Source organism: Papio anubis, chromosome 12 (assembly GCF_008728515.1).
Source record: "Papio anubis isolate 15944 chromosome 12, Panubis1.0, whole genome shotgun sequence".
Lineage (NCBI taxonomy): Eukaryota > Metazoa > Chordata > Mammalia > Primates > Cercopithecidae > Papio > Papio anubis.
In genome coordinates this window covers 68,982,965-69,127,143 of record NC_044987.1, presented here as the reverse complement: position 1 = coordinate 69,127,143, position 144,179 = coordinate 68,982,965, and the positions used below count along the sequence as shown (strand labels likewise).

At 42.6% G+C, this 144,179-nt stretch overlaps 3 protein-coding genes and 1 long non-coding RNA gene across 11 annotated transcripts in view; 2 read left to right on the top strand and 2 right to left on the bottom strand.

The window, feature by feature from the left end:
• Positions 1–3,157, top strand: part of SBF2 (SET binding factor 2) — a 517,824-nt gene extending 514,667 nt beyond the window's left edge. For all 7 annotated transcript variants that reach the window (XM_003910236.3, XM_017948646.1, XM_009186612.2 and 4 more), the window contains 2 exons: positions 286–417; positions 1,402–3,157. In XM_003910236.3, the coding sequence (XP_003910285.3) occupies positions 286–417; positions 1,402–1,500 (231 nt within the window). In that variant the 3' untranslated portion in view covers positions 1,501–3,157. The remainder of the gene's footprint in view (positions 1–285; positions 418–1,401) is intronic.
• Positions 1–23,272, bottom strand: part of LOC103877666 — a 50,954-nt gene extending 27,682 nt beyond the window's left edge. The window contains exon 1 of the long non-coding RNA XR_004177486.1: positions 22,560–23,272. This is a non-coding gene — a long non-coding RNA (uncharacterized LOC103877666). The remainder of the gene's footprint in view (positions 1–22,559) is intronic.
• Positions 23,273–30,047: 6,775 nt separating this feature from the next.
• Positions 30,048–113,327, bottom strand: SWAP70 (switching B cell complex subunit SWAP70). Of its 2 annotated transcripts, XM_003910234.5 has the most exons (12): positions 113,131–113,327; positions 84,753–84,893; positions 67,671–67,844; positions 56,012–56,239; positions 52,869–53,015; positions 51,648–51,756; positions 48,425–48,606; positions 42,843–42,950; positions 40,837–41,003; positions 34,968–35,166; positions 33,829–33,925; positions 30,048–33,151 (listed from the first exon to the last, which is right to left on the bottom strand). In XM_003910234.5, exons 1-12 carry the CDS (start codon positions 113,227–113,229, stop codon positions 33,045–33,047), a joined length of 1,758 nt encoding a protein of 585 aa, XP_003910283.2. In that variant the 5' UTR covers positions 113,230–113,327; the 3' UTR covers positions 30,048–33,044. The 2 variants fall into 2 exon arrangements, with proteins under 2 accessions (XP_003910283.2, XP_009184880.2); XM_009186616.4 differs by lacking the exon at positions 42,843–42,950.
• A 26,678-nt stretch (positions 113,328–140,005) lies between these two features.
• LOC108582161 (60S ribosomal protein L39) lies at positions 140,006–141,005 on the top strand. The gene has a single exon (XM_021926930.2). It carries the CDS (start codon positions 140,662–140,664, stop codon positions 140,815–140,817), a length of 156 nt encoding a protein of 51 aa, XP_021782622.1. The 5' UTR covers positions 140,006–140,661; the 3' UTR covers positions 140,818–141,005.
• Positions 141,006–144,179: the final 3,174 nt, after the last annotated feature.

The following is a 144,179-nucleotide window of genomic DNA, read 5'->3' as shown; positions in this document are numbered from 1 at the left end:
CAGGCATAAACCACCATGCCCAGCCTTAATTCTGTTTTTTAAGATGTAATACATTTATTTGTTCAATTTTCAAACAGTACATAAGTCTTTCCCTCAGTGCTTTCTCCAAGCCACCTAGTTCTTCCTAGAAGCAACAAGTAACATTAATTTTTTGTGTATTCTTCCAGGCATAGTTTAGCATATATAACCAAGGTACAGAGGAAGGTATTCAAATACAGTTTGAAAAGCCATGCCATTTTCTCTTTCTGCGTCTCTGATATCTCACTTTTATCCTTTTGGTTCCAGCTGCGATACTATGACTCAGGTGAGGACACGAGCTGTAAAGGCCACATTGATCTGGCTGAAGTAGAAATGGTCATCCCTGCTGGCCCCAGCATGGGAGCCCCAAAGCACACAAGTGACAAGGCTTTCTTTGATGTAAGTTGATCTTACTTCTCTTTTTCTGGCTGTGCCTGCACATCATTCTATCTGTCTCCAAGAATGATGGAGCCCTCAGAGCAATTGGTGGTGACTACAGATGGATGACAGACCCCCTTGGCTATGGGAATTGTTCCAGAGCTTGAACTCAGCATTATTGACCCCAAGGCTATCCTCTCTTCCTGTCTGTATGTCTCAGAAAAGCTGTATACTGCTTTATGCAAAAGGAGTCCAGCCGCACATGGAAACAGATGAACTCCTTGTTAAATGCTGTTAGTTCAGTTACTACCTACTTTCAAGAACAGATGCTATTTCCCTAGTATTCAGCGGTCTTCATGCTTGACCACCCACAAAAGACTGTCCTTAGGCACACATGAGAAGTATCTACCCTAACATCTTCAGCAGCCCTCACGTGGGCTATGGGGCACTTTATAGGCCACATAATAGAAGGGGACTTATGTAGTCCCTGGAGTCAAGCAGGGCTTCATAAAGAAGATAGGTCATCCTTTATTGCCCTGCTCAGGCCATGAGATCGTTTTCCTGACAGTGGGCTTCCAATATGGCTCCAACTGAACAAAGGGGACACAAAGGCCAACTTTATGGTATGGATGAATCTCAGGCATCCCCCTGGAGCACAAGGAGCTCCCTCACCTTTAGTGCATTGGTGCAGTGCATGGGAGAGGTTAAAGGCACCATTCATTGCTGACCCTTCCTCCTTAGTCAAAGAAGACACTAAGAAAATGCAAAGTAAGGCGCTCTCAGTGTGTCTCCTTTTCCTGCCAGTACCCTTCTATCAACATCCCCTATGACTCTAGAGACCAGAAAAGTAAAGGCAGTAACAGTATGGTAGTTGAGGAGAAAAATTCATACGGAGGTTCTGGGGCAGTATGGAAAAAAAGGTCACAGGGACTGATTTACCACTTACTCAAATCTATAAAACAGCCCTGCCCTTCATCTCTGGTTCTCTGTCATTTGGTTTTGTAGCTCAAGACCAGCAAACGTGTGTATAACTTCTGCGCGCAGGATGGACAGAGTGCCCAGCAATGGATGGACAGGATCCAGAGCTGTATCTCTGATGCCTGATGCCCATGGTCAACCTATGCTGAAGAAATAGAGGAACTCATGCTGCCAGATAGAAAAAAAAAAGCATGGATCCTTGAGGAGCTGACGACACGTTATCCCAGGGCCTGAGGTTCTCCTGCCCAGTCCCTTCTTGCAGGGGTTGCTATATCTACTTAACCTGAATAGGTGTTTCACACAGGTCTGGTCAATAGCCCCATGCACTCCCTATATCTTGCACTACATTTTTCTAACAGGGTCTTAGTGGTTAATGATCAGAAGATGTCTCCTGAGCCAACTGTGAACCTCACCCAGGCAAAATGGCTACCACCTACTTGGGTCCTTCTTCATGAAAGCTATAGATCCTTTTTTGTTCTCCAGGATCATAATTTGCTTGGAGACCTGTTTAACAAGCAAAAATCAAAACCCTCCAAGATTGTCTCATATTCTACCTAGACTAGGTTTCCTATGAGAGGCATCTACTTGTACTGCCTGACCTTTGAGATGCTCAGTTCTCTGGTGCTGCCAAAAGGTGCTTCCATGGTCCCTTCTCTGCCATTGGGGTTCACAACAAGAGATGTCATTGTTCAGTAGCAGGCAAAGAGGAAGCACACAGCATTATTCTGATGGAAAAAGATTATCCAGGGAATGGTACAATGACCAGCCCAATGCAGGAAAACACTACTTCCAAAACATTAAATTCTCTATCCAAAACGTTGAATTCTCTAGACCAGAGGTGCTCTGAGGATCCAGGGCCTTGTGTTCTTATGTATCTTCTGCTTCCTGACAGTTTCTTTTTCAAAATAACATGCAAAAAAAGCTGAATGCACTAACTCACAAAACAAACACTTGCACTGAACTCCCAATGAAGTGAAGATGTTGGAAAGACAGAGGCCAGCTATTTAGGACCACACACACCTGTGACAAGGGCTGTGTTGACCACAGTCACACTGTGGCATGACTGGATACCCAAACTACACTTCTACACATGAAAAGTAAGAACTGTCTTTAGATTTTCTTTACTTTGATAACTTGTGTTTGTTTAGCTTAAGACCCAAGAAATGCTGTTTGCTCATGGTAAACAGAAACAGCATCTTTGCTACAGCCACTGACACCAGCTGGCATCATAGGTAGCTAGATCATTGCATTTGTTTTGAAATGTTAATATGTTAAATACTAAACTAATATTTCAAAAATGTGTATATATGATTTCTATATCCTTGCTTTTCAGATAGCCTGCTTATAATTTAATATAAATTAACTGATGCATTCATAAGATTTCAATAATGAAATGGTTCCCTTTTTTAAAAATAAAAATACATTGTCTTTGTAGATTAAAAATGTCGGAATTTCAAATTTAAAATTGTCTACACACTAGGAAATAGAACTGTGTTAATATATAAGAAATTCGGGGATAATTAAGAATGAAGGACTTTTCTATCATTTCCATTTTATAAATTGCCACCTGTGAAAATGGTTTTTGCACATTATTTGTATTTTTCTTTGTATATGAAATAATTTTTTGTACTTTGTAAAATATGGAGCCCATTGTACCTTCAGCTATTTGAGACTATACACAGTGCTTCTTTTGTAACTGGACTATTTTAACTTTCGTGAAGGCATTACATTGCCTCACATTCACTAACCACCTTGAATTAAATTTATTTCTTAAGAAAAAGCATCCCTCATTTACTGTGAACTGAAGTTCGTTCTGTAGTGCACAGCACACAGGAGGGTAACACTCAGGATTCATACATGGGACTAAAAGTTCAAGAATAAAACAAAGCATGGCCCACTTTGTGCCTTCATTCTCCTAATGTCATCACTGCCCTTTGCTCAAGAAGTAACCAGGGATACTGAACATGTTAGCATGAGCTTCTGGGTTCCAGACACACTTCTGCAGAGTTTAGGTAAGAGACTTGAGGCCAAGATTCTCACATGTGCTGCCACTCCCACCACTGTCTAATAAGCTGTTTGAAATTGCTTAAGTCCCTTACCTATTCTGGGTCCATTCCACCACCTAGAGTATATAGTAATTTGTGAAAATTTTAGGCATCAGACATTGAAGTCTGAGCAGCAGATTTTTCTGCTTCAGGGAATTTTTTTTTTTTTGAGACGGAGTCTCGCTTTGTTACCCAGGATCTGGAGTGCAGTGGCGTGATCTCAGCTCACTGCAAGCTCTGCCTCCCGGGTTCACACCATTCTCCTGCCTCAGCCTCCCAAATAACTGGTACTATAGGCACTTGCCACCATGCCCGGCTAATTTTTTGTATTTTTAGTAGAGACAGGGTTTCTCCGTGTTCGCCAGGATAGTCTCGATCTCCTGACCTCGTGATCTGCCCTCCTCGGCCTCCCAAACAGGGAATTGTTAAACAGCACAAATGATCAGTGATTTCAGTTCTAGACAGTACTTCTCTGTAAAAAAAAAAAGCCCATGAGTTTACCTCATGTAGCCAACAGAGAATGCAAGTTTTCATCTCAGGGCTGAGCCTTTAAGTCCTTTGACATCCAGAGTCCTCTGAGCCAAGCAAGAGGACCCCAAAGAGCCACTGAGGCTCAAGGTGAGACAGTGACATATTCCCTGAGCTTTCGGTTCTCCTCAGTCTCAAGAGCATGCTGATCTAAGCCAAGGGCCCTCAAGCCTTTCCTTGGTCCTGGGCCTCTCAACAGCTACCATTACGCATTGCTGTGTCCCTGAGATTCAGTCAGGCAGGAAACAACTGGGATTAGGGGTTGAGTAGAAGCTGTGTTCACAGTGTCAGTATCTGGATGCCCTTCATTCCTCAGGTCTTAACTGTAAAAGGGGAGAATACTGGGTTCTGTAAACCAAAAATAAAATTCTAAGACCCCCAGATAACTGAATGGATCCTTCTCAGCCAAGGGAGTTCCAAAGAAACCTGAAAAACGAGTTCCAGTCATGATGCGGGGCAAGGAGGTCGACAGGCCTCATTACAGCCTCTCCCTTTTGGAGTTTAGACACAACAGACTAGCATTAACATTAAAACAGATCTTAAGACTGACAAAATAGACTGTCACAATAAAATACCAAATTCCAACCTGACTCTAGTATAGCCCTAAAGGAAATCAAAGCTTTTTTAATCCCAAAATACATTCCTTTTACATATTTTGAAATGGCCCTGCAAAGCTGTATCTTGGGGGGATTTACATTCTATAGAGGATCCCTTTCCCTTCCCAGGTCTTTTTCTGATCCTGAAGAGATTAGCTAAGAGTCTAGTGCCTTTTATTAAATGTCTGAATAGGAAATATTTGCTATCTGTTGCCTCTAGGGGCAGCCACCTATGAGACTTCGTCTACATAAGAAACTAGGTCTCTACAACCCCTTATCTTAACCTAGACTCTCAATTTCAGCCTTTTAGATAATAACTCCTTCAACCAATTGCCTATCAGAAATCTTTGAATCCACCTGTGACCTATAAGCTTCCGTCTTTCCAGGCCAGACCAATTTGTACTTCACATGCGTTGGTTGATGTCTTATGTCTCCCTAAAACATATAAAAACAAGAGCCTTTAACCCAACCACCTTGGGCTTGTATTCTCAGGACCTCCTGAGGCTGTGTCCTGGGTCACAATCCTTAACCTTGGAAAAATAAATCTCTAAATTGATTGAGACCTGTCTCATATACTTTTTTGCTTTACAGTTCCAAGGGAGAAAGACCAGGGCTTGGCTGCCTGCAAGAGCCTTAACAGGGCCCTTCCTTCTGTGGTCCCAGTGACAAAACCCTTCTAATATGGGCTCTTGAAAGATGCAAACTCAAAGGAGCACATAGCATAAAGTCACTTCCCAACCCCTTTGACCCAAATCCTTTATTCCCACCTCCCAAACCCCTTCACTCTACTGTCTCCACCCCGGAGCTAGAGCTTAAACTGCTAATAACATGGCAGATTTGCTTCTCAAGGGAAACTGACATTTTTAGGTATTTATAAGTAGCCCTATCATCCCATAAAGAATTTCTGAAAGATCCCAAGTTGGTAACAGGGAAGTGCCCTCAGCAATCCCAGCCAAAGCTATTAATTAAGCAGTGAATAAAACAGTGTTGATGAAGAGATAGGGTTTACAGCAGCACCATCAAGCATATATAATGCAAGCCACATAGGTATCTTTAAGTTTAAAAAAAAGATGACATTAATTTTAATATATTTGTTTTTACCATATATTTACTCCAATATATCAAAAATATTTTAATGCGTAAACAATACAAAAAAGTTAATGAAATATATTCCTTGTTCATACTAAATCCTCAAAATCTAGTGTGTATTTTATACTTACAGCACATCTGAGTTTGGACTAATATGTTTTTTTCAGAGGCCACTTCTGATAAAACAAATGCATATCATGTTTCTATACCAGTTCTCCAACATCAACTGGACATCCAACAATCCAGTTCAAGTCTGACACTAACTCCCCAGATTTAGCACAGTCTCCACAAGTTCAGGTCTGTCTTTAAGACTGCCCCCACTTCAAACACTAGTTGCAAGTTCCAAGGGCCACCAGAACTTCTAACCAACCAGCTATAAATATGAAGGTTTCCACAACCCCCTTCTCAGGTTCAGTAATTTGCCAGAACAAATCACATAACTCAGAAAAACACTTTACTTACATTTACCAGCTTATTTCTAAGCGATAAACCTCAGGATCAGCCACAGGGAAGAGATGCACGGTATGGAGGGAGGCAGCACACCACCTGCCCAGCATCTGATGTGTTCACCAACCCAGAGGCACTCCTTATCTCATTATTCAAGAGGTTTTACAACCCAGTCTCCAGTTACCCTCCCTCCCCCCGAGGTTGGGGGTGGCTGAAAGTTCCCACCTTCTATTCACTAGTCTGGTCTTTCAGACGACCAGCACGCATCCTTAACCTAGCTAGGGACCCCACCTGAATCACCTTGTTAGCATAAACTCAGGTGTTGCGAAGGGCAGTTATGAATAACAAAAGATACTCCTAAAGGGTGGGGTGTGTTAGGAATAACTTTTAAAAGAAACTATCACTTCAGAAATTTCTAGGGTTTTAGACACTGTGTGCCAGGAACCCAGAACAAAGAACAAATATATTTTGTACTCTACCACAACTAGCCTTATTTCCACTGCTACCACACTAAACAATACATATTTACAGCAAATAGCCTGCTCACAGCAGAGCCGTGCTGGGTGGCAAGAGACCTGGCTTCTAGTGCTGGCTGTCTTCTAATCTCATCTATGACCTTGAACCAGTCCCTTAACTTTGCTGGGCTTTGACTTATAAAAATGCAGGACACAGATGATCTGTTACTTTGTGATTCCAAATATTTACCTTGGCAAGGACTTAGTTTCCAAACTGAGATTTAAAGGATTTGCTGAAAAATCCAAATCATCTAAATCAGTGCTTCTCAAATTATAATGCATATATGAATCATCTTGTTAAAATGAGATTCTGATTCAAGAGGTTTGGGGTGGGGCTTGACATTCTGCATTTCTAATGAGGCCAGTGCTGCTGGTCCAAGGACCACAGCACTGGTCCTTGGTAACAGAATTGTTCTTGGAGTAACAGAAATGTGTCTCAGTCCTCTGAGAAGCAGATGCCTGATAGGCAGGAACTCATGGAAGGCTGGAAGAGCCAAGAGACCATGATGCTGGTATAATCCTTTTGAAAAAGAAAGGGAAGCAAAGTTGAGTGGAGAAGACTTGGATTGCAGTGCAGTTCTAAGGAAGTTCAGCAAGGCAGTTAAGAAGTCCTTGAGCCATCAGGGGAATCCCACATATTCCAAGAATGGGCCTTCCTAGGATCCCTGCCATGCTCAATCATTGGCTAGGAGCAGTTCATGGGAAGCATGGTTTTGGTGGAAACACAGTAATAGATTTCAGAATATACCAGCTGAGGCCAACAGTCAATGACAGTCACTGCAGTCAGAAATCTTTCATGGTTGTCAATGTTAAAGTTGTCAGAATCAAAATGGAGTCACTTATGTTTATAAAAAGCAAAACAAAACAAAACAAAAAAGCCTGATAAATTGAGCCAGGAAAAGCTATGAAGAGAGAGTACTCATGCATAAATACCTGATAACAAAAACTATCATAAAAAACTGCAAAACTTGCAACCTTGCACAAAGGCCATTGCAACCTTACACAAAAATTACTCCTTTGAAGGCATCTGTCCAGCAACTGCCTGTCCAGCCTTGGATTAGTGTCACCCTTGTTATTGATCCTTGTAGCCAGGATAATTATCTCAAAACAATTATGTATTGATCCTCACTTTTCCTTTAAAAAGCCTTTGTGGTCCTTTACCTCCCTGAATACACACATAGCTTACTATGGTGTTATATAGGTATTCCCACTGCAATGCCCTTGATGTAGTTTGGATGTGTGTCCTCACCCAAATCTCATGTTGAAATGTAATCCCCAGTTGGAGGTGGGGCCTGGTGGGAGTTGATTGGATCATGGGAGTGGATTTCTCATGAACGGTTTAGTACCATCAACTGGTACTATTTTCATGATGGTGAGTAAGTTCTCCTGAGGTTTAAAAGTGTGTAGCATCTTCCCCGTCTCTCTCTTGCTCCTGCTCTGGCCATGTGACATGCAAGTTCCCACTTGGTCTTCTACCGTGATTGTAAGATTCCAGAGGCCTCCCCAGAAGCAGATGCCACTATGCTTCCTCTACAGCCTGTAAACCATGAACTAGTTCAACCGCTTACAGTTTGTTTGTTTTTTTTTTAGACAGGGTCTTGCTATGACACCCAGACTGTAGTGCAGTGGCGCAATGACAGCTCACTGCAGCCTTGATCTCCAGGACTCAAGCAATCCTCCCAGCTCAGCCTCCTGAGTAGCTGGGATTACAGGTGTGCTCCACCATGCCCAGCTAATTTTTTTATGGAGACAGGGTCTCACTATATTGCCCAAGATGGTCTTGAACTCATGGGCTCAAACAATCCTCCCACCTTGGCCTCCCAAAGTGCTAGGATTCCAGGCATGAGCCACCGCACCTGGCATCAGGTATTTCTTTATAGCAATGCAAGAACAGACTAATACAGCCCTATTATATAAATATTATTTTCGTTTAGAGAGCCTCTCTGTTATTTAAGGTGACATAAATGGTGTCCAGAAGCAGGACCTGAAAAAGAGTATCAGAAGGAATTCATGATTCTTGGAACTAGTGTACAATACTCACCTGAGCCCTTTGAGCACTCTGTTTCTATGGCTCACATTTTCTGCCCTGGTGGATTTCCTCTCAGGCCAAGCCTCCCCCTTTTTGGTAGAAGCTCTTGACTTGGAAGCGGAGTTGTTGTCTGGGGTAATACCCAAGGTTCATTGCCTCGTGCCAAGAAAATTAAGGACACGGACATACACAAGGAGTGAGTTTAAGAGCAGAGGTTTACTAGGCAAAAGAAAGAGAACAGCTAGCTCTGCCCTTCAAGAGAGCCTGGCCCACAGTGGAGTGCACTGGATTTTATAGACAGGCTTGAGGAGGTGATACCTGATTACACAGGGCCCAAAGATTGGTTGGACCAGGTGTGACATTACATACTGTCCAGGGAATCTGACTGCCCCACCCTAATCTTATTTTGCAAATGAGGTCTTTGCTTGACTGGCGCCATCTTGTCTGCTCCTTATGGTATGCGTGGCTGGCAAAGAGAAGAGAAGATGGAGCTGTCATGTTGGATATGCCTAGTCCCAGGTAGCCTTTTCCTATTGGCACAGCTACTGGCATTCACCCGTGCAAACTTGCAGCTTGCTTGTCTATGTCTGCAGCTCAATTTTACAGGCTGCTCTTTGTTAGAAAATTATTTGGAAGCTTCTTTTCATTAAAAGGAAAACCTTACTAAGGACTTCCTTACCCTATGCCTAAATAATTTCTTCTTAACTCCTATATCAACTTTATTCAGGATTTGGTTTAGTGATAAAGCCGCCTTTAATAAAGGACTGTACGTCCTCCTGGAATGATAAAAGGGTTTTTATCTTTTGGTTTAAAGACAAGTGTCTTTCTGGATTGAGTTCTCTGGTTTCTCCAGAATCCATGTTCTGTCTGCAAGACATGTCTTCTCTGGTAAATTTACTTTTGTTTCTTTCTGCGTTGGGATGGTTAATACTGAGTGTCAACCTGATTGGATTGAAGGATGCAAAGTATTGATCCTTGGTGTGTCTGTGAGGGTGCTGCCAAAGGAGATTAACATTTGAGTCAGCGGGCTGGGGAAGGCACACCCACCCTTAATCTGGGTGGACACCATCTAATCAGCTGCCAGCACAGCTAGAATATAAAGCAGGCAGAAAAATGTGAAAAGAGAGACTGGACTCGCCTCCCAGCCTACATCTTTCTCCCGTGCTGGATGCTTCCTGCCCTTGAACCTCAGACTCCAAGTTCTTCAGCTTTGGGACTCAGACTGGCTCTCCTTGCTCCTCAGCTTGCAGATGGCCTGTTGTGGGACCTTGTGATCATGTGAGTTAATACTTACTAAACTGCCTTTTATATATATATCTGTTCTGTTCCTCTAGAGAACCCTGACTAATATATGCATGCATAATTTAATTTTTTTCTACATTCCTGGGTTAACATTTTTGTGAACACTTTTATCTTGGTTTCATTTTGGTTTAGTTACATGAATCTGTAAATGGTTTGGCTCCTTTCCCTTGCTTGTTTCTAAAACTCTTCTGAGAGCAAAAATAAATATTCTAAATGGCGGGTGCCGGATGGCTATTTAAAAGCCACTAGGACAGTCACCACTATCTAAAACATGGGTCCAAACTCTTGACATTCTCTGACAGGATTTATAGGATTTTCTTTGCTCTCAAGAGATTAATAAGAAATGAAATGGGATTCTCAAATATTAAGGCATGCCAAGGTTTTCTGAGACTCCAGCCAGCTACATATTATGGTCTATCTCATGAATATATTTAAACTAATGGGTCAGGTGCAGTGGCTCACGCCTGTAATCCCAGCAATTTGGGAGGCCGAAGCAGATAGATCACTTGAGCCCAGAGGTTCAAGACCAGCCTGGGCAATATGGCAAAGCGCCATCTCTACAAAAAATATAAAAACTAGGCAGGCATGGTGGCATGTACCTGTTGTCCCAGCTTCTTGGGAGGCTAAGGCTGGAGGATCAATTGAGCCCAGGAGGTTGAGGTTGCAATGAACCATGATCACACCACTGTATTCCAGCCTGGGCAACACAGCGAGACTCTGTCTCAAAAATAAAAACAACAACAACAAATACTAATGGACAAATCATATCAAGGAAAATTCAGAGCTCAAATGGTCTGGCATGGTGGCTTGTGTCTGTAATCCCAGCACTTTGGGAGGCCAAGGCAGGTGGATCACTTGAGGCCACAAGTTCGAAAAGAGCCTGGCCAATATGGTGAAACCCCATCTCTGCCAAAATTACAAAAATTAGCCAGGCGTGGTGGTGTATGCCTGTAGTCCCAGCTACTTGGGGGGGTGAGGCACAAGAATCACTTGAACCCAGGAGGCAGAGTTTGTAATGAGCTGAGTTCATGCCACTGTACTCCAGCCTGGGTGACAGAGCGAGACTCTCTCAAAAAACTAAAAATAAAAAAATAAGAGTCGTAATTTGAACTCTCTAAAATACACTACAACTATAGTGTTAACATCACAGTCTACCCCTTGTGCCACACAGATCTTTACTCTCCACCAGGTTCAGGGAGAAGTTCCTCCCCATTTCCCTTGGGCCTCTATTCCCAAGGGGAACTCAGAAGAATGCAGGAGGTCTGTGGGACCAACTATGGCCCCTACCAGTGAAGTTAATCTTGGAGCCATAACTGGCCTTCATTCTCTCCCTCTTCCACTATCTATTCCGAATTCCCCCCACCCTCAACAACTTCCTCAGATGCTGGTGGTTTACCTGGTGGTGTGAGCCAAACCTTCATTCCGGGGGTGAGCGGGAGGGGAGGGAAGGCGATAAATGCTAAATAATCAAACCCTTCTCAGGGTTGCTGCACATCCTTTCACAATTACAGTGGGGCTACCTGGAGGTGCCCAGTGGATCACATGGGCTCTATACACATTCCTCCTGCCCTCATTATGCAGGAGCAGCCTTGCCCCTTCCTGTTGATCAGGGTCAGTTATCCCTGCCAGTATGATGACTCTTCTTGTCTGCTGGTTTCTGAGCACGAAGAATCCCAAGTGCCCTGCAGCAGCCACAAACCATAGTTCAATAGGACCCTTGCCATCATAGTGTCCCCCAGTTAAGTGCTGTGCTGTGTGGAATTCCATGCCTTTGGATCAGGCATTCTGTATGTCCCTGGAAAGTGATGCTAACTAAGGCTCTGTGGTGAGGAAAGGCACACCCATGCCCAGAATAAGTCTCTATCCCTGTAGAGATGAACCATTGGCCCTTCCAGAATGGAAAGGGCCTGATGCAATTGACTTGCCCCAAATGATGTGTTGGTCTCAAGGAATAGTGCCATTTCAGGGGCTCAGCATTGGTCTCTGTTGCTGACACACTGGACATTCAAAGGCCCCTAGGCTCTTCTGCCATATCACATCACAGTGATCTCCAAAAGGCCTCTTTTTTTTTTTTTTTTTTGAGATGGAGTCTCCCTCTGTCGCCCAGGCTGGAGTGCAGTAGCTGGATCTCAGCTCACTGCAAGCTCCGCCTCCCGGGTTCACGCCATTCTCCTGCCTCAGCCTCCCGAGTAGCTGGGACTACAGGCGCCCACCACCACGCCCGGCTAATTTTTTGTATTTTTTAGTAGAGACGGGGTTTCACCGTGTTAGCCAGGATGGTCTCGATCTCCTGACCTCATGATCCGCCCGTCTCAGCCTCCCAAAGTGCGGGGATTACAGGCTTGAGCCACCGCGCCCAGCCCAAAAGGCCTCTTAAAGGGGGGCCATGATGATGCTTTGAGCTCCAAGTGTTAATGTCAACTCAAACTCTGCATCTACTACTCAAAATGTCTTGTTATCCCCATTTCTCTAGTGAATGATCACCTAAATGGCCATAGGTCTCTTTGGGGGGAAAAATGAAGGAATCATTGTGACATACACTTGCTGCAATTCTGCAAAGTCCTTCCTCTTAGAGAGCTGGCCACCTCTTTAGTCAATAGTTCTCAAACCTAAGCTAATTTTCAGATATAGAACCATTCCTTTCTAAGGGAAGCACCTGTGAGGGACAATGGGCAGGGAGGCCAGAGAGGTTGGGAGGGCTATCAGACCATGATGGGGGTGGACCGCTGTGAAAGAGAGAGGGAAGGAAGGAACAAATATGTTGAATAAATTACAAACATCTGGTGCATACTGGGCACTGAATGGATCCCAAGGAATCTCTGGATGAACACAGTACAGCTCAGCCCCCAAAGAACTCACAACCTAAAGTAGACACAGACTATTTGTTGTAAGCAGAATAATCCCCATCCCCCTTCCCTGAAGATGTCCATGTTGTAATCCCTGGAACTTGTGAATATGTCATCTTACATGGCAAAAATTAAAGTTGCAGATGAAATTAAGGTTGCTGACCGAGACTTTATCCTGGATCAGTCCAAAGTCATCAAAAGGGTCCTTATAAGTAGAAGTAGGAGGCAGAAGCAAATGTCAGAGAAAGATCCAACAGGAAACTCAATAGGAGAAAGACTTAATGACCCATTTCTGATTTTGAAGATGGAAAGAGGACAGACGTGAGCCAAGAATGTGGCAACCTCTGGAAGCTAGTAAAAGGAAGAAAATGGATTCTCCCTCAGAGTTCCAGAAATGAACATAGCCCTGCCAACACCTTGATTTTAGCCCAGTAACACCCATTCTGGACTTCTGGCCTCCAGAATACTAAGAATAAATCTGTATTGTTTTAAGCTGCTAAATTTGTAGTAATTATTACAATAGCAATAGGAAATTAATAGGGCTATATAATGAACCACAGTGATTCATGCAATTGCACTGTATTCGTACAACAGCTGTGTACAGGGGGCAGGAGCTCAGAACAAGCAAATTGGATAAGGGATGGCCTAGGGAGAAATAAGAGTGAGACAGAGGGGCAGAGGTGCAATGTGATATGCAGAGGCAGCTGCTGCAAGGCCAAGAGGGACACTCACACATGCAAACATATAATCCTGTGCACACACATGCAACACAAACAAGGGCATACATGTTCTCACATATACACACCCTAGTGTTATTGGCACTTACACATGCAGACTCTTTCTGACACAGGCCCACCCACTGCCTGGATTCCACCCGTTTTTGGTGACCTCTCTTGTATTAGTCCATTCTCACGCTGCTAATAAAGATATACCCAAGGGTGGGTAATTTATAAAGGAAACGGGGTTAATTGACTCACAGTTCAGCATGGCTGGAGAGGCCTCAGGAAACTTACAATGATGGTGGAAGGGAAAGCAAACATGTCCTTCTTCACATGGCGGCAGCAAGAAGAAGTGCTGAGCAAAAGGGGGAAAAGCCCCTTGTAAAACCATCAGATCTCGTGAGAACTCACGATCCCAAGAACAGCATGAGGGTAACTGCCCCCATGATTCAATTACCTCTCACTGGGTCCCTCCCATGACATGTGGGCATTATGGGAACTACAATTCAAGATGAGATTTGGGTGGGGACACAGCCAAACCATATCAACTCTGTCATCTCTGAACACCATATTTCCTGAGGGCAGCTGAATTTAGCAGGTGGGGACAGGGCTTGTCTACCACGGCTCCATCACTAGCCTTCACCTGAACAGGAGGTACACTGGGAGGCTGAGACTCACCAGTTGGGGGGCAGCTGGAAATCATTTACCTGCCCAGCATTTTAGTTTGTAAGGTGTCAGGGTAAGCCCTGACCTTGCACATGTTCTCCCAAATCTCAGTCTCTCCCCTCACAGCTGTATGATGGAACCTATTATGAATGAGCTGGTCACCCAAAACCAGTGTGTCCATCTTCCCATGCATTTGTCTGTCCATTTTCATTCATTCAACATATATTTATTGATGCTTCTTCTGTGTTAATGCCTGCTCCTGGATACTTTGGACCCCAAGTAAAATAAGCTACTATCCAAGATATGATTTCTGGTGTAACCAGAGCTATGATAGGGTGAGAGCAAGTAGGAGCCTGCAGAAAGATAGGAGGAGCTCATAGCCCAGCCTTGGGGTAAGAGACATGAGTAAATGACATTTCGGCTGAGTATTAAAGAATAAGATCACTGGGCAAAGGTGAAATCAGGAGGAGCAAGGAAAAGAAGTTAAGTCAGGTTTGTGATGTGTATTTTAGAAAGATCTCCCTGGTGAGGATGGCAAAGGGGGACTGGGAGGAAGGCAGGCCAGTGAGCAGCTGCTGTAATTATCCCAACCTGAGAAGGCAGTTGGGCTGGATAGACATGGGAGCTCCAGAGACATGCCTGAGGTGGTATCTGTAGGATGTAGGGCCTAACTGATGGGGACAGAGGGGATAAAGGGAGAGGGAGCAGTTAAAGACTGTCAGGTTGATGGCTGGGACATCTAAGAATGGCCCCAGTCTCAGAGTCAAGTGCCAGGAGTAAAGAAAGGATAACCAGGCTGGGGGCACCCAGGCCCTGGTGCTGACTTCAGCAGCAGGCATATGCTTCCTTGGGGAGGAGTCAGCTGGTAGAGAGGGTATGTGCAGCACTTCCTGAATCTGGGAGGGGTTCCCCAAGTCACACACACACACACCAATCACACATCTTCTTGGCTTAGAGAAAGAAGTTAAGTAGCTCCTCCCCATTTTAACAGCTGAGGAGTCCATGATTTCAAGAGGTTAAATGACCTTCTCCAAGGCCACAGAGCAGTGCCTGATGGAACTGGGATTTGAACCCAGGCTTGTCTGACTACATCCTGTGCTCTTCTCCCCAGTCCCAACAGGTCAACCAGGCCAGTCTTGGCACCAGAGAATTAAGAATACAGGGGACCTCTGACCTCTACGTCACACCCAGCCTGGCCAGGCCACTTACAGGGCCATTCAAAGCCAGGACTGCCTCACTCTCTTAGACAATGGACCAGGACAAAAAGTTCTCTTTGTGGGTAGAATGACCTTGGGCCCTCCAAGGAGAGGCGGAATGGCCCCACAGCTAACTTAGCCCTCTCATACCCACTCCACACCGTGGCCACCCACCCCACAGCTAGAGCACCTAAGAAGTGCATCTCCTGGTCTGTAGGTGAGCAGGAGGAGCCCAGGCCCAGCCCAGTTCAGCACGTCCCCACTGTCACACAGCTCAGCCATAGCTGGGCCTTCCAGGAAACCCAGACCTGGGCAATTAGAAACAGAGAGCTCAGGGCTTAGAATGAGATACTCTGCAGGATCCTGGTGAGGATCTGGCCCTGTCTGAGCCTATTTCCTCATCTGTAAAACGTGAAGTTAGGCTTATTTATCCTACAGCTCTCACAGCTGCAATGGTCTTTTTGCATCTCCTCTGCAGTCCCTGGCCTCATCCAAGCCTAAGAGTTGAACAACAGATGCCTGGTCCCTACGGAAAGCCCCCAACTCTGGCCTCAGCAGATCCACCTCCTCACTCCCCACAGGTCCCCCGAGGTTCAGTGCAGCCTCAGCCAAAAGAATGTGAACCATTCCCGGCATCTCCTCCCCTGTGGCCAGCCCAGAGAGGGGCTGGAGCCTCTGGGCCCTTCTGACAGGAAATTAGCTGGGCCTGGCCTTCCCCACTACCAGCTGCTCTGCTGACCCTGACCCTGTGTTTTCTGAAACTTGATACTGCAAATTTCAAAGCCTCTTCTCCATTCCCTGGAGGCCTGGCTGAGCTGTGTGTCTAGTGGGGCCTCCAGCCTATGTGTGGGCCTGCCTTCCTGTCCTGGAAAGGGCCCTGGCTAAGAGTGGGGCAGGGAAGCCTGAGGCCCAGCCCCTGCCATGACCCTGAGCAGGGCCTACCCCCAGGCGATTCATCTCCCCATCTCCGAGCTGTGAGAGGGAACCCACATGCAGAGTGGCTGCAACATGGAGAATGGGTTGGAGGGACACAAGAGGGGCAGTGGAGAGACCACCTCAGATGCAACTGTGATGTTTCAGGGAAGAGATGGTTTGGACTAGGATGGGATGGTGAAGATGACAAAAACTGTAGACTGGAGACATATTTAGGAAATAAGATGGAGAGATACTGGTGATGGTCTGGCCATGAAGGCTGAGGGACACAGGTGTCAAAGGGCCTGCTAGGTTTCCGAGTTGCCCAGCTGAATGGATGGTGGTATCTTTCCCTGAGATGGTGAACACCAAAGGATGACCAGGGTTGGGTTGAGGAGGGAAAATATCCTGTTTGGCCTTAGTTAGAGGCTGAGGCGCCTTTGAGCTGTCCCAGTGAAGAGGCTGAGCACTTGGATATCCAGAGAGGAATAAGCTGAAGATACTTATTTGGGAGGGAGAAAAGTAGATGGTAGGTAAGGACATGGATAAAACTGCCAAGAAGGAAGAGTATTAAGTAAGAAAAGAGCCCAGCCTGTGCCTTAAGGACACTAATGTTCAATGGCCAGGTAAAGGAGGAAAAACCTGGAATAGAGGGTGAACAGAGAAAGAGCAGCCGAAGATATAGGAAGAACCATAAGCATGTTGTGCCTTGCAATGAATGGAGAAGAGTGTTTCAAGAAGCAAGAGAATGTTCGGATGCTGCTGGAAAATCTAAAAAAAAGAGGAGAATGTAAAATGCACTTTGATTTAGTGTCCTGAAGGTCACCTCACCAGTGTTTTAGGGAGTGCTGTTTCGGTGAAGTGAAGCAGGTAGGGGCCAGACTGTCACGGACAGGAGGCACGTGAGGTGTGAGGAAAGAGACAGTGCTCTGGAGACGTTTGACTGTGGGTGAGAGGAGGGTGGGGCAGTAGCTGCAGTAAGACAAGGAGTCGAAGAAAGGGGCTTTTGTTGTTTTTTAAGGTAAGTGAGATTCAAACATATTTAAATGTTGATAAGCAGAATCTTGTTCAGATGAGAGACTGACAATGCCTGAGAAAACAGGGACAACAAACATAAAAGTGTTTTTGACAAAGCAGGAGGGCTTGCCAGGGCCCCTCAGCAGGGTAGGGCTCAGAGGGAACATCTCCAATCCTTTGAAGCTGGCTCCTCGGCACTAGGCTGGCTGTGGCACTGCCTCTGAGTGCTCTATATGCCCCACAGCCAAGGCCAACACCCTTGGATGGCCAAGTACATGTACCTTATGGACCCTATTCAACCCTAGTTGAGGATGGCAGGAGTTAGAGATGATTGGACAGACCACGGTGGACCATGATGTCCTAAACAAGGGTGCTACATCCCTGGGAGAAGAGCCATGGGCCTCTAGGCCTATTGTGGACATTGAGCCCATTGCCAGTGACAGGATGCCTGGAGCCCTGCTGGATGGTATCCCTAAGTCCAGGGTCCCCAGATGCCTCCATTCCAGCTTGGCAATACCATGTTGGCTCTACTGGCATAGGACACTCCCAGGCATACCACAGGGTAGTGGTTCTCAGAGGATGGCCTCTAGACTGGGAGTATCAGCATTACCTAGAAACTAGTTGGAAATGCAAACTCTGAGGCCCCACCACAGATCTATCAAATCAAAAACTCTGGAGGTAGAGTCCAGCAGTGTGTGTATAACAAAGTTTCCAAGTGACTTTGAGGCACCACTTCTCTAAGGTATCAAGCCTTTCATCCCTCCATTTGCTGTCCGTCCAGTAACCTAAAATTCACACATCTACCAATCTAAACAGCCATCATCCAACTGTCCATTTCTCAGTGCAATTCAACCATCTGTCTTAGTCAGTCTGAGCTGCTATAACAGGACATCCACAGACTGGGTGGCTTATAAGCAACAGAAATGTATTTCTTGCCGTTCTGAAGGTTGGAAAGTTCAAGATCAAGGCACTAGCAGATCTGGTGTCTGGTGAGAGCCTGCTTCCTGGCTCACAGAGAACTAGCTATCAACAATCCACGTTCGCATTCTGTCCAGCCACCTGTGCCTATCTATCTAATCTCATGTAATCTAGTCTATCATCAGCCTAAATAGTCATCATTCTAAATATTTCTTTATTTATGTTACAAACATCTACTCACTATCTTCACAACTCATTTATGACACAAAAGAATATCTAAGCTCTGGTACCCACCACACCCACCTCCCCTTTCTAAGGAAAATGAACATAAACATTTCTTTCTGCTTAAAGTTTCAGGATCATATCACGTGTATTAAGTGAAATCAGTTCTATTTCTCTGGGCAGCAACCCTGACTGGACAAGGGGCAGGTTCTTGGGGTTCCTCAACTAAAGGCAACTGTGTTTGTATGTGTATAATCTTAATATATATATACACACACACACACACACACACATATAGTAGCTTAAGTATTACATACAGATATGATATATTCTATAGATATAGATCTGTCACACATATGTGTACATATACAACTTCAATAGCTTGCCATAAAACTCTGCCCAAATGAGGTTGTCTGTACTGAATGGTGACAGACTTAGCCAGTCATAAACATTCTCTTCCTTCATTCTCTTCCTTGGAGAGTATGAATGTTTGGTATCACTGAGAAGTCAGGTCACTTCAAGCTCCAGTTCTATCCTAACAATGGTAAGCAGTTTTCAATGAAGCCTGCTGAATATGTCTGCTTTGAAAGAGTGGGATTTAGAGTGACCTTATAGCTCAGACAGAAACAACTGTGCTGCGGGCGTGACTCTGCAACCCTGCATTTAGCCCTCATTATCCAAGACAAAAGTCAAGCTGCCTCTGCTGGAGGGTGGAGCTAGATGACCACACTATACCACATATCCTCCTTGTCCACAGCTGATTGGAGCAGGGCCACCTCACCATATCCCATCCATCAGCAAATCCTGATTACCTTCAAAATCAATCCTAAACTGGACCACTTATCACTGCCCTCACCACTGCCACCCTGGTCCAAACTACCAACATCTCTCACCTGGATTTCTGCAGTCGCCTCCTAAGTGGTCTCCCTGTTTGTCTCCCTTTCCCGCCTTGTCCCTTTCAGTCTATTCTCATCACAGTAGCCAGAGAGGTCCTTTTTAAAATCTAAGATCATGTCATTTCTCTGTTCAATATCCTCCAATGCCTCCCCTCCTTCTTACAGTAAAAGTCTAAGTCCTCACAATGGCTTGTAACACACTTCATGATCTGTCCTGCTACCCGTCTGACCTCATCTTCCACCATCCTCCCCATGTTCACACAGCATCAGCCACACTATCCTTACTGATGTTCCTCACACAGTGCCACAGAGTTCCCACCTCAGGACCACTGCACTTGCCATGCCCTCTTCCTAGAGCATTCTTCCCCCAGATATCTTCACGGCTCACTCCCTCAATTTCTTCAGATTTCTGCTCAAATATGACCATATCAGGGACACCCTCTCTGAGTATCCTACATGCAGCAGAAACCCAACCCCTCCCCAAACTGCTCCCTGCTTTATTTTTCCCATAGCATTTAACGTCAGCTCACATATAACTGCCTACTCTCTCTCTCTCCTCATTAGAAAGTATGCTTCATAAATGCAGCAACTTTGTTTTGCTTGCTATTTTTCAACACGTAGGAGCTTTGTTGAGGTACAAAGAGTCACATAAATAAGCACTTGGTAAAAACTTGTGGAAGGAATGAGTAAGAGTGGCTGAGAGTAGACCATGAGGAAGAAAATCGAGCAGAGGGAGACTGCTGAGACAGGAATGAGTACAGAGAAATGTGGGAAAGAGAGGAACCTTGAGGTCCTCAGGAGATGGAGAGAAGAGCCACTGTTCCTGACTTTCCAGTTCCAATCTCACAAGGCCTGAATGTCAGTGCTCTCTGCAAGGTTGTCCGTTGCATTCTCACAATTGTACCCCTCATTCTTAAAAACATTGGAGTTTTCTTTGTTCCTTGCAACAAAAACAACCTTGACTTGAGCAGTGTCCTTCCAACCATCCATCCACCCATCTCTCCATCCCCACATGCCCTCCTAATCATTTATACTTCATTTTTTTTCCCTTTTTTTTTTTTTTTTTTTGAGACAGAGTTTCACTCTTGTTGCCCAGGCTGGCATACAATGGCGCAATCTCAGCTCACTGCAACCTCCGCCTCCCGGGTTCAAGCGATTCTCCTGCCTCAGCCTCCTGAGTAAGTGGGATTATAGGCATGCACCACCATGCCTGGCTAATTTTGTATTTTTAGTAAAGACAGGGGGTTTCACCATGTTGATCAGGCTGGTCTCAAACTCCTGACCTCAGGTGATCCGCCTACCTCGGCCTCCCAAAGTGCTGGGATTACAGGTATGAGCCACCGTGCTTGGTTGATCACTTATACTTCTAATCATCTGTCTACAGATCAGTCCACTAGTCTGTTCATCCCTATAAGCGTCCATTATCCTAGAGTCCACCCATCATCCATCGATCCATGTAACCAACAACTATCCATCCACATGTGGATGGATAACCTCCTTTCATAACCTCCAGGTAGAGTGGAGTCAGGTCATGAAGGATCTCATCACAGGGCTGAGGCCATCCAACTTTAATGCTGAAAAGTGGGAAGCTATGGAAGGATTTTGAACAGGAAAGTTATATAGTTGGATCTGTATTTTAGAAAAATAACTCTGACAGCTATGAGCAAGATACTTACTGTCTAAAGGCAAGAAGACCAGTTGGGGTAATATTAAAATATTCCAGATAATGAATTAGGGCAGAGGCACAGGGGCTTCAGAAAAGAAGATTCAAGGGAGAGACAGGGAAGCAGGTCTGGGAACAAGCCCAGCCCAGAAGGGCAGGCCTAGACAAAAAACTGCCTAATAGGGGGCCTCAGTTTTGCAATCACCAGCTCAGCGCAGGCACTGTGTTTGCCCCAGATCTCAAGTGGGACCAGGCCTCTTGCACATTCTGCACATTTGGGGCAGAGTTCCCAAGAAGCCCAATCCAGAACCAGTCTTCTCTGGGCCCTTCAGCAGAGCACTCTGTCCTACATCTCAAGTCTCTGAGTAAGTGATATTTCCAGAGTACACATTCCCCCACCAACTCATCTCACAGCTCAGCCCTGGCTACAGAAAGCAAGGGCCTCTTCTCTGTTCATTTTCTTCAACTCCTCAGAGGTTGGGCCTCTGGCCCAGTGAAGTCAGGGTCTGGGAGCCAGCCCTGGCTCCCTGCCAGCCCACAGAGACTATATTTGGAGCAAGACAACTCCCTCTGGACACAGAGCTTGGGACCCACCCTGCAGGGCTGCCCCAACCAATGTTACCCAGTATCCACACAGTGTGCTTGTCACTCATGTTTTCACTTGTTAGTTCATTTGTTTACTCATTTATTCATTCCACAAACATTTATTGATCTGCTGGTATGATGCGGCAGGTACAACAGGATGTGCGGTGGGCACATGTCTGTATATGTGTATATGTGGTTCTCCCTAAGCAGGGATGGCAGAACATACTCTGGGTGTCCTCCCTCCGGGTTCAGTGGTGATGATGACTCACACTCAGGTGTATATGGCACCTGTGGGGACCTGTGTGCAAGTGCATGCAGGCACGTGCTGAGGAGGTAGCTATGACTCAGTGGCACGTGGCATCTGTGGGTACCTGTGTGGATATGTGTCTGAGTGCAGGCAGGAGCATAGGCGCTAGCTCCTCAGGGGGTGGGGGAAGTGGTTGTGACTCAGCTGCACGTGGTGACTGGGAGCCTACAAGCCAGCTATGACTTTATGGCTTTGCTTATTTGCCAAGCCAAACAGTTAGTGTTGGGCACAAATATTCTATCAGAATGTGCATGGAATAAGTCCTGAGCCGGGGACCTCCAGCAGGCAGGAGAGACTCAGTAGTCTTGGCCCAGCAGCATGTGTCCCCCGCCTGCCCCCTCCACCGTAGGTATACAGGTCCTACCCTCCCCACTTCGCCCTCTCCACTCCTGCCTCCTGGAGACTCAGCGAGCGCGTCCCTCATTGACTCTACATCACCCCTCACCCACCGGTCCCAGGTGCACACACGGGACCAGGCCCAGAGGTACAGGGCTGTGACCTTCAAGCTGCCAGCCCAATCCATTTTTCTACTATACCAAAAACCCCTTCTTTTCCAGATCCCATGGCGGCGTCTTACTCCAACATCCCAGCCCCGGTCGTAGGCTCGGCAAGCCCGCTCCAGGGCCCACTTCCCATCTCAGCGGCCGCAGGCCCGCTGCCTCCCCATCGGCGCGGCCCCATCTTCACCTCTGAGCTCCTTGCCCCTCTCTCCCTGGTTGTCTCTGTCCTTATCTGTCCCGAGTCTATCTTTGTCTCTTCTCGAGCCGGGCTGTCTGCAGCAGAGGCTTCACCAGAGTGGAGGTGCTGACAGAGTGAGGGTGTGGGCAGGACACTCTGTGTCCCTTCTTGAGCCTTATCGGGAAAACTTAAGTCACTGCTCAGGGCTCAGACTGGAATTTCGCCCTAGATGACCTTGCTGGGTCTGCCGGGGGCCTCCGCGGGGACAGCCAGGGTCAAACGAGTCAGGAAACAGGCCCCTGCTTGTGGGCCGCCCGCCCGCCCTCATCCCAACTAGGCCGCCTGCAGCGCCCTCCGCGGGAGACGCCGGGCGGGGGGGGAGAGAAGGGAGGAGACGGGAGGGCGGCCCCGTCTTGGGCACTCGCAGGGACCAGCGGGAGGCCGTGTGGGGCTGGAGTCGTGACCACGGATGCCGCAAGGCCACAGGGCCCTCCTCGGGGTCCCGGCCGGAAATCCTCAGGGGCCCGAGGAGGAGCCCGGGCGGCCACCCGACCACCTCCCCGCAGGCCGCAGGCCGGCGGCGCGCCGTACCCGCGGGGAATGCGGGAAGAGGCCATCGCGTCTGGACACCTGGGCTTCGTCCCAGAGCCGTCACTGCTGTGTCCCCTTGAGCAACTGCCTAGCTCCCTAAGCCTCACTTTTCACACCTGGAACATAGGAAAATTGCGCCCACCTTCTGGGTCGTGGCAGATAAAATGAGTTCACATCAGGGCTGGCTCTCAGGAGGCGCTCAGTGCCCGTGGCTTTCCTCCCCGGTGGGCAGAACCCCGGGGCAGCTACCCGCGCCCTGGCACCCAGAGCGGAGCAGCCAGGAGCGGAGCCGCCACCGCACACCTCACCCGACCCGACCCTGGTCCGCCCTGAGCGCCCGGGTCGGGGCTGGAACCTGCGGGCGCGGCACACGCCTGCCACCTGGCGGCGAAGCCACCTGGCCGCCCGTCCCGCCCACGGCCGCGCGCGTGCGCAGGACTGCACCACCCAGTCGCCCCCACCTCGCCGCGCCCCGCCTCCCTCGCCCAGGGACCCCCTAGGCCACGCCACGACCCTCCACCAGCCCAGCGAACCCCCTCGGCCGCGCAGACCTGCGCCACCAGGTCGTTTCCTCCCCTCCTTCCCTCGAAAACGTGTGCATTTCGTTACCCTTACACCTGGAACCGGGGTCATTTCAGGACCTCCCAAGGAGGGTCAGGATGGTGGGATTAGCCTTAAGCGGGGGCGGACGCAGTTTGGCGGTTAAACCGCGTGTTCCTGTTTCAAACAAACCTAAATGTAGGCCTGGAAGGCTGTGTACTGAAATCCTAGCACTAAGTTGGTGCAAAATTAATTGCGGTTTTTGCCATTGTCGGTTGTCTGCAGAGTGAGATTATGGCGAAGCATTTTATTCTTTTTACATACCTGCTTTTTCTCAATTTTCCACATTGGGTATGTATTGGTGATAAGGAAAAAAAAACTACAAAAGTTATTTTTTGAAAAAAAACATCACATGGAGAGAGAGTGGGGGACCAACTGGCCTATCAAGGGGATTTCCGGAAGTTAACTTTCTAGTATCTCTGTTTGCATGTAGACTCCCAGGGTCCCCTGGGAGAAATGGAGAAATGAAGCCCAGGACTTGAGGCATTGGGGTGGATGGTCCATCTTTCACATATGCTGGGATTAACTTCCTTTAAGATAAAAGAAAGGCAAGAGTTCCCAGCCTTACTAGGGTAACGTGGGGTAGGGCCTCCAAATAAACCAGAAACTCTTGAGAGTTGAGGTGGTCAGTCACTGCTGTCTGGTTCAAGCTCTGATTGGACCCAAGGGGACCAGATCCAGGATATATTTGAGAACAAGGAATTTATTTCAGAAAGGGGCCACTCAAAAGCCAGCATTTACTAAGAACCTGCTTGGTACAGGGTGCTGGAACTACCACAACAGGCTGCCCCTGCCCTTAAGGAGTTCTGGGCTGACTTTTGGGAAAGTTCATCAGAAGTGACAGGTAGTGAGTGAAGCAGATCAGCAGGAACATTACCAGCTGCAGGAACCGTCATTGGCTGATACAGGCCCTGGGAGGTAGAGTGGAGAACAGCTCTGGCCCCCACAGCTAATGGCCACCAACGGAGCGACAGGACCCTTGAGGGGAAAGCAGAGGCTGGAGGTCCTTGGGGTCTACTGGGAGGTGGCAGTCACAGGCTCTTGGGTCCTCTCCACAGCCTCGCTGGAACCTTCCAAAGAGCAGGTGTGACTGGGGAAGTGTGTTGCTGGGCTATTGCCCTCACCTAGGACCTCATCTGTTCACTCATCCATTCACAGATTTGCCAGATACCTGCCTTTGCCGGACACTCCTCAAAAGTTACAGACCTGCCTGTGGACATGCATAGAGCACCTAAGGTATTTCCCAAACTCTCCAGTAGTAGCCTTGAATGGCTGACCTACCGCAGTCACCTGCCAGATCTTCTCAGAACTGGCCAGCCCACCAGCAACATGCCCATTAAGTGGCCTGGCCCAGCCCAGATGGAAAACCCCCTCCACGTGAGTTTCTAAAGAACATGCATGAAGACAAAACACCAGGTGCCTTAGGTGTGACACCATGAGGACACATCACCTGTACAGTATCCTAACCCACCCAAGATGACACAGTAAGGTAAAACCACAGTAGAGCCCAGGCCTGTTTGACTCTGACGTCCAGGCTCCTTTCCAACTTAGTGCCCTAAAGGCCTGATTGGGGTGGGGGTAGGGAGGAAGATTCAAGCACTGACTGCTTGTAGCCCAGGCTGGGAGGGCAACAGCTTTAGAAAAAAAGCCATTCATTGCTTTAACCATCTTCCAGCTAACTGCAGTCAGATGTACAGGGCCATGGGGCTCTGGGATGAAGTCGTCCACCTCTACACCTTGTAAACAAGGATTCCAGACACACCCTCCAAATGGGAATGGAGACACGTTTGGCAGAGTTGGACAGTGACGCTGGTCTCGTATCAGCCTGGACTTTGAGGGGAGTGGAAAACCGGTGAGTGTGGAGGTGCAGCAGCCCTGGTATCCCCTGAAACCAGCCTGTGGGAGGACAGTCTTCCCAGGGGAGCTGCTCAGGAGGTCCTGGTCCATGCATCAGGAAGAAAATGGAACCTGAGAACAGAGGGAAAATGCAGAAAGTGGGGCAGGGAGGCTGCTCCCTGAAACCCCCATGGGTTGCTGGTTCAAGCAGAAAGTGTTGCTGAAGGGGGAGAGGCAGGGTGAAATGGAACAGGAAACGAGGACTTCCGATGAGGAGGGGGCAGTGGGCTGCGGGTCTTGGGAACTGAACAGAATGGGGTTTGCTAGAGTTTTCTAGTCCTGCTGGACCTCAGCTGGCCCCTGTGAACTGCTGTTGAGGGGGATTTAAACAAAGTCCTGCATTCCTGTGGGTGCATAACCCTAAGAGACCATGGACTGCGTCTGTGTGGTGGGAACAGGAAAAGGCAGCTGAGTGTAGCCCCGCTTGGAATTTAGTGTCCACCACAGATGTATCCACTACCCAGGGTCAAAGACTTGGTAGCCTCAGAAGCCTCAATGGAAGCTGAACACAGGACTAGAAAGGGTCAGGGCCCTCCTCTGCATGTAGGGGTGGCACATGGCAACTAGCTGGGTGATGGGGAACTGAGAAATTAAATGTTTGACATAAAAATGTAATCAGGACCTGAGAGGAGGTGGATGGTATAATGAACAGCATCCTAGAAGTCCGGTACAGATTTCGCATGTCCCCTTCTAGTTCCTTCTCTGCAAATTGAAACGTGAGGCCAGGTGCAGTGGCTCACGCCTATAATCCCAGCACTTTGGGAGGCCGAGGCGGGCATATCATTGAGGTCAGGTGTTCCGAGACCAGCCTGGCCAACATGGTGAAACCTGTCTACTAAAAATACAAAAATTAGCCGGGTGTGCTGGCACATGCCTGTCATCCCAGCTACTTGGGAGGCTGAGGCAGGAGAATCCCTTGATCCTGGGAGGCAGAGGCTGCAGTGAGCTGAGATCACACCACTGCACTCTAGCCTGAGCATCAGAGCGAGACTCCATCGGGAAAAAAAAAAAAAAAAAATTTAAAGGTGAGCCAGTTCAGGCACTCTAGAGGCACTGCAGTTACAGACAGTAAACTGCACAAATCCTGGGTGTAAAGTTGATTGTTTTTTCCTATGTAACCACCATTTACAGCATCCCAGAAAGTTCAAGTGTCTCTTCCCAGTTTACAGCCACCCGCCTCCCACCCACTTCTAAATCCACCGATTAGCAGTGTCTTGGAAATCTATATGGAATCATATAGTATGTGCTCTTTTGTTTGGCTTCTTTGCTCAACATGATGTCCATGAGATTCAGCCATGTTGTTGCCTCTCTCTGTAATATGTTAATTTTATGTTAATTTAGGTGTAGTATCCTTTGTTTGGATATATAATTCGTCTGTTCTCTACTGGTGGATATTTGGGTGTCTCTGGTTTGGGGCTATTATAATAAAACTATTGTGAATCTTCTTATACAAGTTTTTTGGTGGACACCAGCCTCATTTCTCTGAAATGAGTGGAAACTGCTGGGCCAGAGGGTAGCTGTTGTTTTTAGCTTTAGTGGATATTGCCAAGTAGGAAGTAGGGAGGTGATTATTACAGTCTCTAATATATAAAGAAAGGAGTAGAGGGGGAAAGAGAGGAAAGAAATAGAGATTCCATAAACTATTCCCAAGACTGATCCTTTAACAAATCTGGAGCACCTCCTTTGCACTGTAAAAGCTGAGGAGTGCCTCTTCCCACGCTTTCATTATGTCTTGACCTTATTCACCTGATCCTCACCCCACTAGGGCAGCTGTGCCTTGCTGGAACTACCCAGAAGGTTGCAATTAAGGCTTGGCCAGTCAGAACAAGCACAAGCGCCGTGCAGGACACATCACCACCTGAGTGGCAAATGTGAACATTCATTCCTCACAAGCTGCTAAATGGTGCTGACAGACTCACCCTGTGTTTCAGCACCTGGAAAGAAATCAGGGTTAAGGCAGCTTTTACACTTCACGCTTCAGCAACTTGCATCATAGTCTTTAAAATATATCCAAAGCAACCCCCTCCAGAGGCTCTGGGTGTGTCAGAGGTCCCTGCCCTCTGCTCTCTGCCAGCTCACAGAGAACAGGCATTCTCCCTTCCAGGTGCTCCTCATTTGCACCGAAGAGGTCAGTCAACTCCTAGGACATCTGAAAGACAAGTGTTCTGGATAACAGAACTGGCCTTTCTGTGGAGCAGGTTTTCTCAATCTTGCCACTACTGACATTTTAGTCCAGATAATTCTGTTACTGGGGGCTGTCCTAGGCATTGTGAGATGTTTTGCAGCATCCCTGGCCTCTACCTACTCGATGCCAGCAACAGTCCCTCCAGTTGTGACAATGAAAAATGTCTCCAGACATTGCCAAACGTCCCCTGGAGGGCAAAATCACCACCAGTTGAGAACCACTGTGATAGAGAAAGAACAGTTTGTTTTTTTTATTTATTTTTTTAAATTTATTTATTATTATTATACTTTAAGTTGTAGGGTACATGTGCATAACGTGCAGGTTTGTTACATATGTATACTTGTGCCATGTTGGTGTGCTGCACCCATCAACTCATCATTTACATCAGGTATAACTCCCAATGCAATCCCTCCCCCCTCCCCCCTCCCCGTGATAGGCCCCGGTGTGTGATGTTCCCCTTCCTGAGTCCAAGTGATCTCATTGTTCACTTCCCACCTATGAGTGAGAACATGCGGTGTTTGGTTTTCTGTTCTTGTGATAATTTGCTAAGAATGATGGTTTCCAGCTGCATCCATGTCCCTACAAAGGATGCAAACTCATCCTTTTTTATGGCTGCATAGTATTCCATGGTGTATATGTGCCACATTTTCTTAATCCAGTCTGTCACAGATGGACACTTGGGCTGATTCCAAGTCTTTGCTATTGTGAATAGTGCTGCAATAAACATACGTGTGCATGTGTCTTTATAGCAGCATAATTTATAATCCTTTGGGTATATCCCCAGTAATGGGATGGCTGGGTCATATGGTACATCTACTTCTAGATCCTTGAGGAATCGCCATACTGTTTTCCATAATGGTTGAACTAGTTTACAATCCCACCAACAGTGTAAAAGTGTTCCTATTTCTCCACATCCTCTCCAGCACTTATTGTTTCCTGACTTTTTAATGATCGCCATTCTAACTGGTGTGAGATGGTATCTCATTGTGGTTTTGATTTGCATTTCTCTGATGGCCAGTGATGATGAGCATTTTTTCATGTGTCTGTTGGCTGTCTGAATGTCTTCTTTTGAGAAATGTCTGTTCATATCCTTTGCCCACTTTTTGATGGGGTTGTTTTTTTCTTGTAAATTTGTTTGAGTTCTTTGTAGCTGAAACTGGATCCTTTCCTTACTCCTTATACGAAAATTAATTCAAGATGGATTAGAGACTTAAATGTTAGACCTAATACCATAAAAATCCTAGAGGAAAACCTAGGTAGTACCATTCAGGACATAGGCATGGGCAAAGACTTCATGTCTAAAACACCAAAAGCAACGGCAGCAAAAGCCAAAATTGACAAATGGGATCTCATTAAACTAAAGAGCTTCTGCACAGCAAAAGAAACTACCATCAGAGTGAACAGGCAACCTACAGAATGGGAGAAAATTTTTGCAATCTACTCATCTGACAAAGGGCTAATATCCAGAACCTACAAAGAACTCAAACAAGTTTTTTTTATTTTTGAGATGGAGTCTCGCTCTGTTGCCCAGGCTGGAGTGCGGTGGCGCGATCTCGGCTCGCTGCAAGCTCCACCTCCTGGGTTAACACCATTCTCCTGTCTCAGCCTCCCGAGTGGCTGGGACTACAGGCGCCCGCCACCGCACCTGGCTAATTTTTTTATATTTTTAGTAGAGACAGGGTTTCACCGTGTTAGCCATGATGGTCTCGATCTCCTCACCTCGTGATCTGCCCGCCTCAGAAAGAACAGTTTTTAAACACACCAACCAGTGTCCTCTCCCTCCCTCCAAGAGGGAAAGATCAGTTTTCCAATATACACTCAAGCTGGACTGAGTGGGCCCACTTAGTCCACAATAGGCATTTTATCTTGGCAACAATGTAAACCACAACAACAAACAAAAAGCCACATGGTTTACTCTGGTGAAAGAAAAACTGAAAGGCATAAAAAGAAAACTAAGGAAAACAGAGGTAAGAAAATTTGAAGGTAACAGCAACAATGAATGAGAAATCATCTTTGTAAGTTCCCGTTTGTGAGCTGACACATCAGCCATGGCTTGCCCACATTCGTGACTCAAACACCAAAGATGAGGCCATAGCTAACTTCTTGGGTTCTAAACTGCAAACCCAGTGTTTTCAGGAAGTGTCCCTAAACCAAAGTCCATCTCATATGAAAACACATACAGATACACCCAACTTTACCCCCACTGTTTTATTAAATCAGACAGTAAATGTATATTCTGGTATTTTTAATTTTCTTACTGGGTCCATTTTACTTAAAAAAAAAAATACAAAACATTTTTAATGTATCTTAGAAAAATCAGCAAAAAATTGAGAAAGTTGAGCATATTACATTGTACAATGGTTTCATACGAATGTTTTAAAATCATAAATATTTGGTTTCCTCTCAACATAGCACATCACAAAAATACATTTCAAAAACTTTTTTCATGTATAATTCCTGTAACTGATCATATCCCTACTTATTAAGGAAAACACCTGATGACAAGCACTCAAACACTCCTAAAATTTTCTGTACAGTAATTACAAAAGTAAAACCAAGAGTTCTGTTGGCCCTTTGACAGGTGAAACCATTTTAAATATTAGGAAGAATTCACTTAGTATCAAAATATAATTCCAAATGGAATATACTTAGTTCATTTCTTTGCCATCTTTGATTCACAAGTATCTATCTTAGCCAAAGCACTGTTTAAAAGGATTTTGCCTTCTAGACATAGTGCCACTGAAAACCAAGATGTAATAACACTACGCATTAAACAGAAAGCTTTTGTGCAACCACATATATAACTGCCTGGTCATGTCAAGGTCCACATGTGACCAGAAAGCATGCAGTCATTAGGCGGATGACCAGGGGCCAGGCAGTGAGGTCTTCAAGAACCCAGGGCTAGAGCAGCTAAGCCCCAGGTCATGTTATCAGCTACAGTTGTAGAATAAGCAAGGTTTAAGGAAGGACATTCTGCAAAAGTGCAGGGCCTATTTCACAACTTCTAGAAGTAGAAATTCACATATTCCATCATGACCCTCCCCACCATGCAGAGACTATTTGACTCCCAAGGCCACACTGTTTCCATCCCATAGATTTCACATAGGTGACTAGGTTCTTTGCAAAATACTTTTTTCTCATTCTGGAATGACGGATACTGGAGTCTTCTGGTGTAATGTGCAATCAAACCACAGGAAAGGTTCCATTCCTTACCTAAGTCTTGTTGGTCTATACACCTGCCAGCTACTGAATAAAATGGTAATACTGATAAATGTCTGGGCAGAAATCCAACACCCAAATCAGCTGGCAAATTTCAAAGGCACATGATACAAAAATATTTTAGATAATAAACTTTATAAAGGCAACTATAAGAAATCATTAAATAAAGTTACATTTTTATTAAACAGCCCAAAATCTTAACACAAATACCTACAGAGCATTTCTTCATTGGCAAATATTTTCCAGTTGTAAAAGGTGATAATTTATGGGATTATATTCCAGTTTCCTCTCATGTAAATAAATACATATACTGAAACCTCTAATACCACTCTCTCTCGATGTATACATCTGTTTGGAATTGCTTTCTTAGTATGCACTCAGCAAGCACTGAGGTTGAACACCTGAGGTTCTCTGTCCTCATTTAATACTTACAGAGAGAAAAGGACTTTATTCTACTGAATTCTGCCCTTTTTTGCAACAACTGAATTATCCTCATATTTATTTACAATTTTAAGCTTGATTGCTGTCCATGGAGTTACTGTTGCTTCTCAATTATAACTAGTGTTAGAAGGCTTGATTTCATAAATGTTCTTTTTAATCTAAAGATAGATAGAAAACCTTCCTTAATACTCCTTTCAAATCAGATGCCTATAAACTATGATCCCAATTTCCCTGTTACACTTATTTCTATTAGATATTTTCTCCGTTGTCACTATAGAGGAAGGGAAAAGGCAGAAAAGCTGCCCACCTAACAAAGGTTAACATTATGGCTAGGCTAATATATTGACATGCTATCATCTTTATGATGTTTTGAATCTAACTAGCAGACATACAGTCAACTTCCTGTTGGCCATGTGCATCTCATCTGCTTTCTTTATGATCCAAATAATTTTTATTTCAAATTAGCTTCTTTCTACTACTCAGCATAATCTTCTCACAGCCTGGCATATACCTGGTAGCACATCATTCAATGAGAGAGGACGAAAGAAAATTAGGTTGACAATATGGGGCAAAGGGGTAGTCTCCTTTAAGGTGAAGGGAAAGGAGATGGGAATGAAACATGCCAAGTGTATGATGGTTAGGGAAAGAAATATCTTAGCAGAAGCTAGAAAACCTCTACTAACAGGATTACATTCCAAAAGGGCAACCAGGAAATGGCAATGACTCTGTGACTTCTCTGTCAGAGCACCAATAGTCAAAGGCATTCCATGCCAAGTGTCAGGGAATGGAAAGCAAACTGGCCAATCTAGTTTAACAGCACATACTCAGAGAAGGAAACAAAGGAAACACGCTGCCAAAGGAAAGAGCTAACATCCAGTCCACAGGGTTCTGAGTACCCAATGGCAGTGAGCCGCTCCAAACTCTGCAGAGCTGACTGTGCTGTCTGCACCCTGCCTCATTTGGGGAAGAATCTGAGAGAGCTAAAAGACAAATTTCAGAAGGTGATGTTTTCAAAGAAAGAGTAAATAAACAGCTTGACAATGCTGACTTTTTTTTTTTCTCTTTTCAGGTAGCCCTTGTTTGCAGGAAGATAAATAAGAAGGCTTCCTTAGGATATTGACCCACTTGGAGAGGCATGGAAGGAAGAACAGTTAAAAGCAGCAAAGCCGGTTTTTTTTTTTTTTTTTTTTTGAGATGGAGTCTCACTCTGTCACCCAGGCTGCAGTACAATGGCATGATCTCAGCTCACTGCAACCTGCGCCTCCCAGGTTCAAGTGATTCTCCTGCCTCAGCCTCCCAAGTAGCTGGGATTACAGGCGCCCACCACCACGCCCAGCTAATTTTTTTTTGTATTTTTAGTAGAGACGGGGTTTCACCAGGTTGGCCAGGCTGGTCTTGAACTCCTGACCTCAGGTGATCCACCCACCTCGGCCTCCCAAAGTGCTGGGATTACAGGCGTGAGCCACCGCGCCCGGCCCCCAAAGCCATTTCTTTTGTCTTTAGCGTAAAGCTCTCCTGCCATGCAGTATCTACATAACTGATGTGACTGCCAGCAAGCTCAGTCACTCCGTGGTCTTTTTCTCTTTCCAGTTCTTCTCTCTCTCTTCAAGTTCTGCCTCAGTGAAAGCTGCAGGTCCCCAGTTAGTGATCAGGTGAGGGTTCTTTGAACCTAAGAGACAAACATGCTTTAAATACAGGAAGTATTATATTCTTCAGGGTACTCCATCATTTTTCTACAGACAAAATAGTAACTTTCCTACTTTATTTCTTCTTTGAGGAACATCCATAAATGTCATACCAGCTAAAACAATTAGAAGATGTATACCGAGGGGATTAACTGGGTGCTCTTACCTGTTAGGGGATAAGGTTTTCAAGAGAAATTTACCCTAAACAGCTTGTTTTTTTTTTTACATTTGGGCTAAAAAAGTTTCTTTAGTACAATTCAAATACACAAGTGAAACAGAAAAATAAATTTAAAAATAAATATATGGGCTGGGCACAGTGGCTCACGCCTGTAATTCTAGCACTTTGGGAGGCTGAGGCAGGCAGATCACGAGGTCAGGAGATCGAGACCATCGTGATTAACACGATGAAACCCCGTCTCTACTAAAAATACAAAAAATTAGCCAGGCGTGGTGGCGGGCGCCTATAGTCCCAGCTACTCCGGAGGCCGAGGCAGCAGAATGGTGTGAACCCAGGAGGCGGAGCTTGCAGTGAGCTGAGATCATACCACTGCACTCCATCCAGCCTGGGTGACAGAGCAAGACTCTGTCTCAAAATAAATAAATTAATTAATTAAATTAAATTAAAATAAAAATATGATTACTTCATAGAGTCTGTTGTTACCTGGTTCTATCAGTCGAATTAATCCTTCATGATGGGCTACTTTGTCCTTCCAGCTCTTGGTCTTATGAGTTGCCATCTCCAGCTTCTTTTTAACTTCCTGAAACAAAAGTGGATTTTGGACTATGCAGACACACAGGTAGTTTAAGAACCAAATCACAACTATTGGGCCCTTACTACATATTTGTGAATTCTCTCATTAAATCCTCTCATAGCCCATTCTAAGAAGCGGGAATTACTATTACCCCATTGTACAGAGTGAAAATGGGTTCAGAGAAGGTCAGTAACCTGCCTAGGGTCACACAACAGGAAATGGTAGAGCCAGAACTGGAACCCAGGCTGTCTGATTCCAAAGCCTATTCTTCTACCATCTGCACACTAATTATAGTGAGTGTATGGCTCTGTGTGCCAGTTACAGTTTACTGCCTCTCCACTCCAAATCCACCCTGAACCATCCTGCTGGTGATACTAAAATAATTCTCCCTAACTAGCTGGCAGCATAAAGCTTTGTCACTAGAGGGTGCTGAAGGGACACAAGGAGGGAGGGACTTTTCTTCTAGGTTCCACTCAGTGGCTCCTGTGGCACTCAGAACACCCAAAGTGCTCACCACCGGTGAGTTTTTGTAGCACCTCCCTGTGGGAAGCTTTTGCCAGTGCCCCAAAAGGTGGCCTCCCACTGAGCTTTGCTGGCACAGCACTTCAACAAACTTTTCTGCCATCCAGGCACCCTCTCCACAGAGGTCTGGATCACAGCACTGGGGTTATGGGGCAAGGAGCAAAGAATCCTCTTCCAGATCCATTCCCTCCCTGGTGCTCTGCCTCAGTCTTTGAGGCAGTGGCTGCTCCCTACGTCTGCCATTCCTGCATTCTCAAAGCCTTCTTTACAACACAGTAGGTAATTCCCTGTTACAGTTAATAATGTTTTATATTAAACTTTCCCTGTTCAAATTACTGTACAGTTTCTGTCTCTGATGGATGTATAATGCATCTTATCTCCTATAAAAACGCCCTCTTTCTTCTTTCTTACAGCTAAGCAAGATTCTTACTACAGCTTCATATTGGCAGCTAAATAAATAATTCTATTATTGAGAAATGTTTTTCAAAAATTTAAATACAGAAGTTTGCAGGCCAAGTCTCATCACCTCGTACTGCTCAAGTGCTTGTTTCCGTTCTAACTCAAGCTGCTCCAGCTGCTCCATGGCCTCCTGCAGGGCCTGTTCCTTCAGGACACGCTGATTCTCCAACTCCTGCTTCTCCGCCTCAGTTGTCTGAATGGCCTGCTGCTGCTCCAAGTGCCACTTTTCTAGTTCAGCCCTCTTGGAAGACTCTTCCTCCAATAACCTATGATGTGGAAGAAAGCTCCAGATCAAATCCTGCCCAAGTCACCACCCTGACCCAGCAGACGAGGGAAGCATTTTAGACAAGAGAATATTTGAGGTCGTCTAATCCACCTCTCATTCCACCAGGAGGAAAGCAGGAGCCAGAGAAGCTCATATTCACAAAGCTGGTAAAGCAGCCCATGTGTCCTGCTGTAAGCTCTCTCAGTTTCACCCTTTTGTGAAATAAAAAATAACATTTATCCAGAGTTTAATGTGTGCCAGGAACTGGCCTAAGAGGCAAGTGTATTTTCTCAATTAATCCTCACAGTAAATTTAGGTGCTGTTACTCGTATTTTAGAGATGATGCAAGTGAGACACGAAGGTTCAGTGGCCTTTTTTCTTATACTAAGATGAGCTCTCCCATCCACTACTCTAGTTCCACAAAGGAGGTATCTACTCCCTCTTCCCTGTGATAGCCCTTCAGCAACTGGAAGGCAGCTTTGTTGCCTGCTGAGAACATCCTTCCCTAAGAAGACCACCTCCAGCCTTAACTCCAGCTTCCAGACTCAATATCCTCCTTTGGAGACACTGAGGTCTCCTCAGATGTCTCTTGGAGTTTGATGTACACAACAGAACACAACACTACAGATGTGGTCTGACCAGTGCAGAGTTTATTCACTCAGGTGATGTGTATTTTCTGTGCCTTCTACATGCTTTTCTAGGCACTGTGGATGTGAGAATGAACAATACTGGATGGGTCTGTTTTTTCATTCTAGTGGTAAAAATATGGAGGGGCAATGGACATTTCCAGACACATGAAGGAGTTCAGAGGCTGGGCAGCCTAAGCACCTGGAAATTTAAATTCACAGGCCAGACCCCTGCCCTCCCACCCCTCGGCAGCTAGGGTATGGTGGAGGCACAAGCTGGGCTTAGCTAAGTAGATGCTCCTTCTGGAACTTTGACTCTGAAGCAACTGGCACAAAGAAGCAGAGCCAGTAGAGAATTCATCTTGCTGGTGGCAGTAACATCCAGTGTTGAGTGACAGTAGGCGCGATGGCACTGCTGATGCCTGGTACCAACATGGGCGCCAATGGCATCCTCACTGGACTCTTCCCATGGCCTGGCTTGGGCTGTAGTTGAGGCTACTCATCCCCCTGTGGTTCCTGCCTGTGTTCACGGCCTGGTCACCTGCCTTTCTGTGGAACTGGCAAATTATTTAAGAAACTTTCAACAAATTGTTTTATTGCTTTAGCTAATACAAGGTGGTTTCTGTGGTCTGCAAACAAGACTCCTGACTGAAGACTTTAGTGCCTCACTCTTTTTCTGTGTATCAGCTTCCTCATTTATCAAAAAAGGAATAGAAACTACACCTACCATCAAAGGTTTATTAATGTATTAAATGTGACAATGCACATAAGGTATTTACATGCCTACCACCCAGCAAGGACTGGTAGATACCACACAGCAAGGACTGGTAGCAAGGACAGCTCACATTATAGAGGGACAATTATCTCATTTGCTCTGGATACTTCACATTCATTAAGGCTGCCTAAGAGTGTATAGACTTTTGACAACCACATTTCAGGGATATGAAACTGTAGAACTTTTCAAATGAATTTCTATAAAGCCAAGTCTCCTGGATCCTGTGCTTGTTCTTTTGATATGTTAAATTATCTTCTTGGTCTAAAACCATCATTCTAGCCTGTCAACATCTTTTTTTTGAATGCTTATTTTTACATTCTACACATTATATATCTTCGCTGTCTGCAAATGAGATAAAGGAACAGAAAGCAACACACTCTGAGTGACTCCCAAATGCTAGGCATTACTCTAAAACACTCTGCATGCATCATCTCATTTCATCTTCACAACAACTGTATAAAGTTGGTAATTCTCTCAAGTTACACGGCTAAAAGTACCAGAGCTAGGAATCAAACCGTGGCCTCACTCCAGAGCCCAGTCTCTAACCTTCACATATATGAAAAGTATAATATCAAATGGAAGAGGGACTGTTGTTTCATGTGGCCCCATTGGCTAGAACTTGGATCCATTCATTCATTCAGAAAATATTCCTTGGGTACTTACTGTGTGCTAGGTACAAGTTGCTGGGAATACAGACATGACTAAGGTGTACTCCTGGGTGTTACAGATCCAAAGTGGGTAAGAGTTATAATAGGACAGATTATGGCTCAGCTTCAAGAACTTTCCAATGACTTGATTTTTCTTATTTTTTTCTTTTTCATTTTTTTCTTTTTTGAGACAGGCTGGAGTGCAGTGGTACAATCTCAGCTTAATGCAACCTCTACCACCTGGGTTCAAGTGATTCTCATGCCTCAGCCTCCCGAGTAGCTGGGATTTTAGGCATGCACCACCATGCCCAGCTAATTTTTGTATTTTTAGTAGACACAGGGTTTCACCATGTTGGCCAGGTTGGTCTCAAACTCCGAGCCTCAAGGGATCCACCTGTCTCAGCCTCCCAAAGTGCTGAGATTACAGCATGAGTCACGGTGTCCGGCCAGTAACTTAAGTGTTCTAAATTTTAAATGAACAGTTTTCTTCTGAGTTCTCATTCAGAAGAGGCTACATCACCTTCAGGATTACACATAAAAAAAATAAACGTCATAGCACAAAGAGTGACTACAGTCAATCATAATTTAATTGTACATTTAAACTAACTAAAAGAGTATAATGGACTGTTTGTAAGACTAAGGATAAAAGCTTGAGGTGATGGATACCCCATTTACCCTGATGTGATTATTATACATTGTATGCCTGTATCAAAATATCTCATGTACCCCCACAAATATAAACACCTACTATGTACCCATAAAAATTAAAAGTTAAAAAAAAACTTCAATCATAATTTTAAAATTACAAGATCTAGATGTTTCAAGCTAAAGTTCTTGTCTTTTATTTAAACAATTGACTATAAAAAGTTTCTCTGGGTAAACTTAAGACACTGACAGAGAAAGAACTATCCATTAGAAGAATAATGAGATTCCAAATATTCCACAAGTGATTAGGTGTTGCTTTAAGAAAGGAGTGAGAAGAGTTAACTGAGCAGGCTTTTACACAGGCACTTGGCGTAAGATTATGTTCATTTCATTAGTGCTGGTTTTCCAACCCAACTCCAGAATGACTTCCCTTGTTTTTTCTATCCAGAAAGGCCTATCCTGAGGAGCAAAGAACAAACCCTCCATGCCAATCTGACAGAAAGTCCCTCTGAATCAGGCACAGCCTTCAGTGACTTCAGGAAAGAGGAACACACTTCACTTGAAAATGACCACTAGGCCAGGCGCGGTGGCTCACGCCTGTAATCCCAGCACTTTGGGAGATCGAGGCAGGCAGATAATGAGGTCAGGAGATCGAGTCCATCCTGGCCAACATGGCGAAACCCCATCTCTACTAAAAATACAAAAATTAGCCAGGTGTGGTGGTGCACACCTGTAGTCCCAGCTACTGAGGAGGCTGAGGCAGGAGAGTCGCTTGAACCCAGGAGGCAGAGGTTGCAGTGAGCCAAGATCACACAACTGCACTCCAGCCTGGTAACAGAGCAAGACTCCGTCTCAGAAAAAAAAAAGGGGGGGCGGGGGTGGCAAATTTGTCCATTTCAGGTTCCAAAAACTAAGAGAAAAAAATAATTTGGAATAATAAAATAATTACATTCATAAAATGCCCTTTGCACATCAAGAAAAAGTTAAATTTGTGTGCAGTACTTTCAGCATATTAGAGCAGAGCTGTATGTAGCTGTATGTATCTGGATTCAAAAGGTTGAAAGCATTTTGCTATTGCTTAAATCAGAGTGTGCAAAATAATTAGCTGGAGTTTTTTGTCGTCGTTGTTTTGTGTTTTTTTTCTTTTGAGACAGGGTCTCATTCTGTCCCCCAGGCTGTAGTACAGTGCTGCAAACGCAGCTCACTATAGCCTCAACCTCCTGGACTCAAGTGATCCTCCTGCCTCAGCCTCCCAAGTAGCCTTTTTTTTAAAAAAAAAAAAAAAAAAAAAAGATGAGGTTTCACCATGTTGCCCAGGCTGGTCATAAACTCATGGGTTCAAGTGATCCTCCTGCCTCGGCCTCCCAAAGTGCTGGGATTATAGGTGTAAGCCACCACACCTGGCCTAGCCGGAGCTTTTTAAATAACAACACTTGTGTCTGGCTCCTATCCACACATATTTTGATTCAGTAAATCTAGAGTGAGGCCCTACATGTGTATTTTTCAGAAGCTTTGTCAGGTGATTCTGATATATAACATTGGTTAAAAAACCACTGGCTTCAATTATCCAAAATTATCCCTTATTCAAAATATCACTCATCCTATAAACACTAAATAACAAAGACTAGAATTTCTAGAGTTATCCAGTTCCTTCTGTGATCTAGTCTCTGCTGTGTCATAATAAATTTCCCACAAAACTGCAGTAATACATATAGCATATTTTACCTGTGAATTCTCTGCACAAAAACAATCTATAAACTCTCAACAGGGCTCAAATCATGAGGAGGCTCAAAAAATGTTGAGTGTCATGTAGAACGTCACTCTGGACGTCACACAGCACTCAAACATTCCCATAGAGTGAATCTTCTGCTAAAATCACTGCCCAGTGGCACTGGAAGGGAGTTCCAAGAACCTGGTTAACCTCACAGTGCAGTAAGTTTGTACCTGTGGGGCCTATAAATGCCAGGCAATATGCTACATGCTTAATTTTCTATTTAGAAAATAATTTTTCCTTAAAAAAATTAGATTTAAAATATAAATTTCCAAAACAATTTATTTATTTTTGAAGTCACTTTTGGCAAAATAAACAACTAAAGATGGCTTCTTCTTTCTCTTCCTATCTGAAGACTAACGAAACACCTTTTGCTGCCACATGTAAAATGGCAGCCATGGAAAATCTACCCCAGCTCATTTTATAACTGCTCCCCAAAACAGGGGGTCAGAGATCAAAGACTCGACCATGTGCTGCTACTGTAGTAAATACTTTTTAGTGTTGTCTCCCATCCCAGACATCTTAAAGAATGTAAATGGGGCAGCAAAGTAGAAACTGGCAGAGGATACGCTCAATTTTTCCCTTTGGGAGTCTTCATTTTATTTTATCCTCCCTGCTGCTATGAAGACCCCAAATTGAGAATTTTCATCTGAGAACATGACTATCATAAATAAAGTTCTAAGGGGGAAAAAAAATCTAGGTTTCAAATACTTTTAGAATTAGGATTTCAAGTAGTAACTACTGAAGGAATGTTACCAATCCTGAATGGCCAAATAGAAACTGCATATTTCCTTCTTATTCCCCAAAACCTGACAGCAACTTTGGCCTGAATAGGCCCCTGCCTGCATACCAACGGCCCTCTCTGGTCTGGAACATACTGAAGATGCCAAACTCTCATCAGAGCTAATTCTGGGTTTGTGGATTTTCTCGGATATGACTAAGGGTATCCCATCAAACATACCTACCAGACTGCTCCAAAATAGGCCCTTATTTAGCCCCAGAAGCAAGGGTTTCCCAGAGCCCCAGAATGAAAAGAACACCCCAGCCAGTCGAGTCTCCATGGTCTCCCTAATCTGGACAGCACCTCGAGTTCAGTCACAGCCAGAGCAGAGACACTTCTCCCTCTCCACCAGAGTGTTAGTCATTCCAAGAAACTGTATTAGCCCAGGCAAAGTACACAAAGGCAGTCTGCAAACCAATCTAGCACCTGGCCTGAAGCTTCCGCACCGTCTCTTCATCTTGCCGGGCCTGTCTCTCATCTTCAAGAGCCTCCTGCAGCTTTAGGTACATGTCTTCCAGCTCCCGTACTCGCTGTAAATACTGTTCCAGTTCAGAGGACTTTTGGGCAACCTGTTCTTCCATCTGCTGTCTGATCTGTTGGTATAGAAGGGTCTTGTTTAAGTGCAGGTTGACTTCTTTTTCAGGGAAAGCCTCCCCTCCACCTGAGGGGTTGCCTTCAGCTGCAGCCTCAGCCCATCAGGGTGGCAGGACCCTGTCCTTCAATCCTTGAAGGACTGAAGATGGAGGAGATGAGGGCACCACACCCAATCGCAATAATGAAGGAGTCTGGGAAGAGCAAATTATAACCCAAATTATGTTCTGCCCTGCTGTATTTTCCATCCCTTCCACTCCACATTTTAAGACTCAAGTCAAGAAAAACATGTTTCCCTGTATAATTTCTCTCTAAATTCCTTTCTGTCTTAAAGTCACAATCTTTTTACCAATAGAGTCTTCTCTAAAAGGAACGAACCTTTTCCCAGTCAGAACAGTAGAGTGTTACACTAAAGAAGGAAAGATCAGCCAGCGTGGGATTCCTCTGGCACTTCTCTGGCTGCCTCCACTCCCTGGGGCACCTCCAGCCCTAGGGGAACTCAAGCATTTCAGTTAGTCTGTGTAAGTTAATGGTTTTTCCCTTCTGGATTACAGAGTTTTGAATCCCTGCCTTAAAAATTACAAGAACATCCTAAATATAACAAACACATTAGCCTACTTCTCTGCAGTTGATAAAATATTTTCACTTGCATTAGCTCACTCTGTCCTCATAAGAGTCATGAGAGAGCATGTGATCATCCTGTACTTAAAGAAGAGAAAGCCAGTGCTCAATAAGAAGGACCAGAGAGGAAACAAGACCAGACCTTCTGGCTGTTTCTCTACGTCACATCTGCCTTCCTCTTTTCTCTCAAACCACAAACACATCTCTTTCAACTCTAAATAACAAAGAGTGACTAGAGGAAATGTCGCATGCATCTATTTAGGTACTGGACTCAGCACTCTCCGACAGAGTATCACTCAATGTAAGAAGATCTGTGCTCTAGCTAAACAGGTAACTACCTAAGACAACCTGGATCTTGCGTCTCTTGAAGATGGAAGCCTCTAGGATGAACCAGAGCTGCCAAGAGCAACAAATCAGAATCTAGATGTTCTCACAATTTCAGGATCTCACCCCTGCCATCCTTGCTTATTACAGAGGAGAAATGCCATGGAACCTATGCTTACTTTTTCCATAACTATTTATTTTCCAAATCAGAACTATTTTGAGAATGAAAAGGAATGTTATTAATAATTATACCAGAATGGCAGGGACTCTCCCAGGCAAACTAGGAAATATAGTCACCCTAACCAAGCATTTATCACATCATTCCACAAATTTCTTTCTTTTATTTTTATTTTTGGAGACAGAGCCTTGCTCTGTCACTCAGGCTGGAGTGCAGAGTGCAGTGACACAATCACAGCTCACAGTAGCCTCGAACTCCTGGGCTCAAGCAATCCTCCCACCTCAGCCTCCTGAGTAGCTGGAACTACAGGCATTTACCAACAGGCCTGGCTAATTCTTTTTTTTTTTTTGGTAGATATTGCCCAGGCTGGTCTTGAACTCCTGGGCTCAAGCAATCCTCATGCCTTGGCCTCCCAAAGTGCTGGGATTACAGGAGTGGGCCACCGTGCCTGGCTCCATAAATTTCCACTTAGGAGTCTTGAAAACAAGGTTTATGTCTTTTGCCATTACATCTTTGGCACAGTGCCTGGCACATAGAAGGTGCTCAATAAACAGATAATGAATGAATGAACAAACATGCAACTTCCCCTACAGCCCATTCCAGGTCAGTAGCAAAGCCAAGCTGACGACATGCCTCACTGTAGCCTCCAGCCCTTCCCCGTTCCCACGGACCCAGGCTGAGCTACTGCAGCTGCTTTCTCCAGCCACGTGACACTCACAAGCTTCTCTCTTTCCAGCTCTGTGCTGAACCTGGCCTGAAGTTCCACTTGAGTCTGAAGGCGTTTCTTTTCCTCTTCTGCTGCACGAGATGCTGCTTCCTCCAGTTTCTAGCCAATCAAAAACCCATCCACAGAAAAGCAGATGTTAGAGTAGAAGTACATGAGAGAGAGAGAGAGACAGTCACACTGAAGTACCAGAAAAGCCAAACATTCTTAACATTCAATAAAGATAATAGAATAAAAACTTTCAGCTCCATTAGAATTCCAGTCTAACAATCTGCTGAGTCAACATATAAAATAAATTAGGTAAATGAAAGACTATTGATAAGCCTGAACAACATTTTGCAAAGAAAGTTTTAGTATAGTCATTGAATTAAACTCACTTGCAATTGCACTCATGAGATTTTTATTTATTTATTTATTTTTTGAGACTGAGTCTTGCTCTGTCGCCAGGCTGGAGTGCAGTGGCACGATCTCAGCTCACTGCAACCTCCGCCTCCCGGGTTCAAGTGATTCTCCTGCCTCAGCCTCCTGAGTAGCAGGGACTACAGGTGCACACCACCACCACGTCCAGCTAATTTTTGTATTTTTAGTAGAGACGAGGTTTCATCATGTTGGCCAGGGTGGTCTCGATCTCTTGACCTCGTGATCTGCCCGCCTCAGCCTCCCAAAGTGCTGGGATTACAGGTGTGAGCCACCATGCCCAGACACATTCATGAGATTCGAGAGCTGTTTCTTGAGCTCTTTCTGTACAGTTTTGTCATCTTATACATTATTCCTTATAACTTTTACCAGAACCAATTTCTAGAAGGGTGGCACGAGGAACTCCACAGACCCTTTCCCCAGTAAAACAACCATAACTGGTGAAAATTATTGTTAAAAAAACAAAACCTTTAAAAGTCTCTAGAAATTATGCTAAGGACATTCTAAAATAGAGAACATTTATCTAAGAAAATCTAACTCTCAGTAAGAACAGTGAGGGTCTGTGGCATATGATGCACTCCCTCCCCTCCCCCACAGTGTCAGTGAGAAGGAAGCTCTTCTCCTGGCAGATGGAACCCCAAACAAGGGTTCCCCTCCCCTCAGCTCAGGTCTAGGGCTATGATATCTTCCTGAGAGGGGCAGGCTGGCTGCCAGAATTTCTCTTTGTCCCCAGCTGCATGTTGCAGAAACTTTATTCCAGGCAAGAGTGGCTGAGAATTAAGAGGCGGCCAGTGGCTCCACGAGAACAACACGCTAACCCACAGACCAGTTAAGAGTGTTGTTGGTTGGTTGGTTGGTTGACTGATATGAGGTCTTGCTATGTTGCCCAGGCTAGTCTCAAATTCCTGGCCTCAAGTGATCCTCCCATCCTGTCCTCCCAAAGCAATTAACAGGTGTGAGCCACTGCTCTTGCCAGACTAGCCAAACGTCTGACAGAGAGAACCAGAGAAAGAGACAGCCAAGAAGAGTTCTCATGTAGCAGGAACAAGTCTCAAAGACTGACCTTAAAGACTACATGTAGGCCTGAATTTAAATGATCTCAGACTGTGAGGCAATTCAGGTTTCAGGGCATTGTGGAGAACAACAGAACAAAATTAGTGAACTCTAACAGCTGTTGGTGTGGTACCAACAGAGGTGGAAAGCTTAAATGAGAGATCAGAGAAAGACACCCAAAGAGTGCCCTGCAAAAATCAGGGTCTTCACAGGGTAACTGTGCTCCTGTCCAAGCCTGCGCCTCTGAGGAGCAATAGTCAGAAGCTTCACACTGTGAGGAAAACAAACTTCACTGAAATAGTTCAGCCAAGTCACTAAACAAATAAAGGAACAAACCACAACAGGCCCTTGGGGAGAAGGGTAGAATCAGAATCCAGAGTTGCTACCAAACATTATCTAAAATGTCTAGTTTTCTACAATAAATTATGAGACATGTAAAGAAAGAGGAAAGTATGGCCCACATACAGGGGAAAAAGCAGGCAATGGAAACTGCCTATGAAGAGGCCCAGATGGTGGATTTAGCACATGAAGACTTCAAAGCAGTTATAAAATATTGCATGCTCAAATAACTAGAGGAAACCATACTTACAGAAGTAATGGAAGGAATGATAACATCCCATCAAATAGAGAATAATAAAGAGATATAAATCACAGAAAGAACCAAATGGAAATTCTGGAAGTAAAAAGTCCCATAACTGAAACGAAAAATTCACTAGAGGGACTCAACAGTATATTTGCGCTACAAGAAAAATCTACTAAAGATAGATCTATGTAAGTTATGCAACTGGAAAACAGAAAGAAAAAAAAAAGAAGAAAAATGAACACAGCCTTAGAGAAATGTGGGACACCACTATGTTTACCAACATTTGCATAATGGAAGTATCAGAAGAGGGAGAAAAAAGCAGAAAAAATATTTGTGGCTGAAAACTTATCCAGCTTAAGGCAAAACATTGATCTACATATTCAAGTTCAATACACTCTAAAGAGGATAAACACAAAGAGATCTACACCCACATACACCACAGTAAAACTGTTGAAAGACAAAGACCAAAAAATAATCTTAAAAGCAGAAAAAGAAAAATGATTTACCACACACAAGCGCACTCCTGCAAGCTTGACAGCTGACTTCTCATCAGAAAGTTCTGACTAGTTCTGACCAAAATGTTATAAATAGAAGCATAGTGTGACATTTCTGGGCTGGAGCACTGCACTGCCAAACCCTAGAACACTTTTTGTTCCAGCACAGTGAATAGCAACACTCAAGATGGCAGCTGGTCCATCAGCCTGGATTTCATAATTACACACTTTGACCCAGCATTCCCACTTCTGAGAATTCATTCCCCAGAGATATCAGAACATATGTGAACACATATACAATGATGCAGGTACAAGATAATTCCCTACAGCATTACCTATTAAAAGATTAAAACAACCCAGATGTTCACTAACAGGGAATGATTAAGTAATGACACTGTTGTATAACAGAATACTCTACAGCCATAAAAAAAAAATGAGGAAACTCTCTTTATACTGATATGGAAAGATCTAAAAAATAAATTAAGTGAAATAAACTAGAGGCAGAACAGTAATACTGGTATATACTTTTGTGTGTTTAAAAAATGGGAAAACAAGAATGTATATTCATATTTCCTAACCTTGGGCAAGGGGTGGAAATTCATAAGTGGGGGAGGGGGAGGAAATCTTTCACAGCTGCCTTTTTATATTTGTGTATTTTGAACCTACCCAAGTGATTTTTTAAAAGAAACAAAAGTAGAAATAAAAATTTAAGTAAACCCTTTAAATCTATTAATTTATAAAAACTACCATGATTTCTTATTCCTTCTTCTAATTAAAATGAGGCCTGTCAAATTTTAAGAAACCCACAGATACGTAACCTAATTCCAGATGATTAAAAGGTTCAGCTGGGCATGGTGCCTCATTCCTGTAATCCCAGCACTTTGGGAGGCTGAGGTGGGTGGATCACTTGAACCCAGGAGTTTAACACTAGCTTGGGCAACATGGCAAAACCCCATCTCTATTAAAAATACAAAAAATTATCCTGTAGTCCCAGCTACTTGGGATGTTGAGGCAAGAAGATCTCTTGAGCAGGGGAGTAAGCAACCATTGCACCACTGCACTCCAGCCTGAACAACAGAGTGAGACCCTGTCCCAAAATAAATACATTTAATTAAATATTCATGTAAGCTGTGTTTTTCTAAGAATGCCTCCATGAAAAAATTGGAGAACTGTGTTAGTTGACAAGAAAATCAAAGATTATTAAGCTATCTATAAGAATTTTTCAGCACTTATCCAAGAATCCTAAATCAGTCATTTAAACAATTCTATAAACCTAGGTAGTGGGAAAGCTGTCTACACAGGTCTACAGCTTGCTAACACCAGGCATGCCCTCTTCACATTATACAGAGCAGAACACTACATGCTCCTGGATGGCAGAGTTTAAAAGTTAAAAAGGGCATCGATGTATGAATCTCAAATGTACAACGCTAAGTCAAAGAATCCAGTCTTAAAATGTACATTCTGTATGATTCCATTTATATGACAATTTGCAAAAGGCAAAAATACAGGAACAGAGAATTGATCAGTGGTTTCCAGGCGTTAGGGATGAGGAAAAGATTTGAATAAAGAATATAAAATGCTCCAAAATCCAAAACTTTTTGAGCTGTCACATAATGCTCAAAGGAAATGCTCACTGAAGCATTTCAAATTTCAGACTTTTGGATTTGGGAGGCTGAGGCAAGAGGATCTCAACTGGTAAATCGGTATATAAAGTAAACATTCCAAAATCCAAAAACATCCCAAATCTGAAACACTTCGAGTCATAAGCATTTCGGATAAGGGATACCCAACCTGTACTTGCAATAATCTATCTTAACCTGGGTAGTATTTTCATGGGTATTCACTGTATGATTATTTGTATATACATATTTCATATTCTCCTCTGCAGGTACAAGGTACTGTATAATTTTAAAATTCTTAAAAAAGACACCAAGTTCTAGCTCCCCGCCATTCCCTCATAACACCCACTTTTGATGTGTGCACAGTGGAAGGAAGCAGCAGCAATCACATACTGCAGGTGCTCAGTGTAACCTTTAAAGGGAATTTTTGCAGAAAATGTATTGCAGCAGAAAGAGGCAAGATGCAAGAGTGTTTCGGGGGCAGGAGGCAGTCAGAAACGAGGAGCTGCTTTTACAAAGTTAAGTGTGTGATAGTAATAACTGTTTCTAAGATTATATATATGCCCATGCAACTCCTAAGATTATAAAAGCATTCTTTAAAATCTTCATGAGTCTACCCTACTCAGAGGAAGTTCAGCACCCAATGTGGCATTTCTATGGGTTACCAAGGGAGAACCCCACTAGGAATGTGGAGTCATAGATTATGAGCGCCCCCATATCCCAGGGCAAAGTTTTTGCACAGATTTGCACGAAAGCGTCCTTGAGCTTGTGGTTAGCAGGTGCTCACTGATTCAAGGCAGACAGACTCAGCCCAAAAGTGTCTCAAATAAAGATCATACCCATATACTGGGAACTCACTACCACCCCTGGGATCATGACATAACCGAGGAACTGTTCCCAGTGAACATCAACTATCTCATACAGCATATGGTACTTGACCTCCTAGCCTTGAGATGGAAGGAAAAGCTGACCCAGACTGTATCTTAACTCCAAATAGTACGTAAAACTAACAGTTAAGCGTCTTCCAAGGTACTCATGAGTGAAGATGGGAGCTAAGGAGAAAACTAAAAAGCAACACACCTTGCCCAGGTCACTAAAAACAGCCTTGACATCCTCAAGGGAATGAAATTTCCCATCTTCTTCTGACAAAATTCAACTGTGCTCATTATTATTAAAATTCCTTCCTAGCCAACTAAATGTTTTTGCTGCCGAGATCAACATGGTTTCAGGGCTAGGAAAACCAGTGTGTCTCAGTTGATGGTCTGGAAACACTTCTGAGAACAGTTCACCACAAGTATCTCCCTAAAACTGCACTACATTCGTCTTGGTAGAACCAACGCCCCTAAGCAAGGCACGATGGCTTCTGCAGGGGAATGAAAAGCCCTCTCCCAGCCCAGCGCCCATTCCCACCTTCCGCACAGCCTCCAGCTCCTGCTGCTTGCTTTCGTTGGCAACCTGGAGCTCCTTCATTTGTCGCTCCAGTTCCTCTTGTTCAGCCAGCTGCTTCTTCCGGAGTTCTTTCCGACGCTGGCGGGCTTCTTTGTGTGGTGGAGGGCTGCCCAGCTTCAACAGATGAATAGTAGAATGAATGGCTGTAAAAGGTGTAGGAGAAAAAAAAATGGGGAAATAATAGTTATTCTTTGTAAGCCTACTATGCAAATGGCACAGTGGGAAGAAAACGAGACAGGGAGCCAGAGGCCCAGTGTAGATTCTGATTTTGCCACTCCGTAGTGGGGTGACCCTGAGCAGCCACATAACCTCTTGGTTTTTTTCAGAGTTCCCCTCAAGAAATAACCTCTTGCAGCATCAGTTTCCTCATCTCTAAAATGAGAGATGATCTATAAAGTCCTTTCTAGCTCCAAAATTCCAGAACTGTATCTGTGCTCAGAAGCACTCAATCTCGGAATATTGCACACATTTTTAAGAACTAATGACAATACTTTCAACTCCTTTCTCTATACTTCTCAAAAAGCCAAACAAGATTAAGACATAGTAAGGACAGAGATTCAAGTTTCTGATACCTAATTTGCAACCTACTGTGTTTAGTTGGCCTATCATCTATGCCTTATGCAACCCCTTCCTGAGATAACAGGTAACAGCAGCTGTCATTTATTTTAAAAATAAAATAAATATATCCTTTACATGCATTATCTAACTTTTATACAACATCTGATTTTTCTTTTGATAGTTTAAATTACTTAAATGTAATTTCTTGAATAGCTAATACTTTCACATAGTTCAAATTCAAAGACACACAGGAAAGTCTCCCTTCTACTCCTGTACCTCAAGTACTGGATTCCCCTCCCCACTAGTAACTAAAGGTAACAATTTCTTATGCATCTTTCCTGAGATAGTATAAGCCTATACAAATAAATATGTATATATGTCTTCCACCTTCTTTTCACACAATGATGGCACAACACACTCTTCTGACCCTCAGTTTTTTTCATTTAATCTATCTCACAGTTCCCAGTATCGATACATAAAGTACTGTACATAAAGTACTGCATTGTACACACCATTGTGCAGCTAAACCATAACTTATTCAACTATTTCCCTATTAACAGCTAGCTAGATTGTTTGCAATCTATGTCATTTTGAAAAATGTGTCAGTATATTTGTCATTATCTATTTTCTAACCCTCACCACCACCCTGGGAAGAAGTTACTATTATTATCCCCACTCCACAGAAGAGAAAAGCAGTTACAGAATTTATAACTCAACCCAAGAGACCCAGGAAAGAGCATTCAAACCAGGTGCATTTGCCTCGAACTCTTAAACCACATCAAAAATTCTCCAATATAACATAATTTTATCTATGTCTAAGAATATAATATTCAGAATCTCCTTTCAGGATTTTTTTTTTAAAAGCCCTCTTATATTGTATTTTATTCTTTACTAATTTTGGAATAATGGAACACTTTAAAGTTATTCATTCACTACGGAGCCATAAAAAAGAACAAAATCATGTCTTTTGCAGCAACATGAATGCAGCTAGAGGCCACTATCCTAAGCAAATTAACACAGAACAAAAAACCAATTAATGAATGTTCTCCCTAATAAGTGGGAGCTAAAAACTGGGTACTCACGGACATAAAAGTGGCAACAACAGACACTAGGGACTACTGGGATGGGAGGTAGAGAGGGGGGAAGAGGTTGGAAAACTCTGTTGGGTACAATGCTCACTTCCCAGGTGATAGATTCAATCATACCCCAAACTTTGGCATTACACAATACACCCATGTAACAAACCTGCACATGTACCCCTGAATCTAAAATAAAAGTTGAAATTATTTTTTTAAAAGGTTATTAATTCAAAAGTTTGTGTTCTTGAGTTACCTAAAATTAGTAATTTCTCATGGAAGTAATGGATCTTGAAAATCACTTGAAGTATTAAAAAACTATTACATAATTCCTCTTTTCTTTTACATATTACCTCAAGCTCAAGATGGCCACTTTAAAATTCTTCACAGTCCTTAAAGGGGAAAATTCTATACTCTTCAAATAGTAAGTAAAACCTAAAATCTCTAAGATATGGAATCAACCCACGTGGTCCACCAACAGTTGTAGTGTGTGCATATACACATATACCTTGGAATACTACTCAGTCATAAAAAAAAAAAATGAAATAATGTCTTTTGCAGCAATATGGATAGAACTAGAGGCTATTATCTTGAAGTATTTCTTGAAATAACCCATAAACAGAACATAAAATACCACGTGTGCTTTTTTTTTTTTTTTTTTTTAAGTAGAGACAGGATTTCACCGTGTTAGCCAGGATGGTCTCAATCTCCCGACCTTGTGATCCACCCGCCTCGGTCTCCCAAAGAACTGGGATTACAGGCATGAGCCACCGTGCCGGGCCTACATGTTGTTATTTATAAGTGGGAACTAAAATATGTGTACACGTGGACATAGAGCATGGAATACTAGACATTGGAGACTCAGAAATGTGGGAAGGCAGGAGGCTGGCAAGGGATGAGAAATTACCTAAAAGCTACTATTCAAGTGATGGTTACACTAAAAGCCCAGATTTCATCACTACACAATATATTACTGTAGCAAAACTTTACTTGCAACCCCAAAATCTATTTAAAAAGTAAATCTCCCATTTATAATTTACCCCAGGTTCATTATGCAAACAAAACTAATGAAAACTTTGAGAGCTCATCTTAATTTGTTTTTCTCTCAGCTACTGTATGACATGCAGAAATAACTACAGACAATGAGGAAATAATGCCTTAGTATCCTTCATGAGATTCAAAACTAGAAAGTCAGAGGTCTCAGCTGGGCGTAGTGGCTCACGCCTGTAACCCCAGCACTTTGGGAGGCCAAGGCAGGTGGATCACAAGGTCAGGAGATTGAGACCAATGTGACCAACATGGTGAAACCCCATCTCTACTAAAAACACAAGAACATTAGCTGGGCATGCTGGCTATAGTCCCAGCTACTCTGGAGGCTGAGGCAGGATAATTGTTTGAACCCGCAGGTGGAGGTTGCAGTGAGCCAAGTTCACGCCACTGCACTACAGCCTGGGCGACAGAGTGAGATTCCATCTCAAAAAAAAAAGAAAGAAAGAAAGAAATTCAGAGCTCTCAAGTTATATAATGGCAAATAATAAAAATCACCTTACCTTGAATCCACTCCTGTTTCTTCTTCTTATCTGAAGCACTGATTTCAAAAGTCTTATCAAAACATTTTACGAGAAAAAGGCATTTCTTTCCATCTTTGTCAGGCAAGGACTAAAACAGAAAGCAAAGTTAGTTCTTCAAAATTTTAAGTAAAAATCAGCTGAAACTTAATGTCAATGAAAAATACCTATAAATGCATATTACTTATTTACTAATGCTGTTCCCTAAGCACATTACTTATGGTAAAAATGACCCCATTGGTATACTACATCTAGATTGGGAAAACTATAAACACCTGATAGAATGCCATGCACTGCGATTTCCTGGGCATAGCAGCTCTTACCCTGAGCACCTCCCTTGCAGGAATCCTGGAAGGTACATCTGTGATGATGTTACAAGAGGTATTAACCCCTGTGGGATATGAAGCACCTAAGCTAGGGTGATTCCTACATCTGCATAATGTGGCTTTCTTTCCTTGCACTTGGAATGTTGTGGCTGGCAACCTGTGGTTTCTGTCCTATATGTTTATGAGTAAACTGGCCTTTGGTAGCCTTGTAGTTCTCTATGCTTAGTTAAATCTAAGCAGACTCCTTCATGGGCTTTACACATCTCAAGACATTATTATTCACTAAAATACATTATAGTTTATGCGTGAGATTTCAGGTATTTAAATGTTCTTCAACACATACAGACACGGGGACAGTTCATATAAAAATTAAAAACTCAAAAATTTATGTTCTTGAGAATTTCACTTCTTTCAAGAATTAGTACCTATGAACAAAGTGTCCTGAAAGTCACCCAAAGTATTCAAAGACAATGCTTACATCTTCTTTTATTTCTTGCACTCAAAATGTCCCAGATATTCTGGCATATTTGTGATTCCAAATATTGTCTTACTGAACATTGTTTTTACTTTATTATCTCTTTTATGACTCCATTTTATTCAATAAATGATTCCTTAAATGTTCCAATAAATGATTTAATCCTTATATTTTGTTCACAAGTATAAGGTTGAAAATAAATTCATATTAGAAAAAAATTTTGTCAGCTGTCTTTAATGTTTGGTTCAGAAACCATGGCAACTGTATGCCTATGTTATTTTGGAAATGTAAATTTGGGGATTATTTTAAGGTTCTAGAGTCTAGGTGGAAGAAGGTGAGAAGCTACTTCAGCATCAGGGGGCAGCATGGGGTAATAATGCAAAGAAGTAACACTAGACTCACCTCTACACAGCAATTTTCATCTAAGAGAATGTCTCCTTTCTTATCTTTCAGATCCTCACTCACATAGTAAGAAATTATGTTGGGCTTTAGTACAAACCATCGTTCAGTCCAGTTTTTCCGTCTGTGGCCCTTTTTCATCATGTAACCCTGTGAAAGATAAAATGTGATATAAATTCTTGTCCTTTTACTTGTAAGAGCTGACATCTCTTCCTTGATATACTTGCCTACTCCATTATTTGATATATGATCCTGAAAACATGAACACCAATTGTTCTTGGACCCTCTGAGAATCTATGAAGGCGAGGGGCATTACACCCAGTCATGCAAGCATAACCAGACAAAAATTTGCATATAATTTCAGACACTTCAGAGACAACCCCTCCCAAAAATGATATGCAGATAACAGAACCCCCTTGATATTAAGTAGCATTTGACATTTTTTAAAAAATCATTATCTTTTAGAGATACCTATTGAAATGTTTATAAACAAAATAAAATACCTGAGATTTGCTTCAAAATAATACAGGAGAGGTTAAAGTAGGTGGGGTAGGATTAGCCATATGTTGGTGGTTACTGGAGTTGGCTGATGGGTATGTGGGAGTTCATTATACTGGTCTATTCCACTTAAAAAGAAAGAATGAACCCCTAACAATGATTCTCTGTAAATTAAATCCTCAATTAGGCCTGATGCAGTGGCTCATGCCTGTAATCCCAGCACTTTGGGTGACCAAGGCAGGAGGATCGCTTGAGGCCAAGAGTTCAAGATCACCGTGGGCCACATAGTGAGACCTCATCTCTACAAAAAAAATTTTTTTTAGAAGGAGTAACACTCTGTTGCCCAGGCTGGAATGCAGTGGGTGCGATCTCGGCTCACTGCAATCTCTCTGCCTCCCAGGTTCAAGTGATTCTCCTGCCTCAGCCTCCCGAGTAGCTGGCAAGCCACGATGCCTGGCTAATTTTTGTATTTTTAATAAAGACGGGGTTTCAACATGTTGGCCAGGATGGTCTCTAGCTCCTGACCTCGTGTTCTGCCCATCTCAGCCTCCCAAAGTGCTGAGATTACACGCGTGAGCCACTGCGCCCAGCCAAAATTTTTAAATAAAATAAGTAAAACCTCAATCAATGAAAATGCTAAAGCTTGGCCACATATATCTTCTCAACAAATACTCAAGGACTTCCACCTCTGGTACCAACCTACCTTTCTGCCTGACCTCTCAGTATTCTGAAGGAGGAACTGTGCCCTAGACCAGCAGGAAAATACTGCACCAGGAGTTCGAATACTGGCTTCTAAATGTGGCTTCTAAGCTAACACTCACTAGCTCTGTATTTCCTTCCCACAGATTGGCCTCAAAGGTGTGTGACTCAAATGTTTACTTAAGCAAAATTATACATTATTATAGGCCAAAGCCCTTCAGGCTTGTTTAAGAATAGTTGCTATTTTTAGTATTAAATCTACAGGTGTGATAGCGCATGACAGAATATACGTATCATTAAATATATATGATATCGATTGAAGTTTCAGTTGGTTATTATACTAAGTTCTAATCATATTACATATTCAGTTTCCTAATCTTTGGACATTTAAGCAAAAGCTATCTCATACTGCAATTCTACTACAGTCACATCCTGCCATCCTAAGAGGCTGAGAATTCTACTTCAGATGGAGACCACATCTCATACCTCTTTGTAGCACCAAAAACCTATACAAATTCAGCCTCAACGTTTATGATGTGCTCCGTTAGGAAAAAAAAAAGAACAAAGACAACACTATTACCTATGGAAGAAAGAAAGGATCAAAGTAAGGGAATCCCAAATCAGTTATCATTCAATATAATAATGTAAGAAGTTTCAAAGAGTCACCCAAAAAATATAAATTGCATTTAACAAGCATCAAGCTTCATCTGCTATGCTGGGTGCTAAGAAAAAGATGACAGTCTAAGTAAGACAAAAGCAACTTTGTTACATAAAGGTATTTTTTTCTCCACAAACAGAGGCATTTTTCTGATTTTATAAAAATAATATAAAATCATATAGAAAGTCCAATAATACAGAAAGGAATAAAGAAGAAAAAAATTCACCAAAATCCCACCATCTAGAGGTGATCACTGTAAACATTTTGGCAAGCATCTTCCTGACAGCTCTACACACACACATTAACATTATCTGAAGGGGATTAAAAGGTATCTCCTGTTCAGAAATGTGGGTTTTTTTCCACTCAGCATTATGCCATGGAGATCTTTCTGGATAAATGGTTATGAATGCACACATGACAGAAAGATACTTTAAAAATACTTTGGAAATGGGCTGGGTGCGGTGGCTCACACCTGTAATGCCAGCACTTTGGGAGGCCAAGGCTAGTGGATCACAAGGTCAAAAGATCGACACCATCCTGGCCAACATGGTGAAATCCCATCTCTACCAAAAATACAAAAATTAGTTGGGCATGGTGGCACACGCCTATAGTCCCAGCTATTCAGAGGCTGAGCCAGGAGAATTGTTTGAACTTAGGAGGCGGAGGTTGCAGTGAGCCAAGATCATGCCACTGAACTCCAGCCTGGTGACAGAGTGAAATTCCGTCTCAAAAAAAAAAAGTTAATATATAATAATATATGTATTCTTAACTGTACTTAAAATTCTTAACTGTACTTTAAAATTGCACCAATAATTTTTTTAAATGAAAAGCCTAATACAAGACTGGAAAAATAAGAAATTTTATTCCTATTCAAAATCAGGCCAGGCCCAGTGGCTCACACCTGTAATCCCAGCACTTTGGGAGGCCGAGGTGGGTGGATTACTTGAGGTCAGGCATTCAAGACCAGCCTGGCCAACACGGTAAAACCCCATCTCTACTAAATATACAAAAATTAGCTGGGCATGGGAGTGCATGCCTTCAAGGCACGAGAATCCCTTGAACCCAGGAGATGGAAGTTGCAGTGAGCCAAGATCATGTCACTGCACTCCAGACTGGGCTACAGAGCAAGACTGCCTCAAAAAAAACCAAAAAAACAAAAAAACAAAAAACAAAAAAAAACGCAATCAGTGTAAGAAAATAAGTGACCTATACTCATCTTTGTGATAAAAATATTAATTTTAAAATGTCAAATTCTAAAGATGAGAAAAAAATACAGTAACAGAATTCTTACCTGTTTTAACACATCTAATATAAGTTCATTAAAGACTTCATTAATTGCCATAGACACAGTCTGCCGATCCATGCCTTTGCTAAACTGTCCATTTCCAATAAGCTCAATAAGTTCCCACGCAGAAAGGCCATTTTTACTGTCATCAAAGTTGATTTTATAATGTTCAAATTGTTCTTGCTGCCAGCCTCCTCCCATAGCTTCTGTAAGCTTCTTAAGCAGGTATTCAATCTATATAAAGAATGTGAAAGGAACAATTATTTCCTAGTTTAAAAAAACTTTTTAACATAGTTATGTATTTATGTTATAAACACTGATATGTTCAACTTAGGAAATACTCTTTACCATTCCAGAAATGCCTATCTTTAAAGAGTCTCCTAAAATACAGGGAGAAGAGTATAAATAAATGCCACTGGTCTGTATTAGTGCAGAATAAGTAAAGTAATCAAAAACTGATAACCCTCTAATAGTGCAGTATATTTGTATGCAGAGCTAAAACAAACTGAACATATATGAGAATATACAAACGAATTAATGTGATCCAATTACTCTGTTAAATATTTCAATATATCAGAACATTAGTCTTACTGAACATATAAGTGCTAAATTAAACATATCAAAGTAATACGTACAAGTTATTGATCAATTTACAAACTTTCCACATAAGCCAATTATTCAAAATTCATGCTGCTTCCTCCCACTGGAACACTACAATGTTGTAAATAATGGTGGAATACCTAGCCTGAGCAGGAAAAGCTTACTAAATCCTAAAACATCATACTTTGTGTAGAAAATACTGCTATTGAAATAACAGCAGTTAGGCCAGGAGTGGTGGCTCACGCCTATAATCCCAACTCTTTGGGAGGCCAAAGCAGGAGGATCACTTGAAGCATGGAGTTCAAGACCAGCCTGGTCAACATGGTGAAACCCCATCTCTACTAAAAATACAAAAAAGTTAGCCAGGCATGTGGCACACACCTGTAATCCCAGCTACTCAGGTGGCTGACGCATGAGAAACGCTTGAACCTAAGGCAGAGGTTGCAGTGAGCGGAGATCGTGCCACTGCACTCCAGCCTGGGCAACTGAGCAAGACTCTTGTTTTAAAAAAAAATAGTAAAGAAAGAAATAACAGCAGTTAAACAAAACAATAAGGCAGTAAAACTGAATGAGAATTGATACCTCTTATCTTCTGGAAAGCCCAAATATCCTATAGTGCTCTCAAACTCAACATACGTACAAAAATAAATGAATCTTCTCTACCTTCCAAATGGCTTCCCCCTTCTATTATTGATTTCCATTAGGAAATAACACCATTCACACATCCATGTCGGGATTCTTGCTCCCCACCCTCCACATCAAACCAATGACAAAATCCTGCTGTTTTATTTCCCCAAATGAGCTCCCTAATAAGTTTGAAAACTGTGGGTTACGGCCCACTATGAAGTCAACTTAGTGGGTAGCAACAGCATTTTTTTTTTTTAAATGGAATGAAAAACATGTGAGTTCATCCACAATAAAGAAACAGTGTTTTGTGATAAGTTTTGCTTTGAGTGTGTATGCATGCTGGGTCATGATATAAAATGTTTATCTTCCTATGGGTTGCAGTGATAATAAAATTTAAAACTTTGTCCCAGGCAGCTCTGAACTCTGTCACTCCTACGCAATCTGCTTTTGGTCAGGCCTCCTGGTTGGTATCCTTACCTCCAGGTCGCCCCCTTTTATATATATTCTGCCAGAGGGATTTTTCTAAAACACAAGCCGGAGCCTGACACTCCCCTCTTTAAGCCCTGCCCTGGCTCCCGATCACCTCAAAGACAGAGGTCAAGCTCCTCTGCATCCCTTGGTGATCATCCCCCAGCCTGCTTTCTCAAACATGTCCCACCTCAGACTTTACACTCCACCAATACCGCCAATACCACAGATCAGGGGGCACAAACTTTTACTGTAAAGGGTTGACCAGTAAATATTTAAGCTTTGTGCCTCCCTATCACGTGTTTTTCCTTGATTTTGTTTTTTCACAACCCTTTAGAAATATAAAAACTATTCTTAGCACATGTGCCATGCAAATACAGGCTGTGGGCTGGATTTAGCCAGCAAGCTATAGTTTGCCACCACTTGCCATAGATTATAAGTAGTTTACCCTCTTATCATACTTTCCTTATGCTTTATGTCATTCCCCACTCTGTCTTCTCTGTCTAGAATACCTTTTCCCACCTCTCGACCCAGCTAATTGGTATTTAGTCAAGTCCTACATCCTCTAGAATATTCCTACTCAAAATGAAGTATGCGGGCCAGCGACATCAGCACCACCTGGAAGCTTGTTAGAAATGAAGACTGTCAGACCAACCAAAGGACCAAAAATGAGAATCCATATTTTAACAAACACCCCTAGTACTTCCATATGCACACTGAAGTTTTGAGAAGCACTGCTGCTTTAGCAAACCTGCTCTGACCAACCCTAACCCAGGTCACATGTTCCTTTTCTAGGTCACTGCACTTAGTGTATTTACACTCATTTGTTTTTCTATGATTTTCTGCATTCCTTGTAGGAGGAACCATGTCCCACTCATCTTTAATCCCCAAAACTCAGCGTGGTACCTCAGAGCTCAACTAGTGTTTGCTAAACTGAAATTAACTAAGCTAAGCCTCAATTTTCTCTTCTACGAAATGGGCATAATAATACTTACAGAAATGCTGTGGGGTGAAATGAGGCAAATATGGAGCAATTTGCACAATGCCCATCACATAGCAGGTACTCCACTAATGTTGCTTCCCTTCTACACTGAGTGAAATACTATCCAACCGTTCAAAATTACATTTAAAGAAAGCATTTATGAAACAAAAGAAAGTGAAGAATGCAAAACTAAATTTACCTATGATTTCTACTGCACAAAGACTATGTAATTATTTTGACAAATATTTGTCAAAATATTTTAATATATAATAATATATTAATATATTAAAAATATTATAATATAATAAAATATAATAATAAACCAGAAATAGTAGGTTTAATTTGTTACTATAGGATCATGAGTTATTTTTTTTTTCTTTTTCTTCTTTGCATTTCCAATAAGTTGGTTGTAATGTTTTTTGTAAAATAACATATTTTAACAGAAAAATAGACATGCATGTTTGCAAGGGCATATACATTCACAAAATATCCCAAGTTCAAAAAATATCAAGAGAAGCCAGGTGTGGTGGCTCACGCCTGTAATCTCTTTGGGAAGCGGAGACAGGAGGATCACTTGAGGCCAGGAATTCAAGATCAGCCTAGGCAATATGGCAAGATCTCATCTCTAGAGAAAAATTAAAAAGTTAGCCAGGTGTGGTGGTACACGCCTGTAGTCTCAGCTACTCAGGAGGCTAAAAAGGGAAGATTGCTTGAGCCAAGGAATTTGAGGTTACAGTGAGCTATGATCACAACACTGCACTTGAGCTTGGGCAACAGGGCAAGGCCCTATCTCATTAAAAAAGTACATACATACATACATACATATATATATATATATATATATATATATATATATGTCTACTGATTTAATTTGGTGAGATGCTGTAAGCTCTTTTAGGACAAAGATTTATCTTACACCCTAAAAACAGCACATGGTAAGTGTTCACCAAAATTTACTTGTTGGAGAAAAACACAATTAGATCTTTCCTTTCTCTTGTTGGAGATATGTCATCTACTGTTAAACTTATCAGATATTATCAGGTTTTCCTTGGCTCTTTAAAGAGAAGTAACAGGGATAGGCAGAGGAAGAGAAAAAAAGAAAATGTTCAGAAAAAGAGGGAAAAGGGAAGAGGGAAGGAGAAAAGGGGACAGAAAAGAGAAAGGTATAAAAAGATTAAGAGATTGAAGGCCAGGCGTGGTGGTTCATGCCTGTCATCCCAGCACTTTGGGAGGCTGAGGTGGGCAGATCACCTGAGGCCAGGAGTTCCAGACCAGCCTGGCCAACATGGCAAAACCCCATCTCTACTAAAAATACAAAAATTAGCTGGGTGTGGTGGCGCACACCTGTAATCCCAGCTCCTCGGGAGGCTGAGGTAGGAGAACTGCTTGAACTCGGGAGGCACAGATTGCAGTGAGCCAAGATCGTGCCACTGCACTCCAGCCTGGGAGACAGAGCTAGACTTCATCTTTTAAAAATAAATAAATAAATAAGAAGAGATTGAAGAGATAAAAGCAAGAAAAAGAGAGTCAAAAAGGACATTAAGGTAAACAATTGCTCAAGGTAAAATAATCAGTAGCATTAACAGGTACAGAAATTCAATCTCCCTAAGGCAGCAAAAAGAAGGGTCCAGGCTGGCAGATTACAACTTAGGGTAAAAGGAGTACAGGCACAAGTCGAAGTTTCAGTAGCAAGGCAAAGGAAGCACATGTGTATAGCCACATGTGTGTGCAGGATGACTACACGTGGGTGAGACAAGATGGTGGAGCCGACTGACCATGTCCTGGCAGAAGTCAAGAATCAGTCTTAGCTCTTCCTCACCTACCTCTTACCGAACCCAAGCCATTCACACTCCAAGCTTCAGTTGCCTCTTCAAAATCAGATGACTTTTTATGTTTGTAATTCAGAAAGCACCTATTAGCAGCAAACTCAGCTCTAGAAGTAGCTTGCCAGGTTCATCCTGAACCTTTCTGAAGGTGCCCTCCCAAGCTTTATGAAGTTGTCATTAGCACCCAGCTTCGATATGCTCAGCATTCCCAGTGTCTGTGCCAGACAACTAATCTAGATTCGTTTCCTGCTGACTTTCAACACAATCATATACTTACCATAACCAAATAACTTAAGGGCCTTTTGATTCATTATATCGGGCCAAGGAGAGACAAACATTACCATTCTCCACTATTCAATTATACTAAATAATAAATCACGTGTTGCCGTTTTAGTCTCTAGTGGCCTGCATCAATTCTAAGAGCTCATTCAGTTTCAGGAAGCAGCTAACTTCCTCCTTCCAAGCAAGTTTCACCAAAAATAACAAAGAATAAACTTTCAAGATACATGTGATTTTTGAGGCCTTCAGTTCCAAAATTTATTTTATTAAAAATTCTTTATAATCATTAATAAGGGGCATTTTATTGGCTTAATAGGTTTTATTTTATTTAGGGTCTCTTAAAACTATTTCAGGTTCAATTTTTAACTGCATCAAGGCAATTCTTCCAAATAAGTACACAAGAGACACATCCTGTTTTGTTCCTGGTTCTGTGAGAAACGAATACTAAATAAAAACTATACTTTGCAGGCACATATTTCCAGGAATATATTCTTACAAAAATTATGGAACCAACTCAAATGGGGACACACTATTTCTTACATCTGTGTGACAGAAACATCTTAACTTCACTATGTAAGTCACTTAAATATTTATTTAACAGACTTGACACTACTTTCTGGGTAACAGGAAACTGAATCAAAAGCAAACATTAACTTTTTTTTTTTTTTTGAGATAGAGTCTCGCTCTGTTGCCCAGTGGCACGATCTCGGCTCACTGCAACCTCCACCTCCTGGGTTCAAGCAATTCTCCTGCCTCAACCTCCCAAATAGCTGGGATTACAGGCATGAGCCACCACACCTGGCTAACTGCCATGGTTCTATCTTTTTTTTTTTTTTTTTTTGAGACAGGGTCTCATTCTGTCACCCAGGCTGGAGGCAGTGGTGTGATCTTGGCTCACTGCAGCCTTGACCTCCCAGGCGAAAGCGATCCTCCCACTTCAGCACCCCTGCCTGGCTAGTTTTTTATATTTTTTGCAGAGACGGGGTTTCACCATGTTGCCCAGGCTGGTCTCGAATTCCTGAGCTAAAGTGATCAGCCTGCCTCGGCCTCCCAAAGTTCTGGGATTACAGGTGTGCACCACTGCACCCAGCTGACAATTGTATCTTTTTTTTTGGATTCAGTGTCTCGCTCTGTCCCCCATGCTGGAGTGCTGGAGTGCAGGAGTGCAGTGGCATGATCACAGCTCACTACAATGTCCACCTCCTGGGTGATCCTCCTACCTTAGCCTCCCAAGTAGCTAAGACTTCAGGCATGTGCCACTGTGCCGAAATAATTTTTGTATTTTTTGTAGAGACGAGGTTTCACCATGTTGCCCAGGCCGGTCTCAAACTTACAAGCTCAAGCAATCCTCCCGCCTCAGCCTCTCAAAGACTGCAGGCATGAGCCACTGAGCCAGGCTGGTTATATCCTACATTGTATTAATTAAGGCTTAAAAAAAAAATCTTCCTTAAAAAACACTCTAGACTTAAACAAAATGCAAATGATCATTATGGTAAGTGGATTATTGGAAACAAATATTACTTTAAATTTATAAGCCTAAAAACTATTGATAAGATAACAAGTTAAACCCAGCTATATGTTCATGAAAAATTAAGACATTATACTACAGAATTTATTTTTTAAATATATCTGTTTTCACATTAAATTTTATTAAAATCTGTAAGTCTACAATCAGTCCAAATATAGTTTTTGAAGTGTTATTATTCAGAAAGGAAGCAAAAGCTAACAGAGAATGTATTTTTCATAATATAGCATGACCATGAGTTTGCAGTGCTTGGTCAAAGGCCAGGTGATAGGCTAAGAGCTCCATAAATACAAATCCATGTGTTTAACCTCAGGAGGGTAGTTCAGCAGCTAGACAAAGCAATCTCACATAAATCTATTCCAATGATCCCTTCTTTCCCCACACAAGCACTCCTGGCCCCAGAGGAAAATCTGTAAAACTAACTCAAATTCTACTTCTAAGAAGAAGAAATGCTGAGAGAGTAAAAGCTGTCAAAGCACAGAGTGAGTCCAAACAGTAACACGACAAGGTATGCTGCCTGGCTATTCTAACAAATCAAAGAAAGTCTGTTCATTTCTCAAATGAAATTAACTTGATTTGAAAGAGAATCAAGACATTTCTGTTAGCCTGCAAAGGCGAAGATAAACATGCCAGGAGCCTTGGCTGGGCTCTGGCCTACAGAAACGCACATCAAGGCCCATGTGGGTCCCAATTCTTCGGGACACCTGCAGCACAAATCTTTCAAGTTTCTTAGGCAGAGTAGTCAGAAAACTGATGCTGACTGGCTCCCTTCACAGCCTGTGGCTCAATGGTGATTTAAAGCCATTGACATGTCATCCACATTAAGCAAGTGCCACCTAAGGCAATAAAAATACTCATTAATTTCTAATTCTGAAATCAGGACAAGGTCACTTTCAAGTCCACCAAATATTTTAGTGATGGAAAAAAAAACATCAAAGGTAAAAGACCCACCCCACATTCAGTTTTTTGAAGAAAACACAATTAATTGTGGAACACAGTATAACCACAAAATGTTTTAAAATACTATAAATTTTTTTCTTTTTGAGACAAGGTCTGGCTCTATCTCCCAGGCTACAGTGCAGTGGCATGATGTCTGCTCACTGCAAGCTCCACCTCCCAGGCTCAAACCACCCTTTCAGACTCAAGCCATCCTCCCACCTAAGCCTCCCAAGTGGCTGGGACAACAGGTGCACACCACCATGCCCAGCTAATTTTTGTATTTTTTTGTAGACATGGGGTTTTACCAGTTTTACCATGTTTCCCAGGCTAGTCTTGAACTCATGAGCTCAAGCAATCTGCTCGCCTCAGCCTCCCAAAGTGCTGGGATTATAGGCTTCAGCCAATGTACCTAGTCTAAAATACTGTGAATTTTATTTGCACAGTTCTTTCAAGCAGCAGCTAGGTTTTAAAATCACCACTGGTATATCTTTCCTACAGACATTCCCTCTATACACCTCTGTATTAAGCTAGACAATTTCCTTGGACAAAAATTTCATAGCATGTTTTATTTTTCATTTCCTTTTTAACATACATATACGATTACATCATTATTGTTATTAAGCACTAAGAAACTGTTCCCACCACTACAGTGAAACCAATGAGCACCTAATTGTTAAATCCAAGGGCAACTTCTCACTTACCATTGTCTAATTTTTGCATAGCATCTAATGCCAGTAACTACTTTTGTGCTTCTTAAAACTTTGTGTTTCTTAGACATCTATGACTCACCACTCTCCCAGTTCTCCTACCTCACAGCCTGTTCAATTCAGCTTCCTTTGCCAAACTACTTCCTCTTTCTGCTACAGAAATGGTCCCAAGGTTCCATCCTTGGCACTCATGTCTCCAACTACAGTCTTCCTCCCTGATCTAACCTACTCCTGTGGTTTTCCCATCTCTGTCTCCAGCCCTGGCCTCTCACAAGTTCTAGATAAACACTTCTAGTGCACAGCTCCACACGAGTGTTCCACCTAAAATCCCAAATGTACCAAACCCACCATCATGCAATATGTCCCAAATTTGTTCATCGTCCTACCATTCATTCACACACACCCCTTTTAGTGAGCAGCTACCATAGGTCCAGGCACTTTATTTAATGTTTCACATACATCAATTTTTTCAATCCTCACAGAGTCCAATGAAGAAAGTAGTTATCCCCATTTTACAGATGGGGAACTCCAAACAGAGAGAGCGTGAGTAATTTGTCACACAGCTAATAAGTGGTAGAGTTGGGTTTCAAACCAGTCAGTCTGATTTCAGAGACCATGCTTTAAACAAATACACTACATTACTCCCCAGTTGCCCAGGCCTGAAACTTGTCTCTACTTCCCCACAGCCAGGCACTATATGCTTGGTCCTGTGACCTCTAGGTTCTTCCCGTCTGGCCTTCTTTTCCATTCTCACTATATATATATATTTTTTTTGAGATGGAGTCTCGCTCTGTCGCCCAGGGTGGAGTGCAGTGGGCGGATCTCAGCTCACTGCAAGCTCCGCCTCCTGAGTTTACGCCATTCTCCTGCCTCAGCCTCCCGAGTAGCTGGGACTACAGGCGCCCGCCACCTCGCCCGGCTAGTTTTTTTTGTATTTTTTTAGTAGAGACGGGGTTTCACCGGGTTAGCCAGGATGGTCTTGATCCCCTGACCTTGTGATCCGCCCATCTCAGCCTCCCAAAGTGCTGGGATTACAGGCTTGAGCCACCACGCCCGGCCTCTCACTGTATTTTAGTCCTCAATGCCACTTAGCTTCTTCTCACTGCCCATGTCTCCACATTTCATCTATTCACCTATTACTCTCTTCCTCAAAAATCATCAGCGGCTCATCTTTTCACACTGCCTACAGGATAAAGTCAAAACTCTCCAGCTTCGTCTACCACCTGTCTTCTTCACAGTCATCATGTTCCAGTGAGAAAGGACATGTATCATTCTTTTTTGACTGCCCAGCATTTAACCCTTTTCTTATGTCTGGGGAAATCCCTACCTGCCAATGTAGAAGCTGAAAATGCAAATGTATCCTTTCCAAGACTCCTTTGCAGCTAGTCCAAGGTGCCTGACCTAGGCCATGCCAATTAGATACATCATACCCTGATGGTAATTGGGAAGTGGGCACTATGGAGAACTCTCCCTCGTAGGAAGAACAGTTGCAAGAAGATTTGAGTTCTGGGGCAGTGATATGGTTTGGCTGTGTCCCTACCCAAATCTCACCTTGAATTCCCAGGTGTTGTGAGAGGGACCCGGTGGGAGGTAACTGAATCATGGGGGCAAGTCTTTCCTGTGCTGTTCTCGTAATAGCGAATAAGTCTCATGAGATCTGATGGTTTTATAAAGGAGAGTTTCCCTGCACAAGCTCTCTTCTCTCGTCTGCCACCACGTGGGATATGCTTTCACCTTCTGCCATGATTGTGAACCCTCCCCAGCCACGTGGAACTGTGTGTTCATTAAACCTCTTTCTTATATAAATTGCCCAGTCTTGGGTATGTCTTTATCAGCAGCATGAAAATGGACTAACACAGGCAGCAATCAGCGTCCAGGACCAGATGTATTCCGTGGTATAAGTGCAACACCCATCCTCTGGTGGCAGCAGCATTTTCCTTGTGGTTCCTCACTGAAGTGGCCAGTACAGTAAATAGAACAGACCAAATGGCATAGCCTCCACACCTGTTGTTTAAGCCATCATGATGATTCTGTAAGCTATCCAGTATCCCTTTTAAAAATTCCCTTTTAGGCCCTGCACAGTAGCTCATGCCTGTAATCCCAGCACTTTGGGAGGCTGAGGTAAAGGGATCACTTGAGGCCAGGAGTTTGATACCAGGCTGGGCAACATGGCAAGACCCCATCACTACAAAAAAAATTTTTTTTAATTAGCTGAATGTGGTGATGTATGCCTATAGTCCCGGCTATTCAGTAGGCTGAGACAGGAGGATCCCGTGAGCCCAAGAGGTTGAGAAAGGAGTGAGTCATGATTGCACCACTGCACTCCAGCCAGGGCAACAGAGTAAGACCCCGTCTCTTAAAAAAAAAAAAAAAAAAAAAAAAGGCCAGATGTGGTGGCAGGCACCTGTAATCACAGCTACTTGGAGGGGTGGAGAATCATTTGAACCCAGGAAGTGGAGGTTGCAGTAAGCCAAGATTGCGCCATTGCACTCCAGCCTGGGCAGTAAGAGCGAAACCCTGTCTCAAAAAAAAAAAAAAAAAATTCCCCTTTTGGCTTGAATCAGCCAGTGTGGCTGTTTCTAAGTAAGCATCCTGACTGGCAACTCAGTCAAGCTGGCTACCTCCCTCAGTCCTTTTAGAACATGCCCTTTGCTTCCCTGACTCATAAAACACTGCCCACTGATGCTTCCATCCAGAATTCTCCTCTGCCTTCACTATTGGTCATAATCTTTCCCACCCTTTAAGGCCTTGGTATGGCCTTTCTGAAGGGCAACTTTGCCTTGTTCATCTAATACCCTGAAAGTGTGCATTTCTTAGGACTCAAAATTCCACTGCTGGAAGTTTATCCAAAGAAAATAAGCAGACTAGTATGCAAAAATGTATGTAATAAGAGTAGTCATAAGAGTTACTGAGTACATATTAAGTGCCAGGCATTAAGCTAAATCCTTTAAATGCAGAACTTCACAACCCTTAGAGTAAACACTGTAATTAGCTTTATTTCACAGATGAGAAAATGAAGACTTGCAGGTTAAATCATTTGTCCAAGGTTAAGGGATTATAGATGACTTCTTTTTAAGTGTGGGGACTACAGCTGATTTTAATTGTGCATATTAATCTTTTCTAAATTTTCTACTATAATAACCATGTATTAACATGCGTCACTTTTTAGGACAGTAAGATAACACAGAAGCCTTACTCCTATTAGTTTTTTCCTTTGGAGGCGTAGGGAAAATAACAAAACAAGCATTCTGTTTATTTTACTTTGAAAGGTATGGAAAGTCATCACCCTGGGCTTTGAAACAAGAATAGTATTTGCTCACACAAAACAGCCCTGAAAACAACATTCTGGATCTTATGTGTTTCCCATGTACCAGCACTCAGTCAGTTACATTTTGTCAATATGCAAGTAGAATTAAAATTATGTTGTGACTTGTACAGAATACTCTTTGAACATGAGGATAGATTCACTTATCATCATAGTCATTTAGAGAGGAAGAGACCCACTTTCCCTGCAAACCCCCAGGGGTATTACATGCCCCAAATTACTATATTTGGAAGGCTTTTCTATATTCAAGCTGCTTTGCCTCTGATCCAAAAACACTAGTCAAGGATCTCCTTCCATATCTATGCTGAATTAACAGAAAAAATACCAAGCCAGGTCTATTAAATGCTAAAATGACCAAGTAAAAACTCCCCAAGCCACACCTCTTACCTCTTCTGACACAATAATTAGTGGATACTTGTCCTCAGATAAAAAGTTGAAAATAACCCATACTTTAAATGCATCTTCTTCTGTAATGAGCAGGGGATTCTTTGTGAGGTTTTTTTTGACACATAGGGTCCAACACATCCTATTGAATTCAATCTTGTCAAAGTTGTCTTGGACCTAAAAAGGAATAAGGAAAAACTCCAACAAATCAGTCCGATATAAGCAGTATATAAGGCAAGTAAAATAGAAAGACAAAGCCTCCTTTGGCTCCCATTTTAATCACTCCAATTAACCAACAGCCATATCCTACATATTTGCTTTAGGTATTACACTTCCAGTGGCTCAGTTAAGATGTTACATTTAGCATGACACTGAACCAACATCTGTCCATATCACTCCCTTGGCACATAAAAGACTGACCTCTCAAATAGTTACTGTTTCATGTGTATACACTATCTTCCTATTAATAAATAGACTACCAATCCTAGCACTGACCTCTCAAATAGTTACTGTTTCATGTGTATACACTATCTTCCTATTAATAAATAAACTACCAATCCTAGCACATAGAAGAAACTGAGAATGTCAATTACTCAGTATGAGCCAAGTACAGGTACCTTATCTTTACATATACAGTCAAAGAAGAGGCTGGGCACGGTGGCTCATGCCCGTAATCCCAGCACTTTGGGAGGCCGAGGCAGGTGGATCACCTGAGGTCAGGAGTTTGAGACCAACCTGACAAACACGGAGAAACCCCATCTCTAGTGAAAATACAAAAATTAGCCGGGCATGGTGGCGCAGGCCTGAACCTGGGAGGCGGGGGTTGCAGTGAGCTGAGATAGCGCCATTGCACTCCAGCTTGGGCAACAAGAGCGAAACTCCATCTCAAAAAAAAAAAAAGAGGAAGAAGATACCTTCTTTTGGGGAAAATTATTTAACTGAAATTCTAGAACAGCAATCCTGCGATTCATTCATTTGTTCACGTATCCAGTGTTCCCTCAGCATCTACTACGAGCCAAGTACTATGCTATAAACTAAGGATACAAAGATGAAGAACTAGGTCTGTGCTCTTAAAATGTTCACAGTTTATTAGGGAAAACAGATATGTAAATAAATTTTAATATAATTGTGTATAATTTAACAGTGTATAATTCAACAGAATTGTTCACTCATTTGACAAATAAAATTTAGATCCTAATTATTATTTGCCAAAGACAGTACAAAAATACTCAACATAATACTGGCCTGTTCCCAAGGAATGTAAAGACAATTACAGCAGAGTGTGACAAGTACTGCAATAGAGATAAGCAGAGGATTTTGTGGGAGCACTGAGGAGCTAACACAATCTTGAGATCTGGGGAAAGATTCACAGAAAGAGTGCCAGGACAACAGAGCTGAGTTCTCAAGGAGCATCAAGAGTCAAACAGATCAAGAATGGGATAAAGAGTATTCCAGGTAGAAGAGAATGTGAGAAAGCCCCAAAGTGGAGGCAAGCATAGTCAGTTTGGAAGAACTGTGAGTATTTAATGAGGCACCTGGTGCTGGAGGGTGGTATAATCAAGGCTCTTTATAAGTGCAAGTAACAGAAACCACCTCGGGTGGAATTTATTGGAAAAACAATGGGTAACCTCACAGATCTAATGCAAAGGCTAGAAAAATCTAGGCTCTGAAATTAGGCTGGTATCAAGGTAGGGTAGGCAGCCAGAACTGCAGCTGAACCACTCATGGGAACAGTCCGGTGGAGACACCACTACCTGTATAACATGAGAGCACTCTCACTATTACCACTGCTACCACTGCCCCGTCCATGATCTTCTGTGTCACTCACTGCAGATTCGAAGTTCTATTGGCTGAGCCTGGGTCACATTCCTGTGCTCTAGCTGCCAAGGAGCAGGGAAAAAATCAGTACCTGAACTTTCCAGATGTTGAGGTGTGAGACAGGTCCTGTTCCCCACCACAACTCTGTAGAATTTCCCAAATGTAAGAAAAAAGTTCAGATGCTAAACAGACAGACAGACAGATACACACACACACACACACACACACACACACACACACACACACACAAAAGGTAAATTTCCACTACATGGGACACAGTGAAAGACGAGCCAGTGAGGTAGGTGAAGACCAGATCATTAAGAGATTTATCATTCATGTTAAGGAGTTAGGCCTTTATCTGGACTGAAAGAATTGAAGGTAGTAACAGATACACTCTTCATTTTAAAAGCCACATTCTGTACCAGTGCAGTGCCTCACTCCTGTAGTCCCAGCACTAGGGGAGGCTGATGCAAGAGAATTGCTTAAGGCTAGAAGTTTGAGACCAGCCTGCACAATACAGCAAGACCTCATCTCTATTTATTTTTTAAATTAATATAAACAATGTTAAAAAAATAAAAATAAAAAATAGGCCAGGCACAGTGGCTCATGCCTATGTAATCTCAGCACTTTGGGAGGCCAAAGCATAAAGACTGCTTGAGCCCAGGAGTTTGAGACCAGCCTGGGCAACATAGAGAGACCCTGTATCTACAAATAATAATTTAAAAAATTAGCTGAGCACAACAGTACATGCCTGTGGTCCCAGCTACTCAGGAAGCTGAGGCAGGAGGATTGCTTGTACCCAGGAGGTCAAGACTGCAGTGAGCCATGATCATGCCACTGCACTCCAGCCTTGGAGACAGGGCAAGACACTTTCTCAAAAAAAAAAAAAAAATTTTTTTTTTGAAAATAAAAAAAAAAAAGTCATATTCTGGAATAGCATAGAAGATATACTAGAGGAGGCAGGCATGGGCAGCAGAATAATATCACCAAAGCATTTCTTTTTAGAAAGATATGAACAAAGCATTTTGTTTACTCTATGAAAGAAGTCACCAACTGTCTGCAGGCAGAAGTTTCACCTGATCTCTAATTTTATTTTGTAGTTGGCAAACTAGTCCTCCAGGAGTAGAAAGAGCTCCTTTGTGTTCTGCCTTTAGCACTTTGCCTCAGTCTAACACCATTTCCCATGGCCCCATCAAAAACAATTGATCCCATCGAGGGAAAGCAGCAGCAGCAGCAGAAGCAGCAATTGCGGCTGCTTTTCTTTTTTGGCTTATCACTATCACCTTGAAGACTTACTATATGCTAGGCATTTTATATGTGATTTCTCACTTAAATTTTGTATTAGTCCTATAAGGTTAATTACTGCCCCTATTTTACAGATCAGAAAATAAAGGTTTCAAAACACTGAGCATCCTTGAACAACATAGGTTTGAACTTCGAGGGTCCACTTAATGTGGATTGGATTTTCTTCTGCCTTTGCCACCACTGAGACAGCAAGACCAACAACTTCTGCCTCTTCCTCAGCCTACTCAATAAGAAGACAACGAGGATAAAGACCTTTATGATGATCTACTTCCATTGAATGAATAGTAGATATATTTGCTCTTCCTTATGAACTTCTTAATAACATTTTTTCTTTAGCCTACTTTATCATAAGAATAACTGTACATAATACATTTTACATTAAAATATGTACTAATCAACTGTTTATGTTATTGGTAAGCCTTCCAGTCAACAGTAGGCTATAAGAAGATAAGTTCTAGTGGAGTCAAAAGCTATCCTTCGAGGCCAGGCACAGTGGCTCATGCCTGTAATTCCAGCACTTTGGGAGGCCAAGGCGGGTGGATCGCTTGAGTTCAGGAGTTTGAGATCAGCCTGAGCAACATGGTGAAAGCCCGTCTCTATCAAAAATTCAAAAAATCAGCCAGGAGGCTGAGGGTGGGGGGAGATCGCACCACTACACTCCAGCCTAGGTGACAAAGTTAGAGACTCTGTCTCAAAAAAAAGTTATACTTGGATTTTCAACTGTGTGAGTTCAAGGGTCAACTGTACATTTACAAACTTCACATGGCTAGTAAATATCAAAACCAAAGTTTAAACTCAAGCTCAGCAGGGTGTGGTGGCTCACGGCTATAATTCCAATGTTTTGTGAGGCTGAGGTGGGAAGACTGCTTGAGATCGGGAGCTCGAGACCAATATGGGCAATATAGTGACATCTTATTTCTACAAAAAAGTTTTTTTTTTTTAATTAGCTGAGCATGTTGGCATGTGCCTGTAGCCCCAGCTACTCCGGAGACTGAGGCAGGAGGATCACTTGAGCCTGGGAGGCGGAGGCTGCAATAAAGGCAAGACTGTGCTGCTGCACTCCAGCCTGGGCGACAGAGTGAGACTCTGTCTGAGGAAGAAAAAAAAATCCAGCCTGGGCAACATAGTGAGACTTCTGTCTCTAAAGAAAAACATTTTTTAATTAGTAGGGTATGGTGGTTTGTGCCTATAGTCCTAGCTTGTCAGGAGGCTGAGGTGGGAGTATCGTTTGAGCCCAGAAATTCACGGCTGTAGTGAGCTGTCATCATGCCACTGTACAAATCCACACTCTAGCCTGGGTGACAAAGCGCAACTCTGTCTCAAATGCCAGCTCTTCCCACCATCCCAAATTGCTTGTAGAACTCAGTAGGTGGAGGTCATCTATGGGATGAACGCCATCTACGCAGAACATTTCCAAGGCCACTACCACCAACTCTTATCTATCCACACCCCACAAAACACTAAGTGGAAGATATGTCACACAGGGGAAATGACATGTGCACAAAAGCTGATAGCCTTGCTCTGAGAACAAGAAGTGATTCTATGTGGATTATGTGGTGAATCATAGGGTTCCTGAGGGGAAGTGGCTAGATATACAGCTGGAAAAGCAAACATAAGACCAAATCACAAAGGGCTTCATAATTTTAAGAAATAGCCTGTAGGAAAACAGTTCAAGGATTTTAGAACAAAATACATAAAGAACTCCTACAATTCAGTAACAGAAAAACAAATAAGCGAATTTTAAAATGGACAAAGAAATTATTCAACACGTCTCCAAAGATATACAAACGACCAACAAGCATATGCGAAGATGCTCAACATCACTTACGATCGGGGAAATGCAAATCAAAACACAATGTGGTATCACCTCACACCTGTTAGAATGGTCACTATCAAAAAAACAGAAAATAACAAGTGTTATTAGGATGTGGAGAAATCTGAACACTTGCACACTGTTGGTGGGATTGTAACATGGTGCAGCTGCTATGGAAAACAGTGTGGAAGTTCCTCAAAAAGTTAAAAATAGAATGACCATATGATCTAGCAACCCCACTTCTGGGTATATATCCAAAAGAACTGAAAACAGGACCTTAATGAGACATTTGCACACCTATACCCACAACAGCATAATTCACAATAGCCAAGATGTGGAAGCAAACTAAATATCCATCCAAGGATGAATGGATAAAGAAAATGTGACATACACTGGGTGCAGTGTACACTTCTTGGGAGACAGGTGCACCAAAATCTCAGAAGTTACCACTAAATAGCTTATCTATATAACAACAAAACCACCTGTTCCCCCAAAACTATTAAAAGTTTTAAAAAGTAAAAAAAAAAAAAAAAATTTTTTTAAAGAAAATGAGGGCCAGGCCCAGTGGCTCACGCCTGTAATCTCAACACTTTGGGAGGCCAAGACAGGTGGATCACTTGAAGTCAGGAGTTTGAGACCAGCCTGGCCAACATGGTGAAACCTCGTCTCTACAAAAAATACAAAAATTAGCCGGGCATGGTGGCAGGCACCTGTAATCCCAGCTACTCGAGAGGCTGAGTCACTTGAACCCCAGAGGCAGAGGCTACAGTGAGCCAAGACTGCACCACTACACTCCAGCCTGGACAACAGGGCAAGACTCTGCCTCAAAAAAAAAAAAAAGAAAAGAAAAAGAAAATGTGTTATATATATACAATGGAGTATTATTCAGCCTTAAAAAAAGAAGGAAATCCTGTCATACATTACAATAGGGAAGAACCCTGAGGACACCATGTTAAGTGAAATAAGCCAATCAAAAAAAGACAAATACAGCATGATTCTACTTATAATAAAGTAATCAAACACACTTTAAAAAGGTAGTAGAATGGTGATTGCCAGGAACAGGGGGGAAAGGAAAAAAATGTGTTGTTCAAAAGGTATAGAGTTTCAGTTATGCAAGATAAAAAAAGTTGTTGTTGTACTTTTTTTTGTAAAGTTGTTGTTGTACTTTCTGTTGTAAAGATCTGTTGTACAACAATGTGCATACAATTAAAAATACTGTACTATACCCTTAAACCTGTTAAGAGGATAAATTTACATTATATATTTTTACCAGTTTTTTTAAGTACAAAATCCATAGTTTTCATAGAAAATAGTGCATAAAGCATTAGTATTCAAGTGTTTTCACACAAGGTATAATGTCAAACAAAATAAGGAAATTCAATCTTGGGTTTCCAGAATTTCATATATCATAAATTATACCAAATGGTTTTCAAGGTTCTAAGAACAAGAATAAAGAAATATATGTGAAAGAATCTTGCTAAAGAAGAAAAACGCTTCCTTCCTGTAGGAGATAGGTAAAAATAAAGAAAAAAAAGGAAGAAAAATGCTGCAAAGTATTTATTATTAAATTATATGATGTACTGACCATATACACAGCTGTAACAACAAAAAAACAAGTTCTTTATGTGTTAATGTGAAATAATCACCAAGATATGACATGAAGGTACACAACACGAAGAATTATACAATGTCCAGTGAAAAACGCAAGTCACAAAATACTATATAGAACATGATCCTATTTTTATGTCTCCAGAGTAAAAATTAATCACACATTAAGATATACATATATGACAAAACTTTTTTCTAATGTGAGAGGAAAATGCACATAAAATTCAGGATGGTGGCTTCCTCTTGGGAGGAGGCAGGGAAATGGAAAAAGAGAAGAGCAAAGAGGTTGAGGCAACAACATTAGTGATGTGTTTCCCAAAATGAGTGGTAGGTTCACAGATGTTCACTTTATTATGCTTTATAATTTTCATATATCCTACAAATATTCTTTTGTATATATCATATTATAAAATAAATAAAAAGACAAAATGGGGGAAAAAAAACAAGTGCTGATCAATGTATACAGATCACCAAGTGTACACAGATCACCAGTGTATACAGATCATCAAGTGTATACAGATCAACCATTTGTGTACAAAGGGGAAAGAACAGATCATCTTTGCTGTTTGTATAAGGTGTAGCAATGTCTGCATCAATATGTCTTTGAGCTGAACTGCAGCTCAAAACTCTTATTCTAGATCCTGTCTTTTACTGTGTATCTATGGATATGCAAATATGTGTTACCTGTCTACTATAGGTCAGTCAGCATCTGGTATGGGAGGAGTCCCACATAAAATAAGACATATGTACTCTCTAAGGAGCTTCTAGTGCAGGGAGGAAGACAGACTAACAGTTATGTGCAAATGCTCCAATAAAGGGGAATACAGGGAACTCTAGCATCTAATTCAGCAGGGCACAGTGGTTCATGCCTGTAATCTCAGCGCTTTGGGAGGCCAAGGCAGGCAGATGACTTGAGGCCAGGAGTTTGAGACCAGCCTGGCCAACATGGTGAAACCCCGTCTCTACTAAAAATACAAATTACTCAGGCGTGGTAGCTCGCACCTGTAATCTCAGCTACTCGGGAGGCTGAGGCACGAGAATCACTTGAACCCAGGAAGTGGAGGTTGCAGTGAGCTGAGATCATACCACTGCACTCCAGCCTGGGCAACACAGAAAGACTGTCTCAAAAAAAAAAAAAAAAAGAGAGAGAAGATGGAGGTTCTCTTTCCTTGCCTAATGCAGCCATGGCTCGTGGTCCCAAGAAGCATATGAAGCAGGTAGCAGCTCCAAAGCATTGGATGCTGGATAAATTGACCAGTGTGTTTGCACAGTGAGGCCATATATACACACAGTAAGGCCATAAATATATATATGGTCTCTCTATGTATCAGTAAACAGAATTATGCCTGTTATTAAAATATTATAGAACATACTGGGAAATTAACAGAAATCCAGAATTTGGATAGGGATGATGGCCACACAACATAATAAATACACTCACAACCATTTTACTGTACACTTTAAAATGGTAAGTTTTATGTTATGTGAATTGTATCTCAATGTTTTTATACTTTCATAAGACCATTTAAACCAGAGCAAAAGTCCAAGAGCCAAGAAAATGGAGAAAGTAAAATGGTAGGCTCTTCTCATATAACTACATATACATTTCTAACCTCAAACTCTTTCCTGAGTCCCAGTTCTATATTTTATTACAACTCACATGAAATCATGAATTCTTTGAAATCAAAGGCCATATCTTATTTAGCTTTGTATCCCCTCTGCCTGGTTTGCAGTATTAATTTGCTCATTCATTCATTCAAATCATTGTGTGTGTTTACGAGGTATCAGTTACTCTGCTAAGAGTTGGATAACAGTGAACCAGTTCTTGCTGTCACAGAACTTATACTCTGGAGAGGGAATCAGATACCAAACAATACAGCACACACAACAACCCAACCACTAGTAAGTGCTATAGAGGAAAAGCACAGGCTGCTGTGGGAAACACATTACAGGAGAGCTGGTTAGCTCTGGGAAGGGTGGGTGCTACCAGGAGAAACCTCCCTGAGGAAGTGACAATCAAGTTCAGAGCTAAAGGATGAACAAAAATTCTCTGCATTTGATGGGCGGAGTTGGCCTTACAACACAGGAGGCAGCATGTCTGAAGGTTCTGAGGCAGGAAGGGTCTTGGTAACCTGAGGTACAGAGAAAAGGCCAACAAGGTTGCACTAAAGTGAACAACCCACATGTCTAACAACTGATGAACTGAATATGTAAACAAAGCATGGTATATCCATAACGGAATGTTATTCAGCCATAAAAAGGAATGAAGTATTGTCACAGGATACAACGTGGATGAACCTTGAAAACAGTACGCTATGTGAAAGAAGCCAGATACAAAAGGCTGCCTATTGTATGATTCTACTAATATTGTATGTCCAGAATAGGCAAATACATATAGACAGAAAGTAGATTTGCACTTGCACAGAGCTATAGGGGAGAGGGGGTGATTGCTAAGTGGGTATGAGATTTTAGGGGCAGCAGTGAGATGAAAATATTCTAAAATCAATTGTGGTAATGATTATAGTGAATGAACAAAAAAAACCACTAACTGGTACATGTTAAATAGACTAATTGTATGGTATGTGATTTATATCTCAATAAAACTGCTATTTTAAAAAACAATATATCTTTACAGCACGTGACTCATATTGTTGGCCAAAGTGTTCATCAGTATAAAGTCATTCACGTTTCTTAGCATGAAACCCCTTTATTTCCTCAAAAGTTTATAGTCCTCTATAGTTTCACAAATGTAATGAAAATGTAGAGTCCAACTTGGTCATTGCACCAAATTAAAACTATGTAACTTTCAGTCAGGTGCAGTGGCTCACACCCATAATCCCAGCACTCCGGGAGGACAAGGCAAGAGGATCACTTGAGCCCAGGAGTTCAAGACCAGCCTGGACAACATAGTGAGATCTCTACAAAAAAAAAAAAGTTAAAAATTAGCCAGGCATGGTGGTGCACACCTGTAATTCCAGCTACTCCCCAAGCTACTTGGGAGGCTAAGGTGGGAGGATCTCTCGAGACCAGCAGGGCAAGGTTGCAGTGAGCCACAATCATGTCGCTGCACTCCAGCCTGGGCAACAGAGCAAGACCTTATCTCAGAAAACAAAAAAACAAAACAAAACAAAGAAAATGCACACTATGTAACTATGTAACTTTCAAACAACAATGAACGAAAACATAACACAGGCTAAAGGGCAATAAAAAAGAACCACACGAAAGCACAGGTTTGAGTGTTTAAAGAACAGTACCACTTCCGATTAAATGACGTTGTTAGGCACACATTTGAAGTGCTTTCAGCGCTGACAGGATAGTCATTTAATTAACAGAAGAAACTTGAAACAACACTTTATACAAGAATTATAAGTGACATATGAACAATGAGAAAGTACACCAAGGGGAAAAGCATAAATGTTAGACTAGAGAAACACAATGCAGAGGCAGCTAGGCTCTAGAGGATAGACATACCGAACTGAAATGTTTCTCTGTTTTTTTGTGTATGTTTCCAAAAAAACAAAAACAAAAAGGCTTCTGTTGGAAAGCACCAGATTCCCCAACTGGAACTTGGCATACTGCCAATGTATTAATGATTTTAATCATATAGCCCAAACCAAGCCTTAATATGAGAATCAGAGAAAATAACTGGTAAGATTTGGACTAGCAAGCCTAATCAGCCATTAAATCTCATGGAAGAATTAGACTGCCTTAAAAATATGCTGAAGGAAAACTAGTTTTTTACATACTTTATTGTTACTAACTAGAAGGTAGTAATATACCACTTTCTTCAATTATTCACTGTCAGATAATTCAGCAATAGTGTCTCTCTGCCTAAAAAAAAAAAAAACCCACAAGTTTCTTTCTAGATGTTTAAAGAACATTCCTTTACTAAAAAAGGATTTGTTTGTTTGTTTGTTTGTTTGTTTTTTATTTTATTTTATTTTTTTTGAGACGGAGTCTCGCTCTGTTGCCCAGGCTGGAGTGCAGTGGCCGGATCTCAGCTCACTGCAAGCTCCGCCTCCCGGGTTCCCGCCATTCTCCTGCCTCAGCCTCCCGAGTAGCTGGGACTACAGGCGCCCACAACTGCGCCCGGCTAATTTTTTGTATTTTTAGTAGAGACGAGGTTTCACCGTGGTCTCGATCTCCTGACCTTGTGATCCGCCCGCCTCGGCCTCCCAAAGTGCTGGGATTACAGGCGTGAGCCACCGCGCCCGGCCTGTTTGTTTGTTTTTATAGACAAGGTCTTACTTTGTTGTCCAGGCTGCTCTAGAACTCCTGGGCTCAGGTGATCCTCCTGCCTCAGCTTTCCAAAGTGCTGAGATTATGGGCATAACCTACGACGCCCAGCCAAGAAGGAATTCAAAAATTCAACATTTGGGGCCAGGCGTGGTGGCTCATGCCTATAATCCCAGCACTTTGGGAGGCTGAGGCGGGCGGATCACCTGAGGTCAGGAGTTCGAGACCAGCCTGGCCAACATGGTGAAACCCCGTCTCTACTAAAAATACAAAAATAAGCCGGACGTGGTGGCATGTGCCCGTAATCCCAGCTACTCAGGAGGCTAAGGCAGGAAAATCGCTTGAACTCAGGAGGCAGAGGTTGCAGCGAGCCAAGATCACGCCATCGCACTCCAGCCTGGGGAACAAGAGTGAGACTTCGTCTAAAAACAAAAGTTAACATTTGGAAGGATAAAATACTTGGTAAAGGAATAACAGACAGGTTAATCATTTGAGGTCTCAGGAAAGCTGCAAATTAATTCTATCGATGTAAAAGAACAAAGTAAATACAAAAACCAACCATAAAAAATTACTTTTTGGGAAGTTTCAATATAATTTAACTCTTGGTACCAACCTCCTCAGAATAATTCTCCCAGGCAAAGGCAGAAAGCCCCTAAAACAACCTGGGAAAAAAAAAAAAAAAAAAACGAAAAAACTGACCAAAATGAATACTAAGGAACACCACACACTAAGACAAGAGAATCACCTTAAAACAACTTGAGACAGAACAGAAGAAAACCGGATGAAAGCTGAGCTACTTTGAGGTAATCAAAATGGCTTTTAAACAACTTTACCCCTTCCTGCCTTCGACCAAGATTTCCCCTATGTATCCAAATATTAGACACTCGAAAAAAACTTAATTCCTAAAGGGAGTAATTAATCCTTCAATAGTACAGTTAAAGAAACATTGGTGGTGAAGTTAAATAGCTTAGGTTCAAAAATCTACCTACCCCTTATTAGCTAGGCCACCGTAAGCCATTTCCTCCTTAGGTAATGGGGGATAATTCCAGTTCTGCCTCACAGAATTAACATGAGGATCAAATGGGACAGTACATATACATGACAGTATACCTTGTGACTGTTTAATAACTATTTCATATTTTCTCTGCAAAACTGATTATAATCTCTAAGTTTTATGTTAACATTCTTCAGTCACTGTTAGCATTTCTTTTTTCAACCAAGTTTCAAACAAGGCACTAATCTTTGCTCAATTTAAACTCAAACCATGGAAACCTCGGCTGCTTTACTTGAATTGCAGGACTGGCAAAATTCCACTCCAGGTGGCTAAGCAATAATAAACAAGGGCTCACTGTTTCATCACATCCTCATTCCCTCCGTGAATAAGTTTCTCTCCAAATTTAGTGGCTCATTTTGGACTTTCAAAATACTACTACATTTCCTCCCCCAGTTATAAAACTTTTAAAACATTGAAATACTAAAACAAAGAACATTTTAAAACTAAATAAAATTCAGTAAGTTTAAAGAATGTCACACCAAGGAAAACAAAATGCAGTAGCAGGGTACACCACTTCAAGATATTAAACCATGTTTCTCTATTCACTAGCCCAGCACACACAAATTCTAGCACTGAAATAAGAAAAACAAATTCAGGTTTCTAAGAATTTCCCAGTATGTTCTATAATATTTTAATAACAGACACAATTCTATTTACTGTCTATATCTAGAGACTATATATATATGGCCTCACTGTGTCACCCAGGCTGCAGTGCAGTGGCACCATCACAGCTCACTGTAACCTCAAACTCCTAGGCTCAACTGATTCTCCCACCTCAGTCTCTCGAGTAGTTAGGACTACAGGCATGTGCCACCAAGCCTGGCTAATTTTTAAGTTATTTAATAGAGAGAGGATCTCACTATGTTACCCAGGATGGTCTTGAACTTCTGGGTTCACATGATGCTCCTACCTCAGCCTCCCAAAGCACTGGGATTACAGGCATGAGGCACTGTGCCCAACCAGTGTCTATCATTAAACACACATACACACAGCAGATCATCAAACACTTGTGTTCTATAGTTTTATTATAAGTATATATGAAATATATTCAGCAAATATTTGACATATTAGACATACTTACACATAATAAAACTATAGAACACCAATAAGCTACCTGAGCAATAAACAGAACAGCAACACAAAAAAGCATTATACTATAAAGTGCTGAGACTTTACACATCAATTTTGGTACAATTTAATTATTTTTTATTAAGATATAATTCACATACCATAAAATTCACCCTTTTAAAGTATACAATTCAGTGGTTTTCAATATATTCATAAGGCTTTATCACTGGTTAATTCTAGAATATTTTCATCATCCCAAAAAGAAACCCAAGACCATTAATAATCACTCACCATTCCTACCTCCCCCTCACCCCAAGAAACCTCTAATCTACTTTGCATCTCTATTTACTTGCCTATTTTGAACATTTCATATAAATAGAATCACACCATATGATGCTTTTGTGGATTTAATGAAATCTTACCTTTCATTATCATGTGGTTTTTCTTCCTTCTTTTTTTCCTAATTAAAGCATGATCATGTACCACATGATAACTATAGTTAATAACAATGTATTAAACACCTAAAAATTGCTGAGAGTAGATTTTATTCTCACCACAAATAAGGATGTGAAGTAATGCACATTATCTAGTTTCACTTTACCATTCCACAATGTATACACATTGCAAAGCATCATGTTGTATCCCATAAATATATTTTTTTGGTCAATTAAAAAAATAAACACGAAGAAGAGAAAAAAGCACGATCCGGGCAATGTTATCATCTCTGCAAGGGAAATTCTTCAAAAACATGCATTGAAGTTGGGCACAATGGCTCACATCTGTAATCCCAACACTTTGGGATGCTGAAGCAGGCAGATCACCTGAGGTCAGGAGTTGGAGGCTAGCCTGGCCAACATGGTGAAACTCCATCTTTACTAAAAATACAAAAATTAGCCAGGTGTGGTGGCACATGCCTGTAGTCCCAGCTACTCAGGAGGCTGAGGAAGGAGGATGGCTTGAGCCCGGGAGGCAGAGGACACAGTGAGCCAAGATTATGCCAGTGCACTCCACATTGCAGCCTGGGGGACAAAGAGAGACTCCGTCTCAAAAAACAAACAAACAAACAAACAAACAAAAAAACAGGGCAGGCACAGTAGTTCACGCCTGTAATCCCAGAACTTTGGGAGGCCAGTGCGGGCAGATCACCTGAGGTCAGGAGTTTAAGACCAGCCTGGCCAACGTGGTAAAACCCCATCTCTACAAAAAAAAGCAAAACTTTGCCGGGCATGGTGGCACGCACCTATAATCCCAGCTTCTGGGGAGGCTGTGGCAAGAGAATCACTTGAACCCAGGAGGCGGAGGATGCAGTGAGCTGAGATCATGCCACTGTACTCCAGTCTGGGTGACAGAGCGAGACCTGGTCTCAAAAACAAACAAACAAAAAACATGTATTGCCCAGGCATGATGGCTCACATCTGTAATCCCAGTACTGTGGTAAGCCCAGGTGGGAGGACTGCATGAGGGCAGGAGTTCAGACCAGTCTGGGCAACATAGTGAGATCCCGTCTCTATAAAAAATGTTAAAACTTAGCCAGGTGTGGTGGCATGCAGCTGTAGTCCTTACTACTCAAGAGGCTGAGGCAAGAGGACTACTTTATTTAGCACAGGAGTTCAAGGTTGCAGGGAGCTGTGACGGCATTACTGCACTCCAGCCTACCCGACAGAGCAAGACACTGTCTCAAAAAACCAAAAAACACATATAACACATGAAATACACACACACATATACACAGGCATGCATACACATAAAGAAAGATCAGGAAATTGTATTGTGAGGCTGATATGGAATAACAGATATAGATACAAAGATTACCACACAGATGAACATTGTAATTTTTAGAATCTTTACTGCAAAATTCTTGAAAAATATTTGTTGGTTTCTAAAAAGAATCCTGGCTGGGCACAGTGGCTCATGCCTGTAATCCCAGCACTTTGGGAGGCTGAGGTGGGAGGAACACCTGAGGTCAGGAGTTCAAGACTAATCTGGTCAACATGATGAAACCCCGTCTCTACTAAAAATACAAAAAATACATGGGCGTGGTGGTGTGTGCCCGTAATCCCAGCTACTCAGGAGGCTAAGGCAGGAGAATTGCTTCAGCCCAGGAGGCAGAGGCTGCAGTGAGCCGAGATCGTGGCACTGCACTCCAGCCAGGGCAACAAGAGCGAAAAAAAGAAAAAAAAAGAATCCTGACCAACATTTTGGCATTTTCCAAACTATTAAATTATTATTATAAATGTTAATTACTATACTTTACTATTATAAAAAGACATTAAACTATTTTAAAATTATATAAAAATAATAAAAACTCTGAAGCCACAGAAAAACACGTATATAGTTGTGTATTCAGGTTTGATGCAAAAATTGAGTTTTTAAAAATTTTTAAATGTTTTATTTATATTTTTACTATGTTGCTCAGGCTAGTCTTGAACTCCTGACCTCAAACAATCCTCCCACCTCAGCCTCCCAAAACGCTGGTATTACAGATGTAAGCCACTGTACCCAGCTGCAAGTATTTTACTTTTAATTCGAAAGTATTATCATTATCATTTTTTGAAAGGCATTACTGAAATATACTTGTTACAGAGAATGGTCTGAGCAAAAAATAATAAAAATAAATAAGAATTTAAAAATTAGAAGTATATAAAGACCCCTCAAAAAAAAAAAAAAAAATTGCCAGTACATACGAAACCAGATTGTTTTCTTTAAAAAAAAAAACAAAAAAACAGATACATGTGCAGTACGTGCAGGTTTGTTACACAGGTATATATGTGCCATGGTGGTTTGCTGCACCTATTGACCTATCCTGTAAGTTCCCTCCCCTTGTCCCCCAAACCTCAACAGGTCCTGGTGTGTGTTGTTCCCCTTTCTGTATCCATATGTTCTCATTGTTCACCTCCACTTATGAGTGAGAACACGTGGTGTTTGCTTTTCTGTTACTGGGTTACTTTACTAAGGATGATGGATGGCTTCCAGCTTCATCCATGTCCCTGCAATGGACATGATCTCATTCTTCTTTATGGCAGCATAGTATTCCGTGGCATATATGTACCACATTTTCTTTATCCAGGCTATCAGTGATGGTTGGTTCAATGACCATCCATCTTTGGTTCCACGTCTTTGCTATTGTAAATAGTGCTGCAATAAACATACGTGTGCATGTATCTTTTTTTTTTCTGAGACGCAGTTTCGCTCTTGTTGTCCAGGCTGGAATGCAATGGCATGATTTTGACTCACTGCAACCTCCGTCTCCCAGGTTCAAGTGATTCTCCTGTCTCAGCCTCCCAAGTAGCTGGGATTACAGGAGCATGCCACCACACCTGGGTAATTTTTGTATTTTTAGTAGAGACAGGGTTGCATCGTATTGGTCAGGTTGGTCTCGAACTCCTGACCTCTGGTGATCCGCCCACCTCAGCCTCCCAAAGTGCTGGGATTACAGGTGTGAGCCACCCTGCCCAGCCATGAATGTATCTTTATAGTAGAATGATTTCTATTCCTTTGGGTATATACCCAGTAATGCGATTGCTGGGTCAAATGGTATTTCTAGTTCTAGATACTTGAGGAATTGCCACACTGCCTTCCACAATGGTTGAACTAAACTACATTCCCACCAACAGTGTAAAAGCATTCCTATTTCTCCACAGCCTCACCAGTATCTATTGTTTCCTGGCTTTCTAATAATCACCATTCTGACTGGCATGAGATGGTAACTCATGGTGGTTTTGATTTGTTTTTCTCTGATGATCAGTGATGTTGAGCTTTTTTTTCATACGTTTGTTGGCTGTGTAAATGTCTTCTTTTGAGAAGTGTCTGTTCATATCCTTTGTCCACTTTTTGATAGAGTTTTCTCTTGTAAATTTGTTTAAGTTCCTTGCAAATTCTGGATATTAGACCTGATTTTTTTAAAGCGCCCTGAGAGAGAACAGGTACAGATTAACACAAAACACAGTTCTTAATTTCAAAGAATGAACCAAGTTGGAAAAACATCAAACCAAGTTTAGAAGACAGTGGAGGAGAGGGAAGAATAAGAAGCACTGTCAGTCTCTCATTCTTTCTTCCTTTCTGATTTATCTAGTGATTCTTTGTACCTCAACTCCTTAGTGAACGCACCAACAGGGGGCTTTGGGGCCCACTTGAAACACGCAAACCAAACAATGCTGCACCCAAAAAAATGTTAGAATCATACCTTTTCCAAAATGAACCTGTTTAAATAAGGCATGTAGCCCTGGTTGGACACTGGCCCCTCATCATCATCCCTGAAGTGCTCTTCAAGGGCAACCGGGTCATGAGGAACCTTCAGCACCGTGCACAAGTTATGGGAAAGGACCTGCAAGGGAAAAGAAAATCGTTTAAAGACTCCCACTAACCAGCACATGACACCTTCACCGTGAACACAACACGCTGCTCCCTGTCCTGGGTAGAGAAAGATGGAAAATAAACTAGCAAAAACAGGGTGAGGGCTGCTCAGCTGCCAGCCCCTACTTGTCACCTGTTACTCTTTCTCATTTCTTCCCAGGTTTGGTTCACTCAGAACTAGTCTCTCCTACATGCCCACTATGAGTCATGCTCCATGCGAGATATGTGAATATAATACTCCTGTGGTCTTTTACTAATTTATCCACATCAGAAAGAAAAGCGGGGGGAGAAGTGTAAGAGAATGTGTTCAAAATTAAACTTTTTGCCAAGTAGAGCACAGTCAGCCAATTAGAGCTGTTCCGAGAAAGAACCTGGCATTGGGACGGCAGCCAGGGGTTCTGGACAAGGAGGCTGACCTAGGCAAGTCACAACCTCTCCAGGCTTTAGTTTTCTCATTTATTCAATAGAAAGGGGCCAAATTAATATACCAAATATTAATTAGGAATCTCTAAGTATCTAAATATTTCTAAAATTCTATGACTAGGCTAAGTTTCAGCATGAGTGTAAAAGAATATAAACATAAAAAGAGAAAGAAATCCAGGGCCTGGATTAAAAATAAGAAAAAATTAAATAGCAAAAATTGGAGTCACCAACATGGTTAAAAATACTTTATAGAAAACTTGCATTCCATAGCCTAAATACATATAAAGGGCTACTGGTCTTGCAATAACCTAAGTTCACACTTCAATGTCCAGATACAGTAGTTAAATTAGCAGTCTGGGCTACCTTAGTATTAATCTTGTTTTACATTAAATGAAAATCTTAAAATAGAACTTAAGTCCCTTCCATTTCATTTGTGCTTTCTGAACAGGTCAAATTATATAGCTAAGGCTGTACTTTCTTCAGCAGAGAATCTTCCTAGTTGAACCCCAGATAAAAACATTCCTTATTTTTCTCAGCCCTAAACATTTAACCTTAAGGAGCCACATTCATATCAATAAATACTTGTATTTGCATTAAGCGAGTCCCTTTTTCTGCATACACATATTTCAGTTAGGAGTTTTTTTAAGATTAAAAATTTTTAATCTATAAAATAATTTGCATATCTTCTTTCTAAATTTGTTTTGTTTCTCAAAGCTTCATTTATGTGGAGATCCTTTTCTACACGCTCTACTGGTTTTAAGGAAGTAAGTTAAGGAAGTAAATTCACAAATGATTATAAATGCAGTAATGAAGACTTTTATGAGCCTCTACAAAGCAGCCTGTGTTTCTCAAGCAAACCCTGTGTTTGCCAGTAAAGCACATGAAAAGACTATGGTGGAGCTTTTATTGGAGAATCTTGCACCACAGTCAGCAAAATTTTAAATAGATATTTAATTTCTACTAGCCTAGTAAATCCTACATACTAAAGATCAATTTCAAGAATATAAAGTGCTTAAAAACTGTAAAATGCTATGGAAACACAAGTATTAAAGAAATGAAATGCATATTACTCAGATCAGGTTCAAATGTGATTCAAATTTTAAAATCATTTGGAACTCTACCCAAGTTAACAATTCCCAACTACTGGTTAAATTACGGTATATCCATAAAACATAAAAACCATGAGAAAGCTTGCTATGTACTGATATGAAAAGATCTCCAACATAAATTAAGTGAAAAAAACAAGGTACTTAGGAATATGTATGTCATCTTTTGTATGAAAGAAAAGGGAGGAAGAAAAGAAATTCTGGAGAGATATATAAGAAATTAGTAACTGTGAAGGGAAGACAGGTTTGATGAGACCAAGGTTAGAAAAAGACTTCACTGCACCTCTTCTTTGTATTAAGTTTTTTTAAAAAATTAACCTACTCAAAAATGTACTACATATTTTAAAAATTAAATATACATATATATATATAAAGTGGCCAGCCTAAGATCACAAAGATCAATCTATTTATCTTCATAGCCTATACTTTTTCTTCTACATTAACCTGCTGACTAGAGATAAGGTGTAAAAGGAAGACATATTCCACAGCAATATACCATGACTAATGGATGAGTGAGCTGTAATGGCAATAAATGAGCTCAGAAAAGGAGAAATAGTACGTGTTACAGTGACTTCACAGAGGAAATGAAATGTAACTTATTGCTTACAGGATAAATAAGGATAGTTTTAGGATAGGAATAGAGGCAAATAGAAAAATTTCCAGATAGGGAAATAACATGATAAAAGTAGTTGATTAATCCAAAGCACTCAGGAAACAAAAAACACCATCTCCTCCATACCCAGCCTGTTCTCTACCTTTGGGTTTCACAGATCGTCTAACTAAAGTCCTGGCAGAGGCCTTGGATGTCATATTGTCATCCTCATCTTATAAATGGTGACTACAGACTCACAGATATTAAATTTGTTTTTCTTGACTAAAGTTACCGAGAACTGAGACTAGAACTCAGGTTTTGTAATCTCTGGTCCAGCGCTCTCCAGTAATAAGAAACATTATGTCTTCAGTTCTCTAAAGTCAACAGTGCTCTTTGTACATATAGACGCTTAGTTTGATTAAGTGATCCCACTGAAGAAGATACAGATTTGAACTCAAGATTTCAGCCTTGGACAATTAAACAGCACTCCTGTTAAACACAGGGATGGCTAAATTCAGTGATAATTTTCTTAACTATATTTACTTAGTTAAGCAAACTGTGAGGAAGGCAGCACATTATACAAGGCACCTAGAAGGGACCTGAACTCCAATGTCTCTGCATCCTCACTATCAAATGAGGAGTTGGACTTGTTTGTAAAACCCTTAAGTATCAACCCAAACTCATTTCATAATTTAGATAAGAAGTCCAGCTTTGTGACAGCTTTTTCACCATTAGTAAGGTCTATAAAAGGGAAGTCTTCTTCAAAAAACATAACAAGAGGCTCACGCCAATAATCCTAGCCCTTTGAGGGGCTGAAACAAATGGATAGCTAGAGCCAAGAAGTTCAATACCAACCTGGACGACATGGCAAAACCCCATCTCCATAAAAAGTACAAAAGCTAGCTGGATGTGGTGGCACGTGCCTGTAGTCCCAGCCACCTGGGAGGCTGAGATGGGAGGCTGAGGTGGGAGGATCACCTGAGCCTAGGGAGGTCGAGGCTGCATTGAGCTGTGATCATGCCACTGCACTCCAGCCTCGGTGACAGAGGGGGTCCCATCTCGAAAATTAATTAATTATAATATATATGTATATATAAAACAACCAACTGAATATAGCAACAGTGAAACAGTATTTCTAAAAGAGAAAAAACTTGTGTACTATCTTTAAAACTTTTCATCAGCAACCTTTCTTTAAAGCATAGACAGTATCTCAAGTATTTTTTTCTTTTTTAAGATTTATATTTATTTTTTAAAAATAGAGATGGGGTCTCACTATGTGTGCCCAGGCTGGTCTCAAACTCCTAGGCTCAAGTGATCCTCCCACCTCAGTCTCCCAAAGTGCCAGGATTATATACATGAGCCACCATGCCCAGTCTCAACAGTCTCAACAAGGTTTTTTGTTTGTTTCTTGTTTTGAGGCAGAGTCTCGCTCTGTCGCCCAGACTGGAGTGCAATGGCATGATCTCAGCAACCTCTGCCTCCCAGGTTCAAGCAATCTTCCCACCTCAGTCACCCAAGTAGCGGAATTACAAGCACCTGCCGCCACACCCAGCTAATTTTTGTATTTTTAGTAGAGACAAAGTTTCACCATGTTGGCCAGACTGGTCTCAAACTCCTGACCTCAAGTGATCCACCCACCTTGGCCTGACAAAGTGCTGGGATTACAGGCATGAACCAGTATACCTGGCCAAGGTTTTCTTTTTATAAAAATAAAATATACAAGAAATAAAATTTTTGATGGCCGAAATATAAACTAGTAAAAAGAAGTAAAAGCTCCTCCATAAACTTATACAGCAATTTATGCTTTTTCAAGTAGACTCATACCATCTATTAATCTGGTTTAGCCTCTCCACAGGGAGAGTAGATATTATTGCTATTTTACAGATGAAGAGACTGAGTCAGAGATTAGGAGATGTGTCCCAAATCACAGAGTTTTATGTGTAGTGAAACTGGGATTAGACCCAAGTCTCCCACTCTGGTGTCTTTTCCATGCTTTGCCACCTTCCCTCTGTTTCTGGAAAAACAGATAGCCCTGCCAATACAAAGATGAACATGCCTGCGAGTTGTTTCCAAATTTCAGTGATGTGCTGGTGCTACCCTAGCCCTACCCCATCAGCTCCACACGACCCAACAGAGATGACTGGCACTATTCAGCAGGGCCAAGTCAGTGCCAGTGGCAAGGAAGTACATGGACCTAGAAGTCTGGGACCATTCTCTCTCTGGGAGCCCTCATCTCCCAGTACCCTATCCCTCTGGGGGAAACCACATTAAGAGGCACTAACCCCTTCCCCAGATGAGAAAGCTGAAAAGCAAATTAAGACAAAAGAATCAGAAAGAGGACTACAAGTTCTTGATTTGTAAAAGGACTGCCCCAGATCACTCTAATCAGGGTGTTTGCAAGTTTCTTGAAAAAGCTGAATTTATCCCACTTCAAATGCCTGCTCCTCCAAAGGCCATTCTTTCAGCACGCACATAATTGCTAAGCAGCTTTGCTCTCATTCTGCTAATTTGAAGAATAAACTATTGTTACCACAATAACAGATCCATATCCATGCCAGAAACTCATCTCTCCAGTTCCTTCATAGCTGTCTGCAGTTGCCTCTGCAGGGCCTCTGCTGACAAGATGACTAATTAACTGCATGAGCCCTGCTCGTGTAGTCTGTTCCTATTCAGTGGTTTGCTTGCCATTTACCCTTTTTAAGCATTTTGCTCCAGCCATCATGAAAATAAAATCAAGGATGGTGAACAGTGTTTTAACACATGAGTAAGTAGTGTTCACCATCCTTTCTCCAAAGACGTAGAGATTCTAAAAAGTTATTTAAAATGTGCCGCCCAGTAACACAGTTTCCCTTTACAGGATGTGCGTAATGGGCAAGATTCAACACTGAAAAAAAGGGGAGGGGGTGGATTTCTATTCCAAAAGACTTATCTGAACTGACACAATTATAGACTTATAACTCATAATGGGAAATCTTTTTTTAAAACATTAAAATTCCTGTCTGATTTATAAAATTTCAAGCTAATGGCAAATTACCAGAAAATTCTTCCTAACAATGGACCAGCATGACCAATTTCCTACCACAGCTATGCCCTGCCTTAAGAGCATTGTCTACTCTAAGTCCGGCCCATTACCGCATGGACTCATTTTCCACTTCCAAACATCTTTTCATCCTGCTTGTCACTGTTTAAGTCTTGCTTGTTTTCTCTTATCTTTAATCTATTCAGCCTCAAAAATCTTAGTCACTGTTCACATTGCTCTCGATACCTAAGTGCAATCAATTACCATCCTAGACACTTACACCAAATCTTCAAGTACCACTAACATCACGTTTTTCCCTGCCTAAAAATCATCAGAAGACTACAGAAGTAAAAGCTAAGGAAATATGTGAGTTCTATATTTAAGTCACTCCACAAGCCAGCCCACTTCACCTTCCTTATTTCTTCCCACCCCTCTGCACGAACCATACAAATACAGCCAAATAAGTTTACTAACTGCATTCCAAGCAAACCCTGTACCACACCCTTTTCTCCCCTGGGCCCTTGCTCAATTTACGCCCGCCTCCTTTCCTACCTAACAAAAATGCCATCTCTTTCTGAAGCCTTCATCACCCAAACCAAGATGATCTTTCTTCACTCTGTTTCCCAAGCAGTACCTCTTGTGCTAACTACCACACATGATTTTTCTCTCCTATAAGACTGTACATTTCTGAAAGGCCCATATCTTACACAACATTGCATGCCCACAGCACCTAGCATGCTGCCCAGAATCCAGAAGACTTTCAATAACTGCTAAGTGAATTCTTTCTAAAAATTATCTTAACATTAAAGCCGTGAGACTTTACTATTAATATATTTTTTTTTTTTTTGAGACGGAGTCTCGCTCTTTCGCCCAAGCTGGAGTGCAGTGGCACTATCTAGGCTCACTGCAAGCTCTGCCTCCTGGGTTCATGCCATTCTCCTGCCTCAGCCTCCTGAGTAGCTGGGACTACAGGCGCCCACCACTGCACACGGCTAATTTTTCTATTTTTAGTAGAGACGGGGTTTCACCATGTTAGCCAGGATGGTCTCGATCTCCTGACCTCATGATCCACCCACGTCAGCCTCCCAAAGCGCTGGGATTACAGGTGTTAGCCACTGCACCCGGCCAACAATAATCTTAGAAAATATACTATCTCTATCTCCTCACTTCACAGATAAAAGGACTGTGGCCTGAGACTTGGCCTAAGTTACACAATAATTAGCAACAAAGTAGGGACTAGAACTCAAATCTCTTAACTATCTATCCCACAGTGATGCCCTGTGCTGGAAACATTTCCCTTCTGCCTAGTCACATCCTTCAAGATTGGGTCATTCATAAACTCTAGGAAATGTTCATGGATTACCACCCTGCCCCATGAACTCCTATTCAGCATTTAACTATGTTCTGTTTCAGATACTAATGGTATCTCATCTAACTGTAGATCAATAAGGGAAGAAACAAATATTTTCCTTCTACATCCTTCAGTGACTAGCATAGGGCTAAGGGAAGATTCAGTAAGAGCAGAACACTTACAGACAGATTAAGGAAAAGTAACTCAAAGTCATCTGTTGGAATGCTGTCCACAGAATGCATGCCACTGATGTCATACAGTGGCACTGGACTACACTCTAACTGAACTGAACCACCTTTTTAAATTTATTTTGGATAACTTACCAACTTACCCCTCTTCAGAAATGAAACAGAAAATACCCGTAAATTTGACCACATAAAAATGCTTATATTTTCTTTTAAAAAGAAAGAAACCATAAACAAACAAATAAGGTAAATAGCTCCAATATTCAAATCATTCTTGTGGGCATGAATAGAAAATTCACAAAAGAAACTAATCACTAATAAAAGAGGATACCTTTCAAGTTGGGGTGGAACTCCGGGGACCTTTAACTTCTAGACTGAATGGCTAAGGCGGTGTAATGCTGTTCGCTGTGTATTATATTTGGTATAACTTTTCTTACTGTTTCTCTACTAAGAACTCCTTTAAATGTGGTTTGTTATTGTGATACTTTTTACAAGGAAACTATACTTGAACAGTTCCAAACTGTACATACTGTATGAAGCTTGTCCTCTGAATGGGTTCCTTGTTTCTACATGGAATTTCATAGCTTGCAGTATCATATAACTAAAGATTAAACCCCACCTTTTACTTCAAAAATAGGTAAATAAAATATAGGAAAAGATGCTTTATCTTGCTAGTAATCAAAAGAATGCACATTAAAAGAGCTATTACTTTTTGCCTAAGTAATAATACTTGGTGATTGAGGAGCTATAAGGGAGTAAAGACTACCAATATTCAACACTACAGAAGGTACAGAGCAGGTTTTCTCAACCTCAGTACTACTAACATTTTGGGCTGAATAATTATTTTTTGGGGGGACAGGGCAGGTAACCTACGCATTGTACAATGTATAGCAATATCCTGGGTTAAAAACATTTAAAACATCTCAAATACCTGTGAATAGGAAATGGTTAAAGAATGATGCATCAACACAATGAAATAGTTCACAGTCATTATAAAGGATGGTGTCTGTTATCTATATGCATTGATACAGAAAGATGACCCTAACACAATGCTTAAGAAAAGAGACTACAGGCTCGGCACTGTGGCTCACACCTGTAATCCCAGCACTTACGGAGGTCAAGGGAGGAGGATCACTTGAGCCCAGGAGTTCAAGACCAGCCTGGGCAACAAAGTAAGACCCTGTCTCTACAAAAAATACAAAAGTTAGCTGAAGGGGGTAGTGTGCGCCTGTGGTCCCAGCTACTAGGGAGGCTGAGGTAGGAGAATCAAATGAGGCCAGGAGGTTGAGGCTGCAGTGAGCCGTGATAGCACCACTGTACTCCAGCCCTGGCAACGGAGCGAGAACCTGTCTCCCAAAAAAATATAAATAAATAAGAAAAGAGGATATGAAAGGACACAGAATATGACCCTATTTACACAAAAGGACATATATGTCTGTGTATTTACACATGTGTATATGCATGTGTGTGCATGACAGGGGAAGGGAGAAAGAGAGATATATAAGAAAGATATTCACTGAAAAATTAATTGCATCTGCCTCTGGTGGTAGAATTTGAGTGTTTTACCTTGGACTCTGTGCTTTAATACATTGAGTATTCTATGTATTACCTTTTAATCAGAAAATGAAGCTTTTATGTTTTAATATTTTATATATTTTAAATACAAAATTTAAAAATTAAGTAGGGCTGAGGGCTTGCTATGGTCTGAATGTGTCCCCTAAAATTCATATGTTGAAACATAATCTCCAATGTGTCAGTATTAAGAGGTGAGGCCTGGCCGGGAACGGTGGTTCATGCCTGTAATCCCAGCACTTTGGGAGGCCAAGGTGGGTGGATCACGAGGTCAGGAGATCAAGGCCATCCTGGCCAACATGGTGAAACCCCATCTCTACTAAAAATACAAAACTTAGCCAGGTGTGGTAGTGTGTGCTTGCAGTCCCAGCTACTTGGGAGGCTGAGACAGGAGAATCGCTTGAACCAGGGAGTCGGAGGTCGCAGTGAGCCGAGATCACGCCACTGCACTCCAGCCTGGTGACAGAGCAAGACTCCATCTCAAAATAAAAAAGAGGTGAAGCCTTTATGTGTTGATTAAGTCAAGAGAGCAGAACTCTCGCAAATGGGATCAATGACCTTATAAAAGAGGTTGAAGGGAGGGAGTTCCCTAGTCTCTTTTGCCCTTCTGCCACATGAGGATACAGCAACAAAGAACCATCTTGGAAGCAGACAGCAAGCCATCACCAGACACACTCAATCTGCCAGCATCTTGATCCTGGTCCTTCTAGTATCCAGAACTGTGATAAATAAATTTATATTATTTATAAATTACCTAGTCTGTGGTATTTTGCTGCAGTATCAGGAATAAGCGAAAACAGGGCTCCTGCCAGAAAACACCAGTAAAATTAGAAAATGAAAAGATCATTGCAGAACTATGAAGTTGATCAAATTAACTCATGTGAGTCATCCACAAAGCATGCTTTCCCACACCCCTTTAAAAAGCCACCCTATGGAGGTTGCAGCAGGCCAAGATGGTGCTACTGCACTCCAGCCTGGGCACAGTGCGAGACTCCATCCCAAAAAAAAAAAAAAAAGTCACCCTAATGGGCAACAAAGTCCCCCAATTTGGGACAGCCTCCTGAGAGTCCAGCCCCTTAATAAAATATTGCACAAATGTCTTTTAAGAAGGTAAACCATTTGTGAGAAGATTTAACTCCAGCAAGCTTCTTTATCTTTCTCACTACTCTGTAAGTTCCTTAAAGAGAGGGTCTATATTTTAGCTATCTGTGCAACACGTATTTTAGCCATCTGTGCAATACCAAAACCTAATGAAGTACCTAATGAGAGAGCTGTTCAACAAATGTTTGCTAAATTAGTCCCATTTAAGAATTTCCAAGAATTTTTTTCTTTTTTTAAATTTCATTTTGCTACTCTACCATCTTCATCTAGATCTGGGTCTCTGCATTTATTTTACTATACTACCATGTTTCTAGAAGAATTTTTAATTGGAATCTCTAGATCAGATCACTTTCAGAGTAAAAAACAATGCCTCCATTAGTTCTTAACACCACCAGAACTAGTCAAGTGTAACTCATCTGGCCTGAGATCTAGTAGAGAAGTCCAGTTCCTTAAAATTCAAGTACAGACTTCTGAGAAAAGGACACAATAAGAATTAACAAGCATGTGTGAGAGAAGGCTCTATAACAGAAGAGGGGGCTCTGAGTTTTGACTCCTTGACTATCACCTTCCTTGGAAGTTTAATTTAGTACATTCATCTCCAAGAGAAAATGTGACGTCACAGTGTGCACTCAGGTGGTGACAAAGATCACAAATCTGGCTGGATGCAGTGGCTCATGCCCGTAATCTCCACACTGGGAGGCTGAGGCAGGAGGATCACTTGAGGTCAGGAGTTTGGAACCAGCCCGGGCAACATAACAAGACCCTGTCTCTATGAAAAATACAAAACTTAGCAAGGCATGGTGGTGCACGCCTGTAATCCCAACTGCTCAGCAGGTTGAGGTGGGAGGACCACTTCAGCCTAGGAGTTCAAGGTTGCAGTGAACCATGATGCACTCCAGCCTGGGTGACAGTGCAAGACCCTGTCTCAAAAAGAAAAATTTTTTAATTTAAGAAAGATCACAAATCTGAAGTCATTAAAATATACAGAAATCGAAAATATGTAAAATAAAATTAAAAATAAAAGAATGAAAAAAAATCACAAATGTGAGGTTTCCCTCAGCTGCCCCACCTTCTCACCTACCTGACCCCACATGGTCCTCATAATATGACTTCTATCCCTATCAATCTCTTGAAATTGCTTTTCTAAATGGATTCTGAAGTAGACACAGAGATGCACCACTCGGATGTCCCCTCAAGAAGGTAACTGCTACCCAGCTACAAGGACTGTGTTAAGCTGACAGCCTCCAGCTACTTTCAGGGTCCCAGTGACAGAGTGGGGCGGTAGGATCACTTTTCCTCAATGTGGGAGTCCCATAAGGGGCAATCTTTGCTTCAGAGCTCCCGGTTTTGCCAAATCCATATGATGGTCTGACAGTTCCTTTTCCCAATTTCATTTTCTCTCTCCCACCCCATAGAGGAATAATACTTTTGTATTCCTAACACTGTCTTAGCATTGGCTTCCTGGAGAACCCATGCTGGGACAGGTACCTTCTGGCCAAGTCACTCTCCCAAAGGTCTGGCAGTTGGCAGTCTGAACCACCCCCCCTCCTCTTAGACGTTTTTGGTCCCTGACATACCATTTTCTTTTCTTTCTTTTTTTTTTTTTTTTTTTTTTTTGAGACAGGGTCTTGCTCTGTTACTCAGGCTGGAGTGCAGTAGCTCGATCCAGGCTCACCACAGCCTCAACCTCCTGGGCTCAAGCAATTCTCCCACCTCAGCCACCATCCCCCACCCCTCACCCCCAGCAGCTGGGACTACAGGCACCTGCCATGACACCCAGCTAATTTTTCTGTTTTTTGTAGAAACAGGTTTCATCATGTTGTTCAGGCTGGTCTCAAACTCCTGAGCTCAAGCCATCCACCTGTCTCAGCCTCCCAAGTGCTGGAATTACAGGCATGTGCCAGCACACCCAACCCAGACAGAATAGTTTCTAAGTTCTTCAAAGGTGCCTTTATGCAGTCACATCCATCATCCCTCATTCTCCCAATCTGGTCATTTCCCAAAGGTCAATTTTCAACCCTGAGTTCTTCTTTAATTTCTTCTTGGAAAGTGCTTTTGGCCAGGTACAGTGGCTCACACCTGTAATCCCAGCACTTTGGGAGGCCAAGGCAGGTGATCACTTGAGGCCAGGAGTTCAAGACCAGCCTGCCAACATGGCAAAACCTCGTATCTATTAAAAACATAAAAATTAGCTAGGTGGGGTGGCACACACCTGTAATCCCAGCTACTTGGGAGGCTGGGGCACGAGAATCACTTGAACCCAGGAGGCGGAGGTTGCAGTGAGCCGAGAATTGTGTCACTGCACTGGGCAACAGAGGAAGATCCTGTCTCATAGATAAATAAATAAATAAATAAATAAATAGACAATTCTGTATTTATGAATCAAAAGACTTAATTAAATTTTTTTAAATTTTATATTTTATAAATTTAAAAATTTATAAAAAGAAAAAAGGAAAATGCTTTCATTCTGACAACCTTAAGTCATCTCTATCCAAATGATTCACAGATCTCTTTCTGCTCTTGACCTCTCCAATAAGCTCTGGTTTATATCACTAAACAATACTAGAGATTTCTACTCTAAATCTGCCTCTCGTCCAAAAGATCCAAATGAGATCTCATCACCTTTCTCCCCAAAATAGGTTTGCCACCCTGATTCTAACTTTGGTATCACCATTGCCTTAATAAAACTATGGTCTCTTCTTATATCTCTTTTTCATATAGTTTGTCCACCTTCTGGATCTATTTCAGCCCCAGCCAATGCCAACTCCTGTCTCTACTGCATGAGCGGCTCTGTCACCTTCAGGCTAACCAAGCAGAGAGTGTGAGGCTGGGGAAACAAGGCTCCTCCCCTCACCTCCCAGTACAAGGTCCCATTCTCCCCTCTCAGGCCCTGACAAAGAGCAACCACTCCTCAGGATATAACCATGGTAAACACATCAAGCTACAAGGTTTAGTTAGAAGGCTAAACCTCAAAGAGTGTGTCTGCTACCCTACATTTTACAAATGAGGAAACTAAAGCTCAGCAAAGAGAAGTGACTTCCCATGACCACACAAGTAATGGAGTACAGGTAACTCTCCTTGCTCCCCAACTCCGTTCTCTCTTAACACTTTTCATGTTCCTCTAAAGGTTTTACTTTCTGAATCTTTCATCATAGTATTCTTACAGAGGAATTTCACACATCCTTTTCAAGTTAGTGACAAATATCTCCTCCTCTAGGAAGCATTCTCTGAGCTAACTCCTCATGTCCTTACCCCAAGCTAAACAGGTTCCCTTCCTCTGCATTCTGCCTTCTGTATCTCACTGTATTTGAGTTGCCAGTTTGCTCATCTGTATCACTCACAAGATTTTAAGCTCTATAAGGGGAGGGTACATATCTGTTTTAATTTCCATAGCCACCACTCCTGTCCCATACTCACCAACTTACCCAGACTTCATAACACCCCACTAACAAGTCCCCCAATCTCCAGCCTCTCATCTTTAATCATCACACCCACATCATCAGAATAATTTTAAAACCGTATCTCTGCCATTTATCTACCTAAAAACTTTAAATGACTTACCCTCTTTACAGGGTCAATTCTGAACTAATTCTAACACAGACTGTCACTCAATAAACATACATTAGCTATCTATTCTGTGCAAAAACATTCAATGACATCTAAAATGTAGCCCCATCTCTCTTTAAATCCTAATTCTCCATTATGCATCAAAACAAACCTTCCACTCCACTCACAGTATTTCCTTTCTGCTCAAATACTCCAAGTTGAGGCTCTTGCTCTTAATTTACAGTGCTACCACCATATTTGTCACCTTTCTGCAATTATACTGGACAAGATTTGCTCCATTCTCTCAAGACCTTGAGAGCTTGTCTGGAGGTTCTAGCAGGGGAGCACGGCTACTCATATACCCTTGACCAAAGACCGGTCCTCCTCTATCGAGGATGGTCATTCTCTTTGAGCACACAGCACTGGGAGGGATGCACATGGAGTGGTGAGGGAGGAAGGGGACAACCACCTAGCCAGTCAGATCAGTGAAATCAACCCTGGTGATCAATCGGGTGACAGATGTCACAGCCAGATCACCCTCAACATTCACCATTCCCTCAAGAAATAGCTGAAGTTCTACCTCCTTCATGAAACTGTCTGCAACTGTCTATATCCTTTTCACTATTTGCCCTGAACTTCTACAGCAGTTCTGGCCAATGGAAATATACTGCAAACCACATATGAAGTTTAGAATGTTTAAAGCCACATTTAAAAAAAAGTAAAAGGGAATAGGCAATATTAACTTAAATACTATATCCAAAATATTGTAATTTAAACATGTAATCAGTATTTTTAAAAATCATGCCTGCAATCCCAGCACTTTGGGAGGCCAAGACGGGTGGATCACCTGAGGTCAGGGTTCGAGACCAGCCTGGCCAACATGGTGAAACCTTGTCTCTACTGAAAACACAAAAATTATCCAGGCATGGTGGCGGGCACATGTAATCCCAGTTATTCTGGAGGCTGAGGCAGGACAATCACTTGGACTCAGGAGGCGGAGGTTGAAGTGATCCAAGATCGTGCCATTGTACTCCAGCCTGGGCAACAACAGCAAAACTCCATCTCAAATAAATAAATAAATAACGAGATGTTACTCTTGTTCTGGTACTAAGTCTTTGAAATCCAATGCATATTTTATAGTTAAAGTACATTTCAACTCAGGCTCACGACTTGTCAAGCAATCAACAGCCAAACGTGGCTATTGGCTAACACTGGATGACACAGCTTACAGGGGTCATCTTCTACACTCTCTAGAACTTGCTTATATATTGCATCATTGTGGTCATTTCATGTATTGTCTTCTTGACTACATCACACAATCCTGAACATAAGGGACAAGGCTGCATGTTTTTTTCTTCCCCAGGGTGCCTAACAAAAAGTTTCAGTAGACTGAAACCTTCAAACTCATATAATGTTTTATACATTAATTTTCTTCAACATCAGTGTTTGGTAGAAAATAAGACAGAATTTCTGCTGTCACATATAAAGGTTGTGAGCTCTATTATAATCTTAAAATATAAAAGCAGGCCAGGTGCAGTGGCGCACGCCTGTAATCCCAGCACTTTGGGAGGCCAAGGAGGGCAGATCACGAGGTCAGGAGATCAAGACCATCCTGGCTAACATGGTGAAACCCCGTCTCTACTAAAAATACAAAAAAATTAGCCGTGCGTGGTGGCAGCCACCTACGTCCCAGCCACTCGGGAGGCTGAGGCAGAAGAATGGCGTGAACCTGGGAGACAGAGCTTTCAGTGAGCCAAGATCGCGCCACTGCACTCCAGCCTGGGCAACAGAGCAAGACTCCATCTCAAAAATAAATAAATAAAAATAAAAACAATAAAAAGCAAAGTAAGCTTCCCAAAGTCACGCAGGTAAAGGACCTCCGAATTCCAATGTAGTCTGATCTACTAATCGTCTGGTGTCCTATTACCTAACAGTGTTTCTCAAATCATCACTGAAGACGATCACTGAGACTGGAGTCAGTTGCTCATCAAGCTACAAGGTTCAGTTAGAAGGCTAAATTTCAGGGTAACAGCCAGCTAGCTGAGTATCCATTACCCTAGGAACTGAAAGAATTGATGGGGATGTGCTGCCTGCCAAGGCAGACAGTGCCCCATCCTCCCACAGCTGTCTATCCAGTGGAATGTAATACCTTCCAACACTGTCCATATGACCAGAACAACTTTCATCCTAACTAATGTCACTTCCAGCTGATACACCATGCCCACATAATACCATTCTCCTCCTTCAAATCAAATGTTGTAAAGCTAATTATTCCTTTACAGGTATAGGGAGAAGCAAAAGGTATAGAAAACAGAAGAGTCTTAAGATCAAAAAATTAGTTTTTCTAATATTGCAGAAATCTCTCCTTAACCGCAAGATCTCCTTATATGAAATTCAAGTATACATACAGATTTCCATTTAAATATCTCTCCCTCAACTGCTGAAAACTACAGTTTTTGACACAGATTTTGAGTTTAAAAAAAGGAACACGAAGGTGGGATGAGAAGAAGGAAATAAAGCAGAAGGTAGAGCAGGAAAAATAGTTTTAGGAAATGTAGCCTTGGGGAAGAAAAAGGAAGCTGAGACCAGGATCTACCTTAGGCTTGCGTTGTGGGAGGGGAACAAGGACATGCCTAAAAGGGACTAAGGAAGCGAGTGAGAGTGCTAATGTGCTAATAATCAATAATCACCACTGATGGGACTAAGGTTCTATAACCCTCATGGTGGGAAAGAATGAGAAATATCTATTGAGTGATGGCATGCTGAGTGCATGGGAGAAGGTTGCCCAAAGCCTCTTCTGTCTCTAGCTTTGTTACTATGTACCTCTGGGACCGTGATGAGACCCCAAAGGAAATACAAAATGGGGATCAGAGAGGTTTAGAACTCTGAGTCATAAGATCAGAAATGTACTGACTATTAATATTAAGATTGAAGGTCAAATACCAAAAAAAAAGCACCTCACCGTTTACATGCTATTTTCAATAAAAGTACATATATTTCAAAAAAAAAAAAAAAAAAAACACAAAAATGTCCAAGTTATCTCACTGAAAAGTTTCTAACAAGTAAGGAATAGAAACTAGAAATAATCCAACATTCATTATCCTATTTTAAGATTTCTAAACGTCTAATTTTCTCTTTATTTAGAGAGTCGTCTTTACTATTTTATTTTGGTGATATCTACACAAAAAATATTTACGAAGACTTTAGGCTGGGTGCAGTGGCTCACGCCTGTAATCCCAGCACTTTAATAGGCTCACTCAAGACTCTGATCCCCAACCCCATTTTAAAAATTGATTGTTGTTGTTCCTCAAGAGAACCTTTTACCATAGAGATTAACAGAAACATAATACAAAAGATTAGGGAGGGAATACTATACATGCCAAGTTCACAAAAGAATTAACTACATTTGTATATTGTGTTCCACAAATAAAAACCCTGTCTCATAATTTGCTTCCTTTATATTTTCAACTTACCAATGGCCTGGCTGAATTACCTTTGTAACTAGCAAGGTTAAAATTTTTTGAGGCTAAATGTCGACATGGGAACAGAAAATATGGTATGATTCATAAGATATCTAAACCAACTGTGAGGCAAAATATTTAAAAAAACTAAAAAAGAGATTTTAGTTGAAAATCTATCACTGAGAAAATAATAAAGATTTAAACTACCCATGTTGTTCGTCAAAATTTTTTCATTTAGATCTACACCAGAGTTGTAAATTCTTTTATTTCAAAAAGCTACAATAAATTTTTTAAAAGCTCTATTTCTAAAAACAACAGGATAAAAATTCACAGCCAATGAGTTCATTTCGAGACATTTCCAGCACTGACATGTAATTCACCCTGCAACCATAATTGCAAAGTAAAGCTATAACAGAGGTTGCAAAAAATATCACTAGATTCTGCTATATTTAAGAGGAAAACATTTACTAAATAAGGATATTAATTTTAAGCTTCATTTTGATCTCGGAACAGAAGAAGTTAGAAATAATGGTTACCTCCAGAACAGGGGACTAATGTGGGCCAAGGGTTAAGGAAAACTTACTTTTCACTTTTGTAAATACCCTTTAGAATTTTATAACTTTTATATGTGTCTATAATAGAGATATTCAAAAAGTTTCTTTTTAATATACATGTTTAAATAATAACCTTTCTTATTTTATTAGAATTACATGTACTGTATTTCTAAGTAACATTGGAGATTTAGCATCTTTCAGCAAGACCACTGAAATTTCTAAAAAAGTTTTTAAAAAATTTTTAGCACCAGTAGAGGAGAAACAATTATTGCTTCTACTTCAAATAAGATGCCCTATTCCTATTTCCATTATGACTTCTGAAAATTTATACCATAATTTAAAAGTAACAATCTCTGTTTCAGGTGCCACATTAAAAAGGTTTATTATTATCAGAGAGTATAGAATCCACATACGAATAGCTCTCATTAAAAAAAAGAAGAAGAAGAAGAAGAAATACAGTTGGCCCTCTGTATTCCTGGGTTCTGTATCTGTGGATTCAAGTAAGTGTGGACTGAAAACATTCCCCTTAAAAACTGCATCTGTACTTAACATGGGCAAACTTTTCTTCCTGTTATTATTCCATAAACAATGTAACTTAACAACTATTTACATAGCATTAATATTGCATTAAGTATTATAATTAATCTAGAGATAATTAAAAATATAAAGAAAGATTAGGTTACATGCAAATACTATGCCATTTTATATAAGAGTCTTCAGCGTCCTAGGATTTTGGTATCTGCAGGGAGTCCTGGAACCAATCCCCCAAGGATACCAAGGGACAGCCTGTACAAACAAAAGAAGAGCACCAAAACCAAACCAAGGGGAAACAATGGTGGAAAAAAAAGTCTAACATTCAATTAAACTACATTTACTCAGCTACCTATATGCACCTTCCTATAGATATAAAGAAAAGTTTCCTTCTCTCTCAATACAGTTTTCAGTCTCCCATCAGTTATCACAGAATATACTAAAATTGCAAACAAAACAAATAATATAGTCTTAAACTATACGGTTTGTTCTAAGAAAGGACTATTCATGAATACAAGTTTAAAAGCAAGTAGAAAATGTGTTTCTGGAATACTGTTTCCCCACTATTAGCTTATTGCTATCTACTTCAGCTGCTGAAAAGCAAGTAAATCTTTGCTTAAGAAAAAGCTCAAAACAATCACTTAGTGTTGCTCGGTAGTTCCGCCTGAAAAACAAAGTAATACCAAATCAACATGACAATCAGTTGTCTTTTAACAATCCAATTGCAAATTAAATTAACAGAGCTGATGACTTCTATGACGGTGCCTGCACAGGATGAGTGTAGGGAAGAAGGCCTGCGTACCCTCAACTCACGGGGGAGCCAGAAAACTTACAACTGGAGCCAGAGAGACAGAGCTCCTCTGTAGAAGGTGCACAGATTGCCAGGAAGATACCCAATGAGATTACAGGGAATGTGGGAGAAGGAAGGAGAAAAAAAATCAAGGTAAGTAAAGGGAAGCAGACAGAAGTGGTTTCCTTTTTGGGGAGGAGGGTGGTGTGCGGAGGAGGGCTTAAAGATTTGAGAAAACCTACTGACCTGCAATGACCTTATTTATGGCTATAAATATATGTAAAATATATAAAATATAAAAGTTGTTTTAACAAGAAAACATTACTGTGACTAGACAACCAGCAAACATCTGTTTCTATTGTAGTTTATGTAAGTCATAAGAGGTCTTTCTTTCTCCCTTTCCCTCCCTCCCTCCTCCCTCTTCTCCCTCCCTCCCTGTCTCTCTCTCTCTCTGTTTCTTTCTTTCTTTTTCTTTGGATACAGAGTCTCACTCTGTTTTCCAGGCTGGAGTGCAGTGGCAGGATCAGAGCTCACTCCAGCCTCCATCTCCTGAGCTCAGGCCATCTCCTGTCTCAGCTACAGAAGGAGCTTGGACTACAGGCATGTGCCACCATACCTCTCTAACTCTATTAGTTTATTGTAGAGATAGGGTCTTACTATGTTGCACAGGCTGATCTCAAACTCCTGGGCTCAAGTGATCCACTCGCCTCAACCTCCAAAAGTGCTAGTATTACAGGCATGAGCCACTACACCTGGACTAGGAGTGGCTTCTATTTTTTTTATTTCAATTTTTTTTTTTTTTTGAGACGGAATCTTGCTCTGTCACCCAGGCTGGAGTGCAGTGGCAGTATCTCAGCTCACTGCAAGCTCCGCCTCCCGGAGCCATTCTCCTGCCTCAGCCTCCTGAGTAGCTGGGACTACATGCGCCCGCCACAACACCCAGCTAATTTCTTTTTTTTATTTTTGGTATAGACGGGGTTTCACCGTGTTAGCCAAGATGGTCTCGATCTCCTGACCTCATGACCTGCCCGCCTCAGCCTCCCAAAGTGCTGGGATTACAGGTGTGAGCCACCGCGCCTGACCTATTTATTTATTTTTGAGACAAAGTCTTGCTCTGTCACCCAGGCTGCAATACAGTGGCACTATCTCAGCTCACTGAAACCTCCTCTTCCTGAGTAGCTGGGACCACAAGTGCCCACCACCATGTCCAGCTAATTTTTAAATTTTTTGTAGAGACAAAGTCTCACTATATTTTCCAGGTGGTTTCCAAACTCCTGGCTCCAAGTAATCCTCCTGCCTCAGCTTCCCGAAGTTCTGGGATTATAGTCATGAGCCACTGCACCCAGCTTCCCAAGGGTTTAAATCTGTGTTCTATAGTTCAATTTTATTGATAAGTCTGACAAAAGTCTATGTTTGCAACATGTGATATTATGAGACAAGAGATATATAGAGAGAAATATACATAGGTTTTCATCCATGGTCCCTGGCTCATAATGCCATAGCCCTTGTTATAATGTTGGGGTACTTGAGGCCTCAGAAGCAGGTCTCAGAAAACAGAATCTCAGCCGGGCATGGTGGCTCACACCTGTAATCCCAGCACTTTGGGAGGCCAAGGCGGGCGGATCACTTGAGGTCAGGAGTTTGAGACCAGCCTGGCCAATGCGGCGAAACTCGGTCTCTACTAAAAAATACAAAACTTAGCTGGATATGGTGGCGTATACCTGTAATCCCAGCTACTTGGGAGGCTGAGGTAGGAGAATCCCAGGAAGGAAGGGAGGAAGGGAGGAAGGGAGGAAGGGAGGAAGGGAGGAAGGGAGGAAGGAAGGAAGGAAGGAAGGAAGGAAGGAAGGAAGGAAGGAAGGAAGGAAGGAAGGAAGGAAGGAAGGAAGGAAAAAAAAATAGATCTCTCTCTCTCTCTAACCTTCTGTCCTTTCTTCGCCTGCTCCTTTTTCTCCCCAAGGCAGGCCGTAGAAACTAAAAATATAATCTCATCTCCCCCAATCCTTCTATCTTGGAGCTGGTCATAAAGAAATTCTCTGACCTTCCTTGTCTAATTGTAGGCCACAAGACCTTCATTTCAGAAGGGGTCCTCCCCCACACCCTTGTGGAAGGAAGGCTGCACAGACAGACCAAGAAGAATTTGAACAGACAATCCTTGCTGGACTTTCCCACTCAGTCTATTAATATTAGATCATACCCTTTTTGTCTAATCACATTCCTACATGGTTGTCTGTACTTTAATCACGACTATCCAATAAAGTCTCCATAGGAGACCCAAGAGGACAGGGTCTGAGGAGCTCCCAGAGAGCTGAACATGTGGAGACTTAAAGGAAGGTTAATGAGAACTCATTCATGTACCAGGAGGGCAGTGCACCCAAACTCCATGAGAAGTTCCTCACCCTGTGTCTCTCTTCATCTGTCTATTTGTATCCTTTAAAGTATCTTCTGTAATAAATCAATAAACATGTCACCCTGAGTTCTATGAGCCACTCTAGCAAAGTAACTGAACCCAAAGACAGGGTCACGAAGACCCGAACTCGAAGCTGGTCCATCAGAAGTTCCAGAAGCCCAGATTTGCAACTGGTAGGAAGGAAGGGGACAGTCTTGTGGGACTGAGCCCTCAATCTGTGGGATCTGACACTCTGTGGTATCTGACACTGTCTCCAGCTAGATAGTGTTGGAATTGAACTGGAGGATACCCAACTGGTGTCCACTGCAGAACTGATTGCTTACTTGGTGTGTGGGGAGAAACCTCCACACATTTGGTCACCAGAAATCTTCTGTGTTGATTGTTATTGTGGTGTGAGAGCAGAGAAAAAAACAGTTTGCGTGTTGTTTCCACTGACATAATATTAAAATGATATCTAATTACATTGTTAATTTTTCTACAGATTTTGCTTCAAATTTTATTTGGATAATTTTTCTTTTACTTAATAATATGCTATTTGTTAAAAATTCAGTATATAAATAAGCTTTGTCTGTACTACACTGGAGGCCCTGAAGGCCAATATTTACCAATTATAGCATTGACTCAAGCACATTTATTTAAATGAATACCATTCTACAAAGTAATCTTCTTAAAAATGAAAAATACAGGCTGGATGTGGGGGCTCATATCTGTAATCCTAACACTTATAGGTGGATGGACGGATTGCTCAAGCCCAGGAGTTTAAGACCAGTCTAAGCAGCAAAGTGAGACCCTGTCTCTACAAAAAACAAAACAAACAAACAAAAAAATTCGCCAGGTGTGGTGGCATACACCTGTAATCCCAGCTACTCAGGAGGCTGACGTGGGAGGATCGCTTCAGCATGGAGGTCATGGGTATGGTGAGCTATGATCATGCCACTGCACTCCAGCCTGAGTGACAGAGTGTTACCCTGTCTCAAAATAAATAAATAATTTTAAAATAAGTAAAAAATATATTTATTCCAAAGATGATGTCAATATTCCAAGCTTTTCATAACTTCTCTTTAGAGAAGAAATATGAAGTTTATGACACATGGAAAGGAAGAACCAACCTGATTACTTTACAGTCTCCTATATATATATGTGTATATATATATATAACAAAATTAACTTTCAAAGGCATGACACCATGTTTTCCTTAAAACTCTTCTTCCTCAGCTCCAACACTGCCCCAAAGGGGTTCTTATCTCTGATTTCTGGTCCTCTAGTTTTCTTGTTCCTCTCACCATCTACTATAGCCATTCCCCAAGACTGTCGATGGTTCTCTTCTCCTCTTTTTCCAAGCTTCAACTACCAAATTCCTTACTGACAACCCCACACTTCCCAGGAGTATCATCTCCAGCTGAACATACACCCATCAAGGACCTCAAAAAAACAAATAAACAAACAAAAGTTTTCATGTTCAAAACTGTATCGTTGCATAAACAGCTCCTTCTCATGGCTTTTCCATTTCTATTAAAACCCACTTCTATTAAAAACCATTATTAAAAAAAATAAAAACCACTACTATATATTTGGTCAACTGCAGTTGACATTTGAGACATTTCTGAATCTGTCCTTTCCCGTCCTCCTCCCACCCAATCAAGGGATCATGGCTCATACCTTGACCCACCATTTCCCTCTTGTCCACCTTCACTGTCTCTAGTCCCTATTACCTCTTATCAGGGCTATTGCAATGGTTTCTCTTATCTTCCCAATTCACTCTAGCCAGCACTTCTGCTATGTCACCTAAGCTGGAGTACAGTGGTGCAATATCGGCTCACTGCAACCTCTGCCTCCCAGGTTCAAGCGATTCTCCTGCCTCAGCTCCCAAGTAGCTGGGACTACAGGTGCGTGCCACCACACCCAGCTAATTTTTATATTTTTAGTAGAGACAGGGTTTCGCCACATTGGCCACACTGGTCTTGAAACTCCTGACCTCAGGTGATCCACTCACCTCAGCCTCCAAAAGTGCTGGGATTACAGGTGTGAGCCACCGCACTTGGCAAGTAACTTTCTAAAGTGCAATTCTGATCACAACTCCTCATCCTCTGAAAACCTGGGGGGCCCCTAGCATCTACCTAATTTGTCTGGCAATCAAAGCTTTCTATGCATTAACCCCAATCTATTTCTATAGCTTTATCACCAGCAATAATTCTCTCTCATACACACATAGGAACACACATGTGTATGTTCTACACTACAATCAAAATAAGTTACATAGAAGTCCCCTTAAATACCTGATTCATTCCCGTCTCTTGCAGTAGTTCAGTGTCCCCTAGGGATAACAGCAATCAATAAATATCCATTAAATAAATAAATTAGGCCAGGCGTGGTCACTCATGCCTGTAATCCCAGCACTTTGGGAGACCAAGGCAGGTGGATCACTTGAGGTCAGGAGTTTGAGACCAGCCTGGCCAACATGGTGAAACTCTGTCTCCACTAAAAATACAAAAATTAGCTAGACACGGTGGTGCACACCTGTAGTCCAAGCTACTCGGGAAGCTGAAGCAGAAGAATCGCTTGAACCAGGGAGATGGAGGTTGCCACTGTACTCCACCCTGGTCAACAGAGCAAGACTCCGTCTCAAAAAACTAAGTAATTAATTAATAGAACGGGCTTAATCTTCCCCCATTCCTACATAATCACATCCTAACTTCCTTCAGAGTTCATTTCAAAGAAGCTTTTTTCATAAAGCAATCACACCAGTGAGAAGAAATCACCTCTTCCTTTAAAATTTCATGGCCCCATATCTTCTGTCACACTCAGTATCTTCTACCCAATATTTCTGTTTCTTTTCTTTACCACCAGACTTTATGTTTTTTAAGGATCAGTAATTGTCTGAGTAATACAATCTCCATCTGGGGAGACAGAGAGTGCCTTCTTTAATGGTCGTTTAGTCTTTTAATTTACCTACCAAAATTTAAACTCTTTGAAGGCAAAGATTCATATTTCTTTTTTCTCTGCCTTTCACCACCATATCCCTTATCTCGTGAATATATCCATTCTCTGTCTCAAAAGTTGTGAAGATAACTCAAAAAGGCAAGTATCAAAAATATTTTTTAGAATACCCACATAGCTTTCCAAAGCAATACATTTTAACCATCATTTTGGATATATAATTATTAGTCTGCTGCTTAATAAATCAATTATTTGACATTTCCTCCAAGGAGATAATCTTAAGAGCCTAAAAATACTAACCTTATTATTAAATGAGCATGGTACCTTACACATAGTAGACTTACAGAAGGTTACTGTATGAATGAATCAATCAATCAACAAATAAAGGCAAAAACTCTACTCCCAGCCAACAGAACACAGAACTAGGGTCAAACACAAAAGGAGACCTAAATAAAAATGTTTACATATTTTCAATTCTACAAACACTGGCAAGATGAACAGAACTGAACCAATCCCAAAGTCTCACACAGACAAGAGAGACACAAAATACAACTGTGCAGTTGCACTATCAACGTACTGTGGGTGAAACCTATGAACTGGTATTTATCACTTTCTGCCAAGACGCTTTTCCTATAAGCAGCCATAAAGACAATTGTGAATAAAGTATAATCAAAGTAATCCAAAAAAATCTCATTTATGCCATCAACTGGAAGAGAAGAAAATGACGAAACCATTGGCTTTGAAGTGTGAAAATAGGCCAGGCATGGTGGCTCACGCCTGTAATCCCAACACTTTTGAGAGGCTGAGGTGGGTGAATCACCTGAGGTCAGTAGTTCAAGATCAGCCCAGTCAACATGGTGAAACCCCATCTCTCCTAAAAATACAAAAATTAGCCAGGTGTGGTAGTGGGCACCTGTAATCCCAGCTATTTGGGAGGCTGAGGCAGGAGAATCGCTTGAACCCAGGAAGCGGAGGTTGCAGTGAGCCAAGATCACACCACTGCATTCCAGCCCGGGTGATAGAGCCACACTCCATCTCAAAAAAATAAATAAAACAGTAATAGTAATAAAGTGTGAAAACAGGCTGGGTACAGTGGCCCGTGCCCGTAATCCCAGCATTTTGAGAGGCTGAGGCAGGCAGATCATCTGAGCTCAGGAATTCAAGACCAGCCTGGGCAAATGGCGAAACCCCATCTCTACAAAAAGTACAAACATTAGCTGGGCATAGTGGCCTGTGCCTGTAGTTCCAGCTACTCAGCAGTCTGAAGTGGGAGGACTGCTTGAGCCCAGGAGGTTGAGGCTGCATTGAGCCATGATCACGCCACCACACTCCAGCCTGGGCAACAAAAAGACCTTGTCTCAAAAAAAAAAGGAAAAAAGAATTATAAAGAGTTGGCTGGACAAGGTGGCTCATATCTGAATCCTAGCACTTTAGGAGGCCAAGGTGGGTGGATATCTTTGAGCTCAGGAGTTCAACACCAGCCTGGGCAACACGACAAAACCCTATCTCTACAAAAAAATACAAAAATGAACTGAGCATAGTGGCTTATGCCTGTGAGCCCAGCTACTTGGGAGGTGGAGGCTGGAGGATCACTTGAGCCGAGATAGCACAACGGCATTCCAGCCTGGGTGACACAGCGAGACCCTGTCTCTCTCTCTCTGACACACACACACACACGTGTGAAAATCTTGGTTCTAGATTTAGCTACTACTTACAACTGTGACTCTGGACAAATCACTAAACATATCATCATGGTGGCTCACGCCTATAATCCCAGCACTTTGGAAGGCCGAGTTGGGCAGGCTGCCTGAGCTCAGGAGTTCGAGACCAGCCTGGGCAATATGGTGAAACCCCATCTCTACTAAAATACAAAAAAAAAAAAAATTAGGCATGGCAGTGGGCACCTGTAGTCCCAGCACTTTGGGGGTCCAAAGCGGGCAGATCACGAAGTCAGGAGTTTGAGACCAGCCTGGCAAATATGGTGAAACCCCATCGTTCCTAAAAATACAAAAATTAGCCAGGCTTGGTGGCATGTGCCTGTAGTCCCAGCTACTTGGGAGGCTGAGGCAGGAGAATCGCCTGAACCCGGGAGGCAGAGGTTGCAGTGAGCTGAGATCACACCACTGCACTCTAGCCTGGGTGACAGAGTGCGACTCCCGCACAGGAAAAAAAAAAAAAATTAAGAGGTTATTTGGGAATATCTGGAAAAAAAGAACAAACTTTTCTTCTCCTAAGATCTTTAAAAGAGAAATGATGGTTGAAAGCAAAAAATTTAATATTTTCTGATGGGGATTTCAATGTATGTAGATTAATAAATATGACAATTACAACATAAAGCAGTGAGGGTAAAGGGACCTATATGGTGATAAGTTTTCTACATTCTCCTTAAAGTGGCAAAATATTAACTCTAAGTACACTATGAAAAGTTAGGGATGGATATTCTAACTCCTAGAGCAAGTACTAAAAAAACCTACGTGAAGAAATATAGTAAAAAACTCACTATTAAAATGGAATATTGGCCAGGCACAGTCGGTCACACTTGTAATTCCAGCACTTTATGAAACCAAGGAGGGCAGATCACCTGAGCTCAGGAGTTCAAGACTAGCCTGGCTAACATGGTGAAACCCCGTTTCTACTAAAAATATAAAAATTAGCTAGGCGTGGTGACGCACACCTGTAATCCCAGCTACTTGGTAGGCTGAGGCACCAGAATCTCTGGAACCTAGGAGGCAGAGGTTGCAGTGAGCTGAGATCGCACCACTGCACTCCAGCCTGGGAAACAGAGGCAGACTGTGTCTCCAAAAGAGAAAAAAAAAAAAACTGAAGCATATTCAAATAATCCCAAAGATGGAAGAAAAGTAGAGGAAAAAAAAAAACAGAAATCAAATTATAATAAAATGGTAGCCCTAAATCAAACCATATCAATAATTACATTAAATGTAAATGGCCTAAAGATGCCAATTAAAAGACACAGATTGTCAGAAAGAATAAAAAAATAAAAAAAAAGACACAGCTACATCTATTTATTAAAAACTTACTTTAAATAAAATGGCATAGGTAAGTTAAAAGTAAAAATAAAAGTAAAATGTAGACCTACTCATAACTCCCCTAAACTGGAAATTACACAAATTCTCAAGGATGCATGGCTAAAAACTACCATACATCCATGCAACAGAATATTACTTAGCAATTTAAAAAATTATTGGTACACACAACAAAATGGATTAATCTCTAAGGCATTATGCTGGGTAAAAGAAATCAGTTTCAACAGTTACAAACTATACGACTCCATTTACATGGCACTTTGGAAAAGGTAAAACTATAGCAATTAGAAAAGATCAATGGCTGCCAACAGTTGAGATGGAAGTAGGGCAACATCACGGAGTTTTTTAGGATGATGGAACTGTGGAAGCCATGGTTGTGGTGACAGTTATATGAATCTATACATATGTTGAAATTCATAGAACTGTACACCAAAAGTCAATTTTACTGTATGTTAATTTTTAAAAATAAAGTAAAATAAAAATTACGTGGATGATCTCCATGGACCCTTCCAGACTATGATTCTATCAGTGAGAAAAAGAGAGGAGAGGCAAAAGGAAGACAAGGAGAATGCTAATCCTACTGGCATAAAAGCCACTACTCAAAAGAACCTGATTACTGTACAAAAATATACAAAACAAACCCAATCTTCAGAATTTATTCCCAGAAGGGGCTAAGAAAACCGGACATTCGGATCTAAAATGTGTATATTTTTAAATGCCTATGAATAGCTCTTCTTGTCTGTTTCTATATTTCATACTTTGAAGCAGCTGCCAATTTCTCCTGGCTGAGTGCCAATTTCCCTGCTTGGGGTTACTCAATTTACAAGCATCCCTTTATTTATACCCTATACTCTGGGGTCTCTGGCAGTCACAATAACGACTCTGAAAAAGCAGTCGCTTTTGCAGGGTGCCAGAAAGATCAGCCCTCCTCACCCGGAACTAAGGTCCCTGTGGGACACAGCACACCCGGTCCACTAGTTCCAAACCTAAAGACGCTGGGCAGGAGGTCTTCTCAAGTCAAAAAGTCTCCCAAAGGAGGAAGACGCTGGTGGCCGGGCTTCGGGGCATTTCTGCCGTCTCCGGACTGCCCGGGAGCCTCCGGGGCAGCTAGCCGTTTAGAGGACAGTGCTGGTGTGAGGCTGTGGGCTGCAGAAGGTTCTGCCCAGCGACCCTGGGCAAGTCCCTTCCTCTCCTGGAGTAAGAGGAAAATTCTGGGAAGGTTGTGTAAGCTGGCTTCCCATTGACGCCTCAGAATCCACTTTCTGCCCCTCGTTCTCCAACGCCAAGAAGGAACCACACTTGCCCCTCACAGACTTCAACCCAGCCTTATGCCCTCCACCTTTCCCAGTCCCTGGGAGACCCGCGGAAACTAACACATCCAGCCAAGGGCAAGGCCCGAAGGCAAGGGGTAGGCAGTAAACACCAAATCCCGGTCTCAGACCCACTCCGCCCCAAGCGGGCCTACCGGGCGCATTCCGGCCCGCCCCGCCCTGTGGTCACAGCCCGCCAGGTCCCGCTTCCACCCAAGGGAAGTACAGAGCGCGCCGGGGAGGGTCGGGTCGGGGGCCGGGTCAGGAGGCGCCCACCTTGAGCTGGGACTTGGAGACCTTGCCGCTATGGTCCTGGTCGAGTGCGGTGAAGGCGTGCCAGATGGCTTTGAGCAGCTCGTCCTTCAAGCTCCCCATGCCCGCGGCCCTGCTACCCCACCAACCCCTCGGGCCCAGCCAGCCCCTCCGCGCCTCGAACGCCCCTCAACCTCCGCGTCCGCCGCCCGCCGCGCGGTCACCTGACCCGCCAGGCCCCGCCCCCGCCAGGCCCCGCCCCCGCCAGACCCCGCCCTGCTGCCGGCGCCGGTCCGGTGCCGCGTCCACAGCCGCCGGAGCGTGGGTTCTGCGGGTCAAGCCACCCGTGGTGACAGGAATGCCTGGCCTACTTTGTCAGCCAGGACAGTAAACACATCTCCCTAATGTTTCCCAGACCAGTTCGGGCCTTTTTGGGTGCTCGAGTACAACACCTCACACAAATGACCCCGTCTTGAGGAAAAAGCCGAGAGATTAGGTGAGCAGCCTACCCGCCTCTTCCCAGCGCCCCGCAGTGAAAAAGGGAGCCCTGGTCCTGTCTTGGGAACGGAGTCACTGTCTGAGGAGGCCGAAGAAGACCCCGAAAAGTCCCCAGATAGGGACTCAAATGATAGCGCAGTCCCAAGTCGGGGAGGGCGGTGGGGAGACAGGGAAGGACCTCGAGGGAAGTTTGTTCGTTCATTTCGCAAAAGTTTATTCGTGCATACTCTATCTTGGGTTCTAGGGACACAGAGGTTTAAGGGGAGTTTAGAAGTCAGGGTCAGGCAGCATTTTCTTCCTAACGCCTAACTGTTGTTCAGTTCACAACTTAGGAAGGGTTTGACCTGGTTAACGCCTCTCTGTAGTGTTTCTGTGCTTGCAAAATAGGAGATCTGCGCCAACTCCAAATCACTCCACCCATTTTACTAATCAGAACAGATGGACTATTTAAAAGAACGTATTTGGCCAGGCGTGGTGGCTCACGCCTGTAATCCCAGCACTTTGGGAGGCCAAGGTGGGCGGATCACCTGAGGTCAGGAGTTCAAGATCAGCCTGGCCAACATGGTGAAACCCCATCTCTACCAAAAATACAAAATTAGCCGGGCGTGGTGGCACATGCCTGTAATCCCAGCTACTCGGGAGGCTGAGGCAGGAGAATCACTTGAACCCGGTAGGCGGAGGTTGCAGTGAGCCAATATCGGGCCGTTGCACTCCAGCCTGGGCAACAAGAGTGAAACTCCGTATCAAGCAAAAAAAAAGTATTCGATTGCAGCCGTTGAATTAATATCTGTTCACAATGGTCACTTGATCTCTTTGGGCTTCAAATTTATCCTGTATAAAAAGAGCAGGGTTGCACCAGATGTTCTGGAAGGGTTCTTGCGGTACTAGTATCCTAGGATAATAACTATTGCCGGTTAACTAAGGTCTGATTAAGTCACCAAGCTCAGTACCTCTCCTCTCCAATCCTAGACCAACTGGAGAGAACAATAAACACCAAGAGTTTTTTAAATGAGGTGGTTCTCAGATGAAGTTTGATTTTGTTTTGCTTTTTTAAGTTCCTTAATGCACATGTTTGCCTTATTAAGAAAGGAAAAGATCTTCATAAGAAAGGGATATTTGGAAAGATCAGAACAAAGAGGAGCTTCTTCAGTGAGTTTGAGATCAAAACGGAACTGGTGGAGAAGAGGAGAGGATGGCCCCACTGACGAAAGAAAGGGCGGGAGCAAAAGGGTGGCCAGCCCCTCACTGTGACTGTCCTGAAGGTTCCACCCCATTTCATCACCATTTGTCAGGACTTTTCTTGCCCTACCAGAATCCAATTTCTATCATTTGTCTTCCCCATTTCCAGCCCAAGTCTGCCAGTCAGCAAAAACACATGGTTTAACCTCTAATTTATTCATGCGAACTCAGCTTACCCTGAGTGGCAAAAAAAAAAAAAAAAGAAGAAGAAGAAAAAAAAAGAAACGAAAAAACCTCCTAATTCTCAAGGTTCAGTTTAACCACTATGTGACACTCCTTCTCTCTCAGTATCTGGAAGCACCAAACATATTTCAAAACCTTTTTTTAAGGACAAGACCAGGACATTGTGGACTTCCAAAGTCCTACTTCTCCCATAATCTTCATTCATACAATCTAAACGAATTTTTTTCTTTTTTTTTGGTTTTTTGTTTGTTTGTTTGTTTGTTTGTTTGTTTTGAGACAGAGTCTCACTCTGTTGCCCAGGCTGGAGTGCAATGGTACGATCTCGGCTCACTGCAACCTTCACCTCCTGGGTTCAAGCAATTCTCCTGCTTCAGCCTCCTGAGTCCTGGGATTACAGGTGCCAGCCACCACGCCCAGCTAACTTTTTTTATTTTTAGTGGAGACTGGGTTTCACCATGTTGGCCAGGTTGGTCTCAAATTCCTGGCCTCAAGTGATCTGCCCGCCTTGGCTTCCCAAAGTGCTGCGATTACAGGCGTGAGCTACCACGCCCTTCCTGTCCAAACAAATTTTAAAGTATCCTAATGTCACAGAAAGCGCTGTGCTTTTCCTGGGTGTAGTGGCTCCTGCCTGTAATCCCAACAATTTGAGAGACTGGGATGGGAGGATTGCTTGAGGCCAGGAGTTTAAGACCAGCCTGGGCAAGGTAGCAACACTCCATCTCCACAAAAAATTGAAAATAAGAAAGAAAGAAAAATAAAGAGTTGTGCTTCAGAATCTAACAGATTATATTAATCTAATGCTGTGTAACCAATTAACCCCAAATTTAGCAACTTAAAACTATAATAAACATTATTTCGTATTTTCTGTAAGTCAGGAATTTAGAAGCCACTTAGCTCTATAGTTCTGGCTTGAAGTATCTCAGGAGGTTGCAGTAAAATATAGGGCTGTAGTCATTTGAAGGCTATGCTGGTGCTGGAAAATCTACTTCACATGGATGGGTCGTTTACAGAAGGCCTCAGTTCCTCTCTATATGGGCCTGTCCTCAGGCTGCTTGAGTATCCTTACAACACATCAGCTGGCTTTCAATTGATTGAAGAAAGAGAAAGATGGAAGCTGCAATGTCTTTTATGATCCACCATCAAAAATCATTCACCATCATTTCTGCAATGCTCTACTGATTGCTCAGGTCAAATCTGTTTGATTTGGGAGGGAAACTACAAAAGGGTATGAGTACCAATGGGCAAGAATCATGGGGGTCATCTTGGAAGATGGCTACCCCACAGATGTTGGGAAGAATCCGGGCTTCCCCACTGACTCGTCTATGAATAAACATGAGGCTTCATTTCCTCATATGTAAAATGGGAATGCTAATATTTCTTTTGCAAGACTTTTCTTTTTTTTTTTTTTGAGACAAAGTCTTGCTCTGTCTCCCAGGCTGGAGTGCAGTGGCTTGATCTTGGCTCACTGCAACCTCTGGCACCTGGGTTTAAGCAATTCTCCTGCCTCAGCCTCTGAAGTAGCTGGGATTACAGGCGTGTGCCACCACGCCCAGCTAATTTTTGTATATTTAGTAGAGATGGGGTTTCAGCATCTTGGCCAAGCTGGTCTTGAACTCCTGACCTCATGATCCACCCGCCTCAGCCTCCCAAAGTGCTGGGATTACAGGCGTGAGCCACTGTGCCTGGCCTCTTTTTTTAATTTTTATTTTTTGATGAGGTCTTTACAGATGAGGTCTATTTTGCAAGACTGATATGAAGTTTAAATGAGAGGCTAGTGTGTATAAGACATAGCTTCGGCATCATGGTATCTGACAGTCACTGGTGTTTGTACTGTGTCAATTAGGTAAGTTGAAATCTAGTTCCTCAAATGTCCCTTCCCAATATGGTTCCAGGATAGGATTGTCCACAAAAGCATTTCATGTAAGTTTGGAAGGATCAAGTAAGATTTGTGTAAGATTTGGAAGCAGCAGCCCTTGTGTTCTGAAGGTTGATGGAAATATCACATGCTATGCAGATCAAAGAGTTGTTGCTGATCTGCTAATATACTTTGTTAGTATAGAGCATTAACCAGCCCACAGCTCTTTCAGCTTCCACCAGATTTTCTATTTCAGTGTCTCCAAGCCTTGGGGCAAGGCACATGTGTAGTTCCGTGGTAAGGGCATTAGCTTATGCTACATATCACATGCTCATCAATGTGAAAGATAGCTGTGAGTTCCATTTTGTCTTCGTGGGTTCCAGTTTGTCCTGTGGATTCTAGTTTGTCCTCACTCTCCCTCAATGCAATCCAAGTTTTCTTCCTGATTGCTAGCCCAGATGACCTATCATAAACTTCAGGCCCATTGCTGGATGCAGAGGGAACAGCCTTCCATGGACTCATTCGTCAGCTTTCCTTTGTGATCTCTGCTGAGTGACTTTTCTGATTGTCCAGCCATCTCCTTTCAGACCTTTTCTTCCCTAGCTTCTCCTGCAGTGTATTGTATCCAATTCTTTTTTTTTTTTTGAGACAGAGTCTCAGTCTGTCGCCCAGGCTGGAGTGCAGTGGCCGGATCTCAGCTCACTGCAAGCTCCGCCTCCCAGGTTCACGCCATTCTCCTGCCTCAGCCTCCCAAGTAGCTGGGACTACAGGCGCCCGCCACCTCGCCTGGCTAGTTTTTTGTATTTTTTAGTAGAGATGGGGTTTCACTGGGTTAGCCAGGATGGTCTCAATCTCCTGACCTCATGATCCGCCCGTCTCGGCCTCCCAAAGTGCTGGGATTACAGGCTTGAGCCACCGCGCCCGGCCCCAACTCTTAGAATAAAGCTTAATTCCATAGTGGTGGCCACTTTCCTGATCAGCCCATAACTGATAATGAAATTGGTGAAGTTAGATACTGCAACAATGAAAAATGTGTCGACCAGGCGCAGTGGCTCAGGCCTGTAATCCCAGCACTTTGGGAGGCCGAGGCAGGTGGATCACAAGGTCAGGAGATCAAGACCATCCTGGCTAACATGGTGAAACCCCATCTCTACTAAATATACAAAAAATTAGCCAGATGTGGTGACGGGTGCCTGTAGTCCCAGCTACTCAGGAGGCCGAGGCAGGAGAATAGCGTGAACCCGGGAGGCAGAGCTTGCAGTGAGTGGAGATCACACCACTGCACTCCAGCCTGGGTGACAAAGTGAGACTCCGTCTCAAAAACAAAAGGAAAGAAAAAACATGTGTCATTGGCTTTGGACAGGGGTGGGCGGAAGCCAAAAGGACCTCAAGTGAAGTCTTGAAGGACAGTGAAGGAATTGTTATTGAAGGTCGGTGCTTTGAGTTGACTTGTGTCCCTACCAAAATTCATATTGAAATTCTAACTCCCAGTACCTCAGAATGTGATCTTATTTGCTCTTGTTTTTGGGATTTTTTAGCGACAGGGTCTCACTCTGTCACCTAGGCTGGGGTAGAATGGTGCAATCATAGCTCACTGTAACCTTGAACTCCTGTGCTCAAGTGATTCTCCTGCCTCCACCTCCCAAGTAGATAGGATTATAGGTGCATACCACCATGCCCAGCTGATTTTTTTACTTTTTTTGTAGAGACGGGTTCTTGCTATATTGTCCACACTGGTCTAAACTTCTGGCCTCAAAGGATGCTCCCACTTCAGCCTCCCCAAGCACTGGGATTACAGGCATGAGCCACTGCACCAAGCCAGAATGTAATCATATTTGAAGATAGGGTCTTTACAGAGGTAGTTCACTTAAAATGATGTCATTAGAATAGGTTCTAATCCATTATGACTGGCGTCCAAATTTTGGACCCAAACATGTACACAGAAAGAACACCATGCCAGCCTGAAGCCAGAGATCAGAGTGATGGATCTACAAGCCAAAGAATGCCAAACATTGCTGCCAGCAAGCAAACCACGAGAATCTAGGAGAGAAACGTGGGACAGATTATTGTTCACAGCTCTTAGGCAGGATCAACCCAACCAACACCTTGATCTTGGACATCTAGCCTCCAGAACTGTGAGGCTGCCAGGAGCAGTGGCTCATGCCTATAATCCCAGCACTTTGGGAGGCTGAGGCAGGTGGGTCACTTGAGGCCAGGAGTTCAAGACCAGCCTGGCCAAGATGGCAAAACCCTGTCTCTACTAAAATACAAAAAATTAGCTGGGCATGGTGGCACGTGCCTGTAATCCCAGCTACTTGGGACAAGAATTGCTTGAACCTGGCAGGCAGAGGTTGCAGTGAACTGAGATTGAGCCACTGCACTCCAGCCTGGGTGACAGAGTGAGACTCTGTCTCAAACAAACAAACACACAAAAAAACAGAACTGTGAGATGATAAATTTCTGTAGTCTAAGCCACCGATTCTGTTGTTTAAACCACCCTGTTTGTGTTTGTTATGGCACCCTTAGCAAACTAATACAGTTGGATAAAAGGCGACTCCTGTCGTATAGTGGCAGAAAGTTTGGCAGCACTGTTGTCTAAGGTAATGTAAAAAACAGAAAGAGTAGCGAGTATGTGGTGTGTACCTATAGACCCAGCTACTCAGGAGGCTGAGGCAGAAGGATCATATGAGCCCAGGAGTTCAAGGCCAGCCTGCGTCACATAGTGAGACACATCTCAACAAAAAAAAAAGAAAGGAAAGAAAGGGTATCTCATGAAAATTAGAAAGCGCAGTTAATGATCTTGTATCTCACGGGTTTGGCTGGGGAAGTTTCCAGTCAGAGTGTTGAAACTGCCAAGTGGAGTCTTCTATTTGTCTAAGACAAAATACAAGAAAGTTGAACTAAGGAATTGTTTAATTTTTCAAGCAGCACTTAGAATATTAAAAAGTCAAGACTTGCTAGGTCAAAAATAAACCTGTTTCTAACCTCTAGTATCTCCCAACAAAAAGACTTTCACAGCAGGAGATGACCTAATAGCAAAGATTAAATTCAATATACTTTAAGTAAAGTATGGCCTCTGGGTAAAAATAACCTCGGGGAGGCCGGGCACAGTGGCTCACACCTGTAATCCCAGCACTTTGGGAGGCTGAGGTGGGTGGATCACAAGGTCAGGAAATTGAGACCATCCTGGCTAACACGGTGAAACCCCATCTCTACTAAAAAATACAAAAAATTAGCCAGGCATGGTGGTGGGCACCTGTAATCCCAGCTTCTTGGGAGGCTGAGGCAGGAGAATGGTGTGAACCCAGGAACCAGAGCTTGCAGTGAGCCGAGATTGCGCCACAGCACTCCAGCCTGGGCAACAGAGTAAGACTCCATATCAAAAAAATAAAAAATAAAAATAAAAAAATAACCTTGGGGGGCCAGGCATGGTGGCTCACACCTGTAATCCTAGCACTTTGGGAGGCCAAGCCAGGAGAACCACTTGAGGACAGGAGTTCAAGACCAGCCTGGGCAACATAGTGAGACCTGGCCACTATAAAAATAAAAATAAACAATAATAATCTTCAGGGCTTTTTTCAGCTCAGGAAACATCTGTGAGATTGAAGGGCATGCTTCATAGACATTCCCAATTAGACAAAAAGGCTTCAGGAATTTTAAGAGCATTATCTCAGAGTACGTTGATTCTAAGTCCAAGGAAGAGAGAAAATAGCCTTTAAAGACTTTAGGGGGCCAGACATAGTGGCTCAGGCCTATAATCCCAACACTTTCGAAGGCCAAGGTAGATGGATCACTTGAGTCCAGGAGTTTAAGACCAGCCTGGCCAACATAGTGAGATCCCCCAGTTCTACAAAAGAAATTTTTCTTATTAGCTGGGCATGGTTGCATGCACCTGTAGTCCCAGCTACTCTGGAGGCTGAGGTGGGGAAGATTGTTTGAGCCTGGGAGGTCAAGGCTGCAGTCAGCTAGATCTTGCCACTACACTCCAGCCTGGGTGACAGAGCAAGACCCTGTCTCTTAAAAGACTTTAGAGTGTGGCTTTTGTCTAATAGAGTGAACCTCAATACTGTTAATAGAAAACTCAAAATGTTTTTAAGAGAATTATATTGGTAGAAGCACCATGAACTTGAACTGAAAAGAACAGATAATTCAAAATGAAAAGAGACCTCAGGGCACCCAACTTTATATAGAGAGGAAGCAGACTGAAAAGGCAACTTATTTGCAAACACAGGTTATTTTTTATGGAAAAGGAAGCAAAGCTAAATGCAGAGCCAAGAGTCCAAAGGGAAGAGCCAAGGGTCCAAAGGGAAGAGCCAAGAATCACAGAGAAAAACTCCCTTGGAGCAGGACTAGGCCTTAGTCAAGGAACTAGAAATATGTGCCTGGATGGATTTCAGAATTGCTGTGAGCCAGTAACTGCTATGTGCCTCTCATTCTTCCTCCCTCCACCTTTTCCTTATTCTTTTTTTTTTTTTTTTTTGAGACAGAGTCTCACTTCATGCCCCCAGGCTGGAGTGCAGTGGCGTGATCTTGGCTCATTGCAACCTCCACCTCCCGGGTTCAAGCGATTCTCCTCCCTCAGCCACCCAAATAGCTGGGACTACAGGCACATGCCACCATGCCCAGCTAATTTCTTTGTATTTTTAGTAGAGACGGGGTTTCACCATGTTGCCCAGGCTGGTCTTGAAAGCCTAAGATTGAGCAATCCACCCACCTCAGCCTCCCAAAGTACAAGGATTACAGGCGTAAGCTATCATGCCTGGCCCCTCCACCTTCTTCTTTTTTCTTTTTCTTTTTCTTTCTTTTTTTTTTTTTTTTTTTTGAGATGGAGTCTCACTCTGTCATCTAGGCTGGAGTGCAACGGCACAATCTCAGCTCACTGCAACCTCCGCCTTCCAGGTTCAAGAGATTCTCCTGTCTTAGCCTCCCAAGTAGCTGGGATTACAGGCACACGCCACCACGCCCGGCTTAATTTTTGGTATTTTAGTAGATACAGGGTTTCACCGTGTTGCCTGGGCTGGTCTTGAACTCCTCACCTAGGCAATCCACCCTCCTTGACCTCCCAAAGTGCTAGGATTACAGGCGTGAGCCACTCAACCTGGCCCTTCCTCCACCTTTTTCAATGGGAGTATTTGCTATAATTTTGCTGTACTTATATCACCATTACATGTTGGCCAGTGTGCAAAATAGAGTTAACCATAGCAGGCCCCTCTACTTATCCTTAGAAAGGTCTGCTTAGGCCAGGCATGGTGTTTCATGACTGTAACCCCAGCACTTTGAGAGGCCAGGGCAGAAGATCACTTGAGCCCAAGAGCTTGAGACCACCTGGGCGACATAATGAGACCTCATCTCTACAAATAAAAAAAAAAAAATTGACCGGGCGTGGTGGCTCAAGCCTGTAATCCCAGCACTTTGGGAGGCCGAGGCGGGTGGATCACGAGGTCAGGAGATCGAGACCATCCTGGCTAACATGGTGAAACCCCGTCTCTACTAAAAATACAAAAAACTAGCCGGGCGTGGTGGCGGGCGCCTGTAGTCCCAGCTACTCGGAGGCTGAGGCGGGAGAATGGCTTGAACCTGGGAGGCGGAGCTTGCAGTGAGCCGAGATCGCGCCACTGCACTCCAGCCTGGGTGACACAGCGCGAGACTCCGTCTCAAAAAAAAAAAAAAAAATTAGCTGAGCATGGTGGTGCATACCCATGGTCCCAGCTACTCAGGAGGCTGAGATGGGAGAATCATATGAGCCCAGGAGGTCAAGGCTCCAGTGAGCTGTGATTGCACCACTGCACTCCAGCCTGAGTGAAATGAGACCCTACCTCAAAAAAATAAAAGTAAAAAGCTAGACAGACATGGTGGTGCATGCCTGTAGCCCCAGCTAATTAAGAGGCTGAGGCAGGGGGATCACTTGAGCCCAGAAGTTTGAGGCTACAGTAAGCCATGATTGCACCACTGCACTCAGCCTGAGCAATAAAGCAGGAACCAGTCTCTAAAAAAGATAAAAGACAGAAAGGTCTGCTTCCAAGGTTAGCCTTTGTTTTGTTTTGTTTTTTGAGACGGAGTCTCGCTCTGTTGCCCAGGCTGGAGTGCCGTGGTGCAATCTTGACTCACTGCAAGCTCCGCCTCCTGTGTTCAAGCGATTCTCCCACTTCAGCCTCCCAAGTAGCTGGGACTACAGGCTCATACCACCATGCCCAGTTAATTTTTACATTTTTTGTAGAGACAGGGTTTTGCCATGTTGCCTAGGCTGGTCTTGAACTCCTGAACTCAAGTGATCCACCCACGTCGACCTCCCAAAGAGCTGCGATTACAGGCGAGAGCCACCACGCCTGGCCACTTTGCCCTGTACCTTCTTGTAGTAAATATTAGCCTTGAATATGACTATTTGCTGAGTCCTGTGAGTCTTTGTAGTGAATCATTCAACCGCGGGTGGGGGACCCCTAACACAGGCAAGAGATACAAATAATTTGTCTCTAGTTTGTGGCTCTTCTGATCCAGAGGAGATTGCAATCAAGGAGCCTCATTCACACCTGAACCAAATTTATATGTGAGCCTGGACTTCAAGCCAATACCATGAAAGGGACATGAATCATGGTAGCCTGTGCTGTTCATTCTATTCCTTCCTATAGACACACATCAAGGAAGTCTAATTCCCCTCCTCTGGAATATGGGCTAAACTTCGTGACTTGTTTGAGCAATAGAATGTGGCAGAACAGGGACTTCTAAAACTAGGTTGTAAACTTTTCACCTGGATTTCTTGGAATTTTCACTCTTGGGTTGCTCCCTCTTGGAAACTTCCTTCCATCGTCTAAGAAGCTAAAGCCACATGGAAAGGCTGCATGGAGAGAGAGAATAATGCTGGCCAACCCCCAGTTGTTTCAACCACACAGCCCACAAATAAGATATGTTAGGAAAGGAGGAAAGGAGCTACCTGGGACACTCTAGACCCAGTAGACGCTACATGGAGCAAAACTGAAGCCCCAGACATATGACTCTGGTCAAGCTGTTCTTGCCATCTCCAGCCATTTGAGCCAACCCAGCTGAGACCTCTAATGCTGGGAAGCAAAGACAAGCCATTCCTGCTCTGCCTTACCCAAACTCCAACCCACTGATCATGAGTATAATAAAATAGTAGGGCCGGGCGCTGTGGCTCACGCCTGTAATCCCAACACTTTGGGAGGCCAAGGCAGGTGGATCACAAGGTCAGGAGTTCAAGACCAGCCTGGCCAAGATGGTGAAACCTTGTCTCTACTAAAAATACAAAAATTAGCTGGGAGTGGTGGCAGGCGCCTGTAATCCCAGCTACTTGGGAGGCTGAGGCAGAGAATTGCTTGAACCCGGGAGGCGAAGATCGCAGTGACCCAAGATTATGCACTCCACCCTGGGAGACAGAGTGAGACTCCATTTCAAAAAAACAAACAAACAAACAAAAACACAGTAGCTGTTTTATGCCACTAAGTTTTGGAAAGGATGGTTATGTAGCATTAGATAACCAAGCAGCAGTAACATGATAGTGTCCCCAAGAAAATATTACCTTCTCCTGCCCACCAGAGAAGATTCTGTCTTGGCCTACTCAGATTCTTCCCCTCCCCTGCCTTCCAAGGAGGGTCCTACCTTCCCAGACCAGTTGTTTTGTTTTGTTTTGTTTTGTTTCAGTGGAGAATTAAGAAGAAAGGAAGAAGGAAAGAGGACCACAATGCAGTTTTTTGGAGGGAAGGGGCAGTCGTTGGAAAAAAAAGAAAGAGCAGCTACAGTATGTGAAAACATTGGATGGGAAAGGGATGAAGAGGGAATTCTAAGAAGTCTCATGGGAAGCTAAATGTTTCTATAGTGTTCAAAATGTACAAATAAAGTATACGGAATATTTTTAAATTTGTTCTGGCTGCGTGGACTGTGTTCTTACATTTAGGGCTAGCTCAGTCATGGCTGACGCTTAGTCATTGCTTTCTAAGAGTTATCCTGCTAAGTGCTACAAAGAAAATGTAGGGGTTGATATGATAATACACACTGGTGAACTTGCTGGTCTGTTGGGATCAGGGAAGGCTTCAAATGAGAAATTGACAATGAGTCTGGATCCTGAAGGATGAGTTGCAGTTAACTGGGCAAAAAAATGGGGGAAGATCCTTCCAGACAGAAAGATCAGCCTGAAAGGAGAATGGTTTAGTAAAGAAACCCAAATGAAGGCCAGCAGGTCTAGAGTGTGGTGAACACTGCGAAGAGTGCTGAGATGAGAGAAGGGACTTGGTTGGTATCTGAGTCTATTAAGCCAGGAGCACCAGGCCTGTCAGTTACTTCAGTAGAGCTCTTATCTTCCCCCAAATACCCTGTAATCAGTGGACACAATCTGGCAACAGGAAGCAGAAATGTTGAATGTCTGTGACTAAAGTTGGCAGATGTGATAGTGGTATCCAGCCCCTGGCCACTGGGTCCCCCTGGCCACTGGGTTCAGCAGTAGCTGATAGCATCTTCATTACTGCCATTTCCTGAGGAGGAAAGGTCACTTCTGGTTCCATGGTAAGTTTCATAAGCTGGTCCAGGATTTAACCAGAGCCTTAGGAAGTTAGGCCTGTCTCATGTCTTCAGAGTCAGGTGAGATTGCAGGCTCCTCAAATGGCAAAAACAACACCCCTCTCTGCCTCACTGAGTTATTATGAAGAATGAATAAAATAATAACAGCTGTGAAAGCATGGCATAATCACGATAGCCTATCCAAATGGGAGGGGTGAGAGTGACAAACAGGAAAAAGGAGAATAATAATAATAGAGTTCTGATGCCAAAGAGGACAAAGGCCTCTGATGCCTTGGGGTTGGGTGTTTTGGTCAAGGTACAAAAGCAGCAAAATACCATCTTTTTTTTTTTTTTGTGAGACGGAGTCTCGCTCTGCCGCCCAGGCTGGAGTGCAGTGGCCGGATCTCAGCTCACTACAAGCTCCGCCTCCCGGGTTCACGCCATTCTCCTGCCTCAGCCTCCCGAGTAGTTGGGACTACAGGCGCCCGCCACCGCGCCCGGCTATTTTTTTGTATTTTTTAGTAGAGACGGGGTTTCACCGTGTTAGCCAGGATGGTCTCGATCTCCTGACCTCGTGATCCGCCCGTCTCGGCCTCCCAAAGTGCTGGGATTACAGGCTTGAGCCACCGCGCCCGGCCCAAAATACCATCTTTTAATGATAAGAACTGGGTGACAGGACTAACTTTGAAAGACTTCTCAGACATTACAAACTGGAGTTCCGGCTGAGACCAGCATTCCATGAAAAACCCCAATTTAGTGATAATTCCACTGCGACGAAGGCCAGATCTACTGCCACATTGAATGCATGAAAATCCATGTCGGCCTAACCCACTGAGGACAGGGCTAGGAGTACAATTAGGAGAAGCTTACTACATGTGGCATTTGAGACTTGAGAATTAAAGTTCACAGATAGCTATAGAGGGGAAGGAATGACATTCCAAAAACAGGTAGCTGCATGTGCAGACATATGGGAGCAAAAACAAAACAAAACAGGCCGGGTGCGGTGGCTCACTCCTGTAATCCCAGCATTTTGGGAGGCCGAGGCAGGGGGATCATGAGGTCAGGAGTTCGAAACCAGCCTGACCAATGTAGTGAAACCCAGTCTCTAATAAAAATTAAAAAATTATCCAGGCACGGTGGCACACACCTGTAATCCCAGTTACTCAAGAGGTTGAGGCAGGAGAATTGCTTGAACCTGGGAGGTGGAGGTTGCAGGGAGCCAAGATCACGCCACTGCACTCCAGCCTGGGCAATAGAGGGAGACTCTGTCTCAAAAAACAAACAAACAAAAAAACAACAAAAAAAAAGTATGTGAGCGATGAAGGAGAAAAAGGACTGCAGAATGTTGTAGAATGGTATTTTGGCCAAGATTCTTTGGTCTTTGCGGTCAGAAAGGTGGCACAAGACAGGATTTTTTAAGGAGAAAAAAATATACTCAATAGTCTAAAACTATAAGACTATTTAGACTATACTCAATAGTCTAAAACTATAAGTTTTTCCTCTAGGATCAGAAACAAGGTAAGGATGCATACTCCCACCACTTTTATTCAACATAGTACTGGAAGTCCTAGCCAGAGCAATTAGGCAAGGAAAAAAAAAAAAAAAGAAAACATTCTGATTGGAAAGGACAAAATAAAATTATCTCTGTTCACAGATGATATGATCTTATATGTAGAAAACCCCAAGATTCCACCTCTCAAAATGTTTAGAACTAGTGAGTGAATTCAGCAAAGTTGCAGGATACAAAATCAACACTCAAAAATCAGCTGTATCAGTGTATTTCTATACACTAACAATGAACAATCCAAAAAGGAAATTACAAAAACAATTTCATTTATAGTAGCATCAAAAAGAATAAAATGGCCAGGCACAGTAATCTCAACACTTTGGGCAACTGAGGCAGGAGGATCACTTGAGGTCAGGGTTGAAGACTAGCCTGAGCAACACAGTAAGACCCCATCTCAAAAAAAAAAGTATAAAATGTTAAGATGTATATTTTAAAAAGAGTAAAATACTTAATAAGTAACTTAACCAGGAAGGTAAAAGACTTGTACAATGAAAACTACAAAACGTTGCTGAAGGAAATTAAAGAAAACACAAATAGGCCAGGCACAGTGACTCACACCTGTAATCCCAACACTTTGGGAGGCAGAGGCAGGTAGATCACCTGGGGTCGGGAGTTCAAAACCAGCGTAACCAACATGGAGAAACCCCATTTCTACTAAAAATACGAAATTAGCTGGGTGCGGTGGTGCATGCCTGTAATCCCAGCTACTCAAGAGGTTGAGACAGGAGAATCACTTGAACCCAGGAGGCGGAGGTTGCAGTGAGCCAAGATTGTGCCATTGCACTCCAGCCTGGGCAACAAGAGCAAAACTCTGTCTCAGAAAAAAAAAAAAAAAGAAAAGAAAAGAAAAAAGAAAACACAAATAAGTGGAAAGTTATCCCCTGTTCATTGATTAGAAGACTTAATTTTGTTAAGATGTCAATACTACCCAAAGCAATCTACAGATTCAATGCAATCTCTATCAAAATCCCAATGACATTTTTTGCAGAAATAGAAAAAAATAAAAATCCTACTCCAGGCATGGTGACTCACACCTGTAATTCTAGCACTTTGGGAGGCGGAGATGGGAGGATCACCTGAGGTCAGGAGTTCAAGACCAGCCTGGCCAATGTGATGAAACACCGTCTCTACTAAAAATACAAAAATTAGCTGGGTGTGGTGGCAAGTGCCTGTAATCCCAGCTACTCAGGAAGCTGAGGTGGGAAATCTGCTTGAACCTGGGAGATGTTCAAGCCGAGATCACACCGTTGCACTCCAGCCTGGGTGACAAGAGCAAAACTCCCTCTCGAAAAAATAAAGAAAAAAAATCCTAAAATTCATATGGAATCTCAAGGGACCCCAAATAGCCAAAACAATCTTGTAAAAGAAGAATAAGCTGGAGGCCTCACACTTCCTGATTTCAAAACTACTACAAAATTACAGTAACCAAAACAGTTTGTACTGGCATAAAGACATGCATATAGACCAATGGAATAGAATAAAGAGCCAAGAAAGAAACCTTTGCATACATCATCAAGTGGCATTTGACAAAGGTGCCAAGCCCCTTCAAAGGGGAAAGGACAATCTTTTCAACAAATAATATTGAAAAAACTGGATATCATCCACAGGCAAAATAATGAAGTTGGATTCTTGCCTAACATGATATACAAAACTTAACTTAAAATAGATCAAAGATCCAAAGGTAAGACCTAAAACTCTTAGCAGAAAACATAGGACAAATTTTCACTACATTAGATTTGGCAATGAGTTCTTGGCTTTGATGCCAAAGACATAGGCAACAAAAGAAAAAATAGACAAATTGGACTTCATGGAAATTTTTAAATTTTGTGCATCAAAAGACAATCTCAACAGGGCAAAAAGACAACCCACAGAATGGGCAAAAATATTTGCAAGGCATATATCGCATAAGAGTTTAATATTTAGAATATATAAAGAACTCCTCAATCTCAACAACAACAAAAAACCCTCAAATTTTAAGTGGGCAAAGGACTTGAATATTCAAAGAGGGTATGCAAAAACACTAATGCTCAACATTACTAATGTTGATTAGATGCTCAACCTTATTAATCATTAGGGAAATGAAAATCAAACTACAATGAGCTATCACTTCACACTCATTAGGATACCTACTATCAAAAAAAGGAAAGAGTGAGTGTTGGCAAGGATGTGGAGAAATTGGAAACCTTGTGCATGGACAGTAGGAATGTAAAATGATATAGTCATTGTGGAAAACAATATGATGGTTCCTCAAAATGTTAAAAATAGGATTACCACATGATCCTGCAATTCCACTTCTTGGTATTACCCAAAAGAATTGAAAATAGGGTCTCAAAGAGTTATTTGTGTATCTATTTCATAACAGCATTATTCATAATAGCTGAAAAGGAAAAGCAACCTATGTCCATGGAGGGATGAATGAATAAGCAAAATGCGGCATATGCATACAATGGAATATTCTTCCGCTTTAAAAAGGAAGGAAATAGTGATACATGCTGCATGGATGAAGGCTGAGGACATTATGCTAAATGAAATAAGCCAGTTGCAAAAAGACCAACATTATATGATTCCACTTATATGAGGTACTTACAGACTAATCTAAATCATAGACACAGAAGTAAAATTGTGGTTGCCAGGATTGTGGGGAGAGGAGAATGGGGAGCTGTTGTTTAGTTGGTGTAGATTTAGTTTTACAAGATGAAAAGAGTTACGAATGGTGATGATGGTTGTACAATGTTATGAATGTAGTTAGTATTACTGATTGTATACCTAAAAATAGTTAAGATGGTAAATTTTATGTTATGTGTACTTTACCACAATAAAAAAATTAGAAAAAAAAGCCAAGCTGAGTAGTGAAATCTCAGGACAAGACAAAGAGGAGGGAAATCTGGTATAAAACCAGAGGTGGAGAAATCAGGAAGAACAGGCCAAGTCAAGGATCCAAACCCAAGGGCAAGAGGCAAAGCCTGAAGAAATGACTGAGATTTTCTCATGGTCCCTATGGGTAGTCTGAGGAATTGTGGGTAATGCCCAGCTCAGGTGTAACATACATGTACAGCTGATGCTTGAACAACACAGGTTTAAACTGTGTGGGTCCACTTACATGCAGTTTTTCTTCTGTTCTGCCACTCAGAGACAGTAGGATCAATCCCTCATCTTCCCCCTCAGCCTACTCATCATGAAGAAGTTTATGATGATCCACTTCCACCTAATAAATGTTAATGTATTTTCTCTTCCTTATGATTTTCTTAATAATATTTTATTTCTATAGCTTTATTGTAAGAATTCAGTATATAATAAATATAACATACAAAATATGTGTTAATCAACTGTTTATGTTTATTGACTGTTATTCTATTCCATTAGTCTGTATGTCTGTCTTCACACCAGTGCCATACTGTTTTGATTACTATAGCACTGTAGTACTTTTAAAACCAGGAAGTGTGAGGCTTCCAGCTTTTTTCTTCCTTTTCTGGTCAACAGGAGGCTATTAGTAGTCAATTCTGGGGAAGTCAAAAGTTATATGAGAATTTTCAACTGCATTGGGTGGGGATAGGGGTCAGCTTATTAAGCTGTGGCTTAAATTAAAGAGTGGCTTATAGAGGAGCCCATGAAAAAGACTAAGACTAAGACAGTGCAGCCACAGCAGTGTGCAGTGACTCATGCTTGTAATGCCAACACTTGTGGAGGCCAAGGCAGGAGGATTGCTTGAGGCCAGGAGTTTGAGACCAGCCTGTACAACAGGGTGAGACTCCATCTCTACAAAATTAGTTTAAAAATTAGCCAGGTGTGGTAGCACTTGCCTGTAGTCCTAGCTACTTAGGAGGTCAAGGTGGAAGGATCTTTTGAGCCCAAGAGTTCAAGGTTGTAGTAAGCTGTGATTGTACTACCACACTCCAGCCTAGGTGACAGAGCAAGACCCTGTCTCAAAAAAAAAAGAAACAAAGAGAGAGAGAAGGGGAAGGAGGGAGGGAGGGATGCAAGGAAGGAGTGCCACTAGAGGGGTCCAAAGTCTCCCTTTCACCTTCTCCATCAAAATCTTCTCCTAAGTGTGGGAAACCAATCTAAATTAAAGCAATTTATATTCAGGTGTGAATGACCAATGCTTCAGCCATCATGGGTATTAACCTACAAGTGTAAATTAATCTCCACTGGATGAAATTTTAGCCTACTTGACCTGGGAGTGGCAAAGAATGCTTCAATTATGGCTACTGTAGCCATTGACTTCAGCTTGTGGGAGAGAAGCAGAGGAGACAGTTGGAAGCAGCTCTGAAGCCCCTCTGAAGTCCTAATTCTGGGATACTCATGTGTTTCCTCTTTCCCAACATCTTCTAATGAGGACATCTATGGTTTGAATGTGATGCAAACCTCTAACTGACAGCCACGTATCCATAGAGTTTCTAGGCAAATATTGGCATCCAAGTGGGACAGGGCAAATACTGGTTTCCAAGGTCCAGTTCAGCCTCAGGCTGAATATCCACCTGTCCTCTGCCCCATTATTGACTCAATAAGGACAGAACAACTCAGGCCTCTGACTCCACGCAAGAAACTAACGGCAGAGAGTAGCAGAGAAGAGGTCATCACTCTCCACTCATCCTCTCCCTCTGGGAAAGCATCGAACATCTTTTCCTCCATTCTTCACTCCCTTTCTTTTTTTCTCCATGCCTTCCTTTCCTCTTTCCTTTCTTCCTTCCACAAGTATGTATTGAGCATCTTCTCTGTATCAGGTATTGTGCCAGGCACTGGAGATCCAATAGTGGACATGCATGCACGGTCCTTTCCCTCATGAACTCATGGTTTGGTGCAGTCCTGTCCCTTCTGCAGATGACTTGAGGAGGCCATGCCATGTGGGTGCTGCTGAGTTACCACTCAGAACCATACAGCAGGCCCTCAGAGCGGCTTCCTCCTCCTTCCCATGTTTCCAGTCCTCCATTATCTAATCTTTATTAATAGTGTCTTTCAAAGGTTTTACCAGCCAGGAAAGAAAGGATTGAGTCTGCAGAGTCAGCTTTTTTTTTTTTTTTTTTTTTTTTTAATGGCATCTGATTTACACACCATTTTGTAACACATTATCAGACTCTCTTTTTATCTGGTTATTAAGTGACCATGAAGGTTATTCAGTTTTTCCTGTTCTTGGTATAATTGCTGCTTTTTTACAATACTCTTTGGCTTACTCACAAGTTCCCTGAATACACTCTTCCCCCGTTACCAGAGAGAAATATATTTTATACACAAAATGAACTTAACAGAAGAAATACAATAGGCCAGGCTCAGTGACTCAAGCCTGTAATCCTAGCACTTTGGGAGGCTGAGGCGAGCAGATCACTTGAGGCCAGGAGTTTGAGACCAGCCTGGCCAACATGGCACAACCACGTCTCCACCAAAAATACAAAAAAAAAAAAAAAAAAAGATTAGCCAGGTGTGGCGGTGCACACCTGTAATCCCTGCTATTCAGGAGGCTGAGGTATGAGAATCGCTTGAACCCAGGAGGCAGAGGTGGCAGTGAGCCAAGTTCACACCACTGCACTCCAGCTTGGGTGACAGAGCAAGACTCTGTCTAAAAAACACACACACAAAAAAAAAAAACAAAAAAAAAAAACACAAGAAATGAAACAGTTTGATAATGAGTTAGAGGGACATTGTTTCCAGGGGATACAACTGAAGAATACTTTTCTTTTTAAGACCATCAGTTTTTATTAAAATGTTTGATTTTTTATCCAACTCTATCTTATTCTAAAATAGAAATTTCAGTAATGTTCTCTACCACATACTTCCTTAATTTTTAACCTGTCTCCAAATTTATTATTGTAACCTCTTCTTTTTTATAATCTTTATTTGAATAATATATTACCATTCAGAACTCTTCATTGTTGCAAATTTGTTTGCATTCATTTTTAGTCTAAAATAAATTTAGTGCTCAACTGTAAGATTTTCCAGTTAGCTCTGCACATCTATACTTTGGCTATTTATAAATAACCTGTGCTTTGCTTCCAATTTAATCTTTTTATGGAAGAATCTAAGTATGAGATAAACGAACAGTTTAGTATTTTAATCAAATAAAACTTGATAACAAAGCAAATCTGACATATATTTATGAGTTGTTATTCTGTTACGTATGTACAGAAAAGTCTGCATATATATGTAATTACACATCTGAAGATAGTATGTCAAGGGTTAGATGGCTGAAGAGATGAGGAAAGACTGGAAACATGGGAAGGAGGAGGAAGCTGCTCTAAGGGCCTGCTGTATCGTTCTGAGTGGTAACTCAGCAGCACCCATATGGCATGGCCTCCTCCAGTCATCAGCAGAAGGGACAGGACTACACCAAACCATGAGTCCACGAGGGAAAGGGCCATGCATGCATGTTCACTTGTTGAATCTCCAGTGCCTGCCACTCCAATACCTGATACAGAGAAGATGCTCAATACATATTTGTGGAAGGAAGAAAGGAAAGGGGAATGGAAGGCAGACATGAATGAAGTAAGGAAGGGTGTGAATGTCTAATATATAAGGCATGTGAATATTTCCAATCATTCCAAACATCTGGGTCAATATATAACAAAGACACTATAATCGATTCTATAATACTAACCAAGCAAAATTTTAAAAATAGAGACTAGGTGCTGTGGCTCATATTTGTAAGCCCAGCACTTGGGGAGGCCTAGGCAGAAGGATCACTTGAGGCTAGGAATTCGAGACCAGCTTGGACAACATAGAGAGACCCTGTCTCTATCAAATATTAAAATAAAAATATTAGCCAGGCATGGTGGTGCTTGCTTATAGTCCCAGCTACTGGGGAGGCTGAGGTGGGAGGAGTTCTTGAGCCCAGGAGTTCCAGGCTACAGTGGGCTATGATCACACCACTGCACTCCAGCCTGGCCAACAAGACAAGATCTTGTCTCTAAAAAAAAAAATTTGAATACATAATTTCAGGAAATCCCCTGGGAAGAGTATAGACATGGCAAGTGCCACTGATAGAGCAAGCAAAGTTTAATGATTAAAAGGTGCCCAGCCTCCACAGAGTGTATGACTCTATTCACATGAACTGTCCAGAAAAGGCAAATTCAAAGGGACAGAAAGGAGACTGGTGGTTGCCCAGGGCCAGGAGGAGCGGGGAATTGGAGCATGACTGTTTAAGCGGTTTCTTATTGGTGTGATGGAAATGTTGTAAAACTGATTGTAGTGATGGTTGCATAACTCTGAGTATACTAAAAACCATTGAATTTTAAACTTTAAACAGGTGAATTGTATGGTATGTAAATTTATTTATACAATCCTGTTATTAAAAGAATGTAAGAGGCACCCTAATGCATGCTGACTAAGGTTTAGAAGGTGCCACCAAGTCCCCTGCTCCAGCCAAGAATCAATCTCAAACAAATAATATAAACAACCTACAACCTTCGCCAGTATGAAGTAGTCTTACTTGAATTTGGGGTTTAGTAATATTAGTGTAACCCTAGAAAAATGTCAAAATAAATATTACTTATAAGAATAAGTGTAGAGGCAATAAAAATAAATTAAATCCATGATTTTAATGTTTTAAAATTAGATTTAAGTATAATTTTAGCCTTCGTGATCATTTTATTTTCATGTTTCTGTCCGTTATTTGATGTGTTAGGATGTTCGCAGGTTTAAGAGATCAGTCTTATTGAATTCATTATTGTAATTTTGATTCTTTAAGGGAATTTAATTTATGTAATGATCCTTATGATAGACTCCCAACATTCATTCCACTCTGAGATGATTAGTAAAAGCCAAATGGCAGTCCCATTCTCGCCAGTGGTTCATTTAGGAACAGGTGTGTTACACAATTCTGGCCAATGAGGTTTCAGGAAAAGTTCACTGTGAGGCTTCTAGGAGAGGTTTCCACAGTCCCCCCAAAAAGGAAATAGTAAGAATCCCACTTCCTGCTCCGAACTGTGCCTGGATATGACATTGTCACTGTACCAGTCACATTGCTGGCTGAGAATGATACAAATACACTGAGAAGGGCAGCAATGAAAGAATCACAGGAAATGGAGCCCAAGCCCAGACATACTGTGCCCGAAGTCCACCCTACCTCCTGGTTTCATGTTATGGGAGATAATAAATTTCCTTTCAACCTGGGCAACAAATTGAGATCCCCATCTCTACAAAAAAAAAAAAAAAAAAAATCAAAAAGTTAGCCAGGCATGGTGACATGCACCTGTGGTCCCAGCTACATGGAAGGCTGAGGCAGGAGGATCACTTGAGCCCAGGAGGTTGAGGCTGCACTGAGCCTTGATCATACCGCCCACTCCAACCTGAGTGACACAGTGAGACCCCATCTCAAAAAAAAAAAAGAAAAAATTCTTATTGCTTAGGACATTTTGAGTCAAGCTTTTCTATTATTTTCACCCAAAAGAAATATGGTTTGTAATCAGGATTTAAATGCAAAAATGTGGCTTAGAAATTTTTACTTCTGGCCAGGCTCTGTGGCTCACGCCTGTAAGGCAGGCAGATCACCTGAGGTCAGGAGTTCAAAACCAGCCTGGCCAACATGGTGAAACTCCATCTCTACTAAAAATATAAAAATTAGCCGGGCATGGTAGCATGTGCCTGTAATCTCAGCTACTCAGGAGGCTGAGGCAGGAGAATCACTTGAACCCAGGAGGCAAAGGTTGCAGTGAGCAGAGACTATGCCACTGTACTCCAGCCTGGATGACAGAGCAAGACTCTGTCTCAAAAGAAAAAGGAAAGAAAGAAATTTTTATTTCCTGATTTTGTTCTCTAGGAATATAAATTTGATAAAGTGAGCATCAATTATACTGGACGTTGTAAAGGGTATTCCTTTGCCCACACAGAAGCCCCTTGGACTATAAAGAACCTAGAAACAGTGCAAAGAGACAAATTTCAAAAATGGATTCATCAGGCCAGGCACGGCGGCTCACACCTGTAATCCCAGTACTTTGGAAGGCCAAGGAGGGTGAATCACCTGAGGTCAGGAGTTCAAGACCAGCCTGGCCAACATGGTGAAACCCCATCTCTACTAAAAATACAAAAATTAACTGGGCATGGTGGTGCACGCCTATAATCCCAGCTACTCAGGAGGCTGAGATGGGAGAATCCCTGGAACCCAGGACAGGGAGGTTGCAGTGAGCCGAGATTGTGCCATTGTACTCCAGCCCAGGCAACAGAGTGAGATTTCAGCTCAAAAAAAAACAGGGGGTGGGGATTCATCCCCTCACTCCTCATATGAGGACTAACAGGTAACATGAGAAATGTTTCCAACTGTATTGAAATATCTTCAACAGTGGGCATTAAATGTAAACTTGGGGAAGATATGATTCTGCAGGAATCACAAACACTGATATGCTAGTATCATTTCTCATAGAGGGGGAGAGAGCAGAGAACACAAAGAAACAGATCACTGGCAGCTGTGCTCTCTATCAATGACCAAAGAGGACTTCACAGGCCGAGAGTCCAAAATTCAAATGCCTTCAGAGCCCAGGCAAGTTCCATAGATGAATGAAACTGACCAGAGTGAGGCAGTAGGAAATGGTGGCCCCACCCAGCGACAGCATCTTCACTCAGATCTAGGTGATGTTACTATGAGGAAATGAAGCTTCAGTATCTCCAGAGCTTCCATTTTTCAAGAAAAGCCAGAAACCGGCAGGGCGCGGTGGCTCAAGCCTATAATCCCAGCACTTTGGGAGGCTGAGACGGGCGGATCACGAGGTCAGGAGATCGAGACCATCCTGGCTAACATGGTGAAACCCCGTCTCTACTAAAAAAAAAAATACAAAAACTAGCCGGACAGGTGGGCGAAGGCCTGTAGTCCCAGCTACTCGGGAGGCTGAGGCAGGGAGAATGAACCTGGGAGGAAGCGGAGCTGCAGTGAGCTGAGATCCAAGCATTGCACTCCAGCCTGGCGACAGAGCTGAGATCTGCCTTCCCCAAAAAAAAAAAGGAAAGCCAGAAACCTGGATCTTTGTGAATTCATCGGGGTTTTAGATTTTTTGGCAAAACAACGAACTTAAAAACAAAAGTAAAACACCATTGGACCAAACAAAACACATCTATAGGCTGTCTGTGGTCTACAGGGTATCCTCTCAGCCCGCAGGGGAGGGTCAGAGTGGACATGTGTGAAGTTGAGAGGTCTGCCCTTGCTTTCAGGCAGGGCAAACATTTCAACAGGAGCTTCTTGTGACACTTTGGATTCTGGAACACACAGCTGAAAAGATAGGGTTGATTCTTTTTGAGGAGTCTCGGCTTGTCAGCCCAGGCTGAGTGCAGTGGCCTGATCTCAGCTCACTGCAAGCCCGGCCTCCCCGGTTTACTTATTCTCCTGCCTCAGCCTCCGAGTAGCTCGATCACAGGCACCCCACCTCCTCACCCGCTAGTTTTTGAAGATACTCTGCTGATTCTAACAGCCCACCAAGAAGGATTAGCTGCAAGATGCACCTGAGTAGTTGAATGAAATAAATCTGTTTCCCTTAAATACTAGTGTCTACCCATTAAAATGTTGAAGATTGACCCACAATTTTCATTTCAATCTTTGCCAGAGCCAAGCTGTACATCCAGTCATTGATTAGCTACCAATGTGATCAGTCCCACTAAACTCCTTTGCTGTGTTTATAGAATGTGTAAACTGACACAGTCATTCACCTGCAATTGAAAACTAAAGAGAGAAGAAGGACCGAGATTCCTAGAGCTGGAGTCTTGTCACACCTCTTTGGAGTTCCCCAGCACAGCCTAGCATAGTCCCTGCCTGCAGTAGCCACACCACAAATATTTACTGGTTTCTTGAAGATAAGAGCAAACCCAAGGCAGGTGAATGCCTGACTCATAGAAAAATCTGCTCATTTTCATGGGCCTCTGTGTGTGTGTGTGTGTGTGTGTGTGTGGTTTGCTGTTTGTTTGTTTTGAGACAGAGTCTTGCTCTGTCGCCCAGGCTGGAGTGTAATGGCACGATCTCGGCTCACTGCAACCTCTGCTTCCTGGGTTCCAGGGATTTTCCTGCCTCAGTCTCCCAAGTAGCTGGGATTACAGGAGCACACCACTACACCCAGCTAATTTTTTTTTTTTTTTTTTTGTATTTTTAGTAGAGACAGGCTTCACCATGCTGGCCAAGCACTTTGAACTCCTGACCTCAAATGATCTGCCCACCTCAGCCTCCCAAGTGCTGGGATTACAGGTGTGAGCCACCGTGCCTGGCCTGTGTGTTATTTTAAAAATAAGTGTGCTATGACATACTGTAGCAGGAGGAACTTAGGTTAGATATTAAGAACTATTTCCTAACTACACAGATTGTGAAATATTAGAGCAGGCTACAAATGAGGAAGTGGCAGCTCCATCTATGCAGGACTTTTCCACATAGGGTAAATGCCTGGTATCTTGGTCAGATGTTATCACTGTTGAGGCGAGAAGGTGGCATTTATGCAATGTGTGTGCTACTGTCTGTCTTCACTTTTAGTAAGAGCCACCATTTACAAAGGGTCAACCTGCTCAGTATCCTACATCCCTTATCTCACCAAGCCCCCACAGAAATCCAGTAAGATAAAGTATTCCCATTTTACAGTTGAAGAAATGGAATAATTTGCTCAAGTTCACCCTGTTAACAAATGGAAGAGCCAGGATTAGGAAACACATCTGTTTGGCTTCAGGCTGGGCATGGTGGTTCATGCCTATAATACCAGCACTTTGGAAGGCCAATGTGGGGGGATCACTTGAGGCTAAGAGTTTGAGACCAGCCTGGCCAACATGACAAAACCCCATCTCTACTAAAAATACAAAAATCAGCAGGGCATGGTGACACTTGTCTGTAATCCCAGCTACTCTGGAGGCTGAGGCATGAGAATTGCTTGAACCCAGGAGGTAGAGGTTGCAGTGAGCTGAGATTGTGCCACTGCACTCCAGCCTAGGTGACAGAGCAAGACTCTGTCTCAAAAAAACAAAACAAAACAAAAACACACACAGCTGTTTGGCTTCAAAATCCAGTCTCCTTCCATCAGGCCATGCTGCCTAAGGTCCCTGGGAAGAGCACCTGCGATTGCATGTGGGGAAGAGAGACCAAAAGGCAGTTAGACAAGGGGAGCATTACCTAAAGAAGTTGTCAGAGCATTGTTGAGGCCCAGACAGGAAGCCAGGGTCAGGAAGAGAGATAAGATGTCAGTTGGGGAGGAGACAGAGGCACCAAGAGGAAGAAAGGTCAGAACCTGGAAGTCAAGGGACATCCTTCCAGAAGTGAGTTGGGAGTGACTTGGACCATCCAGGAAGGGAAGATGTGGTACAGGGAGTTCCTTTTAAGCAATATCCAGCTCATGCTGCAGAGCCTGCCAAGCACTGGCCGAGTGCTGCTGACCCGCCCAGCTCAGAGTTTCCTTTGGTGATCCTTGGCCTGCCAACAATATCCTTGGACTGTTCCCATTCCCACTCCCTACCCATCAGCAATTGTCTTTGGTCTACAAGAGCTGAAATCCTGTTTCTAACAAAGACTGTAATTTAATTATGTGCGTATGAACTTCCTCAGATGCCTGCAATAATGGAACTTTCCTTCTCTAAGGCATGGCCCTGTCGTTTCTGCCCTGGTAAGGCCCAGGTTCCTAGAATAGCATCATTGCTGCAACATAAGATGAGGCAGGTTGAAAACTAGTGGGTCAGTATGTTATAAGTTAAACCACATTACCTTTTCAACTTAATGCTTGTGGCTGAAAAGAGTTAATGTCTCCATTGCAAAATCAGCCAAAAAGTAGCTCCAGCCAATTCTGGGACGGGGGCCACATGTAGACGATTTCAATAGGTGATCTGGGTCCTTCATTCCCTCTTTTAAAAGTTTGGTTTTCCAGCCAGGCATGGTGGCTCACGCCTGTAATTCCAGCACTTTGGGAGGCTGAGGTGGGTGGATCACCTGAGGTCAGGAGTTCGAGACCAGCCTGACCAACATGGTGAAACCCTGTCTGTACTAAAAATACAAAAATTAGCTGGGTGTGGTGGTGGGCACCTGTAATCCCAGCTACTTGGGAGGCTGAGGCAGGAGAATCACATGAACCCGGGAGACGGAGGTTGCAGTGAGCTAAGATCCTGCCATTGCACTCCAGCCTGAGCGACAGAGTGCGACTCTGTCTCAGGAAAAAAAAAAGAAAGAGAAAAGTTTTTTTTTGTTTTCCAAACTCCTGTGCTCCTTAGGAGCTCCAGACTCTGTGTTCAGACAGGAAATCTAAGGACATGAATACAACACAGACATGAGGGAGAACATCGGGGCTGGGCTCCCAGATGTTTGACTAGAACTGACCACCAATTCCCTTCATTAAACTCAAAACTTCCTGGAAGTTTAAGTTTGGACCAGGAGGGAGCTCCAAATCTGCCCTGCAGGTCAGGGCCTTCGGGAAGTTACTTCATTCAGTCTGCACTTTCCTGAAGCCTACACCCTTTAATGAGGGCAGTCAGAGCAAAATAAACCAGAAATTTAATAAATAAACAGAAAATAAACAAACCAAGACTTTTCTTTCTCTGGGTGGCCTTAGGTTGGCCAGGTGAACAAATCAATGCAAGGACACATCTTCCTGAAATTACTTATCTCACCCCACCCACTATGAAAAAGGTCAGAGCTTATTTAGCTATGATTCCAGGGAAAGGTTCAAGTTCTCAAAAGCCTTTTGAGATTTTGGCCTAGGAATTAACAGAATTCTGCGGGGAGCCCCTCTTTTCCTTTCTCCGCCATCGTGGTGTGTTCTTTCCTCCACTTCTCGCCATGTCTTCTCACAAGACTTTCAGGATTAAGCGATTCCTGGCCAAGAAACAAAAGCAAAATCGCCCCATTCCCCAGTGGATTCGGATGAAAACTGGAAATAAAATAAGGTACAACTCCAAAAGGAGACATTGGAGAAGAACCAAGCTGGGTCTATAAGGAATTGCACATGAGATGGCACATATATTTGTGCTGTCTGAAGGTCACAATCACATTACCATATCAAACTGAAAATGTCACCACTCTCTGGAGAGTTTTTTCTCGTATTTTCCTCTCTGAATCTATTATGAATGCGTTGGTTGGCTGGGTTCAGTAATAAATATGTGAGGCCTTTCATTTCAAAAAAAGAAAAAAGGAATTCTGGGGGGAATGCTTTGGATTTCAGATTAATCAAGTTATTCCACAATCATCTATTGGGTACCTTATATTTTCTGGGTGCTGAGTTGAAATGGTAGAATCTTCTAGAGATTACTAGAACACAGACTGTGCTCTCCAGATGCTCAGGGTGGAGTAGGGAAGATAAACCATGAAGTGGATGACTCTGGAGAGAAGGAAAAAAGTGCTAAGTGCCACAGAGAAACATAACCAAATAATAATAATCATTTATGTTTGAACAGGACTTCTTTTTTGTTTTTTTGAGATAGGGTCTCTCTCTGTCACCCAGGCTGGACTGCAATGGCACGATCATAGCTCACTGCAACCTCGAACTCCTGGGCTCAAGCAATCCTCCCACCTCAGCCTCCCGAGTAGCTAGAACTATAGGCACATGTATATATAACCACACCTGGCTAAATTGTTTTTGTTTTTGTTTGTTTTTTTTCTGGTAGAGACAGGGTCTTAACATGTTGCCCAGGCTGGTCTCGAACTCCTGGCCTCAAGCAATCTCCCTGCCTTGACCTCCCAAAGTGCTGGGATAACTGCACCTAGCCTGTCAGGACTTTTGAAGTCAGTTTCCTCATATTGTCTCATTTGATCCCCAGAATATCTGTGGTGAACCTCTGCAGTTATTCTCATCCAGCATCCTTTCACCATGCTGGAAATGCACCCTAACTTCTCATTGCAGAACCTCCACCCACCCACACTCATCCCATGTGTTGCTGCCAGGGATGTACCCCAGGGTCTGAGGTAGAACAAGTTCCCTGGGCCTTAGGCAATCCAAGCATCAAATTATCCTGGCCATAGTGACCACCTCAGGGATGGGCAGATGACCCAATAAGAGCCCATGATAATTTTGTTGTGACTTGAGAAAGATGTTCTCAAGCTAGTCAGCTGGACTTGAAGCAGAAAGATTGGGTTCTGGGAGTGCTGCCAGCTATCAGGCTACTCTTTGAACCTGGGCATAAAGGTGATAGAGCAAAAGGCAGCTCTGAGAGAAGACAGAGTCAGACTCCTGCTGATAGCATTTGAGCTTTGAGTCCACCCCATGCCTGAAGTCATCTCTACCCCTGAACTTTTCACCTATATAAACCAATCTATACTCTTTTCATGTTAGGTTTTCCTTCACTCAAAATCAAAGTGGTCATAAAAGTGACTTTAATTCTGTGAGGGAAATATTTCCATCTGTTTTAGATAATAATTGAAGTTGAGATAGGTAAAAAGAGGCAGCTAAGGAGTAACAGAGCCAGGTCCTGAGCCCCTAAGTCCTGGTATCAATTCACAGGTTCAGTCCTTTACACTGCAGTGGACTTCTTCAATTGCAGAAATACAGAGGAAGTACACAAAACTTTAAGCTGAGAAGATTAGTCAGGCTTCATAGCAGCACCCATTAAGCTAGACTTTGAAAGATCAGTTGGATTTGGCCTGCAATAATGCCAAAAGTGTATGGTTAGTTAATCAGGAGGCTGAGGCAGGAGGATTGTGTGAGCCCAGGAGTTTGAGGCTGCAGTGAGTTACGATCATGCCACTGCACTCCCGACTGGGCAACAGAACAAGACCCAGTCACCTGGGGAAAAAAAAGTACCTGGGTAAAGAGCGCATCATATGCAAGGACATGGGGCCAGGCGTGGTGGCTCACGCCTGTAATCCCAGCACTTTGGGAGGCCGAGGCAGGCAGATCACGAGGTCAGGAGATCGAGACCATCCTGGAAAATGTGGTGAAACCCCGTCTCTACTAAAAAACTACAAAAAATTAGCCGGGCGTGGTGGCACGCGCCTATAGTCCCAGCTACTTGGGAGGCTGAGGCAGAAGAATCGCTTGAACCTGGAAGGCAGAGATTGCAGTGAGCCGAGAGCACACCACTGTACTCTAGCCTGGGCAAAAGAGTGAGACTCCATCTCAAAACAAACAAACAAACAAAAAAGAGCGCATTACATGCAAGGACATGGATATGAGAAAGCTCAGAGGTACACTGAGGAACATAACAAACACCTTTGGTTTCTCTAAAGCATTGGGTGGATAAGAGAGGAGAGTAGGAAAGTGAGTTAGAAACATACTTGGGGCAGAAAGTTTGGAGGATTGAACTTTATCCTGAAGGCCAGAAATTCTCAGACCCCACTGTATTACAGATTGGCTGCAAGTGACTGACACTCAATTTTGGCTAGCTTTGTTGCCCTATATCTTGGGGATGAGGCTATTGACCCAGGAAAGAGAACTCAAAAGAACCCAGTCAGGAAAAAAAGTCAAATTCTTGGCTCTGAGTTCCAAAATAGTGTCTTTTTTTCTTTTTCTTTTCTTTTTTTAACACAGAGTCTTGCTCTGTCACCCAGGCTGGAGTACAGTGACATGATTACAGCTCACTACAGCGTCTACCTCCAGGGCTCAAGCGATCTTCCCACCTCAGCCTCCTGAGTAGCTGGGACTACAGGTACATGCCACCACGTCCAACTTTTGTATTTTCTCGGTAGAGACAGGGTTTCGACATGTTGCACAGGCTAGTCTTGAACTCCTGGACTCAAGCAATCTACCTGCCTCGGACTCCCAAAGTGCTGGGATTACAGGCATGAGTCACCACTCCCAGCCCAAAATAGTATCTCAAAATCAGACAAGCTGACTGAACTGAAGCAGGAATCACCTCTCACACAAACAGAAATGCTGAGTAATTTTTAGAGACATATATGATAGCCAAACTAAGAAAAAAAGAGAGAAGGCCCAGGTGCAGTGGCTCGTGCCTGTAAGCCCAATACTTTGGGAGGCTAAGGTGGGCAGATTACTTGAGCCCAGGAGTTCAAGACCAGCCTGGGCAAAACGGCGAAACTTGGTCTCTACAAAAAAATACAAAAATTAGCTAGGAGTGGTGGCACATACCTGTAATCCCAGCTAACCAGAGGCTGATGTAGGATAATTGCTTGGGCCCAGGAGATCAAGGTTGCAGTGAGCTGAGATTGCACCACTGCACTCCAGCTGGGCAACCAAGCGAAACACTATCTCAAAATAAAACAGAGAAAGAGGGTGAGAGAGAGAAGATCCAAATAAATAGAATCAGAAATGAAAAAGGAGACACCACAACTGATATTGCGGAAATTCGGAGGATCATTGGTGGCTACTATGAACAGCTATATGCCAGTAAATTGGAAAATCTAGG

What these genes read in the sequence shown, in the direction of transcription:
- SWAP70 (XM_003910234.5), bottom strand. Translation starts at nt 113,229, where the DNA reads ATGGGGAGCTTGAAGGACGAGCTGCTCAAAGCCATCTGGCACGCCTTC. An exon ending in TAATTATTGTGTCAGAAGAG is followed by an intron (nt 56,240 to 67,670) that starts GTAAGAGGTGTG and finishes TTCTTTATATAG; the next exon opens with ATTGAATACCTGCTTAAGAA. An exon ending in GTGCGGAAGCTTCAGGCCAG is followed by an intron (nt 35,167 to 40,836) that starts GTGCTAGATTGG and finishes TCCACATCATAG; the next exon opens with GTTATTGGAGGAAGAGTCTT.
- LOC108582161 (XM_021926930.2), top strand. Translation starts at nt 140,662, where the DNA reads ATGTCTTCTCACAAGACTTTCAGGATTAAGCGATTCCTGGCCAAGAAA.